This window comes from Bombyx mori, chromosome 15 (genome assembly GCF_030269925.1).
Source record: "Bombyx mori chromosome 15, ASM3026992v2".
Classification (NCBI taxonomy): domain Eukaryota; kingdom Metazoa; phylum Arthropoda; class Insecta; order Lepidoptera; family Bombycidae; genus Bombyx; species Bombyx mori.
This window is the reverse complement of record NC_085121.1, coordinates 6,648,899-6,770,980: the sequence shown is the minus strand read 5'-3', so window position 1 is coordinate 6,770,980 and position 122,082 is coordinate 6,648,899. Positions and strand designations below refer to the sequence as shown.

Below are 122,082 nucleotides of genomic sequence, written 5' to 3'. Positions count from 1 at the left end.
TTATGGCCTTATTTTTCGAAAAATGATCTACATGCAACTTTCTAGAAATTGGTTAAATAAAGTTAAATTAGATAAAGTTTAAACAAAAGGATTTTATTATCATAGACATGAATACAAATAATACAATTATTTCACTTTACCTTTTTGCTACTAAGATTATTACAGCATTTCATTAATTGTAATAGAATTATTACTATCATTGTCATTGTCATTATATATTTTTGTAATTAATGGCTTATGGTAACTGAAATATGAAATATATGGTTTACATTCCACGAAATTTAGTGACCGAGTAAAAACTCCATCAATTGTAGTGCCAGATCTTGTTGTTGACGTTTGAGGACTGTTTTTCATGGATAAATTCAATTTATCTTTCAGAAATTCAACTAGCTTCAAAGAATTTTCCGATGCAAAATTTACATTAAAATCTCCACTTAAAATCATCGGTATTTTATAATTATTGTTACCGAGTAAAGAGGCACCTTCACTTGTGTACGGCAACAATGAATGGTGAAGAAAAAGATGGCGCGTAACGGAAAAATGTGACGCGTAACCGAAAAATGTGACGGTAATTTTTTTTCCAACGCCGATAAAGAAGTTTCACTTCAATAATTAATAATTAATAATTGGGAATTTAATTGTTTTTATGATCGAACAATCACCAATAGTCGTCGAACAAACGAATTAATCTGAGCGATAAAAATAAAGATGTCTAGTAAGGGGGGCCCACTTAACGGTGATCATTTGTTTAATTAATGATAAATAAATAAAAAACGAACAAACGACGAACAAATAATTACAAATAAAAAAAAATCCGAAAATCAAAAAAAGGGGACTAAATTTACAGAGCCCCTCACTCCTCATACATAAATTACAGATAATATTTGGTACAGATTACAATAGTAGGTATATTATCTAATGTATCTATGACATGACCATAGTGGTTGGCCTAAAGGTCTAGATACCAGGCCATAAACTGAAAAAAAATATGACAATAGTCATAGATTAAACACAACAGTGTGACCAGATTTAGCAGAATTCTGCGATTTTAGCAGAATTAGACTCCCAATTTAAGGTTTAGCAGATTGTGTTGCAGATTTGAAAATAAGGAATTTTTTGGCTGAATCTTATAAAAACTTCGCAGAATTGTAGCAGGATTTACATCTGTGTTTCACATTTAGTCATTCGGGTAGTTGCGCTAAAAATATTTGAGGAATTTTACCAATGTCAAGTTTTTCTTCCAACAATGCCAGCACTCAAGCAAATTTTAGGGGATTCCCCGTTAAATGTTTAGCTTTGAAGTTGTGTGTAGTATTCAATGAACACTGTTTACATATTTCCTAAATAGTGGTCGGCCATCGTCACTCAGTTGTGTAATACTCTTAATTTGCAATTTCTTGATCCGCAAAACGGTTTATATAAAGAATTCACAAGTTTGGCTAGAACTGTTTCTAAATTTCCTAATTTGGTTAAAGAATCTAACATGCAAGCAATTGAGTCCGAATATCGGGAGGTGAAATTAGACAGAACAGTATCCAAACTGTTAGAATCTGGAGGAAGTTCTAATCCCAAACCTATGAGTTTGAACACAGAAATGTTTTGGGGTCACATTTCAAAAATGACGAAGGCTGATAGAACTAAGTAGTATCCGCACTTGGTTGATTTTGCAAAGGCCATGATGATTTTGCCTATGTCTAATACAGCTTGTGAGCGCCTATTTTCTCAAATAAGCAACATAAAAAAAACTTGCGGAACAAATTTAAAAATGAACATATTGCAGCTATTCTACATGTCAAACAGGCAGTTAAAGAACAAAGTAGATGCGTCAATTTTACGCCATCAAAAAATATGGTAAAGGCAGCACAAAGCCCGACAGTTCCATATAAAACATGGGCGCCACAGAAATTTTGAAGTTATAATTTGTTAATAAATATTTGAAATTGCCTTTTTTTATTCTTTTAAATCCTCGTAAAAATGATGACCTTATCTATTAGCAGAATTTTGGAATTATTTATAGAAACTAAGCAGATTTTAGCAGAATTTATACGAGTAACTGGCATAATGTTCGATTTAAATCTGGTCACACTGAAACACAATTTTATGACATTAATGTAGTGGTTAGTGGAAGTTTGTAAAATGTTTTGCGACGCCGTTAGCTTGTGAAAGAATTAAATAAAAAAAATGGCACAGCAAGAAATATCTTGTGGTTATGAATACATAATAACTGCTGATTTACAAACATGTCTCACAGAAGCACTTCAATGCAGTTATTCATTTATAGTTTCGCCCATTATTCACCCACGTTTTCGTAGGCAATCCACAAATGCCGGTAAAAATGGTGGTTTTACGCGGTCAGATATGGTTCTATCACCTCAAGATTGGACTAGCAGGATAGTAGCTAAGCTATCTCCGTACATTAACGTTGATTCACCTTCAGCGACTGTTAGGCAGCGTCACGAGGATTATTTGAATGAGGAACTATCATACTGTAGGGGACTTGGTGTGCCTGCAATCATGATATCAATACACGGGAGAGAGAGCAACAATTTAGCCAGAATTCTCCAAACTTATTATGAAACGAGGTAAGTCTGAGAAAATGACAATAACATCAATATGCAATGCAGTTGCAATACACGTTGACTGACACGGTAGGTAGCGCAGTGGTTAGCTTTCTTGTCTGCTAGGCTGAGGGCTGTCGACCCGGTTCGCACTTCAGCAAACATTCGTGTGATAAAGTATTTCTTTTATGCCATAAATAACACTATAACCCTATTGCTTATTTAAATCCAGCAATTTATAAATATAAACATTTCAGCCACCATCCGTCTCTAATATGGGCATGTGTACCTATGCTATGTAGTAGAACATATAGAGAATGCACTGAAGATGATGAAGAAGAGAAAGCTTGGAATGAGCCCTGGTACTGGTGGTCCAAATTCCATGAGCGCCTTGATTGGGATAAACGTGTTGGTGTTGTTTTGGAGTTGTCTGCAGATCTTCCATCACAGGAAGTAGTAAAGAGATGGCTTGGTGAACCAGTAAAAGCGATTATCGTACCAACATCAATATTTCATAATAACAAAAAAGGGTGAGTTTTAAATGAAATAAATATTTTGTTTTTATTGAGTATTAGAGTTTATGAATTAGATACAATAAAAGCTGTATTTGTCAGAGATTTTCCAGATGGTTTTCTTGAAAGTGATTGTAATTCTATATTTATTATTATTATTATTTCAAGATATCCTGTTTTGTCTCGGGCTCACCAACAACTTGTAGTTAGCATGGTAGAACATGAAGCACAGGTTATAGTTAGTGGTGCTCGAAGATCCAACATTGAATTCTTCGTACAGTATCTACACCGGGTGTGGAGAAGAAGGCCAAATCCAGCAAATGATCCTATGCTCAGCTATGCAAGAGGGTAAATATACTTACACTGATAATTTTTGTTGACATCTTCAGCCAAAACTGTAAAAGATGAAAATTTTTGCCTAAAAAAAAAATGCAGTCATTAGAATTTTATGCTGAATTTTCTAATTTAGCTGTAAAGCATTTAGCTAATTTTTTTGCAGCCTTGACAAAACAAATAATTAGACTTGCGCAAAACATCACTTCCCAATGTAATGTGATATGACATCACTTCTACAGACAGGTGATATTACTCGAAAACATTACACATCACTCTTAACATTACTCGGTGCGTTCAACAGATACTGTAACGAATACATTGTATCTATACACCCGAATCATTACCTAAGTGATGTGTTCATACTTTGTATTGTAATACACTGTAATTACTTGACAGAGATTGACTTACATAATAATATAATAATTTTATTTTTTACTTAATATAATTTATTGCGGGATGAACGGATTTCATATGGCGACTTAGACTGCAAATTGAGCTCGACGATAATGTTAATATACGAGAGCAGTAGATGCATTGTTTCGGCGCGGTCTCCTCAAAATGCATCCAAAGAGGACTGTACCTTAATTTAGATGCCATTCTTTCTTTCACTTATTAAACACGCATTAAAACAAATAATAAAACTATCTTCAAACAAGTGCTTAAGTAATTCAAACACAAAAATTAATATGAAATATTACTAAACAATTACGAGCGACTAGCGATTTTACAAAAGTGGCGAATAAAAAATTAAGTAACTACTTGCGGGGAACTACCGGCTGGCCGCATGAAAAATATAAACACAAATACCTATATTAAAATTCAGACGTACCATAGGTATAAAAATGTACCTAGCGGCCAGGGCATACGGTTCAAATCACTAGGAATAATTCCGTGTCGCTTGCTCATTTATTTTGCGTAGATCGGTCTGTCTCGCTCGCTCGGTTCCGTTCGTGTATCAAGCAACATTACACGAGAAAGAAAGAAACATGTTGGGTGATAGCTTTGCTAGAAGTAATAGTGTTCTGTGGGTGATAGTGTGATGTTTGTTTCCTTCGCGTAATGTGTGATGTTGGATTACATCGTAGAGTAATATTACCGGAGTAATATCACTCGCATTACTTACACATGTCTACAAATAATCTTTTTAATATACATTTCCAAAATCAGAGCAGAAGCAGAATACATGCTATAAAGTGGTTGCAAACAAATATTCCCATTCTGATTTACACATTTAAAGTGCTCACAAGAGTTATTTCCGGATATTTATATTAATAACATGCTTGAAGGCTACATTCTGTCAGAAGGGGCAGTAATTTTATCATTTTTTTGTGACCTTTGTAAGAATGAGGTAATCATTACTAATCATTCTTGGTGAAAATATATTGTGAAATTGGGCATGCCCCACTGAATAAAGAGTTGTTCGTGGCACTCTCTGATCTATAAACTACAATTTCGATTGTTGTCTGTTTTCTTCTTCAATATTTCATGTAAAACAGTAATTGATTAAGTAATTGTATTCATTTTAGCTGCTGTATTCAATGTTACCTGGGGTCATCTTGTTTACCACTAAAGGATTCTATCTGTTAATTCGGATTATAAACGGTGGTTGTATGAAATTTCATCCAAAACTGTTGAAATCATTTTGCAGGATTGACTAACAAATATAGAAACTTTCATAAAAGATTAGTTAAGGTATGTTAATGTTGTTTTCTAGTAAAACATAAAAATATATTTTTAGATGGGAAGACTACCTACAAACACCACTGCAGCCCCTAGCAGATAATTTAGATACACACACATATAATGTATTTGAAAAGGATCCAGTTAAATATAATCAATATCAAAAAGCTATTGCACAGGCGTTGATTGATGTACAGAAGGACCGGGCTGTGAAACAGATTGCTGAATATGTAAATATATTTTAAAAATAGTACACAATAATATGTTTAATTATTGCTAACATGTTGAATATGGGAATACAAGCTTTCAGCTCATTTAGTATTAAGCCAAGAAACACTACAATATGAACACCTACTAATGAGAAGAGGTCGAAGTTTAAATTGTTTTATGTAAAGTCTGCCTCTATGATATCAACTGAAACATAAGACTCCTTAGCAGTAAAAATAGACATGATTGATATATGCTTATCATACACCGTACCACCAGTAATATTTTGGTCTCTACTGTCAGACTACTCGAAAGATGGCATAGTTGCATCATTTGATATAATAATACAACCAGCATATTACCTATTTCGTCATGGATACTTCGATGTTTACAAAATCTTCTCATGGCTTGTAATGATTACGAAATTCTCATTGCCAAACAAAAGGTGAGACTCAGTCTATTAAAATGTTGATACGTACGTCCTTTTCAGTCCAAGAGTCTGAAGAGATCTTCGAAAGCCATATATAGCTATAAGTCCATTTTCATTTGTACTCATATTGGTTACCTCAATAATTAATATTTTATAAATGTACTAAATTGGATACAGTGTTTTCTTTGGTTGTACAAAAAAATATACTGTTACGTGGTAATTTTTATTTAATTATTATCTTAATATGAAATATCAGAGATTGGACTATGTTTTTATTATATTGCAGCTGGAGTCTGTGTCCATTAACGGCAGTAATCCCTTGTGTCAGGTGGGCCAGACTAAATAAATTTTTCAAATTAAAGCCCCAACAATGTTTTACTCATGTAATTTCCAATTTGTAACGCCCTATTTGATTCTAATTAAATTATCAGTACTTGATTTTCATAATACAGTAGGCGCGCGAGTTCATGTCCATCTTAAGGAATGCGATAATGCTGTGACCTAGTTAATTATGGTAATGTCGATAATACCTACAGTTTTGTTAACAGCTGTTAATTTGGTTTAATGTAACTTAAAGTAATTTTGCAAGTTATGAAATAAAATAAATGTGATAAGTAATTACTTATTTATTTCTAATAGAGAAAAATATATTTTTTATTCCAATTGAATTACTTATAAAATGAAAAGACAACCGACAGATCAGAGTCAGAATCAGTATATTTTTTCAGTAGGTTTTTTCTACCTGAACTTGTTGGAAGCGAAGTAGTCATGGTTTATTCACAATGAAATAACACAATAGCGTTAGCGTAAATTTTCGATATCGCAGACAAATGCGGGGAGGTGGGTGAAGGCGGCGCGAGCTGTCCCCCGCGCGTCGCCTCTGGCCCCGATGGACTTGAACTCGCGCGCATACTATACTTAGTTGATAGCACTTTAAAAAAATCTCAATAGTTTCAGAGCAAAGCGAGCTGTAATGTAGCATCTATCAACCAATGTTCAAAAAATGAATTATGCGACAACAATACGAAAGAGTTGATTAGAGATGATCCTATAACTGTAATGGTACTTGGTGCGGGCCGGGGACCCCTAGTGAGAGCCACATTCAATGCTTCCGATATAACAAATACCAAAGTTAAGGTTTGTATGTTTATTTATATGGAATGCTCTATTTCACTTTTATTGCATCGATAGGTGAACGACCTCTTGACGTACCTGGTGTTGGGTGGGTAATGCGAGTCTAAAGATACCACAGGGTGATTGCGTCTGTCGACCTTGAGTGGTTAGATTGAAGCTTCAATTGTATTGTATAAAGGCCGTCCCACCCGTCATTGCTTCGCGGCATAAATAAAGAGGGCGATACCACCTATCTGTGCCATCTTAGATACGATACGCCCTGCCACTTTAAATTATCACATATTTGTAAACTATTTACTGGTGGTAGGACCTCATGTAAGTCTGCGCGGGTAGGTACCACCACCCTGCCTATTTCTGCCGTGATGCAGTAATGCATTTCGGTTTGAAGGGTGGGGCAGCCGTTGTCACTATACTAAGACCTTAGAATATCTCAAGGTGGGTGGCGCATTTATGTTGTAGATGTTTATGGGCTCCAGTAAACACTTAACACTAGGCTGTGAGCTCGTCCACCCATCTAAGCAATAAAAAAATAAAAATAAAATATTAGTCGATGTTTTCTTTCCGCCGTGGAAGTTGTTCGGGAACACGTGTTGAGTATGTACATTATTAGGAAAATTACGTATCGAGGGGCGAAAGGCTATTTGGTTTAAGCGACATTTATCTTTGTAATTAAAGGTGCGTTTTATTTGGTATTTGCATTAACAGTTCGACGTTTTTAATTAAACTTATTCCATTAAGTTTACTCCATTCAAATAGGTGAAGAAGGTTTTTTGTTATGATATGATTTTTTTTTATTGCATAGATGGGTGGACGAGCTCACAGCCCACCTGGTGTTAAGTGGTTACTGGAGCCCATAGACATCCACAACGTAAATGCGCCACCCACCTTGAGATATAAGTTCTAAGGTCTCAAGTATAGTTACAACGGCTGCCCCACCCTTCAAACCGAAACACATTACTGCTTCACGGCAGAAATAGGCAGGGTGGTGGTATCCACCCGCGCGGACTCACAAGAGGTCCTACCACCAGTAATTACGCAAATTATAATTTTGCGAGTTTCATTTTTATTACACGATGTTATTCCTTCACCGTGGAAGTCAATCGTGAACATTTGTTGAGTACGTATTTCATTAGAAAAATTGGTACCCGCCTGCGGGATTCGAACACCGGTGCATCGCTTCAACACGAATGCACCGGACGTCTTATCCGTTAGGCCACGACGACTACATATTTATTTGCAAAAATGTCGCTTAAACCAAATAACCTTCCATCCCTCGATATTATCATTTGACTAGCGACCCGCCTTCGCTTCGCTTCGGAAACTGTAGTTTATTATTGATTTCTCGACTATTTAATGAATCTTGTTATACATATAAACCTTCCTCTTCAATCACTCTATCTATTAAAAAAAACCGCATCAAAATCCGTTGCGTAGTTTTAAAGATTTAAGCACACATAGGGACAGAGAAAGCGACTTTGTTTTATAGTATGTAGTGATGGTTTTTTTTATTCAATCAAATGAAGCCTTAAAAAAAATTTTTTTTTTTTTTGAATACTTTTAGGTAATTGCCGTTGAGAAGAATCCATGTGCTGTAGTAGTGTTAGCTGCACAGGTACGAGAAGTCTGGCGTAATCGTGATGTGGTTGTTATACCTGGGGATATGAGGCAAATAAACTTGTCACCCAAAGCTGATATTATAGTTTCTGAATTGTTAGGTAAATACTTTTCATATATCACTTAATATATTATCCAACAATAACTTGATTACCCCTTTTTTTTATAATAAATAAAGTATAATAAAATAAATAGATAAACAACTTGATGGTATTTTTTTTTCTGGATCTTGAACATTAATTTATTGGGTTATTATAGAAAATTACTTGCTATTCATGTGGAAGGTGAATGTGAACTTGATTAATGGTTTGACTGAATGGGATGCTTTTAACTTTAACTTGACTCTTACAGGTTCTTGGGGAGATAATGAGCTTTCGCCTGAATGCTTGGATGGAGCATCGAATCTTTTAAAACCCGGCGGAATATCGATTCCAAGCTCATATCGATCGTATGTTGCACCCATAACGTCTCCCAGGTTATGGGCTGCCGCGAAAATAGCAACTTCAGGAATTCCCCAACAAAAAGATAAGAACCTCGAAACATTATGGGTTGTTTACATGCAGAATAAACATGATATTGCAGAAACAAAGGTATATTATATGTTGTGTATCTTTCATTATTAGACACGTGTCAATCATGTTGCGACTGATACGGCTAGATATTAATTTATTTCAATTGTGGACGTTCAATTGTGGAAGCCACCCAAGTGTCCCTTATTGTATGTTGGGGTATAATGTCCAAAATCTTCCCCAGAGTGCCAAACTTGTTCTAATTTTGATTAAATTAAATGATACACGTGCCAGTCCGTAAATAACGAAAAAAACAAACACATAAGGGTGCCTGTCCACCGGAGCGGAGCGGAGAAACGGGAGGAATATTAACCAATTAGATTGCACAAAATCATTTTGCAATCCTATGATTTTGACTATATCCTATTACGCTGAAATAGCCTCTAAAAGCTATCAGCTTAGGTAGGAAAAATAAATAAAAAGTATGTATATACATAATTTAACTTGCTTACAACCGTTGAAATCAAACAATCTTAGTAAAATGTTTTAGGTAGAAAACATGCCAAGTCAATCAGGTAAGTTTCTATTCAAATGTTTAAATGGTTAGCGCCTACGCCTATATTCATGATTTTATTTCAAATTCTTAATCAGTAGTTCAAAGATCATATAACAAATAATAAAGAACTTTAATATTGTATAACATTTCTAGCTCGTCTTCACGTTTAACCATCCATCCAAAGCCGTAAAGGATGAAGAGGGATGTGATAAATCAGATTACAGAGGATTACCACTAACCAACAATAGGCGTCAGGCCACCCTTACTTGGGATGTTCAGCAAGACAACATTATGCATGGCTTTGGAGGGTATTTTGATTGTACCCTTTATGGTAATGAAATGATCAGCATTGTTCCTGGTACACATAGCCCAGGAATGATCTCCTGGTTTCCAGTCTTTATTCCAATTAAGGTATACATTTTTATTCAATAATTCAAATAGAAAATGTTATTAGAAATGTGTTTAATAAGGTTTTAATTTATTTCAGACACCAATGCGAGTACAAAAGGGTGATAAAATAACAGCAACGTTCTGGAGGTGTGTTGACTCGCGTCGTGTATGGTACGAATGGGTAGTTGAAGTGGGTAACCGATCAACACCACTGCACAATGCTAACGGTCGTAGTTCGGAAATGTTGCTTTAAATAGGGCCAGTGCACTGTAACAAACAATCTATTGCGCAATAAAATAATGTAATCTTAATCGACCATCTATTGTTTTCATTTATAATTATTTATATATTTAAGTTGTAGACACGTAGAGATCGTATCGTCGTCTGATGTGAGTCTCACAGTGACAGCCTAAGAGTATGTGAATGGTGGGGTGTAGAATATGGATGTCCCGGGTTTGACAATCCAAATATCTGACTTCGAAGCCCAGTAACATAGATTACTGGGTGGTAGCACGTCTTGTGAGTCCGCACGTGTTGGTACCACCACCTTTTTTTTTTTTTTTTTTTTTTTATGATTGAAGGATTACTGGTGGCCCGGAGGCCTTTCCAGTTTCACCAGGACAGGTGGACGAGCAAAGGCTCAGCCAGGAGGGGTGGGATTTGCTAACAGCTACCCGAGCGCCTCCGAATGAGATCTAACAACTCAAGAGTAGCTGCTTCGCGAATGAATCTACTACCGGATCGGAATCGCGACCCGCTGAGAAGATCCGGCGAGAAACTCAGCGAGCTGATTCATGGGTTAGGTTGCACGGCGAACTCTTTGTCGAGTTCGACGAGTACGGTTACCGAGGTCCCTAAGCCTGCTCCTAGAGCTGAAGGCGTCTAGAGCAAAGGTTATTGGATCTGATGGATCCGTAAGGACGTGTCTAGGGCGTCGACGGTGACTGGCTCCTGCATGATCAGGATTCGGGGAGTAGTCAGCGGCGGCTACGATAAGGCGATTATCATGACGCATAGCCTTATCGAAGTACCGTTCCGACGCTGACTTCATGTATTTCTGTATAGATTCGAGGCCCAGGTCGTCGTGTAGGTCAACGTTCCTCACGAACCACGAAGCTCCGACGGCTAACCTGCAAAAGCGGGATTGTAGAGATTGAAGGGTGTCTATGTGTGTGCGGGCCGCGTGAGCGAACACCACACTCGCGTAAGTCATGACGGGCCTTATGCAAGTTTTGTAAAGTGTCACCTTGTTCCGAAGGGACATTTTACTCCGCTTACAGATCATGGGGTAGAGTCTACCGAGAATGAACGCGGCACGGTCACGGACTGATTTTATATGCGGGCGGAATGTCATCGATGCATCCAGGGTAACGCCCAGGTACTTGACCTTCCTGGCCCAGGGTATGGATTGACTAAAGAGAGTAATCGGGGGTGTGAGATTCCTCCTCCTAATACGGGAGGAAATCCGTGTGGAGCTTCCCCTCTGAAATAGCACCGCAGTACTTTTCACTGGGTTGATGTCTATGCGCCATTTTCGGAACCACTGTCCTAGGGCTAGGGCTGCGCTCTGAAGCTTCTTCGCGATTAGGGACTTGTTTCTACTGGAATAGTAAACAGTCGTGTCGTCGGCGAATAAAGCTGAATGGGTCGGGGGCGACCGGGGAATATCGTTAACGAATAAGCTAAATAGGAGGGGTGAGAGGACAGAGCCTTGCGGGACTCCAGCTGTGAGAGGTCGTGGGGAGGAGCGGGCTCCCTCGACTCGATATCGAAAAGAGCGGTTCGACAAGAAGTCCCGTATGATGAGCACGAGACTATCCGGCACACCCATGTTGAATAGTTTGAAAATCAAACCGTTGTGCCAGACTTTGTCGAACGCTTTTGCGACGTCGAAGAAGAGAGCTCCCGTGTATAACGGTTTTGGTCGATTAAGCCCCACAAGAATGTGCTCCGTGAGGCGGTGCACCTGTTGAACGCATGAGTGATTTGTACGGAATCCGAACTGTTCATCGATGAGAATGCCCTTGGATGAGACGAAGTCTCTGAGGCGTTTGTAGAGCAGACGCTCAATACAGTTTGCCTAGAGACATGAGGAGGCTGATCGGGCGGTAGCTCGTCGGATGATTTTTTGGTTTACCGGGTTTATGTATGCCGATAACGTCCGCGTCTTTCCACACCGCGGGAAAGATACAGTTCGCCATAGCGGCATTGAAAATAGATGCCAACATCACGATGAGTTGGACGGGTAGAAGTTTAATAACGCGGTTGGATATACCGTCGGAACCGGGAGCCTTGCGAGGACGTAGGTCTTTGATCAAGTCTTTAACTTCCATCGGGGTGACGGGTGGTAACGCATCCGAGGGTGGCAAGGAGGCCCTGCGTTCTACCTCACTGTCTACTAATTCTACATGAACAGGGTCCACGGATTGAGTGCTGGGCGTACACTGGGTTTGCAATGTATCGGCCAGCAGCTCTGCTTTTTCGTCATCATCGAACGCCGCGAGTCGGCCTGAGGGGCCTACGAGGGGGGGCATAGTTACTACCGTATCCGATTTGAGAGTACGAGCTAAGCGGTAGTAAGACCTTTGGGAGGGCGCGAGTCCTTCTAAGAAATCAGACCATCTGGCATCTCGGACTTCGGCGATGCGAGACTTTACGTCGCGTTGTAGGGCACGCATTCGAATACGATTTTCCGCGGTAGGATACCTGTCGTAGGCGCGTATTGAGGCGTTCTTAGCTCTTAGGAGCTCCCTAATATCGTAGGACAATTTGAAGCGGTGAAGGAAGTCCTCCGCTACAACTTGTTTCGATGACCTATCTAATGTCGAGGTGATGTGTGACGTTAAGATGTCTATGGCTTCAGCGGTATCCTGAGGAGACGGGGTAGAGTCCGAGCTAAACGGGAGCGATGGTGGATCAGATTCAGCCAGGCTGACGCCCAGCGTGTGCCAATCCACCACAGTCCTCGTGACGGGAACGGAATCGGGAGCGCGACCGAGCTTCATAACGACGGGACGGTGGTCTGAATCTAACTCTGAAACTACTTCGATCGAGTGTAAGCGCAGAGTTACGTTTTTTAATAACGCTATGTCGAGTATATCCGGGCGATGCGCGATATTTAGCGGGTAGTGAGTCGGGGTTAGCGGAGCGACGATATCGAAGGCGAGATCATCAACTAACGCGTCAAGCCGCCTGCCATTCGGGGTTGTGGTGTGTGAGTTCCACCTGATGTGTTTACAATTTAGGTCGCCCGCCAGAATGACAGAGCTTCCCATGCCGAGCAGCACCTCGATATCACTGCTTAGAACGATCTTATCCGGTGGAAGATAAACGGACGCGATAACGATCGGCGCGTGTCCCGTCAGTGAGATTCGGCACACTGATGCTTCGATATTAGCGAGCGCGGGAAGATCGAGCGGGACCACCCCGACTATTTCAGCCGTGAAGTAGTAATGTGTTTCGTTTTGAAGGGTGGGGCAGCCGTTGTAACTATACTGAGACCTTAGAACTTATATCTCAAGTGGGTGGCGCATTTACGTTGTAGATGTCTATGGGCTCCAGTAACCACTTAACACCAGGTGGGCTGTGAGCTCGTCTAACCAGCTAAGCAATAAAATAAAAAGGTTCAAAGTAAAATTGCAGTAAAAATTGTACTTGCAAATATGGTGTTACGGAGGTATTAAATTGTGGCAATTCCTTTACATGATGAATGGTATTTATTAAAAAGCACGTGTAAGCAGCCCTTCAAGCTGAAACGTGTCACTGCCTCAATTTTTGCGAGTTTTATTTTTATTACTCGATGTTGTGTCTTCAACGTCGAAGTCATTTGTGAACATTTGATACGTACGTATTACATTAGAAAAATTGGTACCTGTCTGCGGGATTCCAACACAGGTACCGCGCTCGATATGAAGCACGGGGCGCCTAATCCCGCACGCCACGACATTAAAAATTTTAAATTTTAAAACTAATAAACTATGGATACGCTCTGTCATTGACGACAATTTCTTTAGAGTGTGGGTAGATACCGTCTTGTCACTAGGAATACACGTATCAGATTCTGGCGACAAAGCAACGCAAAGCTGTCGTCACCCAAAAAAAATACTTGCAAGTATGAAAGTATATCGTCTTTTCGCATTAAAAGTGTATAATTTCCAAAAATATTCGAAATTGAGTTAATATGCGGAACCTTTGGTATCACCAGTATTTTTCTCATAAATACTGTCAAAAGAGCCTAGTTTAGTTTTCGTTTTTTTTTTTTTAGTTTACCTATATTTTGACTACTATTAATAAAATTAATACATAATGTTATCTTACTTTAAAAGACAGATAATGTAACTGGTAAATCTAAAGAAAAAATTTTCAAAGGTGATTAATATTGAAAATATCACACTCCTATAAAATTAGTAAGATTTGAGATTATACAGTTTTAATGCGTGAAAACGATATGTGCTGAAGTCGGAGGCTTAAAAAACATGAACACTCACATGAAAAAACTGCATAGAAAAATAATTCATATTTTATTAGGAATAAAAAACACAATCAGATTTGAGAATTAAAAAAAAAACTTTGAACTTCAAATCTTTTTGAACTTCAAAGTAATTTTTATTTATACGATTTTGCTCCTTATTCGTCATAAAATACGGTTTGAATTCCTATGCAAGTACTTTCAAATTTGGACCGCAGCGCAGCGTCCCAAATAGTACGTACGCGTACGGAGCTCGGCGCGTTGACGCACTTGACGCGCAGGGAGTGGGTTGCCGAACCCGAGTATTTCCCATAGATTATACACTTAATATATTTGAGTATTTCCGATGAAATCCGAATGCATGAACCGAAAATTTAATGCACATGCCATCTGATCGGGTCGGGAATTTGTCAATCAAATAAGCTAACTTATCTGAAATTATATTAGGAACATAACTGCGTAAACATGCATTTATAAAATATTAATACTTAAAAATCTTTGATACAACAAATACTTTCAAGTATTTTTAAAACCTGCTTTGAATTGACCCTGGTATTTTTCCGTACTCGTACTTAGAAGCCCTGGTATTCAATTTTGCAAGTATGTCTCATCGCTAATAGTGAATATATTACAAGTTAATTTTATATAAGTTTATTTTTTATTTTATTGCTTAGATGTGTGGACGAGCTCACAGCCCACCTGTTGTTAAGTGGTTACTGGAGCCCATAGACATCTACAACGTAAATGCGCCACACACCTTGAGATATAGTTCTAAGGTCTCAGTATAGTCACAACGGCTGCCCCACCCTTCAAACCGAAACGCATTACTGCTTCACGGCAGAAATAGGCGGGGCGGTGGTACCTACCCGTGCGGACTCACAAGAGGTCCTACCACCAGTAAACAGATGAAATAAATGCAAAAAAAAATTCAACTAAAATGTGTTTTATTGAATTTTAAGTTACTACAGTCAACGAAAACTTCCAGGGGAAATTCACACTTCGCTCAATTCAATAGATGATGAAATAAATAACAAAAATATTTTAAATGAATTTAAAATGTTTCATCACTATTTTGCACGTGCACATTAAAACCACCATCGCTGCACTGCAGCGTGCCACGAGCGTATCGTGGTTCGCATCGTATCGAAGCGTTTGTAAGGTGTATTATTGGAATATTGTTATTTTAACTAAAACTTATTTTTTTAATAATCGAACAATATTCATCTCCTTGTGAAAATCATCGATGTCTTGTTCCCATCTTTTTTCAAAATAGATACCTGAAAGCAAAACAAATTTATTTATGTAGGTACAGTGGATGTTATCTGTTATCGATCAACGTATTCTTAGCCCAAACCTATACGGCTATATAGCTGAATTGTCTGCAGGATCCTTCTTAAAAGAAGGCAAATTTTTACCTACTTAATATCGGAAATGATTAAAGAAAATTATTTGTTAAAATACAGTAAATGTAACAGATGATTTAAATTCGACCAATAAAAGATGCGAGATGTTCAATTTCATGTTTATTTATCTCCAATTTCAATGTAAATCGCGAACTTGAGAAACCGAACTCTGGGCCCATAGACACATTAATATGTGAATTCCCCTATCCACCTTGACACACGAGGTCGCAGTTTCAATGGTATTATTTATTTATTCTAATATTTTCACGTATTTCGGGTTTTGATTAAATAAGTAGCCAACATAGTCCCTTTAAGTTACAACGGTTTTTAGACTTACAAAATGGGGTATTGTTATAGTTTAAAAAAAAGTACAAGGAAATTTGTGTCACCATTTACGTAAGGTATCATTTTTATTTGAGACTAGCTGACCCGGCAGACTTCGTAGTGCTTCAATCTATAAATAAGAGACCTATTTTCATATTTATCTACCTTTAGAACCTTCTCTGGACTTCCACAAATAATTCAAGACCAAAATTAGCTAAATCGGTCCAACCGTTCTCGAGTTTTAGCGAGACTAACGAACAGCAATTAATTTTTATATATATAGATTATAATGTCATTAGTACCAATTCAGGGACAAATAGTTACTATACTCGTAAATAAATATATCGTTAAATAAAAACACTTAACAGTTACAATCGTATAGGTACTATCTGAGAAAAAACATTGGAATGTTTTTTTAACGATAAAGCTCACTATTTGAGCGGAAGTTCTATATGATGTCAAAAATATTCTGAATAATTGCGTAAAAATTTCGATAGTATAAATTAACATTTGTACATCTTCATATTATGCATCTTCGTAGAAAGGCCCTTCCAGTTTCACCAGGACAGGTGGGCGAGCAAAGGCTCAGACAGGTGGGCGAGCAAAGGCTCAGCCAGGAGGGATGGGAATAGCTAACAGCTGCCCGAGCGCTTCCAAAAAAGAACTAATAATTCAAGAGCAGCTGCTCTATGAATGAATGAATGTATGAAATTTCTTTTGAAATCTCGTACGTAGAATTAACAAGTTTATCCTATGTACGGTACGGTACGGTTCTCTGGTAAGTATTTGAAATTTGTAAAGTTTTTTAATATGGTTAGCGCCAAGAGGTATTGACAAACACCAATGTTTAATTAATAAAGTTCAACGAACTACAATTAGAAATATAAAAAATGGATATTTAAAAAACAGTGGCGTTAATTAGTTATTATACTATAGACTAGCCTTTCCCAAAGTGGGCGATAACGCCCTCTTGTGGCCTTGTGTAGGGGCGTGGGGGCGTTGTGTAGAGGCCTGGGAAGCGATTTGTAATTTCATCTAGGAGGACTCCTACACAACGACTGAGCTCTCGCTACAGTGGTTTCTAAGTAGGTGATAAATGGGGGCGCTAAAAAATAATTTATTCTCAAAGTGGGCAGTAGATAAAATAGGTTTGGGAACCTCTGCTATAGACTAATATTAAAAAAATTAACTAGTTCATTCCTTTATGAATTTCAATTAATGAAGCCTAGATCAAATTTACAAATAAACAATACAAATTTTTAAGGTTCTATTGTTTATGACTCGTTCGTACCAATTAATTATTACCGCGTGTCGAAGTTGGAGGCCCTCGCCCACCTGTCCTGGTGAAACTGGAAAGGCCTCCGGGCCACCAGTAATCCTTCAATCATAAAAAAAAAAGTTGGAGGCGCCGCGCCGTTTTTAACATAACATCTATATTTGAAGTTTTTTATGTGTTTGGGAAAATCGATCAAGAGTATATTTTTAGTGTTGGGTTATTACGTGCATCCGTAAGTACTTACGGAACAAACGGCTCTTTTAGCATTGTACAAATGTTTTAATTTACCCTGTAAGAATTTCGCATTGTTTCCGGTTCTAATGGCCCATGGTAAATAATATTTCAAATACATTTGTCTATGCTTCGGCCGAAGACGTGCTGCACCCCAAATGCCTCCACCAATACACATAGGTAATTTAGTCTGGATGCCTTCTACCCATTTAACAGTAACCTGTAACAATAAACCTGATTAGACTTGTTTCGCCATACAATAAATGTTGAAAATGTGACGAGACGTGCGAAGACGGTGACCGTGAAAGGTACCGTGCATGTAAAATAACTACTATTCGTAAATAATAATAACATGTGTTATAATATATTAATAAAAATAATGTAAAGTTTCATAAAAATTGTTAATTAAGATATACCCATAAAATGCTAGATTGTCTATGATTAAGAAAGAACATACTAGACAGAGAGAGAGACACTGACTACATAGTCAGTTCATCATAGTAATGAATGAATTTTGGTAGGCAGCGGCTTGGCTCTGCCCCTCGCATTGCTAAAGTCCATGGGCGTCCATGGTAATCACTCACCATCAGGTGGGGTGTGCGCTCGTCTGCCTACTAGGGCAATAAAAAATTAAGTGATTTGAAAGTGTACTTTTTAGATATTTAGTTACAATAAAAAAAAAAAATCTGTATACTAGAATCACTATACAAAAGCTTTTGGTGTTCTTTACATTTTAAAAGTAAGTGTTCTCCAATTAGGTTACCCAAAGAATACCCCACTTTTAAAAAATCTGGTTGAATTTATATTGACAACTCTTAAGAGTGGCCAACGTCGAAACTCATTAAGTGGATTTTGTCGGAAACATAAGACAGCTGTCAGCTTCTATGCAGGCCCTACTTAGGTCCGGCCATGGTTGCTTAGGCCGGTATCTGCACTGCGACACCCGCAGGGAATCGACGATGTAGTGTCCCAATGTAGCTGCGACGAATATACGGCTGAGCAGACTCGCACATTGTCCCGCGTAGTTGTGACAGCACCGTATCCTCGTCTTATAAATAGGGCCGGAAATGTCACTGCCGACCGTCATGCCTACGATGCTCGGTAGCGAACGATTCCACCATCTCGTAGAAGGATGCTGCGGAACTATAAAGGAAGAGCGCACCACTCTCAACACTGATCCGTCGTCGCCGCGCCGGGGGCCGGAGGATTTTTGCCCGACTCCGGCCACTGCAGGAGGCGACCTACCCCCGGTGAAGGTTACGGGGCGACACCGCGTGGGGCGCTATTTGCGCTCTAGGGTGCTGCTCCACGGAACTGCCGTGTAAGAGCAACCGGTTGGCGGTGTATCGTGTTCCGACCTGGCAGGCTTGTTCTGGTCCAGTAGGGTATACCGGACTACCGGCAGCTCTGGCTGGAGCAGCCTTTTCAGCTGTAGTACCGAAACGGCCGACGTAGAGTCGTCGACTATCGCGTCGACGACCTGTCAGTCGGGCGTCCTAAGGGTGGCGCCGCGAGTCTGGTTGTAGTGTTGAATGAGGAAAACCACTACTGTGTCTGGGTTTTGACCCCGGGCGGTGATCGGACGTCGGGTGTGAGAGTGCAAGGGGAGTCGTTTCGTGGGTAGGGCCCTATAACATCTTTGAGCCCGCAGTCTGCTCCCAACATCTGCAAACTGTCAAGTCCCACATACACTGCACGCCCCCTAGGTACGGACACCTAGCACGACAATTAAGGTTGTCCTTAACATAATTCTTTTTCTAAAATATATAATGCTTATAAGACATCTTTGGTTTCCAAATGTACACAGATATTTTACCTGTTTAGCTGAGATTATTGTAAATGCTTCTAAGATCCCTTTGTATTCTTCTTAGTAAACAATATCATAAACTCCCAAAAGTTTAGAAATATGTTTAAGTACTATCTCCCGTACCTAATTTTGTTTTATCTGATTTTTTTCTAGATAGCTTTATCAAATCCAATCCTGACTTTTCACTTTCACTTAGTTGTGTTGTAATCGATTGAGAATTTGTAGTTTCATTCTAATTTTTATTTCAAACAATTTTGTTATTATTTCAAATAATACATGACACAGCAGCAGGTCTTTAAATTACCATTGCCATGGTTCTAATGCATTCAGTACTGCATTTGAACAGCACCTTCCGGAAGTAAATTTTATCCTATGTATCATTGTGTAGAGATGTATAAAAAGTTAACAAGAAAACTGCATTTCATATGCAACAATTTTGGGGCATTGCTAAAAGACAATACTCGACTAATTTCTTTTCTAGGCGGCTATGCCACTTCAACTTTCTATCAATCATGCCAAGACTCTTGACATTTGTTGATAGACTGAATTCTGTGTCAAATAAAGTTAACAGTTTTAGCTCCCTAAAATATGTTTGTAAACATTGTCAATTTCATATTCCTTTTTTGACTTTCCTTTCTGTAAAACTGTTTTGGTACTGTTTTTTTTTTTTTTTACTTTTTAATACATTAAACAGAATATAATAATTTATTTTGATTTCTACCATTAAGTAAGCAACTATTAAGGTGATTTTCAAAAAATCACTTTAAATTTTTTGCTTCACCATACATTTTGTTGTACCCAAAAACCATATAAGTACCTTCTAAATGACTACACAAGTTTTTTTGTACTGTAAAGGACATTGGACATCATTACCACTCATGATGTCCAAATATCAGTACCAATAATGGAATTAATAGACAGAAATAGTAGCTTAACAAAATTGAGCAATATAAACTTGTATTAGTGATCTAAATTAAAAGATTGAATTATTTTTTATTGCATATGAAGGCAAATGTGACATGAGGCTGAAGCCTTAATTGTATAGTTCAACAGCTGCCCTACCATACAAATCAAAACCTAGAATTGCTTCTTAACAAAACTGGTCAGGTTGCAGGTGACTACACATATGGGATCACTGTAAGCCATTAAATATATAATATCAATTATTATTTTATTTTAAGCTCCACTGAATATACACTATAAAACTCTGCCTTAGCTTAGACTGTTGTAAATTAAATAAAATCAAACCTCTCCCAGCATATTTGTCTTCATGAATAAAGATGCGTGTACTAAGTCATGGACTTCTCTGTACCTCTGCATTACGTAAGCTAATTCAGGGTCTGCAATGAATTGTACTGGTAAACGAGAATCTGCAGTTATATTATTATCCTTCATGAAGTCGGCATAAACACGACCAAGGCTGTTTTCAGGCATCTGAGACAAAGTTTCAAATGCAATCGTTTTGGAATTAATACGAGGTTTGTTTTTCAAAATATCTTGTCCCTCTTCAGTTTGTAACATTTTACTGTGCATATATTTTATAGCATTTTCGCCAGTAACTTCGCCTAAGCAAGCAATCATATCACCCCGGTGAGGGTCGAGCAAAGCTATCACTGCTGAGCCGCATGTTAATAATGCTTTTTGGAATATGTTCGTGGCAATAAAATTATTCTGCATTTCTTCATGATAAGTAACTTTTGCATTTTCAGAAGCAGTATAGTAGCGAATTAATCTTATTTGTACTTCTGATTTTATTTTTTGTATTGGTTTGCGTAAATACATGATCACAGATCACTTTTATGGTATTTGTGACCTGGTAACTAAGACCTTCAGGTCAAGTCTTAACAGATCTCTTTACATCACAGAATAATATTAGGGATGCAAGAGATAGTCGTTTTATACATTTATCGAATTTTTTTCTTAAAATCGATCTTTAAAAATATTTTTATGTTTTAAAACCAACAGATTGTTGTTTTAGTTGTTATCGACTTGAAAATGTTATTATTATGTTCAAAAATGCAATTTTCCGATTAGTTACAAAAGCACAAAAAGTGATTTTTTCCCCCTCCGAGGACCAACCTAATTATTTGGTTAAGGGTAGAGGTAAAATCATTAACACGCTCAAATTTGATCCAACATGAAGTTGATAAGAATTTTAGATGAAAATCTAATTTAAATTTAAAATATATTGGCGAATGAACCGCGAAATCTGGTTTGGTTAAGCCTCTGATCACAAAAAGTAATACTGCTATTTATGGGAAAGTCTGTTTCGAAAGAGCGATATCAATTGTGCCATTAATGCCACGTTAAAGTATTTTGCATTAGGAAGAGAACTTCTAGAATCGAAGTTTAGCTCAAGTTATCGTCACAATTACTCTTCCAATAATTTGTCTTTCTCGTTTCTTCGCCATTCTTAAATTTCTTCTTCAAATTTTCTTCGAAGACGTCTTTTTTGAATTTTGAGTAACACTGTTTAAGTATTGTAAATGTTTGCTTTCGAGCATGTCCGATGCAATAAGGCTCGTGAGATGTTTCCTTCAAATATGGAATATCTTTGTTTATTCTATACAGTAAGCTGTCGTAAGACATTCAACCGTAGTTTTGATAAAAATAATTTCGGCGGTGCATGCACAATGTCCATTGACATGTCCATATCAATTAATCTACTTAATCTACAGTAGATCTAGTAGATCTTGAGGCACTCTTCTTCTGAGTCTTCTTGTAGTCATTAGGTTGTCCATTAAATGCTTAGCAAGGTTATTCGGATGGGCTTCCAATCTTACACAATATGCTTTAGCTCGATGGATTACTTCATGTTTGACTTTTCTTATGGCAAGATCATAATGGATTCTTTCATTTGTAACATACCATGGTGCGTTCACTATCATCCTGAGCGTTTTTGATTGAAATCTTTGAAGGATTTCAATATTTGAGTTTGACGCAGTACCCCACAATTGGATGCCATATGACCAAATGGGTTTAATAACAGATTTGCATAGTAAAAGCTTGTTTTCAACTGACAGTTGAGACTTTCTATTAAGAAGCCAATACAATTTACGTATTTGCTGACCCACCGCAAGACGCTTGGTGAATATCTTTGTATAGTTGAAGAACATCAATTAATACATCGCGTTTGGTAACGATTTCCTCCCTGATTTAAATAAGGGTACGCGCAGCCGTCCTTATTGACGTTCCGCACACGACTAGTTCGTTCGCCTCGTTCGGCTTAATAGTCCACACGACCGGATTCGGTACGGAGCAAACCATATCCGATGTGCAAGCTAGCGGGCCGAGGCGGTTTCATTAATAATTATGTTCGCAGGACTATTCTACAAACGGCAAGACTTGATTCAGAAGCGAACCAAATTCGTGGTCCGTTCGAAGCTTGTATTAATGATTTTCCTTAAATCAAGCTCAAAGGGGATGGCCCATTTTAGGCCCAAAGCGGACAATAGATTATAGAAAAAATACTTAGTGCATTAATTTTGTCATAAATAAATATGCATTTACTTTCTTGCAAATAAGCGCCACTACAGTTTACAATAAGTAGTTTAAAAAAAGTAACTCTATTGAAAAAACAAGGATTTTTATTTTTGCGGGAAAAATATTGCCAGCTTGAAAACCTTTTACGTATGAAGTAAATATTTTGAGTATATAAATAAAACATATAAATAAACCATTTTAAGTATTATCATTAATCAATCGATTTTAATGGATTTTATGCACATAAAATAACATCGAAGACATACCCATTGGACTTTAACTTGTAACTATACTTGAGACCTTAGAACTTATATCTCAAGGTGGGTGGCGCATTTACGTTGTAGATGTATGTGGGCTCAAGTAACCACTTAGCAACACCAGGGTGGCTGTGAGCTCGTCCACCCATCTAAGCAATAAAAAAAACTTTACTAGTATTGTTATTTAAATATGTACAACTAAAAAAAAACATAAAAAATAATGTGTACTCGTAAATAAAAAATTAAAATATAAATCAATTATCGGTTATCTAAAAAAATTATCGATATATGAATTTCATGTAATTATTTTTCTTTATACTGACAACACTGAATTTAATCTGACTGACTAACACTTCGCTTGCTGCTTGTGGTGTTGTGCTTGCGTACAAAATGGATGTGTTTTGATTTTTCTTCGATTTATTTTACTTTTATCAATAACGTTTCATACTACGACTAAAAAACATTGTGTGAATTGTGGTTTTACCCTGACCGAGATTTAAAACCGTGTATATGCTCTCCTTTGCTATTTTTAGACGATACTAATTGTGTATGAAGATGAAGAAAATATAGATATTTAAAGAATTAAGTGTGTTTTTATACCCTATTGGATAAAAATACATTAGGAACATCTTAAACATTAAGAAAAGAAAAGTTCTTGAAGTACCGGTAAAATGGGGCGTTTAGGGATTGAGAGGCGAATCGGGAAAAAACCGGGAAAATCTTTCGACGCTCAATATAAGTTTTATATTCGTTGCAAAATCTTCCATTTTTTGTAGTTTAATAGTAGAATGTTGAAAGTTCACAAAACAACTCTGAATATGCATGATAATAGCTGCTAACTTATAAAAAATCGCGTTTCAAATTAACTTCCTGTGGTGGTAATTATTTTAGTGCTAGAAACTTTGCTCTCTTTTATTTATTTGATAATAATAGAAGACGACTATGATTTATAAACGTTATTTAGTGTTTGAACCAGCATATATATTAAAGGTAAGTCTCAGTTGTTATTGGTTTTAATGTATTTGATTAAATAAAGATACATGTAAAAATCTGTTGTTTTTGGGGATATTAGGGACGTCTTAGGTACAAATAACAACGAAAAAGGGGTCAATTGGGATGAGAATACGTGAAATGGAAACGACCTAAGTATAAATAGGTACAGGTTTGTAGGGTTGTCTATGTAGTTATAACAATATTTTTTTAAATTTGTTGTTAAAAATCTGGTTTATTCGAAGCGAAATTGGGAATAAGTCTTTAGTTGAAATAAATAAGCAATTTAATATAAGTAAGTCGATTTTGCAGAGACATGTAACAAGATCAATGAAATCTCAAGGTGGACAAAAATGTCTAAGTAATACTTAATAAAATATTAAATATTTGTTCAGAGTGGGGGTATTCATCTGATTAATCCATGGAATAACCGACACACCTAATCTCTTAACCCAGATAGAAATATCAGCACTGTCGATTGCACCTATAATTGAGGTGATGTCTGCCATGTACTTTTGTCAGTTTTTAAAATTTTTTTATTGATGATCACTTTGTTGGTGCAACTAAATAAATAAATTAATTAAAACTATATATAAAAATAAAAGTAGTGCCAACCCTAGCAAATTTCTCATTTCATCCCAATTAACCGCAATTTTCGGGCAAATAGGGATTACACCTATTTTTGCATTTTTTGCTTAAACTGGAATGCTAGTTGCATAATTTTAAATTGGACAACAAAGATGCCCCCAAGACTCAATCATTTTGATCCTGATATAGCATTATATACATCAACAACTACCTTAAAATTGCTCATAAAGTTGGAATTTGTCCCTAATCGCCCCATTTTACGGTATCTCACAATCCGACACTTATTTATATAGAAAATTAACCTCAAAACGAGTTTTTATTTTTATTATATTTTTTATAATAGTGGCGTCAATTTCAATATATTTTTTTGATATCCAATACATTTAAGAATTTGAATCAGTACATTTTTATAGTAATATTTGATGTCCATCTTGGGCCTAGCACACTATGGAGAGTGGGCAATCCCCTTTGGTACAATATTGTATAGGGGACAAGTTGAAAAGGTGTCCACCTTTAAACAACAAGTTATTGTTGGAAGATTCACCGAAATTGCGCTAGTGTAGGAAGTAGAAATGATATGAATATGGCAGTTTTAACAGGGTAAAGAATGCTGAATTGAAGTGAAATGTGATTGTTTATGGCGCTGTTTTTAAAATCCTTCCTCTTGCTACTATGGCATCACCTTAATTGGCTTTCTTTCAGCAGACACTTTTTAATACACTAAGATGGTACTTCTTAGTCCTATTCTCCATGGTTACTACGTAATATTTGTAAGCAGCATACATAATACAGTTTCTTCTTTGAGCCAGGGAACATATCTCCTATGGGGTCCCCGCATCTAGGGGGCCACAGGATATGTGAGACTGGATGGTTCGCATATGTTGGGCATGGATCGCGGACTTTTGGAAGAACTCGAAAAGCCACATTTAAATTCAAAGGAACACTAAATTACTTCACTCCTCGCGTTCCCGCCAAAAAGTCCTTAAAGTAGGCAAACGGTAATTTCACAGATAATACACTTAAATTAAATGTATTGTCTATGTTGGCGAACGAACGAAGAAAATAGAAGCTGCCTTGTATTGATATATGCTGCCTTGTATTGATAATCTATGCTTACAGTCAGGTCAAGAACTATGGAGGGTAATGCCGGCCACTCACATGCGCGCAATTATTCGCACATTGTACGAATGTTTGCGCGCATGTGAAGGGCTGTCAAACATTCATTCGCAAACTTAGGGGCTGTACAAATGGGTTCGGTACTTAATTTGCGAACCTGTTTGCGCTTCCTCCTACACTTGTTTACGAATGTCTCACGAATTTCTCCTCTTTTTTAATTCGTCAATAAAACATTGAAGAGAAAAAGAGTTTTCAATTCTTTCCCAGACATCATTAATAGCCATGCTGTTTTTATGGGATTTCTTTTTATGAAGATACGCTACACAGTAGACGTCACGATCTATGAAAATAGCGAAACGTCCGTTGCCTTCGTAATCCTGGGCGCAACTGGTCACGCGAATGTGTGGGAGACTATGCGAAGGATCGCGGTTCTCGCGCTTTGATGTCTATTAAAAAACCGACACAGCGTGAAAAACCACGAATGCAGCGAAAACTTAGCATAATCATTTGCAAATGTCGTCCTACACTTGCGGGTTTGCGTATTCGTGCGAATGTGAGTAACCGGTGTAAAGGTACCTCTACCCTCCATAGTGATATGAAATCCGTAACTTTAGTAAAGTTAGAATTGTGATATTTATACGAAATTGAAGATAAAAAGCTTTTTATGAAAACACAAATTTTTTAACACGTAATTAAATTTAAAAGTATTTAATTAGTCAGTTGTGCTCAAGTTTAAAGGCTTATTACACTTGGCTAAATTTAGTCGACTGAATTCAGAAGCAAATTTAAAAGCTTCTGACACTGTTCCAAATTCAGTTACTGAATCAATTGTCAGTTTAACCCACTGAAGTACGAAATAGGTCTATGGTTTAACCGCGACAAAGTTGGACCTGTCGTGTGTGTACGGGGATGACACCAATATTGTCTAGACAACAAAAAATTGATCTTCGCGCAGCCGTCGCTGTCGGCTCAATTGAAAAAAAAAAGAATAATATGGGTGAAAAAATATTTATTGCTCAGCGGAAAAATAGCAAATATGAACATTATGAGTGATTTAGATCAGCAGACTTCAAGAATTATCTATAAATTGATACGAGCTCGTTTGACCTAATATTAAACCTTGTGACACCGTTTATTCAAAAGCAGGATACTATCCTACGATATTCTATTATATATCTATTATATAACTATTACATATCTAATCCTACGATAGTATAAGTCCAAAAGAAAGATTGGTTGTAACCTTAAGATTTCTAGCAACAGGAAATTCGTATCAAGATTTAAAATTTAGTTCTCCAATATCCCAACCCCTGCTGACAAAAATTATCCCTGAAACATGTCGGGCTATTTATAAATGTCTAGCACATTAAATAAAGGTGAACGAAATTAATACTTTTTATTGGGAAGTAAAAAACAAACTAAAACGTCCTTACGCACGGAGAGCTATGGGACGACTGAAACCATTAAGTAACTAAATGCGATTACACCTTCCTAAAGGTGTTTCTAATTAGGCTTCAAAATGATTTAGTCAGTCAGAAACCATCCTTGCTACTGAATTTAATAGGCTAACTTACTTAATGCTACTACACTTCACTGAATTCAGTAGCGACTGTATTCAGTCAACTAAATTTATCCAAGTGTAATAAGCCTTTTTGTAAGGCTGTATTGTTTTTTTTTAATGTATCTATAAATGTTATGTATTCGGTTACCCATAACTAATCATGAGATTATGTCGGGACCTATTTCTAAAAATTTCTATTTCAAATAGTGATCGCTTTCACCCTAAGTTGGCTCGAAGTCTCAGTTGTTACAATAATACGGCTGCCCTACCCTTCAAACCGAAACCCATTACTGATTTACGATAGAAATAGCTAAAACTGCCTTTACCCTCAAGTTTTAGGCAACATTCTTTGAGAAAAAAATAATTAAGACGGCAAAGGGGATGAAGGCCACTAAGTGGAAGTCATGAAAAGTGGTTCTAAGCCTCGTTGATTCCCATGTAAACAATATTAGCCCATTGTTAATCTCAAATTTTCAAAGCATTGAGGCTAGTAAGTATTATACAATGTTGTCTTTTTACCGACATTTCCGAATATCAAAATTAAAAATTTCACATCTTGCTGTGCTCAAAAATTTTCTGCAAATAATTTATTCTTATGTAGTTTTTTAAAAAACAACGGGTTTCAGCTTTCATGGGACCTAAAATCAGTCATGCTATCAATGGGAAAGAATGAACGAAACCGACGGACGGAACATAAAGTAAACAATTAAACAAAATGGCTGGTCGTCAATGAGTTCTTTATTTTGAAAGTAAAATATTTAATAGGAATTGTATGTACTAAGTAAGTTGAGAACAATTTTTTTTAGTAAACGATTTCTGTGAAATGGTATCATGCAATATTTTTAAAATTCTCCCCATATATTTAATTCCTACAAATATGGAAAGTTGTTTGTTTATCCATTGTAAACCAAAAAAATTGTCTGTTTACATTTTCTTGTTTGATAAAATTAATTAAACTGTAAAAATAATGAAATGGATTATAATTAAAATTTAAAAGCACATTCATTTTGCGATTTAATATCTTTTTCGTCTATCAAGCGGAAAGTTTGCCTGTTAAATAAAACGCGCGATTATTGCGTTGTTTATTTACGTAAATTGTAAATAGACACGACAACAATTTTAAATATCATTATGACAAGGAATTTCAAACATAAATTGAAATGTGTTTTATTGCTTTTAATTTACAGAGCTTAATCACAAGAAATGTCTAAAAGGGATCAAGAAAGTAGTGATAAGAAGTTGGATACGAGTGACTATGAAAACCTCATATCGCATCACAGTATATTTGAATCAAGCCGAAGTAAACAAGAACTGCCAAGTTTCCCTGGATACTCAAATGCAGAAACGCAAACAAAACCTAGTGACATAAAAGGGCAAAATGCAGTACAGTCAGGACTGGGGGTGTGGCACTACAATCCATGGTGGATGCTTGCCAGTACATCTCGAAACACACCAGATCAAGATGAATTTGCAGAGAACTCAGATCAAGCTAAAGTCAAGCAGGAACCCTCTGGAGCATGTTCCCCCGAACATGATCCTTTACAAAATGAACTAGAGCAATTTCAGGCAGGTACTTCCACACCTCCAGTAGGGATAGATACTTTTTGTGACGATTGCTCAGATCCATTTTGTGACTCTAGCGCAGCAGTTTGCCGCAAGCTATTTCATTGCCCTCATTGTAGAAAAAGTTATCCAACAATATTGGAGTTCAATACCCACTTGACAGGTGTTCATCCATCACAAAAACCATTCAGATGCCAAATATGCCTTGAGCCATTTCATAAAAAATCACATCTCAGAAGGCACCTGGATGCTCTTCATACTCGTAAGGATGTAAACAAGTGTTCAGTGTGTTCAAAGTATATTAAAGATAAGAGCAATTTACGTAAGCATATGCAGGTCCATACAGGCCGAGTACCTCAAAAACAGTTCAAATGTGACTTGTGCAATAACAAACGTTACATGTCTCTAGATAGACTCAATAACCACAAAGTGGTGTGTACTGGAGAAAAAGTATTGAAGTACTGCGACATGTGCAGTAAAGTCTTTGATAACTCCAGGTCCTTGAACAGTCACAGAAAAGTGCATGCTAGAGAATTGAAGTGTGAAAATTGTGGTGAACAATTACGTTCATTAGAACAGTTCACAACTCACAAAATGGTGTGTTTGATAACATCTGAAACCAGTGGTGCCCAAGGTAGTAGTACTACTTCATCAAACACTGCAACGACATCCTCAATGAATCGCTGTTGTCAACAACCAGGATTGTGTGAACATGACAAACCTGCTTATCTTAACATACCTGGTTATGCAGCTGGTAGGGTACTTGATGCAACTCTCTCATCTTTAAAGTCAGAACTGAATTGATAAGTTCTAAAGCTATGCAATAATATGGAAAATTAACATTTTATTCATTTTCAACAAGAGTACCAAATAGACAAATGACATTAATCAATTACACAATTGAAAATTTCACAAGACTGATGCAAATATCCCGCCTCACGACTTGCTTTATTATTACCATTTATATTTAGGCTTTAGTTAGTAGTTCATACAGCTAGTGTAAGCAATATAGCCATCTGAACATATTTTAATATGAAGGCGATAATTCATTTTATTTTAATGTGCTCAAATTGTTAAACTGATTTCGGAACCTCATTATAAAATTTTCAAAAATGTTTTTTAAATAATCAATGTGAACCTGAATTTATTAGTTTATTCTTTTATAACAGTTATGCTTTGACTGATTTAGTTATAAGCATGGTGTGCAGTATTACACACAATATTATTTTTCTATTTTTGCAAATTTTTTGAGTTATTTTTAGTTTTAGATAATATTGTTTTATATAATTGTATTTTTTTGGATTGTAAAAGAAGTATGTTACTTTTTTCATCTGAGTACTCCAAAATTAGTTGTATAGATACATTTATGATATATTAATGAAGTATTTCTATACCATATTTTCTAAAGACACCTTTACAAATTGTAAGTGCGTAATTGGGTAGAATCTTTTTTGGTGTTATTATTAAATTAGGCTAAGTGCGTGAAGTGCAATGAACCGTTGGCAAAGCCTTGTGTGTTATGGCTATGGGATGATAAACAGATATAATAGCCGCCAAACTTCTTGAGCATTTGTTGACGTAGTGGGGGTAAGTTCGCGCATGGTACACTCACATGCAAAAACATTACATACTCTGCGTCATAATGCTATTAAATTATTAAAATCAACATATTATGTATTTATTTATATATTTATTAGAACATCAACAAAACATATAGGTTAATAATTGTAATAATTTAATCTTGGGGTAAAATAGATATTCCTTCTATTAAGTCAAAACTAGAGCTGTTGCCAGGTCTTGGTTCAGTTGAAGCGAAGCTGGTATTTGTAATTTTTTTTTTCGTTATCATAATCTTGACCATCATCATCATCACTGTTTTCATCACCCGAGTCGCTATCATCGTGATTAGTCGACATAGGCTCATCGGTGTAGTTTACAACTCAGTCGATTCGGTCTTCTTTTTTGTGTATAATTAATTATTTTTTGAAGATATTCGATTCGTAGTAATCGAATGTTACTTTTTTCAATTACCAGCTTCCGATTATTTTCTGTTCTTTTTTTCCATCTGAAGCCTAGCTCTTTCATAATACGTCGTAAGCTTCATTCCGAGCCATTAGAATTTATATCTTCTTTAAATTTTTCGAAGCCTTTCTACGGTACGGAGTTTCGCTGCTTGTTATGTAGTTATTATGATTACATCTTTTTATTACAGATTGAACGAAACTATCCATTCCGGTAACTTTCTTCTTCCCTGATCTTTTCTTACCCGGAGTCCGAAACACGGCGAGCAAGCCAGAGCCTTTAGCTTCCTTAATAATAATGCACCTAACAGTACTCACTGATGGTTTTGTTACTTCCGAAGTCTGTTTTAATTTTTCCATATCATTCTTCCCCTGTTTTATAATGAAGCAATATACGTCGTACACAATTTTTCTACCCTTTCTTTTGAATAGTACACCAGTTTGTCGCGGCATAGTGTATGTTTTATAAAAAATCAACAAACAATCAACAAATAGCAATGGCAACAAAGTCCACAAGTAATTATAACAAATAGCTTAACGATTAATAACGATAGACTTTCCACTGTACGCAAGCGTACTTTTGGGAGCAAGCGGAATGAGGGCGCGGTGCGGGACGCAAGGTTCGACTGATCTACTAATAAAGCGCTCGATACGATTTCCCCTGCCGTCGCGCCTCACCCTCGCCACCAAAGTGATCTAAAATTCGGTTCTGCGCAGTCAAGGTCATTGGCTCAAGAAGTTTGCCGGTTACTATACCCAATTTGAGAATAATAAATTAAAATTATTCTGAAAAAAATCCTCTCAATAAACTGATGATCACAAGAAGGTGGTTTTGGGTTATTCTTCAGTTGGGTTTTGAATTTAACAAAGTTGTTGTGTTCTTGATGCCCTTTAAGTATATTATTAAGTGTTATAACACTGGAATTAATGCAATATTTATGATTGAGTAATAAAACCATTTATGAATGGATAGTAAAAATATAGTAACAATTATGGAGGCTATATCTAAATGAAAAAAGTAAAGTATATTATGTAAAATTAGATTTGGGCCATGTTATAATATATTATTATAAAATATTAGTTTTATGAAAAAAGAAAACTAAATTGCATATTTAAAAATTCGTTTTTATAAGATTTTTGTTTTATAAATGGTCCATTCCTATGTTCATTTATACAATATTGTTTAATATAAATGTTTTCATTTATTTACACAGGACTATATTTGAGGCTTAAAAAGTTCATTGTTGCTATTTAATGTTTTATCGTTTACATTTCATAGGCTTAAGAATTATTATTATAAAAAAACTTGAAATTAAGCTTATTATCTTATATAGTTATTTAGTTTTTCTATATAATTATATTTTTGCATAAATAAGTAATTCATTTTGGATTACATATTTACATATTGTAATAGTTTTACAATCCGTTAAATAGATGTCTGAATTACATACAACAGAAATTCTATCCACCGAGACTGCCCACCAACTCTGTACAGTTAATGACAAAACCTATTTTCATTACAGTACTTCTTCAAACGAAACAAATAAATTTATCTTTATAGGTGAATACTATTTGGTTAGCTAAGAATAAAATTATGTGCAAGATTTGTTAATTTTTTACGCTTTTGTCTAAATGCTATTTAGTTAAACATACACTATGTTGTAGACCTCCAAATTTGTTGTAGCATCTGCAAAACTCATGTGTGAGACATGTTCATCTAGTTGTAAGTACAAAGAATAGGGATACAGTAGAGGTATTTATTGCATAAATTATCAAAATGTGTTCATATTTTGTACTAAAAAAGTGAATAATGATCGAACTGAGAGTTTATTTTTATTTACCTATATTATAAATAATTGTTAACTTTTTGTTTTTGATATGAGCTGTTACTTTAAGCTATCATAAGAGAAAATACTATAATTATTTTTCCGAATTTGTTAAACATCATAACCAGAGAAGAGTATTTGAAGTATAACTAGATTTCGTGTTCATTCAAGATATTTGGAACTTGAACTTACTTGAACATTAAACTTTTATAAGGCTATTAATAAGTATGATTTCCAAGTAAATTAAAAAAAGTAACCAATTGTTCGAATGTTATTTTCATTTCATAAAAGATAAATGCATTATAAATAGGTACAATAAATGTTAAAGTTGACGATTATTTAAATACAAAAAGTAATATTTACATATGTGTTGTCTTTATAATATTTTCTGAAATATACGAATATTATTAGGGTTCAAATTTTCGGTACCGAACTCTAATTACTTTTTTGGTCCATTAGCTTATTTATTTACCCCACGCTTGGACTCGAAATCGAACCCTATCTGAACTATTTCTCCTCGCTTAAAACCCTATTTCTAGAATGTAAACACAAAAGAAAACAACTTTTTCATAACCTACTAATTATATAATTATTTAGGGAGTCACGGACCTACTGTTTAAATAAAGGCTACGGGAGTGTGTACAAATATTTCGCGTAATAAACGGAACAGTAGCGGGAAAACGTAGATTCTTTTACTTATTGTATATAGTGGTGAACAAGCTCGCGGTCTATCTGTTCCTAAGTGGTTACCGGTGCCCATAAAACTAAATATCACAACGTAAATGTCACGTCACTCACGTTGAGACGTTTAGAAGTCGTCGTGGCCTAAAGGTTATGACGTCCGGTGCATTCGTTATGAGCGACGCACCGGTGTTCGAATCTCAGGCGGGTACCAATTTTTCTAATGAAATACGTACTCAAAAAACTATCACGATTGACTTCCACGGTGAAGGAATAGCATCGTGTAATAAAAATTAAATCTGCAAAATCATAATTTATGTTATTACTGGTGGTAGGACCTCTTGTGTGTCCGCGCGGGTAGGTACCACCAATAAGTTTAATAATAAATAAGTGTAAATATAAACTATAATAATAATAATAATAATAAATAAATATTTACTAACAATCACGCCACGTTAACTGGTCCCGTGATAAGTTCGTAAAGAACTTGTGTTACAGGTACCAGATAATGGATATAAATGTAAGATTTTTATTATACACACATATATTTAATATACATCCATAACCCTGGAAAAGACATTTATATTTATCATACAAATATCTTCCCTTGGCGGGATTCGAACCCGCGACCCCCTTGTATAGTGACCATGTCACTTACCACTACACCAGACGGCCGACTATATTGTGTATTTGTACGGTACGTGTTTAGATAGGCCCTGACAGTTACAAAATGAATGAATGAACTGACCATTGTAAATATTCCAATACAAAGAGTGATCAATGTATACTGAGCTAAATGATCTAGCTAGACGAAGAAATGAATTAATTCAGAGACTAATCAATTAAATTGGATCACTGAGCTACTGATCTAAATGAATAATATATATCTTTGGAGCCAAAAAAAGTCGAAAGAAAGTCAAGATATATATCTATGATTTCAAGTTGATTGAAATCATAGATATTATACTAAATGTATAAATAAGCTTGAAACGTATTTTTTGGCGGGAACGCGAGGATTGAAGTTGTGTTATTTGTTTTATTTTGTCTATTTTGTGTTTCTTCAGGTTTAACGTAATAAGTGGAAAAAATCTTAGTAAATGACCACCATTTTACTGAGATTATATTTCATCCCATATCATCTCAATTCATTTCATTTAATTTCATACCAGTTGATTAGTGTCTCAAATTAATCATCTTCATTTCATTTCACTCCATAATATAATTTTTCATAAAAATATGAATAATATAAATTAAAATAAGACATGACTTAAAGGTCTCAGTTACCAGGTCATAAAATCTCTTTAAAAAAATCCGTATGTACTGGGCCATCATTCATCAACAATTTTCATAAAATTTAACATTTATTGCATTTGTTGAATTTTGCATAAATTGTAAATCTGATAAATAGTTAATTATTTACGAAAATTGTCATTTTTGTTAACCGACTTTCAGATGATTGTTCAGAAGAAACCTAGGAAAAATAAACAAGTAAAAAATGAGTTGCAGAGAGAGTTCAACTTTATAAAAGGCATATTTTCAGTTATGCCTGTTTCAATTTTAACAAAAGGTGAGTAATAACATTGATTATCAGCTGTGTTTAACTAGTCTTGCAGTATACCTTGAGGTATGGTAATAGTTGTATGATTGTAGAAAATTTTAAGGTTAGATTAAAGGTATTTAAAATTATAATGCGTCAATAGATAAACTTGTTGAAATAATTTTTTTTATAAGAATGATGCATTTTTAGGTGCCGATGAAGACGCAGACTATGAAATCTATACAGGCAGTAAAAATGAAAATGAGGAAAAGGATTTACCAAAACGGGCCCGGAGCATTGCTGAGTTGGAAGAGAAATTGGAAAAATTGAAATCACAACAAAAACATAATTTGAAAACAAAACTCGTAAAAAAGAGTTTAAATAGTAAATTAAATAAAAAAATTAAAAAGAAAGAAAGATTGAATAAAACAAAAAAACTAAACATAGATAAATCATTGTTGGAGGATGAGAATAATCAAATTGAACAGAAACATAAAATTTCCGCACCTAAACCAGTTTTCAATACAGATGCGAAATTAGTATTTTCAAAGTTTAATTTTGATAATTTTGGCAATAAAGGTAATTAATGCTCACAACTACCACGCAGTGTCAGAAATATCTTTTTATCACAAATGAATTCATGTACAGGCAGTTCATGTTTGTTAGACTATAATCTATGGATAGTATAATGTATGTACTGTCAAACACTAGAAATACATATACCATACTTTCTGCCATCAGTGCTCAAGATAGCTATTAGAGGCAAGAGTGAAAGAAGTTTTGTAGGTAAATGAGATGAGTGTTATGATGGTCGAATGATGGAAGGCATAAGTAGTTGCATGAGCTAGGGTGTAACATTAGTAATTGAATTGGTAAGAAAAAAATGTAATGGCTAAAGACCAGCAATATTTGCAGGTCTACATTATGCCTGCATAATGTTATATAGCTTTTTTTACATTTCCTTGAAACCGGAAAAGATAATAACTACTTACTGATGGACTTGGAAATGAAATCTTTCTGCTCTAGCAATTAAACAAATCAAATTGTTAAATATTGGTGATTGGCCCATTGAACATTGTTTTTAAACTAATTGTTGCAAACATTTACAGAAAAGGGATCTAAAACTGAAAAAAATCCTAAAAAAATTCTAGAAAATTTAAAACACCAAGATGAGAAGTTTAGAGAAATGGAGGAAAAGGAAGACAAAACTAAAGTTAAGGAGATGAAGGAAAAGTTGGCATGGAAAACAATTTTACAGAAAGCTGAGGGACAAAAAGTTAAAGATGATCCAATGTTATTGAAGAAATCTATAAAAAAAATGGTAAGTCCATAATTGGTTTCATTGTTGTATTGTACCTTTTAGTAATTTTTTAAAGATTAATATTTTATATTCCACACTATAATTAATTACAATCAAGTTTTTAAATTAACCTTATGCTTACATACACTAAGAGGTAATCACAGAACTTAATGTTGAGACTCCTATGCATAGTTATACTTAACAGTTTCTATTTATTTATGGTTAAAGTCAGGAGTATCTGTCTGCTAACTTCAGATGCTTACTGTCATTTTTAAACAAAAATCAAAAGTGGTACTGTATTAAAGTAGTTTCATTGAATGTCTAGCTTAATTTCTATTAAAATTTTTCATTGTTATTATGCAAATATAACTACATTATAATTGTAGCACTGTTTAAGCAGATTTTACAATTTGTAAATTATGTTTGTTGACATTTATTTTTTTTGACAAAATATTCTTCTCTGTTGGTCCTTCATTACTGAGGTATGCGACCACACCTATAATTACTCGAAACTCTTTGCATGAAGATCGGTCCTCTATGAAGTGGACCGCCTGTTGGATGCTGACTCCTAACTATCATCTTTATAGTATTCAACATCTTGTTGGTGCCTTGCTTTTGGCTTTTTTCCCTCGTCTTGACCAAGAATGAGAAGCTTTTCCAAAAATCTAGGCAATGATAAATTGGGAGATATCTGCCGAAATGCTACTTTTTTAATCAACCAGCACTAAACCATTATTTTACAAATTTCTAGATCTTATAGCTATGCAGTTTGTTTGATTTTGTGTGGATAATCTACATTAAACTTGTAATGAAAATTATTATGTTTCATCTAATTGTATATTGATGTATGTTAATACATATATTGATCCTTTCTCATTTATAATTTGATAAGATAATCCTCAATTGACAATAGTCAGAGTCAGAATCATAGACAATAATATAACATTTATATTATTTTCAAGATTGTTTTTAAAATTATTGTTTTAAAATTAATATTAGGTTTCTATTGCACTGTGAACCAAGGACATAGTCAGGACGGCAGGGCAGATGTGGATGAGAATGGCATCAACCATTGGTGGTAGGACCAGTTAATCACTTTTTACTGGTAGTGGACCAGTTAACCACTTTTTACTGGTGGTTGGACCTCTTGTGAGTCCGCACGGGCAGGTAACACCACCGCGCCTATTTCTGCGGTGAAGCAGTAATGTGTTTCGGTTTGAAGGGTGGGGCAGCCGTTGTAACTATACTGAGACCTTAGAACTCATATCTCAAGGTGAGTGGCGGTATTTACGTCGTAGATGTCTATGGGCTCCAGTAACCACTTAGCACCAGGTGGGCCGTGAGCCCGTCCACCTATCTAAGCAATAAAAAAAATATATGTACATATATGTTTTAAATAAATGTTTTTGGTTACAGGAGCAAAAGAAAAAGCAAAGTAAAAAGCAATGGGAAAACAGGATTAGTTCAGTAGAGCAAAAGAAGAATGAAAGACAGAAGAAAAGAAAAGAAAATATTAGTAAGAAGAAAAAAGAAAAGAAGACTAAAATTATCAAAGCAGCATCTAAACGGGGTCGTGTTGTAATCTAAGTTTTTCCCTCAATAAAAAGTTATTAAACACTTTATAATTATTTGACGGTTTCTTGTTTGACATAGTCAGTCATAATCTAGTACATTTTCCATTATTTTTGCTCCTCTGACTTAATCAGTTGCTACAGACACACACATATCCACCAGGCTACCCTGAGTATGCTGAATGCTCGTGCATCTAGGAGGGGGATAAGTGAATACAATCATGAAATTGACTTCAGGTATGGTACATACGGACCGACTTGTTCGAGACCCAGATTATGGTGAAGATTCACATTTCTCACGTACCACGGTGCTCCGACGACTAACATATTCAAACGGAACAAGTCTTACGCGAGTGTGGCCGCGTTAGTGATCACCACATTAGTATATTATGTCATTATGAGGCTCTTTTTTTTTGGTCAGGAGGAAATCGCCGGACTTCCGCCCTCCACTGGGGATGGAGGGCGGAGCATGTCAGAGTCGAACTGACTAAAATCTGTCGCTCAACAACCAACGTCCAAACCTCGCATGAGACAGAACTCATAAAGAGGCAAAGGGAGGAAAGTGAAGCGTTTAGTGCGGAGCACATCTCTCCCATCACCCTCCCCCTCGAGAAGCCGGACCGGCGCACAGTGGGTCGATACTGTGATTTTAGTGACTTAGGGACCAACTTTGTTTTTTTATAATTTTTTTTATGTAGATAGATAGAGCTCGTTAATCTCAATAATAATTGTTTTGGGCAAAAATTACAAAAACTTTATAGTTTGGTCAGAAAAATGTGTTTTGTGATTTTTTTGTATGGAGCGGGTCACATTAAATTAAATTCCTGCTAAGTACCGCGAGGTCCCGCTTTGAAACTTTATTTTCCTTATACCTTGTCTAGTCTACTATCATTTGATGCTATGAACATGTGCATAAAGTTGCAACTCTGCCAAATAAATGGATCGAAAAAATTTAATAAATACATAGAATAAAAACCTTTATATTTTTTTTCGTAAGTGCTTTTAAGTTAAATTTGATATGGATTAGTAAAAGCACGTAATGATACCCATAATTACATAATACCTAACCACAATACATTTAGTAGGTCTCTAATTAAGCAATCTCTCTAATTATTAAGATAGTTAACATTATTTAATGAGGATAATTAGTTAAGTAGCCATTACTGGGTAGTACAAAATATAGTAAACATTTGTTTTTCTCTGGAAGTATAAAGTGACCATGTTTATTATATACTAACTAGTGTTCGTTTATTCGTACTACTACTAACATCTCGTGATTGTCGTTGTGATCTTGCTGTTTCCGTTATAATTGGTAATTTTGTTAACAATTTAGGATTATTTATGATTTTAAAAGAGCAACTACAGTCGCTGTCTGATAATAAAAAATTCTTTCAATTCCTACAAAATCAAATAAACGTGACCGAAGAGAAAAATGTTGAGCTCCAAAAGTTCTGTACGCAATTTTGTTCAAATATAAGTGCAATATGGAAACGAAGTAGTCGCATGTTAGCACAGTTTATAAGAAAAAAATGTGATTGGTTAGAATGTGCAATAAACTGGCCCGCAGGAATGATACCTGAAGCTATCAACACTGCACATGAAAGGCTCGAGATTTCTAATACTCAAGATGTTGAAAATGTACCACCCTCAAATGTACTACAGAAGCCTCGACATCTATTTTTGCACCTCGAAAACCTTTTGAAGAATTGGGATCCAGGCAAAAACGAAGACGCATTGAACAAATTTACCAATCGCTTTCGTTATCCCCGGATGAAATGAAAGCTACTACAATTCCTAGTTTGAGAAACACTAGAAATGAAGATGTAGGAGAAATAATGAACCACTTGTCAAAATCACCCCGAAGATCTAGAAAAAGTTAATGAGTATTTAATTACAAGTAAAGTGAAAAGTAGTACATATTCTCCCGATAAGGCAATATTAGTTTCACTTAAATTAAGTGGCAGTATATAAACCTAAGAGAAGCAGCAAGTGAAAATGGGTCTGATTTATACCCTTCTTAATATAAAATTAAGCAAGAAAAGACCAAATGTTATCCAGGGTAAGACGAGGCAATTATTACTGAAGAAGGAGCTGCTATTAAAATGCAAGCATTACTAAACTTGGCGCTATATAGGCTTTTAGATGTGATTACTTCGGATTTGGACTCTGCAAGAGAGCTACTGCTTATAAGCAAATAGGCTTTGATAGAGCCCCAGGTCAAAGTCTAGTTCCTATAAGGCTTCAGAAATTTGATGGAACAATTGTTTGGGAAAACGACCTACCCTCATCAACTTTTTATTGCCGTCCAATAATGTTTAAATTTACAAAAGAAACGCAGTCAACAGTGACAATTATAAAAGCTAGCATAACAGAAGAAATAGAAAGACTTCAGCCATCAAAAATCAAACAAGTTGAAGTTAAGCATCAATGGCACATGATGATGATAGACGGCAAAATAACCTCATATTTTTCAGAAACATTTTCTGTTGTCTGTGATATTTGCAAAGCAAAACCGTCAGAGTTTTTTGGAGTGACTTGCATAGCAAAGAGAAAATAATGAAGAAATATTCCAGTATGGAATGCCATCTTTACATGTCTGGATAAAATGCATGGAGTGCTTACTTCATATCGGTAAATATAATTTTATTACTTCACAATTTTTTCATCGTATGTAGTTTCCTGTGAGATAATTTTTTAAATGACACTTTTTTTGTTTACGTCTTATCGTTTGGACTTCAAGAAATGGAGTTGCAAGGGGCGATGACAAAGAAAAAATAACAACCAGAAAAAGTGCTATACAGCAAGCGTTTAAAAAGGAATACGGTTTACTTATAGATGTTGTCAAGCAAGGAGTAGGAACAACCAATGATGGCAATACTGCCAGAAGATTTTTCAGGGATGCAGAAGAAACAGCCCGCATAACAGGAATACGTAAAAATTAATAGAGAGGTTTCACGTGATTCTTCACTCTGTTGCATCTGGAGAGCGCGTTTCCAATTTTTCGGAATTTTATACTGCAGAATTGTATGTTAATTTATATCCCTGGTATTATATATGGCTTCCAGTATCCATAAATTGTTGGCACATGGCAGTGATATATAATAATGAAGAACTTTGGTGCCATTCGTATAGGTAAACTCTCGGAAGAGGCAGCGGAAGCTCGCAATAAAGATTTTCGGAAATATACAGAGAGATGTTATTCAAGAATGAGAAGTAGAACGTCGACTAATGAGGATATTTTACACAATCTTCTTTCGTCTTCTGACCCAAAGATCGAAAGGTGAAACAAAATATATAATATTTAGAGAGATTGCATAATTAGAGACCTACTAAATGTATTGTTGTTAGATATTATTTAATTATGGGTATCATTACGTGCTTTTACTTACTAATCCATATCAAATTTAACTTAAAAGCACTTACGAAAAAAAATATAAAGGTTTTTATTCTATGTATTTATTAAATTTTTTCGATCCATTTATTTGGCAGAGTTGCAACTTTATGCACATGTTCATAGCATCAAATGATAGTAGACTAGACAAGGTATAAGGAAAATAAAGTTTCAAAGCGGGACCTCGCGGTACTTAGCAGAAATTTAATTTAATGTGACCCGCTCCATACAAAAAAATCACAAAACACATTTTTCTGACCAAACTATAAAGTTTTTGTAATTTTTGCCCAAAACAATTATTATTGAGATTAACGAGCTCTATCTATCTACATAAAAAAATTTATAAAAAAACAAAGTTGGTCCCTAAGTCACTAAAATCATAGAATCGACCCACTGTGCGGCGGTCGTCGGCGCCACGACCACCGGCCCTCTCGGTCGGCAGGCTATCGGAAGCCCGCCTAGATGGCGCCGGTTAGAGTGAGCTATCCTACGGAATACCCCGCTGGACCAGAACCAGCGTGGGTCGAGGATAGCCGGCCTTCCATCACCCGGATGCTCTTGCGTAAAACGCGTGCAGAGCAGCTTGCACGTCGTCTTCTTAGGCCCCCCTCGCCGGTCCCCAGACGGACATGTGAAGGGGACCCGAAACACTTAGAGGACCAGGGCTTGGGCGGAATCCGCCTCCCTGGCCCCCGCTCGACGGCGGCGGGATTGTGCGTCTCTCACTGGCCCCGCCGCCTCCTTCTGCGAGATGGTGCACTCGCAGAAGTCGAGCATCGCCTTCCACGACTCGTCGTCGCCGAGCATCGATGCCACAACACTCGCCAACGACAAGTCGTTTCCTATTTTTGCGACGAGGACACGGCGCCACCCCTCCCATGCGGGGCAGGCAACGAGCGTGTGCTCCGCCGTGTCCAAGTCGCAACCACAATGGTGGCATTCTGCCGTCGGCTCGGCTCCGATCCGGTGCAGGAACTCACCGAAGCAACCATGCCCAATGAGCACCTGCGTGAGCCGGAAAGTGAGGCGTCCTCTGTCACGATTCACCCAATCCACAAGGACCGGGCGAATCGCCTCGACGGCCCTACGACCAGCCGAAGGATCAGCCAGCCGTCTGGACCATGACTCCAGCAATGTCATTATGAGGCTAATATAAATCGTGAATTATGCTGCCTTATTACGTAAGCGTATTTTACTCCGCTTGCAGATCACAGGGTAGTCTGTCTAGGAAAGCGCAGTGCGCTCATGGACAGTCTACGTGACGGTAGAAGTTCCTGGATGCATTCGGGATGACTCCCAGATACTTGACCTTACCCAGAGTATTGTTTAGTTGAAGGCGCTGATACAGCCCAACGGTGCTTTTTGTAGGATTTACTTAGATGTGGTATTCCAGAAACCTAGATAGGACCTAGTAACCTAATAAATTCGGACCATTTTACTGAGAACTTATTTTATTTAATCCAACACATGATTTTTCATAACTTATCTCATTAAATTCTATTTCATTTCGTTTGTTCCTGTTAAATTTTCATACTGTAAAATTGGTTTCGGTTTTTAATATTTATGAAAGCTATTAGGGACTAAGATCCTATCCCAAATGGACGAAAAAAACATCTAAGGATGTTGTAGGTACTTATTAACTCCATGGGATAGAGATATTAACAAAAGGATTTTTTGGCAGGAGTGGAATGGAGTGAATTGTTTTATTTAATCGTTTAGTGTTTCTTCAGGTTTATATGTGTAATAACGGTGGTTTATTAACTGTTTAGTATCTGTGAAAGTGCGCAAATGTGTGACAATCCAAATCTGAACGTAACTTCTCGGGATCCTCCAAAAAGTCCACTGAAAAAGTCTCAGTAAATGACCATCACTTTTCCTGAGATTATATTTCATACCATATCATTTCATTTCATTTCACTTCAGATTATCATTTTTCATCAAAATAAGAATAAAAATTAAAATAAGACTTGACCCAAAGGTCTTAGTTACCAGGTCATAAAATCCCTTTAAAAAATGAACTATTATAAATAATCTTTATTTTATTTATTGAATTATTGTTAAAGGACGTTTTATGCTAATATATATAAGACTGTTTGAACTTTAAAATAAGTAGTTTATAATTAAATATTCTACAGCTTAAAATGAGCTGGTTAACTTCGAGGATTCTAAGCGTTGTTTGGAAACCCACAGTAAACGTTGTAAGGTTAGGAGTGCAATGAGAACAATATTAATCTAATGTAATGCTTTACAAAATTTATTACAAAATACTTTGTTTTTCTTGAAGGACAAGATATCACGCCGATAAAAAACGATTAGTCAGGAGATATGGCTACCAAGAGAAAATCTGGCGTGGTGGACTCTTGCCTAGATCTGAAGGAAAGGCACTACCAATACCTGAATACAGGTTAGAAGAATATCGAAATTTAGTTAATTATTGAATTCATTTCTTTAACAACACAGTTTTTTTAATCTTAAGAAAATTTAAACTGAATAAACAAAATTCCTCTTGCAGACCTGATAATCCTTGGTCAGTAAGAAAAGCTCTTTTTGGACAAAATGACTATATAGACATTTTAGGACCTGGTAATCTACATCCAGTTAAAACATTATATAATATACCGTCATGGATTCGGGGTGTGAGTGGACATGAATATCATGTGAGTATTATAAAGTTAGGAAGTTTTAGTTGGTACATGAAATGATGGCTAAACGTTCCTTTATGGTCCGTCGCTTTGGAAGCTCACAATTTCTTTGTAGATAGTACTCATAAATAGAAAGCTTTTTGCAAAATTTCAAGTTGCAGAAACTCACGATTTACGAGCCGAAATGATTACAAAATGTTCATGTTTGGGTGCATTAGGTACTTTTTTTAAAAGTTTCTGATATTTTTACATTTTGCTTAACTGGTAAGAATTGGTTGTCAAAATGTTATTTACTGAGCTCCCTTCATTGGCATAAACATGAAACTGTGGGAAATAACTATAAAATTGCATCTTCCAACAAATACATGTTTTTGTTCAGTAGACTGAATGTTGTGAAAATTTTCTACTTATCCAAAAGGTGATCCTAGTCATTGAGTTGCGGCTACAACTACTATAATCCCAACTAAACTTCACAGAATTTTATAAATATTCTCTTAATTTGTAAGTAAGATTTAATGTATTAAATCACTGTCATCTATGTGAAATTGGGGATTTTATTTGAATGAAAATTACCATGTTTTTTGTCAATTAATGGAATTGGTTTATTAAGTAGTGGGTAAACTACAAAAAAATAAACATATATTAGGATAGTAATTTAATGCAATTTTATCATTTGGTTAGATCCTACTAAGAAAAAAGAAAATGTGGGCAAAAACTGGTACACCTAGATTGAGACCTACAAAATGGAAGGAAATACAAAAGCGCTTGTCGTTCCTGTATAGAAAACTAAATAGAAAAACGAAGACAGGACCTTCACCAATTTAATTACTTTATATCATTAAGAACAGTAGAGTTTTATGTAGATAAATAGGATACAAAATATAAAGAACAAATAAAACCATTTTTGTCATAGTATTGTTTTATTATACACATTAATTTAAACAAGATGACTAGGTAGAATTTTTACTATAAATTTTATTTATAAAATGTTATTAATGTATCTAAAATCTAAAGATGGTGTATTATAACAATTATATTTAAAAAAAAATAAGTAATATTTTATTAATTTAAATAACCCCAGTCCTCCTTGATCATGTCTGCAGCTTTCTCTGCTATCATTACGACTGGAGCGTGAGTGTGAGATGCGGGAATTCGTGGCATTATTGAGGCATCTGCTATTCTTAATCCTTTAACACCGTGTACTAATAATCTAGGAGAAACTACTCCAGTTGGATCTCCTGTTGGTGCCATTTTACAAGTGCCGACCTAAAAGTAAAAAAATTTAGACGAACGTATAATGGCATTTCTAATGTACAATAATACAGTATTTTATTTAGACCCATAGATAATAAACTTTTTAAACCGCAGTGCATGACTGCTTTAGAGCGGAAATAAGTACCTGTGCGGGCTTAGAAATCTTATAATACGCACTGCTACGGATTAGATTGGGTACCGGTTGGCGATCGCAGTACTCTGGTATAGTAGTCTGCTACTAATGCTGCTGCTCATTCTTCAGTAAATCCCCGACATACGGCAAAACATACGACGGTGCTATTCCAGACTGAACCCACACAGCTAAACCTGTACCTACCTGGTGATCCAGTGTAATAGAAGTCTGCATTATGGCGCATTCCCAGTACTCATCTGAGTCAAAGATTAGATGTTCGCAACCAGGAAATGGTATATCATGTAGTTTTGTATTGTACTGTTGAAATGCTTTTGTTCCTATTATATTTTCAATCTGCGAAATCATAATTATATGTCTAAAAATTTAATTGGAACTATAAATATTTTTTTGCGGCTTCATGTCAATTATGTAGCTTTCAAATCTGTATACGGCAACAATAATTCAATTAAACTTTAAAAAAAAACAATTACCATTCGGACTCCTTGTACCATAGCCTTGAGGTCATTCAAATCACTGAAGTAGTTCGGTTGAATTCTCGGATGGTCGAAAAAATTTGAACTTCTTAACATAAGTCGTCCAACGCTCCTTGGGCGAATCAGTACAGGGTTGAGAGAGAAAGTACGCCATCTCACTTTCGGGGGAAGTGTACCGTAGACTTTCCAGAACCATTTATCTGTAACTCCTACAATCATACTTAAACATCAATATCTTTTTAATTCTTAATTAATATAAAGCACTCGAAATATGTATATAGGATGTTTGTAATATAGTTTCAAGATATGAAAGATATCAAATGAAGACAAAAAAGTTGCTATTATGGTAATCGTTAAGCACCGTGGAACTCCCACTGAGTTTCTCGCCGGATCTTCTCAGTGGGTTGCGTTTCCGATCCGGTGGTAGATTCTGCGAAGAACTGCTCTTGCTAGGGCCAGTATTAGCAACACTCCCGGTCTGAGCCCGTGAGCTCACCTACACGTCAAGGAGAAGCTGAAATAGCCTCTCAAGGCTTGAAATAGCCTCTCAAAGCTATCAGCATAGGTAGGAAAAAAACTGTGGAACCAATGAGATAGATATAAAATATATTTTCACGTTAAATTATTTATCAATACGTACCGAGTAAAGAACGCAAAATTCCTATAAAATCTCCGGCCAGAGACCCTGCTCCCATGACTAGTTCCATGTCTGGCCGGCTTGCTACTGAATCGTTTGATACATTAGTACGTATGAATGCTAGGCCGGCAGCTCCGCCTGGAAGCGTTAAAGGGCCCTTGCCCGTCATATATGATGCCGCTGAGAAAGGTGATGCAGCCGTTAACTGAATAATAGCAAAAGAAATCGTTCAATCCTTAGCACCTTCTGTTATCTATTCCAATTTAATTAGTAGTAGAGAGTAAAAAGTAAAAAGCAACGGAGCTTGCGGGCGCAGCCGCATTTTATGACTACGAACAATTGTTTACATAACAAACTGTGTCCACATGGTTCAGTAGTTATAAAGGAATATCCGTAAAAACCACTGTATATTAGTATATATACAGTGGTTTTTATTTATTGTTCACGAATGTTCTCGATTAGAGACCTGTGAGTTGCACTCAGAACCAGTAACTTGAGATAGAAAAGCTTGTTCTTTTGATAAGAAAATAATAATCTTTCATCGGTAAATGCACAAGGAAATCTTTATTAATTTTATGTTTACAACCACTACATACTTCATTTTATTTATATTAGTTTTTTTAAAGATTCCATTGCATAGGGGATCCCTACCTGAGACGAACTGCGTCTATAGAAATTTGTATTTAATCTTTTTTTTTTATTGCCCTTGTAGGCAGACGGTCATACGGCCCATCTGATGGTGAGTGGTTACCGTCGCCCATGGACTTCAGCAATGCCAGGGGCAGAGCCAGGCCGCTGCCTCCCGCTTAATACTCTCCACAAGCTTCGTTTGAAGAAGGACATGTCATAGCGCTCGGGAAACACCGTGGAGGGGAGCTCATTCCATAGCCGGATGGTACGTGGCAAAAAAGACCTCTGGAAACGCACTGTCGATGAACGCAGCGGTTCCAGATAATATGGATGAACTCTGCTCCGATGGCGGGAGGTGCGATGATAAAAAGGCGATAAGGGGATCATCTCAAACAATTCCTCAGAGCATTCCCCATGGAACATACGGTAGAAAATACAGAGGGAACCGAAGTCCCTCCGCAGACCCAGAGGTTCCAAACGATCCGTGAGAATGGGAGTATCGACAATCCGAACGGCCCTCTTCTGTATTCTGTATCTAGACGCTTTTTACCTAGTTCGGCATAAGGAATATGGAAGTCATTAAATCCTAAGACACCTAATATCTTCGTGCTAGGGCATAATGTATGTTTGTAAACAATTAACACCGGGATGGGCCGTTAGCTTGTGTACCTAATTAATACTTTGTACCTGAATAATAATTAATACGATATGTTGTATTTTATAACTTACATCGTTAACACAAAGCCTAGAGTCATTGACTATGAATGCGTTTCCGGAGAAAGTAACATGATCTTGTAGATTGTATCCGACAGGGAGGTCAACCAGAGTACGTATGCCCATCTTCTCTAAGTGTTCAGTTGGTCCCACACCTGAGAGCATCAACAGCTGAGCTGAACCAATGGTGCCAGCCGATAAAATTACTTCTCTGCGTGCTAGAACCCTGTATCTAAAACATGCACAGTTGAATAAGTTTTTAAAAATATAAGGGAACCTTTTATTTACATAGTTTAATTTTATTTAACAACTAAATCAGAGTGGTTAAAAATAAAAAATCTCTGAATCTGAATTCGAAGAAAAAATTGATTTTGAGATGAAACAAATTTACGGAGTGCACAAAAATAAAACGAATGTATTTATCGGTATCCGTTCGGTATCCCACAGACACTCTCTTTAAAGAATTTGGGGTCCTGAGCGTGAGAAGAATATTTATCCTTAGGGCAGCCCTTGATTACCACAGAGAAGTTCCTAAAATTACCAACATCAAAGTTCTTGCTACAAAACGCACTCCTATAATCCCGACGCCCTCAGTTAGGACGGCTTTTGCTCGTCGTTTTAGCTCCTACATGAAACCTTACTTATATAACAGACTCAATAAAAAATACAAAATTCTTAACCTAAATTACGAAGAAGTTAAAAGAAAGTTAATAAAAGAACTGCTTAATTGGTCCTACTCTTTTTCGGAGGACTTTCTGAAATGCATTAAGTAACCCTAAACACGTACTTATGGTAAAAATCATTACACCTGTTCCTTTTCTTTTTATATATATGTGTATGTGTATGTATATATATGTATATGTGTGTGTGTATATATGTATAATATTTCCCTTAACTATTTTGATTTACTTGTATATTCAGCACCGTTATTACTAGTTTTAAGATACTCCTGTAAAAAAACTCTCCACGAGACAGGCAGTGCCTAGTGTGGAGAGTTTTTAGCAAACTGTTGTGTAAATGTATCAAGGTTAATAAATAAATTATTATTATTATTATTAACAAAATGACGAAAATGGCCTTACTACTATATACTATATAGGTCTATGTTCTATATTGATCTTTTCGTCTGATGACACGTGATATTCGCTAAATCGAGACATACATACAAACAAATGCTTCGTGCACGACGTTAAACTCCATTGATATTCAAAACCATCTTAAGTCTCATTCAAGTCGATGTAACGCTCTTAGCTCTAATCTCTTAACTAAGTAAAAGTACAGGAAACGTTCACAAGAATAATAAAACTCTCGTATATTATCGTATAGCCCTTCAAAGTGACATGTAACTTTATGGGTCTTGTTCGCATTTTATTTTCCTGGTATAAAGTGCCGCTGTGACAGCAAAGGGTGTTATTGATACACATTAGCTAAATTAAATATAGACACGGATAGATCCGTCGAACCCTAATAAAAAGTGGTTGATAGTTGTTAGCTTATGACATATAGCAGTGTCTCTAAATGTATTCTAGAAATAAATAAATAAATAAATATTTACTAACAATCACGCCACGTTAACTGGTCCCGTGATAAGTTCGTAAAGAACTTGTGTTACAGGTACCAGATAACGGAAATAAATGTAAGATTTTTATTATACACTTACATATATTTAATATACATCCCTAACCCTGGAAAAGACATTTATATTTATCATACAAATATCTTCCCTTGGCGGGATTCGAACCCGCGACCCCCTTATGTAGTGACCATGTCACTTACCACTACACCAGACGGCCGTTAAAATAATAGAATTAATTTTTAGTATCCGAAAATCTGTTGAAAATTTTACTTCGTTTTGTTGTTTTTGTATGTAGCCTAACAGCTCGAGGCCAGCTATTTTGAGAGTGCATCTACTACTGAATTAAAATCGCGAACCATGAAAAGAGCCGATTAGAAAATTAGCGGTCTGATACTATGAGCTAAGATATTTACGTTGAACTTTTAGACGAGTTCGAGGAGTATGGTGACCTGTGTTTTGGTTGTTATTATTAGCAGCACTAGCAGAAAGTGTGGATCAGAAGGATCTGTAAAGTCGTGCCTAAGACGTCGACGTTGGTTGACTGGCGTGCTCGGATCGGGGGTGTGGTTAGCGGCGGCTATGATAAGTGGCTTATTGTGTCGCGCTGCCTATTTGAAGTAGCACCCTCCAATCGGGCACTCTTAAGTCTCATAAAAATTTATAACCACATCAGCGAATTTAGCCCACCGATGTTTTGAAGATGCTGGTTCATATAGTTGCTTCTCGTCATCAGTCGGGGGCGTTTTATTGAATTCTTATTATAACTTTTACGGCCCCACTTACTTATAGTGTTGAATTTAGATATTCGTTAAAAATAATTTTAGTGGCATCTTAAAGATTTAGTTTAGAAATAATTAATTATCTAGTACACTTGTATGTTACAATGCTGTAGTATGTTTGTTTGTATTCGCATAAACATAATGAAATTTTGTTAGTTAAGCCTTCGTCCAATTTATCATTATTATTTCATCGACAAGTTTAAAAAAAAACGGTATTTCTAATGATAATACAAACATTTTAGTAAGATGTAAAGTTTTCAGATTCGTTTTAAAATTATCATGAATTCACAGATAGCGAGTACCTTCACAGGCAGACTAAGGTGTGACCTACCTTAGGGTAGGCAATGTTAAACAACCATGAACGCTTTAAATGGATTCGCTCACCTTAAGATGAGAGGTCAAAGTCGCAGTTGAAATGACGATTATCCCATGAATTATACTTTATACATAACTAGCTGACCCGGCAGACTTCGTAGTGCCTCAATCGATAAACAAAAGACCTAAACTTTTGTATAAAATAAACTTAAAACAAACAAAAGTAATCCGTCCGACGGGGGACACATCAAAGGGAAAACAAAATTGTTATTTTTACCTTTTAAACCTTCTCTGGACTTCCACAAATAATTCAAGACCAAAATTAGCCAAATCGGTCCAGCCGTTCTCGAGTTTTAGCGAGACTAACGAACAGCAATTCATTTTTATATATAGATTGTTTACGGCACCACGAAATGGTAAAAATGCATAGGTATTTTCAGGGTACCTTTCTGTGCCATCTCACAACATCAGTAGTTATTCTGGTTGCATTCATTATACGATATAAATCTTATTTCATTTATGGTGAATAAATTTTGAACTGACCTTTTATTTCGTTTGATGAATTCTACACCATAAATTGTTTTGGTTTGAGGTTTTATTAATATTTTTGTGACGATGGTGTGTTTGGTAACTTTCAAATTTCTTCTAAAACGGACAGGCTCTAGAAATGCTTTCGACGAACTGCATCTTCTACCGTTTCTCATTGTAGCTTGAGGTTTTGAGAAACCCATCATATGTTCCCCGTTAGGGTCCCGCCATTCGTAACCGAGCTCTTCGCCGGCTTTTCTAAATACTTTTTCCAAGGGAGACTTATAAGGAGCATGGTCTATGTCTAAATATCCATTTCTTCCATGGTATGAGGAGTTTTTCAATTCATCTATTTTGATGTTTTCCGACTTTTTAAAGTATTGTAATATATCGTCATAGCTCCAACCTGGATTACCCATTCTCGCCCAGTCATTATAATCTTCAGGGTGTCCCCTTTGGTATATTAAAAAGTTAAGTACGCTACTACCGCCAAGTACTTTTCCTCGGGGAAGAAAACAGACTTTCCCTCTTAAATCCTTACACGCTCGTGGTTCCGGCTCTGAGGTATAGCCCCAGTTCATAGGTGTCATTGACAAAAACGAAGCGAATATTGGAACATCCGAGAAAAAGTTTTCATTGCCTCCTGCTTCGATAAGTAGAACTTTCCATTGCGGCACTTCAGTTAGTCGGTTTGCGATAACGCATCCCGCAGATCCAGCTCCTACAACGATGAAGTCAAACTCTTCTCGGTGTTTAGGTGTATAGTCCTGAACGAAACCCTCCTTAGGGTTCAATGGCCAAGGCCGGAATAAGTCGGTCCAGTAATCAAAAAAGAAGTTGGCGTCTAAACCTCTTACAGCCGTGACGTATAGGAGAAGGAAGACACATCGCATGTTTTTTCGCTTTCATTCCTAAAATTCATAAACAATATATGATTAAACCAGATCAAACGGGTGAAATACACACAAATTGATACTAAGATAAAATAGTTACTACTTGTAAATAATAATACTAGAATCATAGAATAATACTTGGAAATAATAAAGTATAATAATGAATTAAAATATATAATCATTTTGATTTAAATTTTAAATTAATTATTGTAAATGAAGGTCATAAATTATAAAGAGCAGCAGATATTTAATTGTTCTTTCGTTAATAAAAATACTGTAAATACTAATTATTACACTATATATTTCTGATTAAGCCTTTTACTATAAAATGGTGAAAAAACAAACATAACAACTGCGAATTTCAATCAGATACATATTTCACTAGAAAAATCGGCACCTGCTTGTGGGGTTTGGTCTCTAGCATACCCGGATCGCTTCGTACGAGTACCTACACTAGGTGTCTTACCCTTAAGGCCATGGGTGCTTCAAACCCAACTTTGTTGCAGTTGTAAAAACATACTTTTGTACTTAAATAAATAACATTTTCTAGGCAATGGTAGGTACTTTATTCCAAGGACTTCTCTTATCGGAAATCTTAAACTTATAAAGAACACAACATGAATAACAAATGACTGTTTCAGAAAAAATGGTATTCTGATCAGACGTGTCGTGGCTAAGACCATGTAATGAAGAATATGTGTTCATTCTAATATTTATGCCAATGTAATAGAGAATTTTTTTAAGCGTCTTTTACGTAATTATTGTTACAGAAAAAATTGTGTTTGAGATTACGATATGGCATTTAAATATGAGAGCTGTAAATAGGTGTTCATAAGTAATTATGAAATTTATTTCAGTCGAATAAACACAAATTTATAGCAAGTCCGTTGACCGTCACCTTAATAAGCAAAGGATGCGATCATCAATCACAATGTGGAACATCCGGCACTGAGAGTAGGTTCCACACAGTTTCGATTTTTGTCACACAATGCTCGGAAAATCTCGCATTTATTTATTACATACGTAATGCTATTGTGTTCGTGTTGTCCATAATGATTTAACTGGTCAATACGTTTATGTATTTTCCCGTATATATTATTTTTAATATATGTTAATTGTATCAAAACCAAGGACAAATCGAATTGGTTTTTGGAAATTTTCTCTATAGAGTTTGACGGAAGTCGTTAGTACCAGGAGACCTTACATGGGGGCAATTCAAGACCGAATTGCGTTGTAAAGAGTTTTCGCAACACTTTGAAAGCCAATTAAGCGGAAAAGTGGTCCTAAAACAAAACATTGCCCGAAAAGTTATCCTCAAAAATCGAAATAATCTTGGACCTGCAGCCGCAAGGAATTTTCTGAAATTTGCTCTATGGGGAACGGCTCGCAGCAAACCCGCAAACCAGTGCTTTCCAAGGGCTTATATCAACTCAATTCGCCGCGCTCACAGATCCGTCCCAGAGAGTTCTCGACTTCGGGTGCAAGCTCTTATCGCCTCTCTCAGATAATGTTCCAATTTGAATTCTGATAGTCACTGTATCGCATGTCATCCTGCCCGAGCCCAGCTGGAATAACCTTTTAGGCTATCGGCGATTATGTAGGGAAATAAAATAAATCTGTCATGCTATTGTCAGCATAGTCTAATGTATGCCATTCATCAATGACATGTATTTGATGAAACGAGTTGGGGAAAGCACCGAGCCTTTTGACATTAATGCAATATAACTCATTCTAAAGTTTGTATGCCTTTTCAGCTATGGTTAAGAGATTAGTTAAGGGTATAGTGCATACATTTACATTTGGTAATAAGGTTGCAATGAGGGTATAGTATTACTTCGATTTTTCTTTTCTTTGCTTTTCGAAGTTATTCAAGGGGAGAAACAATTGAATAGTTTTTTAATATGCTTTGTATAGATAGGTGTGAATAGTACTGTTGCTATGTCAATAACAACCGAATTGCCTAAAGCCGGGTTCAAAGTTAGTTTGCCGTATTTATTAAGCTATGTTTTATTGCCTTGCTCGACAAGCCTATATGCACTGAAATGTGTTCTGTTACTGTTAGTATATCACTGTTAATTGTTTTATACTTGAATTTGAAACCAACAACATTGTGACACAATGATGTGCACAATTTAACTTTAGAAAAGTGATTCAGCATCTTGCTTATTTACAATTTAGTTTTCGATTTTTTTTAAGAGCATGGAAGGCCTCATGGCGTACTTGGTGTTATCTGGCTGTCGGAGCGTATAGACGTTACAACGTGAATGCCATTACCAATCTTAATACGTGGTGTTTAAGTTTTAATTGCATTGTGTACCCTTCCTTCAACCCGGACAGCAGAAATAGGCTGAACGGTGTCTCTCGTCGGTGGATCGCCCGTGATATACGGATTATTAATTTGCTTGTAATTAATAACTTAGTCGCGGATTTATAAGCATAGTATGAATAGACTTTACTGGAACATCAAGAATAAAATGCTAAGTATGATGTGTTGCAAAATGTTGATTCCAAAGTACAGGTATGTTGTATATCCAAACGAGCCTCTGAGAATTCAAACTGACTTGACCAGTTCTTTCGAAATAATTTGTTATCCGATTTTTAGATTCAGTTATTGTGTAATGAAACCGCATAAATATATACCGGGCTTTTTATATAGAATCATTTTAAGTAGTACAATTGTGTAGTATATTGCATTGCAATTCATCGGGAATTTGTCATGTTAATAATATTATTCCTGACAATCAATGTATGTATAACAACCTAAACATAACACAAGCAAAATTTTATTTTCCACCCGGACATTTTCCTTGGTTGTAAAAAATATTAGGACCTTCAAAATTTAAGTCGCGAAAATATGACAAACCATTATTAAGGTTAATGAGGCATTTTACTTCATGCGCCATTTTATTACAAGCTCGTACTTTATAAAAAAAGGTGGCGTTAAGCGCTATTAAAATAATCCTCGATATAAATTTAAAACACATTCATTTAGTATAATAATACCTGACGAAAACGCACTCTAAAGAAACTTTAAAAATTATCATTCTATTGATCTATGCTAGGTTTTTTTTATTTAGGCAGACGAGCATACGGCCCACCTGATGGTGAGGTGCTACCGTCACCCATGGACTACAACAATGCTAGGGACAGAGCCAAGCCGCTGCCTACTACGTCAGAAATATATGCCTAAACCTCTACGTACTAGGTCCAAGATCCCGCGGTAGGCCCAAGAAACGCTGGTTGGATGTGGTAAAGGCGAATATAGAGGAGAATGACTTCACCCAGAAGGATGTTGAAGAGCAAAGTGGAGGAGGAGCTGAAATAGGAAAGCGGACCCTAGTACTAGACCGGGAGAACGCTAGGAAGAAGAAAAGAGAAGATGCTGCTGATCTAACAATGTCGTTACCTAAATCAATTGATGAATTAAAATGAAAACGTTGCCCGCAAAAAACTCAACTAATTTTCTTGAAAAAGTTTCAGACAATGTGTGTTGGAACTCCATATAACATAAGTAGTCCATAAATATAACTGGATGGGGCGAATAAAAATTGCCCTAAAACAAACATACAATGTATTTGTAGATAGATGGGTTTAAGTTTTTAAGAGAGATTTCATAATTCTTTTTTAGCCAGAAAATTCTGGAATTTTTTTAAGTGTAGAAACTAATACGGATGTACATTAAACAAAATAATAAATATCACAAAATAATTAATTCGATTAAAAATTAAATAAATGTTTTGTAGGTTTTGGGTTTTATTATAAATATTATTAAATGACGTTTTTAATGTGGTGGTTAGCCACCACATTAAAAACATCATGGAACCAGCCTAATTCTTCATTTACATATATTTTCAGTAAACATTTTTAATGTTCATAATATTCTATAAATTGGGTTCGGTTAACAAATAGCAAATTTTTAAAGACGAATTTTAATTTAGGATTTTTGTAAGTACGTGTTTGTTTTTTTTAAATAAAATAAAAAAAAATATTTTAACTTACCTTACTTTTGTCCCAAAATTTGAATGTAGAAGCAAGCACTGCGGTTTTCAATTGAGATGACACATTGAACGCTCATCGATACAACTGATCGTCACTAAATAAAATATCTCAATAAAACTATGGACCGAATATCGCGTGCTCACGGTTATTAGGGCCAATGTTAGCAATGAAATTTCTAGGAAATTAATATTTTCCGTTTTCATATATTATTGCGCGTGGCTGCGTGCTTCTAGCACACTGCACGGGCAAACGTCTAAATCTATAGTTCTCTATAGCTTGTTGCGCGCGTAGTTTTACAAGCAAATTAAGCTCACGTCGCTAAATCGACCTTGGCCATGTGAACAACAATGCTGCTGTTCACAATTCGGTGTTTGAATGAAATAAAATTACGTAAATATTTGGTAATTAGATAAATTGGATCGAAACACTTTTTTATTTTTTATTGTCAGGTACAAGCTGTACGAACGGTGCCTGAAGTCATTTAATATATCCTTTTTATTGTATTGATGAGCGAAGGAGCGGATATGATGAATTCCGAAGACTTTACTATATCTTGACGACCTATAACTACATTTAATTTTTAAAGAATTCGCATTCGGAAATACTACTATTACTGCGAATTGTTCGTAGTCTTTTTTTTGGTTTTCACGAGTCGTGCAAATAATTAAAACTTCATTTACGGTTTATTCTCCAGTTGACACAATATTCAAGTATCGACAAATAACATCTTAGTCGTCGATTACCACGAAAACTGAAACGTCAGAAATATTAAAAAATGATAATAATAAACCCTAAATTAAATCTTAGGTTTGTATTGGTTTTCATTGAAAAATTCGCATATAACATGCCCTATTTTTGGGTGTTTAATTTATGAATTTGTCAAAAAGAAAGAAAAGTATTTTGACACTTCTGAGTTTGTATTATCAAAGTTATATTAATGGGTTAAATAAATTAATTATTATAGATTTTAAATATTTATATTAAATTTTCAATTTTATTATTGCATTGTATTTATTCATTCTTGCTTTTTATGCTTGACTAGGATCTCGGTCGTTGGGTTAAAGTGAAGATAGTGAAGAATTTTACAGCATATCGTATTGGATGTGCTTTTTTTTGATTTTATAATAATATTATGTGTATTTCTTCTGTGCGTGTGTTTGTCACTGAACTCCTCTTTTTTTTTTTTTTTTTATTGTCTTTGTAGGCAGACGGGCATACGGCCCACCTGATGGTGAGTGGTTACCGTCGCCCATGGACTTCAGCAATGCCAGGGGCAGAGCCAAGCCGCTGCCTACCGCTTAATACTCTCCACAAGCCTCGTTTGAAGAAGGACATGTCATAGCGCTCGGGAAACACCGTGGAGGGGAGCTCATTCCATAGCCGGATGGTACGTGGCAAAAAAGATCTCTGGAAACGCGCTGTGGATGATCGCAGTGGCTCCAGGTAGTATGGATGAACTCTACTCCGGTGGCGGGCGGTGCGATGGTAAAAACGAGATGCTGGTATCATCTCGAACAATTCCTCAGAGCACTCCCCATGGAACATACGGTACAAAATACAGAGGGAACCGAAGTCCCTCCGCAGACCCAGAGGCTCCAAACGATCCGAGAGAATGGGATTATCGACAATCCGAACGGCCCTCCTCTGTATGGAGTCAAATGGAAGAAGCTGGTATTTGGGAGCCCCAGCCCAGAGATGGGAGCAGTACTCCATGCGAGGCCGGACTTGTGCTTTATAAAGCAAAAGTCTTTGTCCAGGCGTGAAGTACCGCTTCGCTCTGTTGAGGACTCCCAGCATTTTGGACGCCAACTTGGCTTTGCCTTCCAAATGACTCCGAAACAGGACATCGCTCGAAATGTCGACCCCAAGTATCCCGATACTCTCGGAAGGTTGCAGGGATACTCCTTGGAATTGCGGCGCCATGACAAAGGGGTCCTTCTTCGCAGTAAACGCGCAAACTTGTGTCTTTATCGGGTTGAATTGAACCAAGTTCAATTCACCCCATTCGGAGACTCGCCCCAGAGAGTTCTCCACTTCAGACACAAGTTTTGATCGTCTCTCTTGCACCGCGCTCCGAGAGAGACTCTGATGGCCGATATATCGCGCATCCCCCGTGCTGTCATCCGCATAGCAATGCATGCCATCAATAGACAGCATGTCATTGATATACAGGATGAAAAGCGTGGGGGAGAGCACCGAACCTTGTGGAACGCCAGCGTTAATGGTCATGGTATCAGAACAGTCACCGTCTACAACGACCGTGATGCTCCGCCCATCCAAAAAGCTAGCGATCCACTTGCAGAGACCCTCGGGGATTCCGTAAGATGGTAACTTCGATAGAAGTGCCCTATGCCAGACCCTGTCGAAGGCCTTCGCGATATCAAGGCTCACAGCAAGAGCCTCGCCCTTGCTCTCCAAGGCTTCAGCCCACCTGTGAGTAAGGTATACAAGAAGATCGCCAGCTGAGCGACCGTGACGGAAACCGTACTGTCGGTCACTGATCAACTGGCGATCCTCCAGATACTTCAGGAGTTGTATATTAATTATTCGCTCCATCACCTTGGAAAGCAAGGAAGTTATCGCGATAGGCCTATAGCTCGATGGGTCCGACCGGTCACCCTTCTTGGGGATAGGGTGGACGTGGGCAGTCTTCCATGAAGACGGAACCCTGTTAGTGCAATAAGAGAGGCGATACAAATGCGTTAGCGCAGGCGTCAGCTCAGGGGCGCACGTTTTCAGAACCACTGCAGGGATGCCGTCTGGCCCGCTCGACTTATGGACGTCCAGGAGTCGGAGTTCCCGCCTGACTGCACACTGTGTAAAGCAGATCTCCGGCAGGGAACTATCACACCGGAGGATGTTCGGTGGTGTGGCACCCCCGTCGTCCACAGTCGAGTTCGAGGCGAAGAGTTTGACCAGAAGGTCAGCCTTCTCTTTCGCACTATGGGCCAGACTGTCATCGGACTTGCGTAGTGGTGGGAGACTAGACCTGCAAAAGTTACCTTCTGCAGCTTTGGCGAGCGACCAAAAAGCACGGCTCCCAGAGGGATGAAGCGGCTGGACCGATTTTAATGAAATTTTCTGTGTACTTTCACGTGGATTCGATTTATAAATCAGCTCAGCAGATGGCGCTGCAGTCCGCATCTAGGTTATTTGTCTTTCCTAGAAATTATTTATATGGCAAAACAACGTTTGCCGGGCCAGCTAGTAATAATATTATTTCATGGATGCGCATAAGTAATTTATTGGTAACAAAAATGAGTTCATTCAGAAAAGAAAACTACTTAAATAAAAATAGAAATTTGTTATAGTTAGCGATTTTATTTCCGTACTTGTGTTTTACAATTATTAATTTATTATTAACATTTTCTTTTTAGTCGACTTCATAGAACGGCGCGATGCTGTGTTTTGACTGTTTGTATTTTATGCGTGCTCTTCGATTTATTTGGTAATTTTGGACAGGGCTTAAAAAGGTTTTTGTCTTATTGTTAACCGACTTCAAAAAAGGGGGAGGTTCTCAACTGTATGTTTTTTTTATGTTTGTCACCTCATAACTTTTGACTGGGTGAATCGATTTTGATGATTCTTTTTTTATTAGAAAGCTGACACTTCCCATGTGCTCTCATTTTCCCCATGTGCACTCAATTTAGTCCAGATCTGATAATGGTATCCATGAGAAAACCATATAAATCTTAAAGCATTAATTATGTGCGCGACAAATAGATGAATAACTCAATATCACGCTAACCGATTTCGATGATTATTGTTTTAGTCTATATTAATTTGTTTTGGAATAACTTTTTTTTTTCTATTTGAAGTCGGTTTTTGTTAAAGCATGTCTATTTACAATTATTACTTTCGAGGTGGTCCCGTCGTGATTCGGTCTGAAGTCGGTTTTCATTTATAATTTATACATTATATTATCACATAACGAACGAACAATTAACAAAAATGAACTATTGTAAAGCGTTAATTATTTTACAACAAATGCACATCCTTACTAAACAATAAGCAATTTTTACTTTACAAATTAACTTATAAATAATTTAAATTAAAAAAAAAACCATTGAGTCGAAAACATTTGCGCAAGACAATTGCGTTGTGAATAATTATTAATTTTTCGTGCGAAAATAAATACAATTATTTTTTAAAACCTGCTGTGAATTTTGCAATTTACATGCTATGACTTCGTCATGATCAGGCTTTGAAAACAGAATCATGTGATACTTGAATTACTTGTGTTTGTTTCAAAACATGTCCTTGAACTGGGAACCGGGCTCTTTGGTCAAGGTGTGCCTCTTTTAATGACTATATATTATGACATTGATAGAACTAAATTTACCAACATGTGTATTCTACATATATATTACAATTCGCATCTTTAATTTATGAGGGCTTATTAATATTCGAATTGCATCTTTACATCTTATTATATTATAAATAACATGATTTATGTAGGCGCGGGTCGATGTGCGTTTGGTATCAAATTATTACATAATCATTATGTACCTAAGTACTTATTTCCAATGTTATAAACTAGTATAGTTATTTCTACGATTGCACTAGTTCTAAATTTATTTAAGTTCGATAACTATTTTTTGTTTACGATGTATGTTTTTATTTTAATGTTTAGGAACTATTGGTAAGTTCCAGCAAATATATTATTTTTACAATATTAGGTACATCTGTTTTCTACATAACTCATACGTTCATGGCCTAGCTGGGGCATAAGGTTCCTTCTACAAAGGCGTTGGGAACGAAAATAATGCCGCCCACCTCTAGACGTGTTCGAAATCTGTGGAGGGTAGAGGTATGGAGCACATTCTCTGTATATGAAAAAACGTCCGTCGAAAAGCGAACTAGGATGGCGCCACTGTCGTAAGTGGTGTAATTTCAAAGTACCGAAAGTATTTCATGTTAATTTTTTTCTTCTCAGCACACTTCACTCTGTTACTAATATCATACGACTTGCCGCGCCATTGCTATTTTAGTGTATTTTTGAGTTATAATTTGCTGCTTATAGCTGTATATTTTTTAATTAGGCTCCCATATTCTCTTACTTCTAACCTCCTTATCGAACTCTTAATTGCATTAGAACATCGGCTATGCTAGACTATTTTTCTATTGTTAAATTCGTTTTGTTGCGCATGCATGTGCTTAATGTTTTACGACTAATTGGCTACACTAGGTTTGCAAAATGAAGGCAGTGCTCTAGAAATAATGGAGATCAATAAATGGACACCCTAAAAAAATTTACGTGCGAGAATTTTTCAAATAGGCTTTATTTACATTTTCAACAATTTTCGTGATGATATAACTAATAGCTTTTATCGCATTACTTTTTCTTACTCGTAAAAGAGAAAACACAAATAATAATAATCGCATTATTCATTTAAAATTTCATTCGACATTGACACAAAATAATAAAACTTATTACCTACTAATTCAAGGATTAATATGCCTTAATAATTTGATTTGTAATCGTAGCTATCACAGAATAGAAGACATTTGTCAAAAATCTGAATAGCGCTACTGATATTTTCACGATAAACTAGCATATATATATATACATACAAGTACCGTACAACAATATTCAGAAAATTTGGTCTACCGAGCAAGAAACTCGTTCAGTGGAAGATCCTTCCTTTGTCATTTACCTACTTACTATATATCGTCTTTTCGCATTAAAACTGTATAATCTCAAAACTTACTAAATTTTACAGGAGAGTGTTTTAAAGGCTTAACACATTATGATATTTTTAATATTAATCATCTTTGCAATATTTATTTTTTAGTTTTTATCAGTTACATTATCTGTCTTTTAAAGTAAGATAAAATTATGTATTAATTTTGTTAATAGTAGTCAAAATATAGGTAAACTAAAAAAAAAACTAAAACTAAACTACGCTCTTTTAACAGCATTTATGAGAAAAATACTGTTGATACCAAATGATTCCGTATATTAACTCAATTTCGAATATTTTTGGAAATTGTACACTTAATGCGAAAAGACGATATATCTGTATCTTTGAAGCCGTAGGGGTTTAAAATCTATTTGAAAACGTAGATCTAAAATTTAGATACCCATTAGCTGGTCGGGGTTAATCGTTTTTACTACTAATTCACAAGCACCTAGACCTAAAACCGTAAGGGGATGTCTAAAAATAATTTCATGCGCTCTCCGATGTCGGTCAGAGTGCGCTCGTCGAGCTGTTAGCTGTCGTCGTCGTTGATAGCATCTTCGTCGTCGTCATCGAGAGGCTGGCTGGTGAGCGCCGCCCAGAGCGGAGACCTGGCGCCCAGCACAGCCGAGCCACGCCGCTAGCTGTCCCGCGTGCACGCCACCGCCGTGCTGGCCGTTCCCACAGCACCGAAGATGATCGCTCCCACTTCACGATCCGGTGTTACCTCGACCTGATTACAATCAAATGTTTTAAAGTGAACCTTTTACCCTCTCAAACTTTTTCGTCTATGTGTTGCATGTCGCGTGACGGCCGGCCGCGGAGTAGGGATAAAGTGAAAGGCGCTCGTCAGAGCAGCCAAGGCCAATATGGCTACGCCTACAGTTCGCAGCAGTGTAGTGTATAGACTATTACTCATTTATGCCAGTGCTCCACTCTATTTTGTTTGTTTTTGTCAGTGTTGTTTGTCAGAGTTAAATGTCTATAATGTGAAAAAAAGTTACACTTTCACCGTGGTTTCATAAAACCACACAATCCTTTTATTTATTGCTTAGATGGGTGGACGAGCTCATGGGCCACCTGGTGTTGAATGCTAAGCGGAGATATCATAAGTCTAAGTTTTATAGTAATGAGTGTCTCAGATGTTTTTCGTTTTTGGATGTTAAATAAATAAGAACACTATTTATTAAAACTCGTTTTATTTATTATTAAATTAAAGAGCAGTTCTTGAAGTTTATTTATGAAAAACAACCGTTTGCAAATGTGCATCATTCACTTGTTCACACTCATTTAACCTGGAGCTAAAATTTTCAATCACTCGCTGAAGCATCGCTCATGGAATAAGAGTTGATTTCTTTCGTGATTTTTTTGTTTCAAAACATTCAGGTTGGGTGGCATGAATTTTACATTTTAATTTTTAGGTAGCCTCATAGGAAAAAATCAGCAGGCGTTAAATCAGGGCTCCTCGGTGGCCAGTTGATGTCTCCTCGGCGACTTATTACTCTTCCACGGAATATATCTTGAAGAGCAGCTAATGAGTCATTTGTAACATGAGATGTGGCTCAATCTTTCTAGAAAAAGATGTCGCAGTTGTAGTTGGTTTTGCATTTCTGTAGCCAAAAAAGTCCGGATAATATGGCAGTATCGAGTAGTCAATTCAAAAACGAAAAACATTCTGAAACACCCTTTACAACGGCTGCTCCACCCTTCAAACCGAATCATATTAGTGCTTCACGGAAAAAATAGGCAGGGTAGTGGTACCTACCCGTGCGGGCTTCCAATGCTATCAGTGATATTAATTTTTGTTTTTAATTAAGACAAGTGCATGGGCAGAGCAACCACAGTCCACGTGTTAAGTGATTATTCGGAAATGTTGCCGATATTAAGGCATACGAACAAAATCTATTGTATTGGAAATTACCGGAAAAGTTTTTTTTAAGTGTTAGTTAAGACATTTTTTATTTTGACAGCTAAACTAATCAGTATGGAAGAAAAATGGCCAACATATACTCGTATAGCCTGGAATATAGGACATTGACTAAACGATAGCAGAAAATTCAAAAGACACACAAATATTGTATTATAAATTCTAAATTGTATAATTTGAGTTTTTCGTAATTGTCATATTTACAACCTCTATATATATTTTCCCATAACTTATGTTATACGCAGAGAGCTTTAAAACTAGTTTAATAATGGATACTAAATTTTAGTTTCATCCGCATGTGTATTATGAAACAACACGTACGCATATCTAAATTACGTAACATTGTATAATTTATATTATGGCCATGTTGTTATTGCTCAATAAAAGGTGTGGTGAGCTGTCACTTTATTAACAATAACTTTTGTATTTTAATTATAATATAAAGTATAGCTCAAGCTATAATTTTATTGCCTTGAGAATTTTTCATGAAGTAATTCAGTCTTCTACTTTTTATTATCGCACCACACGCACCCGAATCGAGTTAATCTCTACTACTTGAAATAGCTGGGTTTATAAATAGTGCGTTTTAAGAATTTTTCATGAAGTAATTCAGTCTTCTACTTTTTATTATCGCACCACACGCACCCGAATCGAGTTAATCTCTACTACTTGAAATAGCTGGGTTTATAAATAGTGCGTTTTAAGAATTTTTCATGAAGTAATTCAGTCTTCTACTTTTTATTATCGCACCACACGCACCCGAATCGAGTTAATCTCTACTACTTGAAATAGCTGGGTTTATAAATAGTGCGTTTTAAGAATTTTTCATGAAGTAATTCAGTCTTCTACTTTTTATTATCGCACCACCCGCACCCGAATCGAAATAATCTCTACTACTTGAAATAGCTGGGTTTATAAATAGTGCGTTTTAAGAATTTTTCATGAAGTAATTCAGTCTTCTACTTTTTATTATCGCACCACACGCACCCGAATCGAGTTAATCTCTACTACTTGAAATAGCTGGGTTTATAAATAGTGCGTTTTAAGAATTTTTCATGAAGTAATTCAGTCTTCTACTTTTTATTATCGCACCACACGCACCCGAATCGAGTTAATCTCTACTACTTGAAATAGCTGGGTTTATAAATAGTGCGTTTTAAGAATTTTTCATGAAGTAATTCAGTCTTCTACTTTTTATTATCGCACCACCCGCACCCGAATCGAAATAATCTCTACTACTTGAAATAGCTGGGTTTATAAATAGTGCGTTTTAAGAATTTTTCATGAAGTAATTCAGTCTTCTACTTTTTATTATCGCACCACACGCACCCGAATCGAGTTAATCTCTACTACTTGAAATAGCTGGGTTTATAAATAGTGCGTTTTAAGAATTTTTCATGAAGTAATTCAGTCTTCTACTTTTTATTATCGCACCACACGCACCCGAATCGAGTTAATCTCTACTACTTGAAATAGCTGGGTTTATAAATAGTGCGTTTTAAGAATTTTTCATGAAGTAATTCAGTCTTCTACTTTTTATTATCGCACCACCCGCACCCGAATCGAGTTAATCTCTACTATTTGAAATAGCTGCGTTTATAAATAGTGCGTTTTAAGAATTTTTCATGAAGTAATTCAGTCTTCTACTTTTTATTATCGCACCACACGCACCCGAATCGAGTTAATCTCTACTACTTGAAATAGCTGGGTTTATAAATAGTGCGTTTTAAGAATTTTTCATGAAGTAATTCAGTCTTCTACTTTTTATTATCGCACCACACGCACCCGAATCGAGTTAATCTCTACTACTTGAAATAGCTGGGTTTATAAATAGTGCGTTTTAAGAATTTTTCATGAAGTAATTCAGTCTTCTACTTTTTATTATCGCACCACCCGCACCCGAATCGAGTTAATCTCTACTATTTGAAATAGCTGCGTTTATAAATAGTGCGTTTTAAGAATTTTTCATGAAGTAATTCAGTCTTCTACTTTTTATTATCGCACCACACGCACCCGAATCGAGTTAATCTCTACTACTTGAAATAGCTGGGTTTATAAATAGTGCGTTTTAAGAATTTTTCATGAAGTAATTCAGTCTTCTACTTTTTATTATCGCACCACACGCACCCGAATCGAGTTAATCTCTACTACTTGAAATAGCTGGGTTTATAAATAGTGCGTTTTAAGAATTTTTCATGAAGTAATTCAGTCTTCTACTTTTTATTATCGCACCACACGCACCCGAATCGAGTTAATCTCTACTACTTGAAATAGCTGGGTTTATAAATAGTGCGTTTTAAGAATTTTTCATGAAGTAATTCAGTCTTCTACTTTTTATTATCGCACCACCCGCACCCGAATCGAAATAATCTCTACTACTTGAAATAGCTGGGTTTATAAATAGGGCGTTCTAAGGCATACTATTTATTACGTACCATTAATTTTTCCAGTTCACGGTGTTTTTCGAACATTATGACACTAAATCCTATATTAAACGAGGCTTGAAATCATCTAGTGAATGTTTGTCTAAGGTTGCAATACATAAAATTTTTAAATAAATAGCTCAGAGGTCCGAAGTGTTTTTTGAAAGTCAGTATAATAAATAGTCAAATAATTAATAAGAATTAGCGACACATTTCGAAGAATTATTCGTATATAGCGGATAGTTAGCGGTAGGCAGCGGCTTGGTTCTGCCCCTGGCATTGCTGAAGTCCATGGGCGACGGTAACCACTCACCATAAGGTGGGCCGTATGCTCGTCTGCCTACAAGGGCAATAAAAAATAATAATAATATCAAAGCAAAATAGCAAAGTATCTAGAGGTAAGCTGCAATAGTTTTCAAGAATTAAAATGGATTTTTCTCCGCTGTTGCGACATTTCCCGATTAAGCGATGAATGTAGAAATTATATAGAATCGAAGCCACTAATAGATTTTATGGAGTCGTGCTTAGAATGTTTTAACACAGGAAGGTATAATTACTTGTACACTTCCAACTAAAACGTGGTTCCGATGCGTGGAGTGAGAAGTTTATAAATAATTTGTATTCACGCTTTAAACGTTCGTGGCTAATGAAAGTTTTGCTTAAGAAGTTCTGTTTTGTGGTGCTATTTGGCATTTATTCAAGCAAGTTAAACTTTCTTCATGAATTTTCATCACGTAATTTGCTCGTGTTAATTGCATTAGGGAAATAGTCTATGTTGAATGATGCCAGCGACGATTCATAGGTCGCTTGAGACAAAAATGATAAAACTTTTATGTTATGTCTTTGTATATTGTTCTTATTATATACCTACTAGCTGTACCCGCCCGCTTTGCTGGGCATTTAAAATCAACATTATTATTTCTCATCCCCACAAAGATTCTCATAATTAACGCACCCGCAACTGGTGTAGGGAGTCCAACACTCACATAAATATTAGCCTATCCATTAAGTACACGTATTTCCTACATGGATTCAAGTCAATCGGATGCATGGTTCAGTAGTTATAACGGAACATCCGTAAAAACGACTGTAGATTTATATATTAGTATAGATAGGATAACTATTTCACTGCTTTTTTAATATTGTGTGCTTCAAAACTTACCTGTGAAAGGGTTGTTTGTTCAGGGTCTGATCGCTCTTCCAGTACTGTGTCGAGTTCTAGGGTAGGTGGCGGTCGCGGCGATCTCACCAAGCTCACCGGCCGAGGCTTTGCTTTCACAGGAGACAGGCGCACCACGGAGAGCTCACCTCTATCCAGCTCGCAGTTACGCCGTCTGGCGCGTTCTCTGTTCATACATGAATTGAAACCATGAATTGAATTTTTGTTTGTCAATTAATTTTTTATTTTTTATGTAGACGTATAGACGTATGGCGCATATACGCGATTAAATGCAGCAGAGATGCGAATGTTGTGATGGATGTGTGGAGTAACGAGAATGGATAGAATACGGAATGAATATGTTAGGGGAAGTCTGAAAGTGGCACCTGTGACAGAGAAGCTGAGAAGTGCACGTTTGGGATGGTATGGACATGTGATGAGACGAAAATGAGGTTGGTAAGAGAGTGTTAACTATGAATGTGGAAGGATATAGAGGAAGATGTGGATCTAAGAAGATATGGATGGATTGCGTGAAAGACGATATGGGTAAGAGATAAGTGAGCGAGGAAATTGTATGTGATAGAAGAGTATCGAAGAAGAAAACATGCTGCGCCGAATCCAGGTGACTGGGAGAAGAGCAGGAGAATGATGATGATGAGACGTATAGACGTATATTTTGTAATACCTCATACGAAGCGCTTACTTGAAGTCACTCCTTGCAGAAGGAGAATAAATAACCTAGCCTATTTTGAGAATTAAGTTTATGTACCAATTACACTGGATTCACGGCTTTTATAATACCTACTGGTGGTAGGACCTCATGTGAGCCCGCGCGGGTGGGTACCACCGCCCTGCTTATTTCTGCCGTGAAGTAGTAATGCCTTTCGGTTTGAAGGGTGGGGCAGCCGATGTAACTATACTTGGGACCTTAGAACTTATATCTCAAGGTGGGTGGCGCATTTGCATCATAAATGTCTATGGGTTTCAGTAAACACTTAACACCAGGTGGGCTGTGAGCTCGTCCATCCATCTAAGCAATAAATAAATAAAAACTTCTCGTTGTTTTCATATCAAGAGATGTGACTATGCCGGTTTTTTCTTCCTTCTTAAGCTATAGCTATTATAGCCTTGAGAGGCTATGTCAGCGTAACCCTAAAGGCTCAAACGAGGAGGTGTTGCTAACATTAGCCCTAGCAAGAGCAGTGCTTCGGGGAATCTACCACCGGATCGGAAACGCGACCCACTGAGAATATCCGGCGAGAAACTCAGTGGGCGATGGCGGTGTTCGAATCCTGAAGGCAAGTATCAATTTAGAAAAAATATTTTCGTTTTGTATTTCGTAAAAAAGTGCGAATGACTTCCAGGACGTAAGAATAATATCGTTTAATAAAAATTTAAAGAGAGATACATACATTGGTGTACTTAATGGTGATAACGTGTATTATTAGCACGAACGAATAAATACTACAAACCTGTTTATTTCTGTCGCTGAGAAGGTACGTTTTCCGGTTTTAAGGGCGAGACTGCCAATATACCACAACATTGAGGCTTCGACGTCATATCTCAAGGACCTCAAAGTCTACGAGGTCCGATTACTACTTATCAATAGGTGGGCATTTGACTCACATAGGTACGCAAAAAAAATTGAGTTGAAATATTCTTTTACAACCTCGTATTCAAAATATTGTGTATTTGTTAACAAAATTATATCTACTATATTTATTGTTATATTTTTTAGAGTAAATATAGTTTACACGTTCCGCGAGACGATTTCTATTTTGTTTTTTTTTTAACTTTAATTAGAACCTTACAAATAAGTCTAAAAGGGTATTGAGAATGGAGCTTTGCTGATAGTTAACAAGTACGAAGAATGATGGTTATCGCAAAATATGATATTTGTATGTAAGTATGATATCGTATGCCCGAAATTCACTCCAAATATCATTCAATTCAATACGTTTCGGCTTTTCGATAAGCAAATTGAAAAGTGCCTCAAAGCGCCTCAGTGTCATATTCGGTTTATGTATTGAGATATCGCGCCGGATTTTATGTAGTGTATACTCCAGTGAGCTGTATTTTGGAAGAGCCACTCGTCGCCCATTGATAGCATCCATACTGACTTTTTCAGCTACACAAAATCTTTATTTATATACTTTGAGATATTGTACGTATAACTTTTGAACAGTATGGAAACGATTTCTGTTAGGTTTTACTACAATAAATAATAGTTTAAAAAAACTAACAAAATACTCTTTTATAGAAAATCCAACTAAAAAATAGAAAATAAATTTTATAATAATAAATTTGAATTAAAAGTAGTGTAAGAAAAAATGATTTTATTTTATTGATTTTATGTTATTTTAGTGTTTTAAAACTATTATTTAATATTTTTATTTTTTAGTTGAATTTTTCAATTTTTCAATTTGTTTTTAAATATTGAATTTTCGTTTGTCCTTAATAAGTATACTAAATTTAGAGTTAATCATGTTCAAAGATTCCGTTTCATACTAACATACATACGTCTGAAGCTAATAAAAGCGTATCAAAAAGTGTACTATGTATTAGCATATTTATCTGTCGATCACTACGATTGATTAGAATATGGCTTCCAAAGAAGCCCATAAGTCATGTTTTATAACGCATTTATTTATTTGTGAATGTAAAAAAGTAATCATAGGATGTCTTAAGGTAACCTAATTTATATTCCAGTTTGTTCTGAGCCGTTTCGCAGAGGAGCGTACGTTTGCAATAATGTTTTATTAAATATTCAGTTTTATGTTTCTTTGCAGCGCAGAATTGCTTTCAGCAATTTGGATACAAAATGAGTGAGTTTTTCTTTCGTTTCATTACTTGAAGAGAGCAAAATTTAATTAAAAAAATATAATGTACATAATTCCAGAAAAAAATAATTAAATAACTAAGATAGTGAAGAATATCAAGCGCTTTAATTAGTGGCTGAGAGTTTCGTTTAAAAAAAAAACTGTAATTTAACAAGAATACTACAAAAAAAGCGTTCTAAAACATAAATGATAGTGACATTGACAAATGGCTGGATTCGCGTCGTCTCCGCATAATGTGACGTTATTATCGGGCTCTCACAAGTAAGTAGGCTTTTGTTTTTACAGAAACCATACACGCGAAATCGATCATTATAGTACGAGATCCGACTGCAGGATTAGTGCGCTCATTGGTTATTTGCTAAAAACCAAATTTTTATGTATATTTATAATTAGAAGAATATATATCTACCAAGTTGCCTATCAAAATTTGGCCGCTAGTATTTTTAATTAAATTATTGTTAATTGCTTTTTGGGAAAAAAAATCGTTCACTTGTTTTTTAAATAAAATATCGTCTACATAAACTCTGTGTTACTTCCCGGTGGTTGAGAACACTAACATTCAACGCAAAACCGTCGCACAGCCGGCAATCGCTATCCTCGTCTGACAAATGATGTTATACGCGTTAACTCTCTTTCACTCTACCTTAAATATTTATCATCTTTAACAGCCAGCAACCCTTATTTGCGGCCAGATTTAATTAGGTAACCATATATGATAATTAATAGAAAAAATTTTGCTTCAATTTGATATATAATTAATAAATATACGTTATGAACGTAAAAAAGTATCGAAATCATACCTGTTTACACCTGGCTGCGAAGTGGTGCGGCCAGGTGCGCAATGGCAACCGTGATTTTTTTAAATCATTATGTAAATTGCCGTGATGTAGACGATATTTTATTTAAAAAACAAGTGAACGAAATTTTTTCCCAAAAAGCAATTAACAATAATTTAATTAAAAATACTAGCGGCCAAATTTTGATAGGCAACTTGGTAGATATATATTCTCCTAATTATAAATAAACATAAAGATTTGGTTTTTAGCAAATAACCGATGAGCGCACTAATCCCGCAGTCGGATCTTAGACTATTACAATCTAACGATACATTCATTATGATTCGGAATAGTAATGCGAGATATCGAAATCATTGTTACGATTCTAGATGTATTTTTTTTCTTACAGAAGATAGTATCGTGTTTATAACGACATCTTTTATAGAAGAAATGTGATGCGATGTGTTACTAATGTTACTTGTCAATGTAACACAATATTGATATCTGGAAAGTATCTGGACATTAAAACAAGAAATCGTAGTAGGATCCCGCTAAATAGTTGTGTTCATAATATTTCTGTCAAAAATTACGACATGAATCATCATTCTCTGTGCACCGTGATTTCAACTTAGTTATCACTATTAAATTATGAGATGAAAAAACTCAAATAATAACCTTGATTCCAAATAAAAATCGACATAAATATTATAAGGATATTTTAATAATTGATTGAATAACTTAACTAGAAAATGTTGCGACAATTTAGAATTTCCATCAACGTCAAAAATTAAATTGGTTCAAAAGAAACGTACAAAGTTATGGTGAAATTAAACACATTCTTCACATTGCGGTGAGCTAACACAGATTTTCTATTTATAAGTAGCTTTACCTAAATAATTATTATTTTTATTCATTTATTAGGTTGTTTGTATATACATTATTTACGAAAATCAATTATTTTACATTAAATTTTAATAAATTGTCAACATCAGAAACTAATTTCACCATAACTTTGTACGTTTCTTTTGAACCAATTGATTGAATTGAATTGAAAATAGAACCAAATGTCACAATTTGTGCGACTATCTAGTGGAATGAATAAGCTGGTAGAACTGAAGAGAACAGAATGAAAACCAATAAGCTGGTAGAACTGAAGAGAGAATCGAAGAATATAATAGAAGAATTTAATTAAATATTAAATTCAATTTTACTGTTAGAGCATGTCAACTGAATACACCTCTGTGATGTATTTGCTTATGTCCACGTGCTGGATTTGCGCCAATTACATATCTAGGCTTTGTTGGTCCGTTCTGAGTTGACAAGGACTATTGATCACCGCCCGTATGTAGATTGTCGAGGTATTGTAAAGGACGTGTAGTTAGTTACCTGGCTAGCTTGGCTCGACGTCGCAGGCAGCAAATAACCGTCAGTGCCAACAGTGGAAATCCAAATATACACGATACTATAGGCACTACGATAGACTCCGGCGTTACTGTGAACAAATAAAATTGTTTTTTTTAACTCTAAATTAAATAAATATATTTTAACAACACCCTTTTTTCGGTGTACCAACCAGCGTAGGTTTTTTTTTTTTGCTTAGATGGATGGACGAGCTCACAGCCCACCTGGTGTTAAGTGGTTACTGGAGCCAATAGACATCTACAACGTAAATGCGCCACCCACCTCGAGATATAAGTTCTAAGGTCTCAGTATAGTTACAACGGCTACCCCACCCTTCGAACCGAAACGCATTACTGCTTCACGGCGGAAATAGGCCGGGTGGTGGTACCTACCCGTGCGGACTCCCAAGAGGTCCTACCACCAGTTAAAAATATTGTCATATTCTTTCTCTGTCACGAAAGGAAAATTTAGTAAGTCGTAGATAGTAATACAACAAGCGTCAAGCGCGTTAATAATCTGTTTTTTGTGAGCTAAAAATAGTTCTTTTAAAGTATTCACTCATTTATATTTGATCTGTCAGATATTATGTAAGTACATACATTAAAATAATATACGAGTACTCTTTTTTTTCCCTACCTAAGCTGATGGTCTAGAGCAGTGATTCTCAACATTTTTTTTGTTGCGGCACATATTTAACGATTTCAAAATTTGGCGGCACACAAAAAAAAAGAAAAATTATTTACTTACTACAACACACTGCATAAATAGTTTATGAAAAAATTTTAATATATGAAATAAACTAAAATATACCCCTTTTTTTTGTGGATTTAAATATATATTCATGTTTAAAATATTTTTCTTTTAAAATGATATAATTTAATAATATTAACATTATTATATATTCGCAAAATTTGGCGGCATACTTTTGAAATTTGGCGGCACACAAAAGTGCCGCGGAACAGTGGTTGAGAATCACTGGTCTAGAGAGACCTTATCAGCGTCACGGGGCTAGTAGGTGAGCTCACGGGCCCAAGCCTCATGTTGCTAACACGAACCCTAGCAAGAGCAATGCTTCGCAGGATCTACCACTGGATCAGAAACGCGACCCACTGAGAAGATCCGGCGAGAAACTCAGTGGGCTGTGTCTGCGGGACGAGTACTCGTATAGTGCTGATTGTAAAGGATTGTAGTTCCAGAAAACGAAGACAGATGGCACTGCTGGTAATACGCGGCAAAATAAAAATGTTTTTTATGTACTGAATAGAAAATTGGAACACAATGAAAATTTAGTGTGATTGTTAGTGTCAACGTTTCAATGATCATTTGGTATTTATTAGTGTAAAACCTGTTGTTCGAGCGGTATGAGAACCCTTTAACATTCAACATTGTTGACGACATCTTCAAATCTGGTGGTGGTAAAATTATTCTATTTTAACACATCAAACAACGAAAATTCACGGTATTAGATTCTCAATGCTATCATAAATATAACAAGTAAATTTGTTTACGATGAAATGTACATACTACGTAAAAATGATTTGTCAATGGTTCATTTTTTTTACATTCAGAGCACATTAATCTCATTCAAAAAACATTAAGCCGCACATGTACTGGTGGTAGGGCCTCTGGTGAGTCCGCACTTGTAGGTACCACCGCCCCGCCTATTTCTGCCCTGAAGCAGTAATGCGTTTCGGTTTGAAGGGTGGGGCAGCCGTTGTGACTATACCGAGACCTTAGAACTATATCTCAAGGTGTGTGGCGCATTTACGTTGTAGATGTCTATGGGCTCCTGTAACCACTTAACACCAGGTGGGCTGTAAGCTCGACCACACATTTAAGCAATAACAAAAAAAACCGTAAAAATGATTTGTCAATGGTTCATTTTTTTACATTCAGAGCACATTAATCTCATTCACAAAACATTAAACCGCACATGTAGTTCCGTTTAATGGAAATTAATGGACAGATTACATATTAAATGAAATGTTCCAAAATGTATTTCAATTGTAGCGTTAGCAATGTAGTCAGTATATCAGAATTTAACGAAAATATATGTGGATATTTATTTGTTCGAAACCAGCCACCTATTTAATAAAACAATAAATTCGTTTTGGTGATCATTTTCATTTTCGTTGATAAACAATATGTTTCGCAATAACAGGCAAATTGTTTACGATCCCATTGTCTTGTATGTACTTTAATGTACTTTAATATACTTTATGTACGTTGTAGATGTGTACGGGCTCCGGTAACCACTTAGCATCAGCTGCGCCGTGAGCTCGTCCACCTATAAAAAAAGTTGTTTCTAGTTTTATTTTCAACGTAGTCACTTATTTGTAGTATGGCAGTAGGTTTTTATTTAAAACTAGCGACCCGCCCTCGCTTCGCTTCGGAAACATTAAAACACACATGAAACCAAAAAAATAAAATAAAATAAAAATTAAAAAAAGTAGCCTATGTTCATCAGGGACAATGTCGGCTTCTAATGGAAAAAGAATTTTTCAAATCGGTCCAGTAGTTTCACAAATCACAACAAACAAATCTTTCCTCTTAATAATATTAGTATAGATATAGATAATAAGCAGCATTTATATATAAAAACAAAGTATTCAAGGATAAATATCGCATTAAAGTTTGTTAAGAAAATAAATGAACCAATTAAATACTGTAAATAGGTATGTTAGTCTTTCTCAAAGACGTTCTGGTAAGACTTACAAAATGAATTGAGACAAACTCGTGTCTCAATTAATAATAATGCCTTCACAAATTAGTTGATACACGTTCGATTCACGTTTACTATCTAAGTACTGTCCTAGTTTCAAAATACTTTTGTTTGTCGTTAGCTCGGGCCTGAGTAGGTCAGACCGTACAATGTCCAACGGAAGAATGAACTTGCTCTAAGCCTTTTCATACTGGAACTGCATTGTGCATCAAATAACTATACACATTAATTAATCTTAACTTTACCGCCAGAGACTAACAAATAATATTTTTGACTGTGAAATGAAAAGAAAGAGGAGGATTTCGTTTCGGCAAGTATGTTTTTTGTGCGTGTTTACATAAATGTCGTATGTTTTTATGATGTGAAATAGATAGAAGCCTCACGTAAAACTGATTGCTAGTGTAGCGATGCTATGTTAATTGATAGTATATATACATATATATCAGTAGGGTATACAGTGTCGCAAGCGGCCCTGCGATTCTCTTCTCACTAGTTCGGCGTAGGAATTTAATTTATTATATTATATATTAGATAATAATTTAATATATTACAAACAGTTTCATTTTGCCACATCGTAAACTATTGTTTTGTGCATCTAAACCTGTACAAAATAATATCAATGTTTCATATCTGCCAACCTTCCAGCGATGGTTCACAATTGTTTTTTTTTTTTCCGGCTCTACACTCGCGGCGCGAACGGCCGCGAAAGCCCGCGACAACTGCGAATCACGAGTGTAGATGTTGTTCACGCGTTCTCGTTCGCGCTTCGCACCGTTTCCCAATCAGTGTCGGTTTTTGGGCCCGCGACAAGGGTTTGCGGTATGCGAAAGTGAACCCATCCACATTAGGGATGGTTTGTAACAGGTGAAATTAGAGACCTGTTCCACCTGTTCCTGTTCCAGTGAAAGAACAGTTCCAGTAGCCTGTTCCAAAATAACAGCCTGTTCCAATATAACAGCCTGTTGTGTTGCAACAGGTTTAATAATGTTATACGTAGAATATGTTCCACATAAAGGAACAATCATACTTAAAAATGGTTTAAGTACATTTTTTTAAATTAAAACAATCCTGCATGCTCCTTGTCAGGCTTAGTACTGACAACACGATTTATTAATATTAATGATATGTAAAACTAGTTTTGCCAAAATGTTATTACTGTACGTGAAAAGGGAAAAGAGCTTGTTCCAAACTGTTTCGTTTCTGGCTGTTTGCTGTGGAACGGAACGACACAACATATGGAATATTATGGAACAGTTGGAACAGTTGTTTCGGTCTATAGACAACAGTTCCAAGTTTTTTCATAGACGAACCTGTTCCGTTTGACTGTTCCGATAAATACGCCTCCTTCCTGGCCCCTGATCCACACTCGCAGTTTTCCGTAGTAGCGTACAAGACATCGTAGGGAGTGGTTATGCGTGCGTAGGTGATTGACCTAAATATGAATACTACGTGGTATAATTCGTCTCATCCACCAACGTCTTCTTCTCGATCTGTTTTTTGTGTGCTTCTTAACTTTAACACAAAGGTAATTAATACGCAATGGCATGCAGAGACACAGCAGCAGAAATCACGTCATCGTATATCATAGTCGTGAACAAAACTGGGAAGCTTGGCGAGTGTCGAGGGGATTTCGCCCAAGCCCTGGCCCTCTAAGTGTTTCGGGTCTCTCTCACATGTCGGCCTGGTGACCGGCGAAAGGGACCTAAGAAGACGACGTGCAAGCTGCTCTGCACGCGTTTTATGCAAGAGCGTCCGGGTGATGGAAAGCCGGCTATCCTCAACCCACGCTGGTTCTGACCCAGCCGGGTATTCCGAGGGTAGACCATTCTAACCGGCGCCATCTAGGCGGGCTTCGGATAGCCTGCCGACCGAGAGGACTGGTGGTCGTGGCGCCGACGACGTCCCGAGGGGGAGGGTGATGGGAGAGATGTGCTCCGCACTAAACGCTTCACTTTCCCCCCTTTGCCTTTTCATGAGTTCTGTCTCATGCGAGGTTTGGATGCTGGTTGTTGAGCGACAGGAGGTTTTAGTCGGTTCAACTCCGACATGCCCCGCCCTCCATCCCCAGTGGAGGGCGGAAGTCCGGTGATTTCCTCCTGACAAAAAAAAAAAAGGGATGGTTTGTAACAGGTGAAATTAGAGACCTGTTCCACCTGTTCCTGTTCCAGTGAAAGAACAGTTCTAGTAGCCTGTTCCAAAATAACGGCCTGTTCCAATATAACAGCCTGTTGTGTTGCAACAGGTTTAATAATGTTTTACGTAGAATATGTTCCACATAAAGGAACAATCATACTTAAAAATGGTTTTAGTACATTTTTTTAAATTAAAACAATCCTGCATGCTCCTTCTCAGGCTTAGTACTGACAACACGATTTATTAATATTAATGATATGTAAAACTAGTTTTGCCAAAATTTGCATGCATGTTAATTTTATTGCTATCTTTTTCTATTACTGTACGTGAAAAGGGAAAAGAGCTTGTTCCAAACTGTTTCGTTTCTGGCTGTTTGCTGTGGAACGGAACGACACAACATATGGAATATTATGGAACAGTTGGAACAGTTGTTTCGGTCTATAGACAACAGTTCCAAGTTTTTTCATAGACGAACCTGTTCCGTTTGACTGTTCCGATAAATACGCCTCCTTCCTGGCCCCTGATCCACACTCGCAGTTTTCCGTAGTAGCGTACAAGACATCGTAGGGAGTGGTTATGCGTGCGTAGGTGATTGACCTAAATATGAATACTACGTGGTATAATTCGTCTCATCCACCAACGTCTTCTTCTCGATCTGTTTTTTGTGTGCTTCTTAACTTTAACACAAAGGTAATTAATACGCAATGGCATGCAGAGACACAGCAGCAGAAATCACGTCATCGTATATCATAGTCGTGAACAAAACTGGGAAGCTTGGCGAGTGTCGAGGGACACAGCTCTCACGCGGATCATGGCGTTTATGCACGGCGTGAATTCACGCAAAAAAAAAAACACACGCGAGTGTTTTTATTTTACTACCTAAGCTGATAGCCTTGCGAGGCTATATCAGCGTCGCCTTAACTAGTAGGTGAGCTTACGGGGCTCAAACCTGATAACGTTGCTAAAACGAACCCTAGCAAGAGCCGTGCTTCGCAGAGTCAACCACCGGATCGGAAACGCGACCCACTGAGAAAATCCGGCGAGAAACTCAGTGGGCTGTGTCTGAGGGTTAACGCGAGTGTAGAGCCGGAGTTATATTTATTAATTGCAGACTGGTTGCGTAGCGGGTTTCGTTGCAACTTTTTAAAGTATTTTTTGTTGCGTTCAATGACCCGCTCATATCATGTGGGGGCAATGGTGTAAACTGTTAACCAACTTGAGACAGAGGTCAAAGTTTCAATTGTCTCATATGACGACCTACTCTTGAAACTGGAACGCATGACTGCTTCGAGGTTGAAATAGATAGGACGGTGATATCTACTCGTGGGAGTTTACAATACGCCGTACCACCAGAAAAGAGTTGTTAATGAAACCTTAAATATAAATTTTGACCAAGCGTTAAAGTTAAATTTCTATTTAAGTATGTTATTTTTGTGAAAATATCAATTCCTAGAAACGTACATAAGTTTCTCTTTCATGATAATGCTTATATCGGAAATGAAGAACGCCTTCAGTGACCAGACAATCTATTTTTTTCCTGTACTTCATTTTGAACTTAGTGTTTTTATGTGCATTCATCTGTACTGTATTCTTAAGTCCAATCAATAACTTTATAACCTAAAGACCAGAAAACATAAACGTAAGTTTTTGCAATATCTCAATAATTCTCATAATTAAGTCGACTTTTTTTTCCTTTTTTTTATTGCCTTTGTAGGCAGACGAGCGTACGGCCCACCTGATGGTAAGTGGTTACCGTCGCCCATGGACTTCAGCAATGCCAGGAGCAGAGCCAAGCCGCTGCCTACTGCTTAATACTCTCCACAAGCCTCGTTTGAAGAAAGACATGTCATAGCGCTCGGGAAACACCGTGGAGGGGAGCCCATTTCATAGCCGGATGGTACGTGGCAAAAAAGACCTCTGGAAACGCACTGTGGATAACCGCAGTGGCTCCAGGCAACTTCTTTGTTATCGTAATATTGTTACTTCTTCAAAATGTCAAATCAATACATTTACCGCTATAACTGAACCCAATTGTATCTATAAGAAAAATGGCTTGAAAAATTTGTAGTCATCGCGCATGTAGAAGCGCATCTTTTTGCGATTAATATTAAAGCATATCCAAGCATGTTAACATTTTCAAAAAACACTCGTCAAGTATTGCATGACTGTAGCAGATCACCTTACGTCACTTCATTATAATTGGATTTTCCTTAATGCCAAATGCCGAAACAATTACCTGTGGGATAAATGATGATAGGCGTAGGTCTCTTGTTGCTATTGGCCGCCGTCTTAGCTACTGGCGAGACGTTATTTCCGGTAGTACTCGATGGACTGCTTGTCGTAATCCGTTCTAACAGCCCCAGAGGTCTTGATGTTGTAGAACGCATCATGATCTAAAACAAAAATGATATAATATCAGCCATTTTGTATTTTTCAGTTTCATTAGCAACTTTTTTGTGCAGTCCATATTCCGTCCGCTGGACGTAATTATTTGAATTCAATTAATATCTTAAACTTAGCTGACCCGGCAGACTTTGTAGAGCCCCAGTCGATAAATAAAAAACCTAATTTTTTTAATAAAATAAACTTAAAACAAACAAAAGGAATCCGTCCGACGGGGGAACACATCAAAGGAAAAACAAAATTGTTATTTTTATTTAATTTCGAGCATTTTCATATTTATCTACTTTTTAAACCTTCTCTGGACCTCCACAAATAATTCAAGACCAAAATTAGCCAAATCGGTCCAGCCGTTCTCGAGTTTCAGCGAGACTAACGAACAGCAATTAATTTTTATATATATAGATAATATAATTAAACCAAGGATTCAGAATACAGTTAACAGCCTTTGTCGGACTTTAGTCTTAGGTTTCCTCGAGTGGATACTAACTTCATACATACATTGTTACAGACATTACGTTGTTCTTATTTTACCTAGCCCTAATTTTCCCGGTACAAATGTACCATGTGGATCGTCAAATCGCCTGGGCATTAACGAAAATTATTAGCATTTTTATTAACAACTTCCATCTTTGAAATTGCCACAGTGTCTTTTTTAAACCAAGGATTTAAATTTTAATACAAGACAATACTATTGAAAATTGGCATCTAACATTATGTATGCATCGTACAGCACATCATCATCATCATCATCATCAGCAGCCTGCGGCAGTCTACTGCTGGACGTAGAGCACAGTACAGCATAAAAGCCTGTACTCTGGTATGCCCAGGGTTCGGAACGGTGACACACAAATAGGCTGAATGATCGGGTTCAGGTTTCAGGAGAGATATTCGATTATTTAGCCTGTAAAGCGGTTATTCAATATATTGAATACACATGGCTAATTCTTTATGTAACAGCTGTTATAAATCATTGCCTGTTTGCGGGAGTGCTTTACGTAGAACTGTAGTTTCAGTCCCGAAGTATTCATTACAGTCCTTACTAATGGCATAAGACTTATGAGGCTGCAGATTTATCCACTCAAATTCTTAAATGACACGTACTACGTCACTTTAGTAAATAACGTAAAATATCGAACGTAGAGGACAAATACATGGCTAAAATCATTTGGTGTAATGACTTTGCAGAAAGTTTTGGACGAGAACTCACCGATTTTAACAGCGAAAATGTTTACTTGAGGCTTGACAGTTTAAAGTTCGGGACCTTGTATCGATCGAACCTCGGAGGTATTTCTCATTAAGCTAATGCTTAAACGCGTTTCAATGCTTTTAAATTTGCATGGTGTGCTGCACTTTTAATGGCTTCCGAGGTATTAATGTGTAATGACTAGCGTAGTTAAAGGTTGGTTGGTCGTGCTTAATTATTTTTGAGTTTAACAGCATTCGAAAAAAAAAATCCACAGCTTTCGTTTTTTGTTTGTTTTCTTTTGTTATTTCGGACAGTCATTCAGTAAGTAGAATATATAGAATATTTTTTATCAAATAAAATTTACAAAAAAGTTTGTATCTATTCGTAATGAGATTTATTCCAGCGAACAATTATTCGAGGAAAATGAAAATGAGATACATGAGATATTAAATTATAAGAAAATTTATTGTAATTTTTGTTGTAAGTACATATACGCAAAAAAATACACTTAAAGATAGGATGTAATTTGCGTCATTCGATGATAATAACACAATTGCTTGAATGTTCATTGATTTGGTATTTAGTATTTAATTTTTATTTAAATTTTATAATGTTTATTGGCACATTCTATTTAAGCAAGTGTTTAATAAATTCGCAAAGAGTCATTAATATGTAAAAGTCCATCAGATTTAATCTTTCTCTACTGATGTTAGATAATAATTAATGAACACAGCCGTCGGGTGCGGATAATTTAGCTTCTCGTAAACATTTACGACACAGATTAAAACTGTCTGTATCATATGAATTGTTACAAACATGAATAAAATACTGTTTAATTTAGTATATGGCTCGTCAAAAACTATGAAAATAAATCAGTGTTTCACAGTTTTCATGTCCAAAAGCAATGTCGTTGATGTAAAATAAATGTGTGAGTAATGAAATATTCTTACAGTTCCGACTTAGATTCTGATACAATTTTAGTAGTTTTATTCAATAAAAACAGTGAAAATGTGGAGTGTTTACGAGTTTCTAGGTTGAAATGCGAGTTTATTTCAACCTCGTCTCAAATCTGTTCATACGTTGCTTAATACTAGTGAAGGGTATTCGACATCACTGCATAATATATATTGAACCTTGAGCTCTGGGAAAATACTTATCTCTTATAAGAAAAGGTTTGTTGTTCAAAGAAGGTTTATCTCCTGACTCTTAGTATAGATTACAGTGCCGTTTATATTATATATAAGTAAGTTTTATACATTTGCTAAATTAGAGTTTTTTTTTAACTTCTACAATAGATGTTTGTTGTAAAATTGACTCAATTATTGTATTTTACGTAGTTTTCTTCACTCAGCGGGGGACATATTTTATGAGATTGCTTTGGTGTGGTAACGTCTTACTCACCATCATTGTGTGAGGAACTAGCTATGCGAAAATGGCTTCCTTCCCTATTCAAATATAAGCGGTCGTTATTATTCCTGTCGTGAACTTTTTATCTCATCGAATAACTATGGTCCAATTGTGCTTATAAGAATATTTATACAGTTGTGCGGTCTCCACTCAAGAACGCGTTTACCCCAACGGTTATTGGTTGTCCGATTAATATGGCCAGGCCATTGCCACTTCAGCTTAATAATTCGCTGTGCTATGTCTATAACTTGAGTTCTCTGTCGGTTCACTTCGTTCCGGACTCGATCTTTGGATCTCGAGACTGCGAACTGGAAAACGCAGTGCAGGACGCCCTCAGGCTCAGTGGAGTGATGATCTGTGCAGGGTGGATGGCAGGAACTGGATGAGAGAAGCCGAGGATCGTGCTCAGTGGCGAACAATTGGGGAGGCCTATGTCCAGCAGTGGACTGCTATAGGCTGATGATACAGTTATGCGCATAATAATGCGCATAATAATAGAGGTTAAGGTTCTGTACATACAATTATTTTCTACAAGCTCTGTTCATAAGATTTAATTCGACGAAAAGAATCCGACGAAGAGAGATTTAGCCACCATTTTTGTCCGTTGCTTGTAATCCTTTATTTGTTGTACTGTGTTAATTTCTCTTTAATCTCGAAATGGATTTTTCTTTGGACTCGAGACAGCTTTTAGTTTCTGATAAAGGTTTTTTTTTAAATAGAAATGAGGTGCGATTTTTTTTGTTCATAAAATAGATAATTTGTAGAATTACCAATACTTTGTATGTGTATCAAAAGCATTTAGTTTGAGCGAACATAAAATGTAATGGTGGTTTATAAAATAATGGTAATTTGGTAGTCTCGTTGATTGAAATTCCAGATAATAATGACAGTAATTACAATTAACGCTTTGAACGTTAAGACTGAGTTTCATTTTAGTGCCAGTTAGGCTAAACCGAGATTCAAAAGTACATCAAGTTCAAATTTCAATTAAAGTTTAGGTATTAAATGAAATTTAAATAAATATTAATAGAATTTTCCTAAGACTCTGTTTAAAATCAGTGGTGGTTAAATTTCATGTCAAGTTATGTGTGCGGATATAGAGATTTTAGATTTCTTTGATAGCTCATGAATAATTGCCACGGATGTTAAAAGATAAGACTGACGTTAGGGCGCACTCGCGCCTTATTTGCCAATTTAGTTATTTAATTTAAAGAAGATACTTCGTGACGTGCAGGAAATTCGGCTCCAATTGATGATGATCATTGTTAAGTTAAAGTTTAACTTTGGCAGTGAATTGGATCAACTGTAGCAATGTGTTAGAACATTTAAGAAAGCACTTCTTTAAATAAAATCAATATGATGAAAACAAGAACCTTTTTTTCGATTTGGCGTTCGAAGCTCGTAAGCTGCTTTCAGACTACGCTATACTATAGTGTCATATAGTATAGCAGCGTATACTTAGTTAATCTGTCTCTAGGCAAACTGTATGAGCGTCTGCTCTACAAACGCCTCAGAGACTTCGTCTCATCCAAGGGCATTCTCATCGATGAACAATTCGGATTCCGTACAAATCACTCATGCGTTCAACAGGTGCACCGCCTCACGGAGCACATTCTTGTGGGGCTTAATCGACCAAAACCGTTATACACGGGAGCTCTCTTCTTCGACGTCGCAAAAGCGTTCGACAAAGTCTGGCACAACGGTTTGATTTTCAAACTATTCAACATGGGTGTGCCGGATAGTCTCGTGCTCATCATACGGGACTTCTTGTCGAACCGCTCTTTTCGATATCGAGTCGAGGGAACCCGCTCCTCCCCACGACCTCTCACAGCTGGAGTCCCGCAAGGCTCTGTCCTCTCACCCCTCCTATTTAGCTTATTCGTTAACGATATTCCCCGGTCGCCGCCGACCCATTTAGCTTTATTCGCCGACGACACGACTGTTTACTATTCCAGTAGAAACAAGTCCCTAATCGCGAAGAAGCTTCAGAGCGCAGCCCTAGCCCTAGGACAGTGGTTCCGAAAATGGCGCATAGACATCAACCCAGCGAAAAGTACTACGGTGCTCTTTCAGAGGGGAAGCTCCACACGGATTTCCTCCCGTATTAGGAGGAGGAATCTCACACCCCCGATTACTCTCTTTAGTCAATCCATACCCTGGGCCAGGAAGGTCAAGTACCTGGGCGTTACCCTGGATGCATCGATGACATTCCGCCCGCATATAAAATCAGTCCGTGACCGTGCCGCGTTTATTCTCGGTAGACTCTACCCCATGATTTGTAAGCGGAGTAAAATGTCCCTTCGGAACAAGGTGACACTTTACAAAACTTGCATAAGGCCCGTCATGACTTACGCGAGTGTGGTGTTCGCTCACGCGGCCCGCACGCACATAGACACCCTTCAATCTCTACAATCCCGCTTTTGCAGGTTAGCCGTCGGAGCTCCGTGGTTCGTGAGGAACGTTGACCTACACGACGACCTGGGCCTCGAATCTATACAGAAATACATGAAGTCAGCGTCGGAACGGTACTTCGATAAGGCTATGCGTCATGATAATCGCCTTATCGTAGCCGCCGCTGACTACTCCCCGAATCCTGATCATGCAGGAGCCAGTCACCGTCGACGCCCTAGACACGTCCTTACGGATCCATCAGATCCAATAACCTTCGCACTAGACGCCTTCAGCTCTAGGAGCAGGCTTAGGGACCTCGGTAACCGTACTCGTCGAACTCGACAAAGAGTTCGCCGTGCAACCTAACCCATGAATCAGCTCGCTGAGTTTCTCGCCGGATCTTCTCAGCGGGTCGCGATTCCGATCCGGTAGTAGATTCATTCGCGAAACAGCTGCTCTTGAGCTGTTAGGTCTCCTTCGGAGGCGCTCGGGTAGCTGTTAGCAAATCCCACCCCTCCTGGCTGAGCCTTTGCTCGCCCACCTGTCCTGGTGAAACTGGAAAGGCCTCCGGGCCACCAGTAATCCTTCAATCATAAAAAAAAAAAAAAAAAAAAAAAAAAAAAAACTTAGTTAATAGTATATAATAGTACAGTGTGAACGTGTCCGTAACAATGTATGGTGCACGATGTTGTTGTGCTATGAGCTATATACTATGTGCTATTATAGCATAGTCTGAAAGCAGTTTTATGAGGTTGATGCATCTAGGGGGCGAGCCTGATTTCTGGGAGTCGGTGGCCGACGATGTTAAAGGCCAGGACTGAAGAAGTACCTAAAGAAAACCCCCCTAATATGGCACTTAAGTAAATTGAAAATAATGTTTCCTGCAAAAATTCATGAACGGTCAATACAATATTTTGAGTGTTTTTTTTTTATTTAATTCGTAGAAATTTAGGGGAAACGAAAGCGAACCGCAGAAATGAAAAGCCATTCATAAAATTTTTGTTTGTGAGAAATCTTTATTTTACTGGAAACGACGTATTTTTGTTTCTAGAACGTGTTTCCTGCGCATAACGCGAAACGGCAATTCGGCTTTAGTGTTGTTTGACCTAATTTTCAAACAAATTGAATAATTTAACACTGAAGTTATTGCATGTCCAACAAAATATACACAGGTGCTCGGAAACGTTTTGTAATAAGCCGTTTTCATATGTAAATTGTATGTGTTGAACAGCATACTACGTTTTGTGAGCTACCTTTCCGCCATGTCTGTTCGAATGGAATTCTGTAATTGAGCTTCAAATAATTTTCTGACGAGCTAGAGATTAGAAAACAGAGACAGAGAATAAGGGTGAGATAATGTGATCAATGACAAAGAAAAAGAAAAAAAAAACATGGAGAAAGAAGAAAAGGAAGTACTTTTTTTTGACAAATAGTTCATTTAAAAATATTTTTATGCGCTGAGGTTTGGGATACATAAAAGTTCCATCAAAGTACAACTTAACACTCAATTAACACTTAAAATACTTAACTACCACTTTAAAATTCTCACTTCACTTCTTCCGCTTCGCTTCAGATGATCCGTTCGCTGTTTTGCTTCGAGTAGATCCGATTACTGACCGACTTCGTGCCATCTCTGCAACGTTTTTATAGTCAATACGACATCCCTAGATTTATCGAGAACATTCTGGGCAAGTCGAGTAGTTTCGATATATGTTTCCGCTATCTGACAATAGAGGGCGTTGTACTTCTCGAGCGTTCTAGACGTCACTAGTTCGTTTAATATTCGTTTCGGCTATTCAGCGACAGATGGCGTTACTCTTACCGGCGTAACAATATCCGACTTACTTATTTGAATCTAAATTAAAATACGGTATAATTGTTAGTTCGCAAGAATTTTTCGTATAAATAATGGCCCAATGAATACTTACATTTCTTGTAAATACGTTTTGCATCTGAATCTTCATAAAATGCCGTGTTGTAAGTAGGAGAAAACCATACAAAAATAGTAAAGGGTAAATTATTACTTGGGATAAGTCACAGTTGGATTTTACTTGTGTTAAATTTATAATAATCATAATATGCAGGAATATGTACATGACACGAATAGTTCACTGCTATTTTTTTATTATTATAACTTTTAATACTTTTCTCATAATCCCATCACTTATCTCTAAACCAATATATAAGAGGTTAAGCCCCCAGAACGAGATACCAAGATAAGTGACGTGTCCACAATACCTGCTTTTTATACTAAACTTTCAATCCATGTTAATGGTGGATAAATAAATCTTATTGGTATAAAATGTAGCTGTAGCTGTACTTACGTATCGTGTAACTTGAACAAACCTTATTTTTAAAAGTATACAGGTATAAATGTTAAGCGTAATCCAAACATTTAATTTTCAAGCACACTCTGTACCGTTTGTTTTGAGCGTGTCGAAAGCTTAAATGTAAACAATTCTGAAGGCGGCAAGAAATGTTACAATCACGTTATAGGAGCCGACTTTTCCGTTAATGGAGTGTCACTAAAATGTTTTTATAGAGTTTGACTTATTTAAAAAAAACCCGTAAATTTCTAAATAAAACTTCCGCCTTCTAAATAAAACGTCCACACCTTTGATGGTTGGTGAAAATTGGTTTATTTGGGATGACGACATCACAGCTTACTGTGTGTTAAGTAGTGCGTCTAGTTTCGCTTAACGAAGCTTGTTGCTGATAACCTTATTTCTGTAATCTGACGAAGCATGTTGCGGATAATAACATTTACTTTTAGGTTAGGAATATTGTGTTCTTTTTTTTATAGTAAATAAATTAATTATAATTCGCTTAATTGTAACTTAAAATACTAAGGACTAGCACAGTTAATTAAAACTAATTTTACGGTTTAATCTCGCGATTTTTGTTGTCTTTTTATTATTACCAACGTTTCGAATGCCTTACAGTTTTTCGTGGGCACGGATGCCTAAGCTGTTGTTCTTCGGCCTTTGAATATTGGACTATCAACAGTTTATTTTTTTTATATGAAAATATCTATCCACTTTTACGTTTTGACATTAAGCCGTAAAGTACTTAGCGCTCTAGTGAAGGGCAAAATCGATCCGGTATCTATTATTTATGAGTTCTTTGCCGAAAGCCAGCCGGCAGGCATGAACTGGGACCGTAGTTGGGCAGCAGTGGACCAGAGAAACATATTATATTGATATGAGAAAAATGAGTAAATACAGGAATTTTATTACGTTAGGCTTGGTATTAATGTCGGTGGGGGCGTTCACGACGTTGTTTCTATGGGTTCTGATAAAAAAATGTAGTATCCATGATCGTTTATAGATAGTTATTTGAGGCATGCGTGAATTAGTGATATAATAATATTATATAACTAATTCTTTGAGGTTCAGAGTCCACACGTATTGGACATATAGTTTAGTCTTACATTAGTCTTAAGACCGCAAAGGGTTGATTCCACTTATTCATTCTCTGACTAATAGCGCAAGCATAGGTGTTTGATTGCATTAACGTTTGAACTGGTATTTGTGAGCCCGCATGCGTATACGGGTACTATCCTGCCCATTATGTATAATATATAATTATATATAATGTATAAAATAATATGTGCGTATTGTGTTGCTTTTGCTTTTTGTAATTTAAATTTCTAAATTTCTCTTCTTGTTCACTTTCTACTTATATGTGATTTTGATTGTGGAAACATATTTGGTTATTGTTTTAGCTATATTTTTTTTAAATATTATATGTTTGTATTGTAGTGTTTGTTTTCCAAACAAATAAATAAATTTCTGCCGCAAAACAGTAATGTGTTCCCGTTTTTAAAATCATGTCCCAATGTGAATATGTGGCAATCATGTCTATCTATAGAGTCCAGTGACCGCTCGGTACGCACTATACTGTGAGCTTATTTACTCAACTGCCTCAATAAAAATACTTAGTTACGAATGTGATAACAGTATAAAATAACGTAGGTAATTTTGGTTCTTTTCATCGAAGGGTCAAAAGGGTGTGGAACTACGGGATTTGATTTATTCCGTTCAATCAATGTGCTCTCTGAAAATACAGCTTTTAACGATAGGGTTCAGAACTTTATTGCTGTGTAACATTTATTTTACTGTTAAGTTATAATATGTTTTCATGACACGAAATATTTTTCTCCCGGACAATTTCGATCGTTTTTATATAAATAATATAGCTACAATAAAAAAATACAACATAAAGTGCTTAGAAATGATCGCTACATATTACCAACAATTTTTTAGAAAGAAAACAAATCTGAATTAATTTTATATTGTTGAAAATCACGTCATGTTCTACGCAAAGAATGTTCAAGCAACAGTGGCGGCGTCACAGTAATCTTAGAATAATAGTATAGGTAGATTATCGCTACAAGTGAGCACAGACTGTGGAAGGTTTGTACGTATTTATAGCCTAGAGTTATTACGGTGTCTGGAGCCTCCAATGTTGCTATTTTAAGACTCGCCTAGCTGAGTGCTGTAAGGCTATTGCCAAAACTCCTATTTATTACTACTAGTCGATATCATTTGACCTAAATTTATAATGAGGTCAGAAGATCTTACATGATCAAAAGTTTGTCCGGTTTTTAATCAGAAGATATGTACAGGTACTTGACCTCGGCCATGGACCCTAATATTTATTTTGGGTAGGCATTTTATATATTTGTTCTTTTATTTATTTCATGTTAATTTCTGTATTTTAATTATTTACTTACGTAATTGTTATTTTAATACTAATATACTTTTAAGGAATCTACTAACATAATGATAAGTCCGGGTTACTATAATAAATAGATAATGAAAATAATAATTGGTAATACGTAGGTTGCGCATCCAGTTTAGCAGTACCACTGTCCCACGTTTCTCTGTTCGCAATTATAGTTGAAGAGTCCGATAGTTTTTGTTCCAATAAAACGAAGACAAAAGTAGTAGTGTGAAGAATAATGTACCGTATCCCACATATACAGTTGTCCATGTAAACAATTAACTGGAGCAGCTTGTACTTTCAGTGAAAGTTGTTTCTTATTTGTTTAAATATAGGGAGGATAATAACTATTGAGTAAAACTATAAAATAGTGTATATGTAGATATGTCCATTATAATAGCATTAAGATCCGTAAGTTTGAGTTACGTCGTGGGTTTATTCAATCTTACAATTGCAGATATGCAGAACCCAAATATAATAAACACTTGTTCAAGAAACACGGCTCGTTAGAAGAAATATTGTAACATTAATACACGTTCCTCGCTAAGAAACCTTTTATTGGGTGAGAGAATAAAGTGAACTTGAATTGTAGAAAGATAGCCTTTTTGTGGTCGTCGTGGCCTAAAGGATAAGGCGTCCGTTGCATTCGTATCTTGTGATGCACCGGTGTTCGAATCCCGCGGGCAGGAACCTATTTTTCTAATGAAATGCGTACTTAACAAATGTTCACGATTGACCTCCACGGTGAAGGAATAACATCGTGTAATAAAAATCAAAACTCGCAAAATTATAATTTGCGTAGTTACTGGTGGTAGGACCTCTTGTGAGTCCGCACGGGTGGGTATCACCACCCTGCCTATTTCTGCTGTGAAGCAGTAATGTGTTTCGGCTTCAGCTTGAAGCCGTTGTAACTATACTGAGACCTTAGAACTCATATCTCAAGATGGATGGCGCATTTACGTTGTAGATGTCTACGGGCTCCAGTAACCACTTAACACCAGGTGGGCTGTGAGATCGGCCACCCATCTATGCAATAAAAAATAAATAAAAATTCATGGTAAAGTCAAATTTGATATTACCTATATCGTTCTTTTTTATTGAACTACAGATAAGCAAGTTTAATTTCTTAAGCAACGTGTAATTGCTAGGCATACGTCTCAATGTGTATAATTTAAATGCTTCGCGAGCTCTTCCGTAAAATGACAGCTGTAATCAGCTATGTATGTTTTATTACATTAAAGAACGTGGGATGACAAAGAGCTACGTGCACTTCCTATACTAAACTAGTAATTTCATTTTACATACCCATAAAACTAGTACCATTAAATATCACAGTACAAACTACATGATTTGATATCTAAAAGATCACTTACATCCTAACTAAATCTTTCTCTTTCGCTTTAATATTATAATTAACTCATATAATTTCGTGTAAATTAAGTAACATTTCGTTTAAAATGTTCGTTTAATATAATGTAATTAGGTATAATAAGTCTGCGAAATTTTTAAGTCAATAAATTTATTTATTATGTATGAGAGCTTACCGAATGCTGATTTTCTTGTATCTATACGTTAATTCGTTTAAAAATCAATTGACATTTTTATTATACGAATAGTCACTTTAAGAATTCTTATAGTAATTCATTGACGTAGCTATTTTGCGGTGACGCGTCGGGGTCAGAGAGTTCAGGACCGAGGCGGGCACGCGGTTGCCTACCGGCCTCCACACTGAATTCTGGAAGCTGGAACTCGTCTGAAACACTGTGAAGTCGGCGGGAACGCTGCAGTTTCGTACGCCGACCTATTTCGGACGATACGATACGGGGATTCAACAAACTCACCGGTTTGATTATTGCATTCGCTATCGCTTCGAACGCCGTCAATTGTCAATCGGATTCGTGATCTTTGTGTATGTGCTCATGAATATATTTGCCTCGGATTGAACTTGTCTATTTTTACTTTCGACGCACATTGAAAAGCCAGGGGGTTGTTTACGAGTTTTGATGACGCAGACCTAGGGTCTCAGAATATTATTTGATTTTTGATTTTGATTTTTAAATCGAAATTTATTGAAGAAAAAATATATACAGCGATTTGTGCTATGAACTATTTTGTTGACGTTCAGGAATGTGTTTGTTTAATTATTGGAGTTTTACTTATAACTAAAATTACTTATGTGTATTTTGGACGATACGATACGGGAATTCAACAAACTCACCGCTTCGATTATAATTGCATTCGCTATTCGCTTCGAACGCCGTCAATTGTCAATCGGATCTGTGATCTTTGTGTAGGTATGTGCTCATGAATATATTTTGCCTCAGATTGAACTTGTCTATTTTTACTTTCGACGCACATTGAAAAGCCAAGGGGTTGTTTACGAGTTTTGATGACACAGACCTAGGATCTCAGAATATTATTTGATGATTTTGATTTTTAAATTGAAATTTATTGAAGGAAAAAATATATACAGCGATTTGTGCTTTAAACTCCTTTTATTCACGTTCAGGAATCTGTTTGTTTAATGATTCGAGTTTTTAATGAGTTTTATCTATAACTAAAATTACTTATGTGTATTTTTGTGAAGTCCGTTCAATATTCCACATCTAAGTTTGCGTCCTCGAAGTACATAAGAGACATTTGAATTTAATATCGTTCACATTTGGTGACCGCATAAATCCTTTAAAGCCCGACCCATAAATCCTTAAGTATAACCCTTCCGGTGCAAGAAGTCGCAAAATTTGACTGGTAAAATGTGACCAGAATACTCCAGGCCAACAACGCGTGAGTAGATAAATCTTTTGAGTTTTATCTGAAATACTTTATATTATAGTTCGGTTAATTTTAGTTCCAATTTGTATTTAGTTTTTTTTTAATTATCTGTTACTTAAATACTTGTCATTGTTCAAAACAGGAAACGCACGTCAAATGATTCTTTGATTAATCAAAAATATATTGGTTCACGAACCCGTCATCTCTCGCATGAGACACGCGTAATGCAGTTAGGCCACAAGCTTGATTAACAACACAAAGCAATTAATAGATTTAAATTTTGTTTTTGAAATCTCAACTTTATTTCAGTAAAATGAAAGCGCGCTTACTGGCCTTTTTAGAACTTTGCAAGAGCTCGGGCTAAATTTCCAGACGGAATCAGGAGTTTTGTTAAAGGGATTTTGTATTTATTCTTGTTTCGTATGCGTTTCCGGCCGTATCGTTTTTTAAGTATATATTTATTGTTATAATTGTATTATATACTAATATATATTTTTATAAATTATATTCTTCAACTTATTCGCGTGTCATCTGTCGTATTTTTATGGTACTATGACAAAATACTTTGCTGGAGTGCTAGAAATAACCAACTTTAATACCAACCACACACACTTTTTTACTGGTGGTAGGACCTCTTGTGAGTCCGCGCCGGTGGGTAGCACCACCCTGCCTATTTCTGCCGTGAAGCAGTAATGCGTTTCGGTTTGAAGGGTGGGGCAGCCGTTGCAACTATACTTGAGACCTTAGAACTTGTATCTCAAGGTGGGTGGCGCATTTACGTTGTGGATGTCTATGGGCTCCGGTAACCACTTAACACCAGGTGGGCTGTGAGCTCGTCCACCCATCTAAGCAATAAAAAAAATAAATAAAAAAAAAACAATTTTAAGCGGAATTACAAACGAACATTGAACTTGATTTAGGTTATTATACAGGACAAAGATTATTCCGAAAACTTAGTTTTTTCAATCCACAAGACAACTGTTACGACTGCTGCGTATTTGAGTTTAATTTAAAGTTTTAACGCAATCGTTAGGCAATGTAAATTTGCGCAGTTTTTTTCGTGAGATGCGAGATTGATTTGCTTTTAAATAGTTTCCAGCGCGGGCCATTAGATAAGCTCAATTTTTTGCCTCGCGATATCGGAAAAAATTATCCCTATTTCGTAGCCTCATCATGATGATCTTGTAATGTATTCTAGACGTTTATACTCTAGATTTTTCCATATGTATTAGAATAATTATTGCGTCCACTATTTTTACATATTTTGGTTTGAGTTTTACATTGACTAGTCAAAATCAAAATTAGATTATAATCATTGGCACAACAAGATTTAGAATGTTATGTATTACATTTTCTGTTTTGCTATATTATTAAAATTCTGATGAAAACAAAAACAACAACGGGCAACAAAAAAACGGTACGGCTTTGGCATTTGCTTATTTAAATTTTAAAAAAAATACACGTTATTATCTTCGATTTTCATGAGTAGTACATGTAATTAAAACTACTTTTACGGACGTCCATGATGACGAAAAAGCTGTAAATATATTGGAAACATTCGAAATAATAAATGATAGTAAAAATACGAGATGAAAACCGTAACAACAGTTTAAAGTAATTTTACATGTAATAATATACTGTAATATGCGTGTAATATAAAATTATAGGTTATATGATGTAGATATGCGTGAATCCATTTTATTTCATAAGGTAATATTAGGTAGGTATCACTGGGTATTAACCAAAATCTGTTATTACGTTAATAAAGGGATGGTTGCGTCACCGTCTCTTTCGGAATAGCCCACGAAGCTGCCTTAGCGGAATTAAATTATCTTTCATCGTCTGACATAATATTAAATTAAAAATAATTTATTCAATTTACCTCGAATTCGCTAGCGCCGTTCACAGTAATTTATTTTAATAGTGCATTTTTCTCGCCTGTTTCTGTTCAAGTCATGAAATTTCATGAATCTATAGGCATAGTCGGAGACGGTAGATTGGTTATGCTACCGGTAGAGCCGGTTTTTGTTGGCTGACGGTCACCTGATGATTGGATATTATCATTCATGAGCGTAAGCAATGAAAGGGACAAATTCAAGCCGCTACCTAAAATTGGTGATGTCCGTGAGAAAACAAAGAAAATATTTGTAATGCTATTTAATCTAAAACGGGTTTAACGTTGAATTTTAATTCATCTTTATACATGAAAACAACCAAACCTTCTAAGCGTTTGGAGGAAAATGTTCTTTTTAAATACAATCGATTAACCGCTCTTACACCACAAGGGCCCTTTTTGTGTCTGTCATAAATTTATGTAATGCGCGCCGTCAGGTTCACCTACTGAACAAAAAAATCGTGTGTCAAGTGTGGAGGCCGCCAGCCGCAATAATCACAAGAAAAATCATTACAACGGAGATAAGGGGAGGGAGGAGATTCGGAAAGATGGTGAGTGTGTCACGGTCGTGAGCTCGTCCCAATAATGACAAATTGCACATGAGACACGAGCCAACTTGAGACTTGAGGTTGAAGACTCAAATAGCCCAATAATCGTAGCCAGACTACAAATCAGACAATAGATATTTTATAATCTTTACGTATCTGCAATTCGATATTTGTGTCTGAGTTTCGTATATCCGAATATTATTATTCCCTTATTGTGGAAATCGCACGGAAGCACGCCGTGTTAGTTATTTCTATCAATTTAATCAGATAAGCGATAAGCGAACGCAAAAGGACACAATACTAAAAACATCTCGAATATTCCATACGCTCGTCTGCCTAAAATATATGTATAATATATGTATAATATATTTCAATTGATAGTTTGTTTCGGTATCTATATATTAATACGTGAAACAAAAACTTTGTATCCCTTTTTGCGAAAATTGCGCGGACGGAGGAGTATGAAATTTTCCACACTTATAGAGAAGAAGTGCACAATGCTAATATTTTTTTAAAAGATACATTAAATCCATAAAGAAAACATTACACACACTACATACCATGTATTTGACGCACACACGCATGCATACTATTTATTGTCAAACTTTTGTTCTTGACGTCTGTTGTCAAATTGAGAATAGATTGAGAGAATAGATAGATAGTCTTGGCGAAATCTGTGATTATCGAAGTATAAAATACAATCATAATAGTGTACAAACTTACAATTCCAATTAATTATAGTCGAATTTCGACTACTGCGGGACCTCTAGTCTACTTAAATGTTACATTATTACCTACTTTTTTTTTCTTTCAAATATAGTCCCCTGCCGTATTTTCTACTTAAAACTGGTAGTTATCTTATGCGGCTACCTCACAAGTACTTCCTCTTGTTTTATTCTAATAAATAATAAACATTGAAATGTTTAAATGTGTCAAATAACAGCTTATTACGAAATGAATGTGAAATTATTTACGACCAAAAAAAATAATTACAAAATTTGTCTGTCGTTTCGACTAATCTGCATCAATTTGGACGGGATTTTCACTGTCATATAGCTGGATGCTATAGAGATTAATTTATTACATTAATTTTCAAAAATAATTATGGTGCCGCGAAAAAAGTTAAACTTGAAATAAACCTTGAAAATTTGAAAAATTAATATTTGTAGTTTTTTTACTTGGTATTCTGTGTGTGCGAGCGTCATTTCGTCTTCTCGCATTAAAACTATATACGAGTAATATCAAAACTTAATAATTTTACAGGAGAGTGTTTTAAAGTTTAACATGTGATATTTTTAATATTAATCATCTTTGCAACATTTATTTTTTACCAGTTACATTATCTGTCTTTTAAAGTAAGATAGAATTATGTATTAATTTTGTTAATAGTAGTCAAAACATAGGTAAACAAAAAAAAAAAAAAAACTAAACTACGCTTTTTTGACAGTATTTATGAGAAAAATACTGGTGATACCAAATAATTCCGCATATTAACTCAATTTCGAATATTTTTGGAAATTGTACATTGAACATTTGAAAGAAACCCGATTTAAATAGACAAGTATTACATACATTTCACACATAACTACACTAACAAAGCATAGCCGAGTTTATTTAGTTAATCCTAAATTTAAAGTGAGCTGTTTTGATGGTCGTTTCCTCATATGTATGTATCTAAAAGTTATTAATAATTATTAAGATACATGGTTTTTTTTTTCGTCGTTCTTCTTGCGTGAAATTTTCTCCAAGTACTTAATAGCTATTCCTATGCAAATGGTATGCCAAAAAGCTTTTGCAATTTAAACTTCATTAATACTTTATTTATGTTCTCTCTCTGTCTCTCTAAATAAGTTTTTAAATTAAGAATTTTATTATTCGCATTTTCGTTGTGCTTAGTTAAAGATATTTCGCTTCTCGAATTTTTAAGTTTTTATTCGTTTTGAATTGAAGCATTTTTTTAGTGCTATATACACATCTAATTATACTGTACCTACTTATAGTGTACTTACTTGTTATACCTATTTATTTAGGTTAATTTAAAACAGTTTGTTATCATTAAGAAACTACATTACTGGAATTGAAAACGCCTAATATTTGTACCGCATTTTTTGAGGAATGTTGATTTAAAAAAAATTGAAAATCATGAGTGCAGATTTTACTTTATCATCTATACCGATATATTAATACGTGAAGGAAAAACTTTGTATCCCTTTTTACGAAAATTGCCAGACGGAGGACGGAGGAGTATGAAATTTCCCACACTTATAGAGAATATAGAGAAGGGGTGCAGAATGTTAATATTTTTTTAAATTAGGTATGGCTAAAAAATACATTAAATCAATAAAAAAAACATTACACACACTACCATGTATTTGACGCACACACGCATACATACTATTTATTTATTGTCAAACTTTTGTTCTTGACGTCTGTGGTCAAATTGAGAATAAATTAAATATCGTTTGTCTTTATTAATATCTTTCTATAGTGTAGTCTTGGCGAAATTGTGATTATAGAAGTTTAATAGCCTTTGAAAATAGAATCATAATAGTGTGCAAACTTACAATTTCAGTTAATTATAGTCGAATTTCGACTACTGCGGGACCACTAGTTTAGTATTATTTAATAGTAGATTCAAAGTCTGAACAACTGTAACAAACTGTTTACGGAACAGTGTCAAAAAGCAAAGATTGCAACTACCAAGACAAAACTGATTTCTTTCAAACGTAATAAAGGGTAAAGTTAGGTGTGTAAGATTTATTTTCGATAGTTGGGCTCGGTGTAATGTGGGACTAGGGGATTTATTGGGTTCGGTCGTGTCGGTGCTGCGGTGCGAATGATTGGCACCCTCGGTTTCCTGAGACCGACATTATTGTTTCACATCATTGGCTTTTTGGAGATTATTATTTGAGAATTTAGTCCATAACCTACATTGTTGGAATGGTATGCATAAAAATTAATATTTGTAGTTTTGTTACTTGGTATTCTGTGTGTGCGAGCGTCATTTCGTCTTCTCGCATTAAAACTGTATAATATCAAACATACTAATTTTACAGGAGAGCGTTTTAAAGGTTTAACATGTGATATTTTTAATATTAATCATCTTTGCAACATTTATTTTTTACCCGTTACATTATCTGTCTTTTAAAGTAAGATAAAAGTATGTATTAATTTTGTTAATGGTAGTCAAAATATAGGTAAACTCAAAAAAAAAAAAAACTGAACTACGCTTTTTTGACAGTATTTATGAGAAAAATACTGGTGATACCAAACGATTCCGCATATTAACTCAATTTCGAATATTTTTGGAAATTGTACACTTTTAATGCGAAAAGACGATTTGTTTATGTTGAATGTTTCTATACGCAATTCGTTCGTCCGGTGGGGTTTCTTCCATTAACTTTCGATAATCGACTCTTTAAAACCGAAAGAAAATCTATTAATTTAGGATTTCGATCCGATGGTAGATTCTGCAAAGCACTGCTCTTGTTAGTATTAGCAAATTTTCTCAAGTTGAGCCTGTGCGCTCATTTACGTACACGCGAAGTTGAAATAGACCCTTATGCTACCAGCAAATAGGCAGGGATAAAAAATAATAATGATTTAGGCAGTTAAGTGCGGCCACAAATCAGTATTTCGCTATTAACAATGTATTCAGATTTCATATTAATCTGCTTAACGATGAATTATGGTTTGAATTTTTTTTATTTTTATTGCTTAAATGGCTGGACGAGCTCACAGCCCACCTGGTGTTAAGTGGTTACTGGAGCCCATAGACATCCATAACGTAAATGCGCCACCCACCTTGAGATACAAGTTCTAAGGTCTCAAGTATAGTTACAACGGCTGCCCCACCCTTCAAACCGAAACGCATTACTGCTTCACGGCAGAAATAGGCAGGGTGGTGGTACCCACCCGCGCGGACTCACAAGAGGTCCTACCACCAGTAGTTACATTTTATTATGGTTTTCATGTAGTAGGTATGTGTAGTAATAATAACTCTTTCATTTTGCATTAGAACCTAAATAGGTCAGAGGCCTTTTTACGATAACAGAGGTTATAAAGATAGAAAAGTAATGGTGAAAGATCCGATTTGCTCGACCTTTTTGTTTTTTTTTAGGTATAACATTTTCGTGATTAAGTACTTTACGGTATTATTTGCCAAATCTAGCGTCATGATGCGGGAGGCATTTTAGTAATGGATTCTGCCTTAAGGTCATAGATATAGCGATTCTTTCTTTATCTAATAGTGGGCCATATTGTGATCCTGTACCGATAGGTACCATCAAAGGTTTGTAGTATGTATGTCTCCTCCTTTATTTCAAAATGAAAAGTGTCACAAAGTTCATATAAATTGTCAATGAACTAAATTCTAACGTATCAAAGTGAATTAATTTAATTTATTTCTCATATAACTAATACCTATTTAATCTGTTAACTTGTTGAAATTTTTCAAATGACTGCTTCTAATGACGGATATTGATAATTCGAGGGGTGAAAGGCTATTTGGTTTAAGCGACATCTATACCTATATATTAATACGTGAAGCAAAAACTTTGTATCCCTTTTTACGAAAATTGCGGGGACAGAGGATTATGAAATTTTCCACATTTATAGAGAATATAGAGAAGAAGTGCGCAATGCTAATATTTTTTAAAATAATGCATATAAGATACATTAAACAATAAAGAAAACATTACACACAATACATAGCATGTATTTGACGAACACACGCATGCATACTATTTATTATCAAACTTTTGTTCTTGACGTCTGTTTTCAAATTGAGAATAGATTAAATATTGTTTGTCTTTGTTAATATTTTTTATAGTCTTGGCGAAATTTGTGATTATAGAAGTATAAAATACAATCATAATAATGTACAAACTTACAATTCTAATTAATTATAGTCGAATTTCGACTACTGCGGGACCACTAGTTTCGCTTAATACGCGAAATATATCTTTGTAATTAAAGGTGCGTTTTATTTGGTATTAGTATCAATCGTTCGATATTTTTAATTAAATTTCAATTAAGTTTATTCTCTTGAAATAGCTGAAGAATTTGAAAGGTTTTTGGTAATGCTATTTTTTCCAAATTTTAAACTTTAAATGGCTCTCCTGTAAATATAGAACAATGTCGTTTAAACCAAATTGCCTTTTACCCCTCGATATGATTGTCGGTGTCATTGATGCGTTTCATTTTACTAATGAAATCTGACAATGTCTGCTATCAAATGCTTTTACTATGCGCATGATAGTATGGGGAATGGTCGATATATTGGAAATCAGAGTTCGCCCCAAAGCATAGTTTTCAGCAGTCTCATCGCAAACTTCCGGAAGTATTAATATCTTTATGGTCAATTTCGAGTGCTATTCAAACTAGATGTAAAGTGAAACTGACTTCCAACGACTTTGGTACTTTAAGCACAGTGAAGCGTCAATTTACACCAAGCCAAAGACTTATGTTCCACGAAGTAAATTCGATTTCGCACTATTTGTCTTATATCTGTCAGCTGTAGGCTATCACGGCCTAAGTACTAATTGATTCCACGTTGAAGAGAACTTCGGGTTGTCGATAATCGATCTATCCCTCAAATTTATGTAGATAAGTACTTTAGATCTTTGCGTTTTGTACTTTATGTTTACAGAGGAGTGCCCTACTCAATAGCTACTATAATGATGCTGCTTCTATTTCCTCGTAATACCAGCCTCCGAAACAGAGATATTCTGTTTGAAGTCGTCGTGGCCTTTAAGATAAGACGACCGGTGCATACGTGTTGAACGATGCAGCGGTGTTCGAATCCCGCAGGCGGGTACCAATTTTTCTTATACAATACGTACTCAACAAATGTTCACGATTGACTTCCACGGTGAAAGAATAATATCGTGTAATAAATCAATAATATATATAATTATATATAGATAAGATTAATATATAGATAATAAATAAATCAAATAAAAAATCAAGCACGCACAGCGTTCTTCCAGATATCATTCTTATCACGTGTTATGAGGCTCTGCAATTAGCTATCCTTTTCGGCGTTTTCGCGGAACCATGCTATATTATACTTTGAACCAGATGCTAAGTACGCGATACACCGCCGACCGGGTTGCTCTCCCACAGTATGTTCGGTGACGACAGCAGCGACGACAATGCGGACCGCATCACAGGCTGCAGCCGCCGACGCGTCGTCCCGTCCTTCCGGTGACAGCGCGCTAGAGTGACGGTAGCGTGCGGTGCAGCCTCAACCCCCTCAGATCGCCCCGTGACCATCACCGGGAGGAGATTGCCTCCTCACAGGGGCCGGAGCTGGACGAACGCCCTCCTCTCAACCCCAGCTCGGCGGCGGCGGCACGGCGCCACGAGGGAAGAAGAGCTTTCCCTCTCCCATTCCGCCGCCTCCTTCTGCAAGATAGTGGACTCGCAGAAGTCGAGCATCGCCTGCCAGGACTCATCACTGCCGAGCATCGTAAGCTTAGCTGTACACTGTCTTAATTGTTACCACGAGCGATGGAATCCAATTAAGTCGTGGACTACACTACCATGACTTACAATAAAAAAGTTTGAGTGTTGAAAAATCAGTCCCTTTTTTATTGTTTATTTGGATGGAAAAGTTCTAAAAACTGAATTTAACTAGTGACCGGGGTACATATATATCTAAAACGTGAATGCCGCTACCCACCTTGATATATGAGTTCTAAGGTCTCCGTTTTTACAGTACAACGGCAGTCTTCAAGCTTACTGCTTCACGGCAGAAATAGGCTGGCTGGTGGGTACCCATCCGTGTGGGCTTACAAGACGTGCTATCGCCAGTATAAATTTGATGGTAAGCAAGTAGGTTTAATCATTTAAGGTTTTTCTTTTTGCGAAACGCTCTTGGCGTTTGGTACACGCTCATAGCACTTACATTAATAATGCAAAATCACTCTTAGCACGAAAACCGCTCAAGTCTCTCCGGCAAGTCACTCTTCAATGTTGGGTTTTGTACCTATTGTGTTTAAGTTGAGCTCAACTTCAATTTGAATAATAAATGCATCGTTCACATGTAAGGCTCTTGTAGAAAACTTCGAAGAAATATCGAGCCAAAAAAGGCTTAAGTGTGATGCAAACTTCAATGAAAATTCTTGTTTTTTTTTTAACATTTTATCATTTCACTAATTTTCTTCCATAATTTTCAGTAAGGTATGCTCGTATAAAAGACGCATGTCCAATTACAAAATTAATAGAACGCAGTAATCGTTTATATCTTTTTATTTTTTATTTTAGGAGCCCATAGACATCTACAACGTAAATGCGCCACCCACCTCGAGATATAAGTTCAACGACCTCAGTATAGTTACAACGGCTACCCCACCCTTCGAACCGAAACGCATTACTGCTTCACGGCAGAAATAGGCGGGGTGGTGGTACCTACCCGTGCGGATTCCCAAGAGGTCCTACCACTAGTGATTACGCAAATTATAATTTTACGGGTTTGATTTTTATTACACGATGTTATTCCTTCACCGTGGAAGTCAATCGTGAACATTTTGTTGAGTACGTATTTCATTAGAAAAATTGGTACCCGCCTGCGGGATTCGAACACCGGTGCATCGCTACATACGAATACACCGGACGTCTTATCCTTTAGGCCACGACGATCTAAATAGTTAATCTAAAATATAGACATATATGTATGTGTGTTGTATGTATGTGTAATTTGTTAAACAGATATTACTAAATTAAAGAGGTATATGCAAAATGATATTGTAAATAGAGAAGGAAATTAATTATAAATTTGAATCGAACTTATAAAGAAATTGTTTTGGCTTAAGAACTCTTAAATCGCACATCCAAAGCTATTGCCTCAAGGAACTCCAAATTTTCGACTCTTTTCCTATCCAATCATTGGTAGCCTAAGGGGCTATTCCAAATTTTCGACAGTAACAAAATACATAATATATATGAATTAAATCGATTCCTCAGCTCTACGGGCTTATAGATTACGTATTGTTAAATAAAAATTCTTAAAATGAATGTCACCTTAGGGGCTTCTACGCCCATTAAAATAGAAACTGGTCATAGAAAGCCATAATCACAATATGGCGTAACTTTTACGAGTGGTCGTTGCGGTCGTTCGCTTGCATTCTGGGTAGCACATCACTATTTCGTGGCCCCTAGAGACACAGTATAATTTCAGTTTATCCAATCAAAGGCTAAGCAAGAAATTTATAATAAATTGAACGCTGTCAAGTCACAAAATGCAATTTTCATCATAAAATAAGAATAAAGGTGTTACTAATATTCTTATTTTCGAGGAATTCATTATTTGTTTAATATTTTTTTATAAATGTTGCCGTGAAGTAGTAAGACGTTTCGCTGGCAGCCGTTGTACTGTAAAAACTAATACTTAGAACTCATTTCTGAAGGCGGCTTGGCTTTGCCCCTGGAATTGCTGAAGTCCATGGGCGACGGTAATCACTCACCATTAGGTGGGCCGTACGCTCGTCTGCCTACAAGGGTAATAAAAAAAGTGGGTGGTGGCATTTATGTTGTTCATGTCTATGGTCTCCGGTAATCACTCAGTACCAGACGAGCCGGGAGCTCATCCACCCATCAATGAAATATTTAAAAAAAAACTGGAAATTTGAGTTTAAAGTTAGGTTCATGAAAACAGATATTTGAAATATGAACTGCTGCACATACATTTTATTTCTGTACATAAAATGCGATAAACGATGCTTCATTCGATACAATAATAAAGGGGAAAACCTTATGGAAATAGAATGCTGATTTTCTAGCTACAAGGAAAAGGTTACTTGTCGATTTGCGCAACAACTGAAGTAGCGAGTGCCACGTAAGTGATTTCTACGTATTCATTATCAAATTGAACAACTTATATGTATAACTAGCGACCCGCCCTCGCTTCGCTTCGGAAACTGTAATTTATTATTGATGGTGGTAGGACCTCTTGTGAGTCCGCACGGGTAGGTACCACCGTCCCGCCTATTTCTGCCGTGAAGCAGTAATTCGTTTCGGTTTGAAGGGTGGGGCAGCCGTTCTAACTATACTGAGACCTTAGAACTTATATCTCAAGGTGTGTGGCGCATTTACGTTGTACATGTCTATGGGCTCCAGTAACCACTTAACACCAGGTGGGCTGTGAGCTCGTCCACACATCTAAGCAATAAAAAAATAAATAAAAAAAAGTTTTCTCCACTATTTAATGGATGTTATTATACATATAAACCTTCCTCTTCAATCACTCTATCTATTAAAAAACACCGCATTAAAATCCCTTGCGTAGTTTTAAAGATCTAAGCATACATAGGCAGACAGATATAGGGACAGAGAAAGCGACTTTGTTTTATACTATGTAGTGATGCTGAACATATTGTATTTTTATCGATATTGGCCAGTCTAGACATGACTAAAACTATTTTTAACTACGTCTAATCTTGACTTTTTAAATATTTTAAAGTTTAGTGGTCAGGAACATAAAAAAATCGTAAAGTCAGTTTTAATTATAATGACAATTTAAAATTAATCTGATTTTATTAAATTAATTTTAATTCAATAACTAATCAATTAATTATGTAACATTTTTGTTTTAAGAGTATTTTTTAAGACTTTTTAAGTTTATGAGTATGTGTGTGTCTGTGTATCATATTGGAATATTATTGCATTTTTTAAAGGGACCACAGAACTCTATACCATCCTTGGTTGACGGCTAGGTAGAGTATCCCTTAAGAATTAAGTGCGTCACTGTACTCTTATGGAGAAAGATAAATAACTAAATAAGAGTTTCCGTAGTGAAAAGAATGCTCTTGAAATATTCACCAGGCTTAAAATGTTCTAAGATTTTTTTCCCTCGATCAATAAAGAAAATTAATATGAGCATTAATGTTCGAACAGGTTTCAAGAAATAAAAACAAAAGCAATCGCCGATGCTGAGATTATAGTTTATTACAAACTTGTTATCATATTACAAAGATTCAAAATAATAAGTGATAATAATAAAAAACATTTCGTTTTTCTGAAATGAAATGCTACATAATTATTATCGCGGTACGAATTTAATACGGCCACCTGATTTAGGTGACAGGATGACGCTGTACGGGTCGCTCGGAGTGCTGTGTGGTTCCGCAGCTTCGAATTTGTATTTATGAATCATCTGGGCAATGGCGGCCCTCATTTGCAACAAACCGTAACGTTTTCCTGAAAAACAATTAAAACATAAATTGGGATATCCAAAAGACGTTCTATTAAAGTTGCATGTGAGTGTTTTATTATTAAACTAACGACCCGCCCTCGCTTCGCTTCGGAAACTGTAATTTATTATTGATTTCTCCACTATTTAATGGATGTTATTATACATATAAACCTTCCTCTTCAATCACTCTATGTATTAAAAAAAACGGCATCAAAATCCGTTGCGTAGTTGTAAAGATTTAAGCTTACATAGGGACAGACAGATATAGGGACAGAGAAAGCGACTTTGTTTTATATTATGTGGTGACTAGCTTTTCCCGCGACTTCGTCCATGGGTCGTCCAGGTGGGTGGCGCATTTACGTTGTGGATGTCTATGGGCTCCAGTAACCACTTAACACCAGGTGGGCTGTGAGCTCGTCCACCCATCTAAGCAATAAAAAAAAAAAAAACGTGGAATAGTTCACAAATAATGCTTTTTATTTTAAATTTTTAACATAAAAAAACGTTATAGTGAGCCAACCTTACTATATAGACATATGCTGTGGCGGACTTTTTTTTAGATCTTTTAAAGGGGAACAATTCTCTCATACATTACATTAGCGAAAATTTAATTGTTCCCGCAGCGCACGGAGTGGAAGCTCTCAAAAGGGATTGAAACCCCGATTTTGAAATATTCTTTTTTGGTGCTCCGCTTGCATTGGTTTTAGCGTGATGTTATATAGCCTATAGCCTTCCTCGATAAATGGGCCATCTAATACTGAAAGAATTTTTGAAATCGGACCAGTAGTTCCTGAGATTAGCGCGTTCAAACACACAAACTCTTCAGCTTTATAATATTTTATTATTATTAAATGACCTTCAAACTGATTATTAGGTGCGACTTAGCAACGATAATGCTCCCTCTTATCATATTGCTAACATCCATGAGCCACAGTGATCAATCACCGTCAGATGATTAGTATGCTTGTCTGGATATTGTAGCAATAACAAATATTATAGGAAATTAATTTATCGTATTTTATTATTTTTTAGTGACCTTTAAGTGAAAATAAGAATTCTAGAACAATTTAAGTGTTTATTATACTCGTACGTGGTTTAAGGAATAATATGTGAGTTTTTTATTTGTCAGTCCGGTTTCTGTTCGATGGAGTGCGTCTTGGAGGGTTAATGCGCAGATTCTACCTTGTTGACCTCTCGTTCTCAGCTTATCCGTTGTGAAATGATAAAATTCTTAACAAAATGCAACAGTATATTTTACAAAATAAAATAATTTTTCAATAGGCACTCCTGTTGCTTGTAGCGTCATGAAATTCAAACTACAAGAATTACTTTCAACGTTTTGTAAAACTTACAATCTACACACAGTTTAAGACTTAGATACAATGCACTTTTTTTTGTGTGTTATTTGCTACTTCTCAACTGATGCACGAATTATGATGCTGTTTTCAATGTCATAAAGATAGTTAGTTATAAAAGTTAAGTGTGTTTATAGAACACGTGCACGTCCAATCTTCAGTTACTTAATCAATTTTCTATTTTTTTATTTTTTTATTGCTTAGATGAGTAGACGAGCTCACAGCCCACCTGATGTTAAGTGGTTACATCCACCTTGAGATATGAGTTCTAAAGTCTCAGTATAGTTACAACAGCTGCCCCACCCTTCAAACCGAAACGCATCACTGCTTCACGGCAGAAATAGGCAGGGTGATGGTACCTACCCGTGCGGACTCACAAGAGGTCCTACCACCAGTTAATATCAATATTTCAACTCAATATTTTACATATTTGGAAACTTTTCCGCTTACGAGGTGAGAAGTGTTTAATGGACGCTCCATTGCCGAATAGTCGGAGGTGTACTGAAGATTATCGTTATTGGACGTTCCCCCGGAGAGCTGATCCGGCTCCATCTAATACCGCTCAACTTGATGGATCGCAAACATACATTACACGGAACGTGGGCTTGTGTGTAGTTGCGTACCCTACATACAATAGGTATGCGAGTGTTTGTTCAGGCGGAATAGAGGCTGCACCTGATTAATATACCCAATTTACCTTCTACACCTTCTAATCACTTATTAATACTATTCAGCTTTCCATAGAATATTAATAGCGTTTGTTATATCTGAATCTGAATTTGTGAAATGTTATCTATACTAATATTATAAAGCTGAAGAGTTTGTTTGTTTGAACGCGCCAATCTCAGGAACTACTGGTCCGATTTGAAAAATTATTTCAGCGTTAGATAGCCTTTTTATTGAGGAAGGCTATATAACATCCGTTAAGACCAATACAAGCGGAGCACCAATAAATAATGTTTCAAAATCGGGTTTTTTTCCCTTTTGAGAGCTTCCGCTGCGTGCGCTGCAGGAACGGTTAAAGTTTCGCTAAAATAATGTATGACAGAATTGTTCCCCTTTAAAAGAGCTAAAAAAAGTCCGCGACAGCATAATAATATGTCTATATGTTAAGGCTGGCTCACTATAACGTTTTTTATGCTAACCAAATTAGTTCTAAAATAAAGCATTATTTGTGAACTATTCCACGCGGACGAAGTCGCGGGCAAAAGCTAGTGTATTATAATAAGGCCTTTTAGACATCTTCACGTACCTATGCAAAAACGTGGCCCATCTCCGAAGGGCAGGAACGTATACTGCAAATTGTCATTGTCAGTGACCCCGATCATTCTCTCAGGACGCCATTGGTCCGGCTCAGGGTAGTATTTCTCGTTGCGATGGATCGCCAGTACATTCACGAACACCGGTATATCCTCTTCTATTGTTAATTCATCGTTTAGTTTGTATGTTTTGTTACAAACTCTATCTATGTGCGGCACCGGAGGATATTTGCGCAAAGTTTCTGAAAGATACGTAGCTCCGTTAGAAAGGCTTGTTTGAGTAAGCTATCTTCATGTTGTCACACATCTATTGATACTCACCCAGAATGCAAGCGCTTAGATATTTGAGTTCTTGTAAATTTTCGTAGTCTAGAATTTCTTTTCCGGTCTCCTTTATTGCGTCATCCACTTCCTCAAACAGTTTTTGCTAAAATTTAATTTAGAATTAATTAGATGACTAGTGAGAGAGAGAGAGAGAGAGAGTATTCTTTATTGTACACCAAAAAACAAATAAACAGTGCGATACATTAAATACAAAAAACGTACAATTGGCGGTCTTATCGCTAAGAGCGATCTCTTCCAGACAACCATCAGGTGGACAAGAATCATTTGGAAACGAACTACCCTCGGTGTACCAATCCAGTAAAATACATATACATATATGTACACATACATATACACATACATTATATACATACATACATTTATCCGTAAATATACGTACAATTATTACACAATGTATTAAACAGTTATTAATGAATTTAAAAATTAAAAAAATCTTCAATTGTCTTCAATGTAGCAAGCACTTTTCCAAGCATCGGTTTATATCGAGAATAAACTAAAAAGTTATTTTTTACATTATTTTCTGTATATATATATTGAACGGCAACAGATCGAGATAAAAATTGTAAACAATATCTGAGTTTAATTGAATAGTTAGTTATGAATACCAGTGCTAATGAGCGGTTAACAGTATTCATTGAAGTATTTATTACATTTTTTTATCTTGTCATTTATGTATGTATATAAATATAAATAAAGTTTGCATGTATGTAGGTATGTATGCTTGACGTACGATACATTGGCGCGCGAGTACTGTCTGGAAATCGACATAGGTAGTTTATAATCGTACAAGTTACAACGAAGCGTTTTTTTTTATTTATACCTTAGATGGTTGGACGAGCTCACAGCCCACCTGGTGTTAAGTGGTTACTGGAGCCCATATACATCTACAACGTAAGGAGAGAGTACAACGAGAGAGTAAACTACAACGTATTGAGATTTGAGATATAAGTTCTAAGATCTCAGCGTGACCAGATGTCCCTAGTTATCTATATATTAATACGTGAAGCAAAAACTTTGTATCCCTTTTTACGAAAATTGCGGGGCGGAGGAGTATGAAATTTTCCACACTTATAGAGAATATAGAGAAGAAGTGCACAATGCTAATATTCTTTTAAAATAATACATAAAAGATACATTAAATCAATAAAGAAAACATTACACACACTACATACCATGCCATGTATTTGACGCACACACGCATGCATACTATTTATTATCAAACTTTTATTCTTGGCGTCTGTTGCCAAATTGAGAATAGATTAAATATTGTTTGTCTTTGTTAATATTTTTTATAGTGTAGACTTGGCGGAATTTGTGATTATAGAAGTATAAAATACAATCATAATAGTGTACAAACTTACAATTCCAATTATTTTAGTCGAATTTCGACTACTGTGGGACCTCTAGTTAAAATAATTTCAAAATAGGATTCAAAAGTACTACGCAATCCATCACTTCACTGACAGTCTGCAAAGCTGCACATGTCAATGCATATTTAATATATCAGTACCTTAATAAGAGTGAACAAATATTATAGAATTTCGAACTATTTAACAGCCTTCAAATAACCATAAAGAATATATATTTCATTAATTTATACATTTTCGATCACAGTCTGTGGAAACGGGGTACGAAATTTTGTTACTATTTTTTATTTGTCGGCTTGCATGACATTGAAATCAATCGTAGTTTACACGTATCAATTTAGGTATTACCCGAGTTATGAAAAGAGTATTAAATAGCACACGTATAATTTAGTAATACAGAATAATATCAGAATAACGGGGATGGAATTTTAAGTATTGGATCCTGCTATAAGTAAATGTTCACATGTGGCGCCTAAACATTGATGGCAGCCATTACAAGGCCTGCTATCGACCTCCATTGTGCAAGTCGCGTCATTTGCCTAATGCTCTCTCGTAAATATCAAAGTCACTTCTTGTAAATGTTTTGCTATTCTGACAACAAACGCGTGTTTTATAAAACTGTCTAGCATTTGTTTTAGAAAGAATTGTAAATGTCATAAAAGGAATATTCGTTTCTTTCAAAAATATATGTACATCAATGATATATGTACAAACAGAGTGAGTTAGTTGTTCTTTTGGTAATTTGAAGTTTGTGTGTTACCTGTTCTTCGGGATGGTACGCTAACTCGTGCAGACAGTAAGACAGAGTTGATGATGATGTTTCTATGGAACCTAAAATGAATACAGCTGCTTGCGCCATCATTATCTCGTCGGCGAGCTCTGAAAAAAAAAAACTTATTCATTTAAAATTTGTACCACAAATAAAAAAACTAGTTTTTGAATTAGCTGTACGAAAAATATGAATTATTTGTAAAAAAATCATTCTATGATTAAGTGAGTTAAGTGAAAAAAGCAAGTTTTTTTGTTAAATATTGGTAGTATATTTGCTTAATAGTATACACTTGCTGAACTTTAAATTAATAACTAGACATTTATGTGGGTAAGGACAAGTACAAAAAATTATGGACCCTTCGTTACTAAGTCGCTTAACTTACCCATAAATTATTTACCCAAAGTTGGTGTCTTATTTTGTAACATAAGATCTCTGTAGCAAGAAACTGAAATTCCTTATCAAAATTGCTTAAACGCCATTAAATTTAAATACCTACATTAAGTAATTAAATAACAATACTTTAAGAGGAAATGTTTGTTGAGACAAATATAGTAAATATGTAGAATAAATTCTAAATGTGTAGTCAGAATTTATAATTTATTCAATGCATATTAAAAAATGCAAAAAAATCTTACTACCTCACATCAAAGATAACACAATAATCAAAGTTGTACCAAGAAAATTATTTTACGATAAAAACATTAAATACTGTATCGTTTTAAATGTTTAGAATTTAAATATTAAAAGTTGCAATTGATAGCATCATCACTGCAGTAAATTATCGTTTAAAATTTTTTAATTACTTAGTACACAGTTATTTCATTACAGATTCCTTGCTATATGTTGTTTGTAAGCATAAATTACAATAAAATGTTAGTAACGTGATTGTCTGATAAACTACTCTTCACAAACTCTACTATGATGATATTATTACATATAAATAAATGAATAAATGATCCTCCTCTTCCTCGCGTCGTTTCCTCACTGCTGAGGGTCGTGACCATTATAATTCGACATGATTTTACTCCTTGTGATGTCCCGCCAGCGCCTCCGATCATTGGCCGCCTTATAAATGATCCATATTTCTACGAAATGAAACTTTAGAACAATTAAGCTATCATTTACTAACTTATATCAGCTCCAAGCTTCAAATTTTCTTTCAGCTTCAGCAAATGGTTAACAAGGTCCTTATCGGTGTTCTGGTTCGTCTTTTTGCGTTCATCGACAACGGTCCGGAATAGTCTCATAATATATTCAGTGGCCGGTTGTGAAAAGAATTTTAACCTAAAAGAGGCAGTTAGTTTATTTTTAAATGTGACGTAATTATAGCTGTTAAGCTGTATTATGAGCTCAGGGGACGTAGGTACTTCCACCTTGTGTATTTTTGCCAAAGAATTGGTTCGTCTTTTTTTATTTTTTTATTGCTTAGATGGGTGGACGAGCTCACAGCCCACCTGAAGTTAAGTGGTTACTGGAGCCCATACACATCTATAACGTGAATGCGTCACCCATCTCGAGATATAAGTTGTAAGGTCTCAAGTATAGTTATAACGGCTGCCTCACCCTTCAAACCGAAACGCATTACTGCTTCACGACTGAAATAGGCAGGGCGGTGGTACCTACCCGTGCGGACTCACAAGAGGTCCTACCACAAGTTAGTTTTTTAGTTCGAATAGCGGAACAGTTTTACAAAGAGAATTTAACCTCATGTTTCATGAGTTGGACGCCATGACTTTCACTTTGGGATGGATGAGCTCTGAAATCCAATTGTCATTAGATAGAACATCACGTCATTCATGGTTGCGGTAAAACCAGTGTCTTAAACAAGTTTTAGCTGAAGGTATAATTATTATAATAACAAAATGTACCTCTGGGATTTTCCTTGTATGATTTTTTCGATTGCAGAAAACAAGGAAAAACAGTTTTACCTTAAGAAACGAGCTAGTGCAGGAACAAAGAAGATGGCTGTGAATTCGAAGCCGCGCCAAAAGTCCCACTTGACCATGTGGTTAGTGATGAACCAGAGAGGCGAGGACGGATCATTGAGTGCACTCACGCGGAGACCAAATACTGTATAACCTACAGTATCCGATGTGTACATTGAGAACAATTCCTGGCGACGCATAAATTGTAAGATGTTGTTAATAGTCAAACTTCATGCAAAGCTATTATTATGACGGACTAGCCGTACTCGCTCGCTTCGCTGGGCATTTAAAATTAACATTATTATTTATTGTCATCATTATTAAGGAGTCGAACACTCATATAAATATTAGCCTATCTATTAAGTACATGTATTTTCTAGATGGATACCAAGTTTCAAGTCAATCGGATACACGGTTCAGTAGTTATAACGGAACATCCGTAAAAACCACTGTAGATTTATATATTAGTATATTGGTATAGATAATGCCTAAAGTGCTTTTCTTAGTCTAGTCTCTATTAATGCAGAGAATAATGCGTTAAGTGCTACTCTAATATTATGTAATTATTACCCACTATTTTATTAAAACATGAATAAAAGATAACCTAAATTTAATAAGATTACTCGTGTGTATATTATGGAATACTTCTAGTCGCAACGCTAATATTGTTAAAGTATTGTAATAGGTTGACCTTTAGTTTTTGTTGGTTTATATGTTTCGTGAACCTCAATCAAAATTAAAGACAGATGACACGGCAAACTAATCACAGACTGTAAACTATTACAGAATTACACATGACAGCATACGTTGTGATTAGTGTTTAGCGCTTCGCCGTTTAAATGGTTGATTTGTCGGACATTTGTATGTTGTTTTATTGCTTTACTATTCTTCCGTTGCATATTATGACGCTATTGCGGTGAACTTAGTTCAAGCAGTATTGATGAGCAAAATGTAATTGTGTAAGTTTTTTTTATTTATTACTTAGATGGGTGGACGAGCTCACTCTGAAAGTGGCACCTGTGACAGAGAAGCTGAGGAGTGCACGTTTGGGTTGGTATGGACATGTGATGAGACGGAATGAAAATGAGGTTGTTAAGAGAGTGTTAACTATGAATGTGGAAGGATTTAGAGGAAGAGGTAGACCTAAGAAGAAATGGATGGATTGTGTGAAAGACGATATGGGTAGGAGGGGATTGAGCGAAGAAATGGTATATGATAGAAGAGTATGGAAGGAGAAAACATGTTGCGCCGACCCCAGGTGACTGGGAGAAGGGCAGGATAATGATGATGGGTGGACGAGCTCACAGCCCACCTGGTGTTAAGAGGTAACTGGAGCCTATAGAAATCTACAAAGTAAATGCGCCACCCACCTCGAGATATGAGTTCTAAGATCTCAAGTATAGCTTATAACAGCTGCCCCACCCTTCAAACTGAAACGCATTACTGCTTCACGGCAGAAATAGGCAGGGTGGTGGTGCCTACCCGCGAGCACTCACAAGAGGTCCTACCACCAGTAATTCCCGATTTATTTTAATTACGTAGCAATCCCTTAACACATTAAATCTTTTTGCCAAGGGTTACTTATTTCTGGTGTACATAAATAAAAATTCAGATTTGAAACAGACATACTTTAAAGTGCTGTTTGTTCATAACAAAAAAATACTATTATGTTTACTTATATTATTTGTAATAACACTGTTACTGATTCTTATGAAATACATTTTTCCAATAAGTCGTTGACTATTAACGTTAACATTCCACAATATGACTGATCAGTCGTAAATATGTTGCGGTCGGTGTGAATGAGGAAGTGTAATAAATAAGCAGTGTTTTCCCTATTGTTGTATCTTATACCTTTAAGCGAATAATAAAACTATTTTTCTTAATTGAGGGCAACTAACCGCTTTAAAGACACAACAAGATGGCGTTATCAAAAAAAAAAAGAGTTAATGAATAACATAACGCCAGCGGCCACGTATTTCATTTTTTTCATATAAGATTTATCATTGAAACGTGGACAGTGATTATTCACGTAGGTAGTCATAGTGCCGGATTTCAAATGCTGCATCGACTTATAATAGCATTTTTTAAAGGAAATACGTACCTACTATGTATTCACGAATGAAATTATAGTCATAGTGCATATATACAGCATTTATATATATAGTTATAGTGCCGGATTTTATATGCTGTATCGGCACATAATAGCATTTTTTAAAGCAAATACGTACCTATAATGTATTCACGAACGAAATTCACGATAAAAGAACGAGATCATGTAATAGAAATGTAACCCGCTTTTATGATTTTGTATGAGTGACATTGCGAGGCAGCACGGATGGGTACAACGATTTTGTTCGTTTCTATTGTCACAAGCAGAACCGCCTTTGCACATTACAATGGAGACGCGGACTTCATCATGAGCCAGAACGTTGACTTGTGATATTTATGGGCTTCGACAATCGTTTGTCAATAGGATCCGTGAGCTAATCGACCCATGCATAAAGCCCAAAAATGAACTCAATACAAACGTTATTAAATTATTTTGCTATACTGATCATAAATACCTGTTATTAATACGCTTTTATTAGCTTCAGACGTTTGTATGTATGTTTGTAACGGAATCTTTGAACATGATTTTGACCCCCTCCAAAACGTCGGATTAACTCGAAATTTGGTATACTTATTAAGGACCGAGGACAATTCAATATGTAAAAAACATTATGAAAAAATTGAAATTCAACTAAAAAATGAAAAATAAATAATACTTTAAAAAAACTAACAAAATACACTTTTATAGAAAATCCAACTAAAAAATAGAAAATAAATTTTAATAAATTTGAAATAAAAATAGTGTAAGAAAAAATGCTTTTATTGTAAAAAATCGTGGAGTGCTTTTCAGGATATTATCAGAATAACCCTTCTACTCATATCTGTTCATAAAATAGTTATAACTACTTATACCATGCATTATATTATTTATTTTAAATTAGCAAATTTTATCGTGAGCCCGCAACGGAAAGCGAAGAACGTTAAGTGGTCTTTAACCCGCGGGCGATGGTGGTTTTTAATGATTTTAGGGTGGCAATAAAAATGTTAGCAAATTTATTTAAGCTATCTTGTCAAGTATCCTCGGCATTACTTGTGAGGCGCACGAGAGTCGGATATAACATTCCTCAGGCAAGGGAGAGAAAAACATTAAGCTTTTTTTTGAGTAAGCACTTTATGTACAAGGTAAAATAAAATTATTTATGTAGCCTTGAGAAGGCAAATCTTGTGCATTTCATACACATTGTAACTGTGTCTTAAATTGCGCATGGCACAATACATAGCTACATATATTGTACACAGTGTTATTTTTCCTTAACTATTCGTTGGTAGCTTATGGGGCTATTTCAGCTACGCGTGGACCGGTAGGTGAGTACACCGGCTCTAAGAATAACCTAAGAGGGTTTGCTAACACCAGCCCCAGCAAAGCAGTGCTTGTCAATATCTACCATTGGATCTGCAACTGTCTACACAATATCTACCACTGAAAAGATCCGTCGAGAAACTCAGTGGGCTGTGTCTATGGGTCAGTTCGCTCGTCAAATTCTCGTAGTGATAGACCAGTTCGGAGCAGAGTGTAAGTGTAAAAATTCTTACATCAAACATATTACGTTTTGTATTTAAATGCGAAATTTTTTTTACAGTTTTTTTTTTCTCTTTCTTCACATAATGCTGTAACGAATACAGCACAAATATATCAGTTCCGTGTAGTTATAATGCTCAAAGTAATGATTGATGTTACTAACCTTCAAGTTGACGTCTTCATTATTATCAATGTAATCTCGCTGAATTTTCAATACAAGCTCTTTAGCGTTAACGTTCATCAGTTCACATATCGTCTTCAGTCGTAACGAAGTGAACATCGGAGATAGCTCATGTCTGATATTGCTCCATTTCGGATTCTACACAACAATATTATTATAGACACGTTGAATGCCTCGTTTACGTGTTATTGTAACGTCGTTCGAGTAGAATGATGTTTGTTACAAAATTATGATTGTTACAAAGCAGTTGTTGTCATTTACTAATGTTAGAGTACTTGTTAATTTGTTTTTAATATTTTGTTGACAATTCGAACGTACATAGTTTAAATAAACAAAACAAATCTATTACTTATTTAAAAAAATTAAATTATTAGTAGTATTAGTCGTGATTTTAATTATTATTTTTGGTCATGATCAAGAAATTGTAGTCTTATCATCGGTCTCATAATGCCTTTACAAAAGATTAATTTATCCAAGATTTTGGTAGTGGCCTAAATGAAATCAAAATAATCCATTACATATGCACATACTGTTATCAGAAAAGACAATTTACTATATATTTATTACTAGCGACTCGTCCTCGCTTCGCTTCGGAAACATTAAATTTATATGTATAGATAGTTGAGTCCCGCGATGTTACCCGCGGTTATTGTCGTTCCGCGGGTGACACCGCGCGGAGAAGCTAGTCTAAAAGAAGTAGCCTAAGTTACTCCTTATATCATCAGCTACCTGTCAGTGAAAGTCCCGTGAAAATCGGTCCAGCCGTTCCAGAGATTAGCCGGAACAAACAGACAGACAGACAGACAGACAGATAGACAGACAGACAAAAATTGTGAAAAAAATATATTTTAGTGTATGTACCATATATTCATATGCATGTAGTAAAAAGCGGTTATTTCAATATTACAAAAAGACACTCCAATTTTATTTATATGTATAGATTATCGGAGAATAATGAACATACCATATACTACATAATACACAAGCAAAGCATAAATAAATATATCAAATGTACGTACGTAAGGGAATGCAATGTTTTCAAAGCATAATTATGTATATTTAGATCTCATTTATATTGGAATAAGAACTTAAGCGTTATATACATTAAAATTCAATATTTACCTTTACTGTAAACAAATTTAAGGAGCCCAGTGGATCCACGCCGTACGAAGAATAACAGTATCGGTTGTTGAAATGGGCATTGTCCTTGACCAGGATACGACGCGCTATTTCTGGAGTCTGTACCATAAGGGTCGGTTTGAATCCCAAAAATATTCCAACATAGTCACCCGTATGCCTCTTGCTTAGTTCGTAGAAATAGTCCCAAAAGCTTTTCCTCAGGATAAAAGACAAACTTCCGAACAAGAAGAACGGCTTTTCGTAAGGCACGCCCCGTTTCTCCCAGTATTGATAATTCCGATTGAACAACAGGTAAATTGCTGTTAAACAAAAAATAATGAATATAAGAAATAATTGCAGAGGACCGGACACGTCCATTTTGCTGGCGTTTTACAACTTCAATGTTCTCGTTCCATGAGAAATAAACAAGATAAGCGTTTTAGTCACGAATACACATACGAGGTTACTGGATACACAAAAATCGAAACAAAAAACCAGAACTCGATGAAGTGAACAGACATTGTGCGAGATATGTTTAGATCGGATTGATTCAGGAAAAAATTGTGCACATAATAATTATTTTTAAGATTTCAGCGTAAGTTCCGAAGTAAATAACACGCAGGGACTCGTTAGATGGACGTGGCAGGAAATCAAAGCGGGAATATCTGCAACTACATTGGGATACGCAGTGATTGAAACATATAGTACAAGTAATAAGACCTAGTATCTTCTTGTCAATAGTTATTACTATAAGAGTTTACATCGACCATTACCTAATCATCGAAATTTTGGATTATGGGATATTGACTGATATGTACTAGATTTGAGTTTTTTCTCTTTAGATATTAATGATATACATACTTTACTAATAGTTGAATACACATAATAGTGTACAAAATTTTAACAAAAATCAATCAGCCGTAATTAGGAAAAATTGAATTGAATTGAAAACTGACGAAATTATCAATTCAACTAATAGCATTATTGTGTCATTAAAATTGTTCGTCGGATTTTTCTTCGGAGAAATAAGCTTTTCCGCTAGAACCAAGAACCGTGGAAATTGAATTATAAGCGAGTCGTTGTCGAAAGATGCGGCAATGTTTTACGAGAACACCGCAATTGAAACGAAATTGTATAGGTATTATTCTTGTCGACGATACACTGTTAATCGTTTTACTTGCAATTTCGCCCGGCTACCGGATATTTAAATATCGTACCCGTTCGAAGGCGGAGAAAAGCGAACTTTATTTAATGGTACGCCAGGCAGAGGCGTATTACAGTAGAACGAACACAAAAAAAAACGAAATTAATACGCGATTTTCAAAGTTGTTCTTCCTTTGTTTTGCTTTTTCATGATTTACTTAACTCTACAATTCAATGTGAAGGTTTTCTTATTTATTCAAACAATATTATTTTGCTAAATAGTTTTGTGACAAATTTGTTTATATCTAAAACGCAAAACGCGTGGATATACGTGGAATAACGTAGTTGAATCAACATTCGCACGAAAAATAAAGTTTGCCATTGCCTTTTTTTTTTAATTTTTTTTTTTATTGCTTAGATGGGTGGACGAGCTCACAGCCCACCTGGTTGTTAAGTGGTTACTGGAGCCCATAGACATCTACTACAACGCAAATGCGCCATCCACCTTGAGATATAAGTTCTAAGGGTCTCAGTAAAGTTACAACGGCTGCCCCACCCTTCAAACCGAAACGCATTACTGCTTCACGGCAGAAATAGGCAGGGTGGTGGTACCTACCCGCGCGGACTCACAAGAGGTCCTACCACCAGTTAACCGTGCCTTTGATTTAGAAGTACAAAAAGTCTCTATTTTTTAAAAAAACGAAGAGTATCTTATGTATTCTGTAATTTCATATATTTTTTAAAATTTTAGAAGAGTCGGTTTAGTTTCTTCTAAATTCATCGATAGCTATTATTGCATGCAGTTATACAACAGGCCACTTCAATATGACCACTGAGTTTAAGTTTTTAATTTTTTAATTTTTTTATCATTGTTGGCAGACAAGCATATGGCCCACCTGATGGCGAGTGGTTACCGTCGACCATGGACGACAGCAATGCCAGGGGCAGAGCCAGCCTGCTGCCTACTGTTAAGCACTTTCTACAAGTCTCGTTTGGTGGAGGCAGTAAGTAGGTCGTAAGTGGAAGATCATGTAATTTATATGGGCTCCGATGACCGTCTACTGTCAGATGGATGGATGGTAAACTTTATCTGGCTATTTACGCCAGTCAAATGAAACACAATGACACGGATAGTGATTGATACTATTGCTACTGCGTTCAGGCACACATTTCCGTCGAAATTAAAGCCATTTTTAGAATACTGTTGTGACATCAGCCTCATGTCTTAAAGTTTGTGGCGAAATTTAAGTTCCGAGGTCTATGAAATCTGTAATTTTTCAATTTATTGGAAATATCATGAACATTACTACTGAGTTTTTGTTCCTTCACAAGTCAAAATATTTCCAATAGAATAAATATTTTGTTTATTTTAATTCTGTTATCGAAGTTTTTCAATTTCCCCTCGTCATCTGCTTAAAAAGAACAAGGGATTCGGATATTGACATTAAAAATAACAAAAGAGAAAATTATTTCTGAAGAAAAACAAGGGAGTGTTTACAAAAACACATATTTAAATATATTTTTATTGTGATTATCATGAAAATCAATCAATTATATTTTTTTTCGTCTAGTAAAATGTATGCATAGATACAATAGGTTAAAAATGAATTGATTATTGGTGGTAGGACCTCTTGTGAGTCCGGGCGGGTAGGTACCACCGCCCAGCCTATTTCTGCCGTGAAGCAGTAATGCGTTTCGGTTTGAAGGGTGGAGCAGCCGTTGTAACTATACTGAGATCTTAGAACTTATATCTCAAGGTGGGTGGCGCATTTACGTTGTAGATGTCCATGGGCTCCAGTAACCACTTAATACCAGGTGGGCTGTGAGCTCGTCTACCAATCTAAGCAATAAAAAAAAAAGATTATACGATACGGTTACCACTAAAACATAGTCACGAACGAAATAAACGAGCACTGGATAGATTAAATTTAATTTCAAACATAAAAGAGGTCATTCACTTTAATTTTTAATATTTAAACAGTTCATTCAGATTGCAATCGTTTGTCGTGCGGTAGACGGGAGAATGTTGACCGATGTTCGTTTTTCAATATGCTAGTAGATAAATATCTAAAAGCTTTTCAATTTTTTAACACGGCTTCCTAAGCGGGGTATTTTTTTTTATTGCTTAGATGGGCGTACGAGCTCACAGCCCACCTGGTGTTAAGTGGTTACTGGAGCCCATAAACATCTACAAAGTAAATGCGCCACTCACCTTGAGATGTAAGTTCTAAGATCTCAGTATAGTTACAACGGCTTCCCCACCCTTCCAACCGAAACGCATTAGTGCTTCACGGCAGAAATAGGCAGGGCGGTGGTACTCACCCATGCGGACTCACAAGAGTTCCTACCACCAGTAATTACGCAAATTATAATTTTGCGAGTTTGATTTTTATTACACTATGTTATTCTTTCAACGTGGAAGTCAATGAAAGAGGAAAAGTAAACAATTCTTACCGAAAACTATAATAAGCGGGACACGGTATTTAAATTCTATATTATTATGTAATATATACAAACTAGCATAAACAATGTTTAAAAAAACACATTTGAATTTGGAAACTGCCATTCTCTTGTGCCAAAAACAAAAATAACAAAGCATCCTATTTATGTTGATTCCTCATTTTCTCACTAAATATTCGTTAAATCTTATTGTAGTATTAAATGACTTAGGTACTGTACTGATAGATAAAATGAAATATCTTCTGTTTGTGATAGATAACAACCTGGTCGTCAGTCTAGTATAGTATTACTATACGAATACTACAAAGGCGTACTAAAAGGCGATCACGGTAATGAAACAAAAAATCTGAAGAAATCATATGTATTATTTTAAAGATGACTTACACCTTCTAAATGTGTTATTTGAAAATATATAACGGTGGCTAAATTTAAACAACTGTTTCGGGGTACACAATCAAGGGTTACAGAAAAGAAAAAGACCGATCAGTTTTTTCTTCTTCTATGGAGCAACTTTTTAGCAAATTAAAGTAAGCGGGTTTATACTCAAAGCATACACAGGCAGTGATGGATTTATGTCCGTGAGGCCCGGCCCGGGCGGCATGATTTTAGAGACGAAAAAAGTAAGGAGTCTTCTTTGAAAATGTGTTCAAATTATTTTTTTATGAAAAAAAGTTACTATTGTTGATCGAAGGAAAAAATAATATCCTTATTTTAAATCTATGTATATAAAAATAAATTGCTGTTCGTTAGTGTCGCTAAAACTCGAGAATGGCTGGACCGATTTGGCTAATTTTGGTCTTGAATTATTTGTAGAAGCCCAGAGAAGGTTTAAAAGGTAGATAGATACGAAAATGTTCGGAATGAAATAAAAATAATAATTTTGATTTTCCTTTGATATATCCCCCGTCGGACGGATTCCTTTTGTTTGTTTTAAGTTTATTTTATACAAAAGTTTAGTTCTTTTATTTATCGATTGAGGCACTACGAAGTCTACCGGGTCAGCTAGTTTAAAATAAAAATATTAGATGAAAAATAATAAAATTTATTCCAACATTAAGGGTCGCGCGATAAGCAGGTCCTAGGGCGGCATCAAGTCTAAATCCATCACTGCCTCGAGGGACAGAAATTAATTTCATACATAGCATCAACTTGTCTCATACATAACATCAGTTTCGGTGGTGGTTTGGTGGACTGTCAAGGAGTGACTGAGCAGTATTTTTGCAAAATAAAGGTGGGAAAACCGACCCAGGTGTAACAAGATACGATTCTTGAGAAGATGTTAAAGCCTGTTAATAACACCGTGATTCATAAACAAGAATGGTTTTTCCTACAAGACTAAGCACTGGATCATAAAACTCGACAATCTGCACAAAGGTGGCTGGTAAGGAACGCTTCTAACCTCATCAGGTCTGAAGACTGGCCGTCGTCTATTACCAACGTTAATACACTCGATTATGTTTAATGACTTTGTGTAAGTATACGACAAAGGGAAGATCTTCCACCGAGCGGGTTATATCGTTCGGTAGACCGACGGTCCGAATATTGTTATTCGGAACTTGTATATATGCAATGAAATGAATGAATATGAAAATGTCGTAAGCGACTTTCAGGCATTTGTCAAATATCTTGTGTTCTCTGATGGCTACCGCCACAACCTACCTCAGTTCGATTCCGACATGCCCCGCACTCCATCCTCAGTGGAGGGCGGAAGTTTAGCGATTTCCTGCTGACAGAAAAAAAACCGCCACAACCTCATTCAGAAAGTATAGCATGCACGCCATGATATTTTGAAAACTGCGTGTATTAATCGATAACGCCTTAAAGATTGTATAAAGGTGAGTGGACATATATACCAATTAGCATCATATATAAAAAAAAAGAAATAAACAAATTAAAGTAAAAGTTAAAGTAAATAAACAAACGCCCAGGAATCAATGCTTGTCATAGAAAAAAAATATGTCCTCGTTAAAACTTAAGACAAGATTTTAGGTTTACGAAATGTACGCTTTAAAAATACAGATGTATTCC

The 122,082-nt window shown here is 36.0% G+C and overlaps 7 protein-coding genes and 2 long non-coding RNA genes across 13 annotated transcripts; 4 read left to right on the top strand and 5 right to left on the bottom strand.

Moving 5' to 3' along the window:
* The first annotated feature begins 2,033 nt into the window (after positions 1 to 2,033).
* LOC101742218 (protein arginine N-methyltransferase 5) lies at positions 2,034 to 10,242 on the top strand. Of its 4 annotated transcripts, none has more exons than XM_012692539.3 (10): positions 2,059 to 2,582; positions 2,816 to 3,088; positions 3,239 to 3,418; positions 5,145 to 5,316; positions 6,010 to 6,051; positions 6,681 to 6,860; positions 8,419 to 8,572; positions 8,823 to 9,061; positions 9,690 to 9,947; positions 10,024 to 10,242. In XM_012692539.3, the coding sequence occupies exons 1-10, from the start codon at positions 2,182 to 2,184 to the stop codon at positions 10,177 to 10,179; spliced, it is 2,055 nt and encodes a 684-aa protein (XP_012547993.1). In that variant the 5' UTR covers positions 2,059 to 2,181; the 3' UTR covers positions 10,180 to 10,242. The 4 variants fall into 4 exon arrangements, with proteins under 4 accessions (XP_004928553.1, XP_012547993.1, XP_012547992.1 ...); XM_012692538.3 differs by having other exon boundaries at positions 6,675 to 6,860; XM_004928496.3 differs by lacking the exon at positions 6,010 to 6,051 and having other exon boundaries at positions 2,034 to 2,582; positions 6,675 to 6,860.
* Positions 3,094 to 4,377, bottom strand: LOC134200183 (uncharacterized). Its single transcript, XR_009974993.1, has 2 exons — positions 3,815 to 4,377; positions 3,094 to 3,488 (listed from the first exon to the last, which is right to left on the bottom strand). It is a non-coding gene; the product is annotated as an uncharacterized LOC134200183 (long non-coding RNA).
* Positions 10,243 to 15,340: 5,098 nt separating the features above from the next.
* On the bottom strand, positions 15,341 to 21,223 carry LOC732978 (coenzyme Q4-like protein). The gene is given in 3 exon segments (NM_001046975.1): positions 15,341 to 15,671; positions 17,686 to 17,848; positions 20,684 to 21,223. Coding segments are annotated over 3 exon segments (780 nt in total). The 5' UTR covers positions 21,218 to 21,223; the 3' UTR covers positions 15,341 to 15,588.
* A 6,567-nt stretch (positions 21,224 to 27,790) lies between these two features.
* On the top strand, positions 27,791 to 37,986 carry LOC101742456 (surfeit locus protein 6 homolog). 2 transcript variants are annotated; one of them, XM_004928498.3, is made up of 6 exons: positions 27,791 to 27,920; positions 28,057 to 28,211; positions 28,618 to 35,088; positions 35,269 to 35,637; positions 36,168 to 36,379; positions 37,775 to 37,986. In XM_004928498.3, exons 3-6 carry the CDS (start codon positions 34,974 to 34,976, stop codon positions 37,943 to 37,945), a joined length of 867 nt encoding a protein of 288 aa, XP_004928555.2. In that variant the 5' UTR covers positions 27,791 to 27,920; positions 28,057 to 28,211; positions 28,618 to 34,973; the 3' UTR covers positions 37,946 to 37,986. The 2 variants fall into 2 exon arrangements, with proteins under 2 accessions (XP_004928555.2, XP_012548042.1); XM_012692588.4 differs by lacking the exons at positions 35,269 to 35,637; positions 36,168 to 36,379; positions 37,775 to 37,986 and having other exon boundaries at positions 28,618 to 33,202.
* Positions 37,987 to 43,297: 5,311 nt separating this feature from the next.
* LOC101742599 (large ribosomal subunit protein mL51) lies at positions 43,298 to 44,872 on the top strand. The gene is made up of 4 exons (XM_004928499.4): positions 43,298 to 43,523; positions 43,605 to 43,724; positions 43,833 to 43,977; positions 44,644 to 44,872. The coding sequence occupies exons 1-4, from the start codon at positions 43,462 to 43,464 to the stop codon at positions 44,785 to 44,787; spliced, it is 471 nt and encodes a 156-aa protein (XP_004928556.1). The 5' UTR covers positions 43,298 to 43,461; the 3' UTR covers positions 44,788 to 44,872.
* Positions 44,864 to 56,220, bottom strand: LOC101735751 (glucose dehydrogenase [FAD, quinone]). The gene is made up of 7 exons (XM_012692578.4): positions 55,915 to 56,220; positions 51,038 to 51,933; positions 47,840 to 48,056; positions 46,484 to 46,685; positions 45,841 to 46,052; positions 45,554 to 45,703; positions 44,864 to 45,228 (listed from the first exon to the last, which is right to left on the bottom strand). Exons 2-7 carry the CDS (start codon positions 51,913 to 51,915, stop codon positions 45,025 to 45,027), a joined length of 1,863 nt encoding a protein of 620 aa, XP_012548032.1. The 5' UTR covers positions 51,916 to 51,933; positions 55,915 to 56,220; the 3' UTR covers positions 44,864 to 45,024.
* Positions 56,221 to 59,215: 2,995 nt separating this feature from the next.
* LOC101742741 (uncharacterized) lies at positions 59,216 to 90,818 on the bottom strand. The gene is made up of 5 exons (XM_004928500.5): positions 90,633 to 90,818; positions 79,213 to 79,369; positions 72,107 to 72,212; positions 67,108 to 67,291; positions 59,216 to 62,328 (listed from the first exon to the last, which is right to left on the bottom strand). Exons 2-5 carry the CDS (start codon positions 79,364 to 79,366, stop codon positions 62,236 to 62,238), a joined length of 537 nt encoding a protein of 178 aa, XP_004928557.1. The 5' UTR covers positions 79,367 to 79,369; positions 90,633 to 90,818; the 3' UTR covers positions 59,216 to 62,235.
* A 13,410-nt stretch (positions 90,819 to 104,228) lies between these two features.
* Positions 104,229 to 116,829, bottom strand: Cyp332a1 (cytochrome P450 CYP332A1). Its single transcript, NM_001114868.1, is given in 8 exon segments — positions 104,229 to 104,502; positions 107,105 to 107,353; positions 107,433 to 107,538; positions 109,584 to 109,702; positions 110,725 to 110,879; positions 111,524 to 111,708; positions 115,315 to 115,470; positions 116,455 to 116,829. Coding segments are annotated over 8 exon segments (1,503 nt in total). The 3' UTR covers positions 104,229 to 104,344.
* Positions 105,437 to 112,142, top strand: LOC134200182 (uncharacterized). The gene is made up of 2 exons (XR_009974992.1): positions 105,437 to 105,606; positions 111,501 to 112,142. It is a non-coding gene; the product is annotated as an uncharacterized LOC134200182 (long non-coding RNA).
* Positions 116,830 to 122,082: the final 5,253 nt, after the last annotated feature.

Coding starts and splice junctions, on each gene's coding strand:
- LOC101742741 (XM_004928500.5), bottom strand. CDS start 79,366: ATGATGCGTTCTACAACATCAAGACCTCTGGGGCTGTTAGAACGGATT. Junction 67,292..72,106: donor CGTCGAGCCAAGCTAGCCAG/GTAACTAACTAC, acceptor ATGTATGAACAG/AGAACGCGCCAGACGGCGTA. Junction 62,329..67,107: donor AACAAACAACCCTTTCACAG/GTAAGTTTTGAA, acceptor GATTGTAATCAG/GTCGAGGTAACACCGGATCG.
- LOC101735751 (XM_012692578.4), bottom strand. CDS start 51,915: ATGCGATGTGTCTTCCTTCTCCTATACGTCACGGCTGTAAGAGGTTTA. Junction 48,057..51,037: donor TTCATCAAACGAAATAAAAG/GTCAGTTCAAAA, acceptor TGCATGTTTTAG/ATACAGGGTTCTAGCACGCA. Junction 46,053..46,483: donor AATTTTGCGTTCTTTACTCG/GTACGTATTGAT, acceptor GTATGATTGTAG/GAGTTACAGATAAATGGTTC.
- LOC101742218 (XM_012692538.3), top strand. CDS start 2,182: ATGGCACAGCAAGAAATATCTTGTGGTTATGAATACATAATAACTGCT. Junction 3,089..3,238: donor TTTCATAATAACAAAAAAGG/GTGAGTTTTAAA, acceptor TATTATTTCAAG/ATATCCTGTTTTGTCTCGGG. Junction 9,062..9,689: donor ATGATATTGCAGAAACAAAG/GTATATTATATG, acceptor TAACATTTCTAG/CTCGTCTTCACGTTTAACCA.
- LOC101742599 (XM_004928499.4), top strand. CDS start 43,462: ATGAGCTGGTTAACTTCGAGGATTCTAAGCGTTGTTTGGAAACCCACA. Junction 43,524..43,604: donor CCCACAGTAAACGTTGTAAG/GTTAGGAGTGCA, acceptor TTTTTCTTGAAG/GACAAGATATCACGCCGATA. Junction 43,725..43,832: donor CTACCAATACCTGAATACAG/GTTAGAAGAATA, acceptor TTCCTCTTGCAG/ACCTGATAATCCTTGGTCAG.
- LOC101742456 (XM_012692588.4), top strand. CDS start 28,634: ATGTCTAAAAGGGATCAAGAAAGTAGTGATAAGAAGTTGGATACGAGT.